General features: G+C 33.0%; 14 protein-coding genes and 1 long non-coding RNA gene across 22 annotated transcripts in view; 7 read left to right on the plus strand and 8 right to left on the minus strand.

Moving 5' to 3' along the window:
- LOC140975012 (uncharacterized) overlaps positions 1–5,338 on the minus strand; it is a 6,682-nt gene extending 1,344 nt beyond the window's left edge. The window contains exons 1-3 of the mRNA XM_073438500.1: positions 2,816–5,338; positions 2,597–2,728; positions 1–1,358 (exon numbers count right to left, since the gene is read on the minus strand). The exon at positions 1–1,358 is cut by the window's left edge and continues 1,344 nt beyond it. Of these exons, the coding sequence (XP_073294601.1) occupies positions 1–1,358; positions 2,597–2,728; positions 2,816–5,194 (3,869 nt within the window). The 5' untranslated portion in view covers positions 5,195–5,338. The remainder of the gene's footprint in view (positions 1,359–2,596; positions 2,729–2,815) is intronic.
- A 13,108-nt stretch (positions 5,339–18,446) lies between these two features.
- Positions 18,447–39,162, minus strand: LOC140975649 (uncharacterized). Of its 3 annotated transcripts, none has more exons than XM_073439486.1 (31): positions 38,869–39,162; positions 38,591–38,713; positions 37,953–38,110; positions 37,262–37,306; positions 35,569–35,647; positions 35,405–35,478; positions 34,867–34,973; positions 33,709–33,891; positions 32,711–32,911; positions 32,412–32,628; positions 32,252–32,323; positions 31,813–32,156; positions 31,329–31,515; positions 30,979–31,228; positions 30,559–30,895; positions 30,162–30,342; positions 29,910–30,047; positions 29,473–29,737; positions 28,908–29,363; positions 27,559–28,022; positions 26,670–26,806; positions 26,406–26,587; positions 25,191–25,547; positions 24,332–24,457; positions 24,196–24,261; positions 22,308–24,112; positions 21,959–22,232; positions 20,568–20,801; positions 19,777–20,283; positions 19,421–19,583; positions 18,447–19,089 (listed from the first exon to the last, which is right to left on the minus strand). In XM_073439486.1, the coding sequence occupies exons 1-31, from the start codon at positions 38,935–38,937 to the stop codon at positions 18,836–18,838; spliced, it is 8,055 nt and encodes a 2,684-aa protein (XP_073295587.1). In that variant the 5' UTR covers positions 38,938–39,162; the 3' UTR covers positions 18,447–18,835. The 3 variants fall into 3 exon arrangements, with proteins under 3 accessions (XP_073295587.1, XP_073295586.1, XP_073295585.1); XM_073439485.1 differs by having other exon boundaries at positions 30,562–30,895; positions 31,329–31,524; XM_073439484.1 differs by having other exon boundaries at positions 18,448–19,089; positions 31,329–31,524.
- A 2,179-nt stretch (positions 39,163–41,341) lies between these two features.
- On the plus strand, positions 41,342–46,013 carry LOC140975650 (zinc finger CCCH domain-containing protein 67). Its single transcript, XM_073439487.1, has 6 exons — positions 41,342–42,065; positions 42,923–42,988; positions 43,092–43,211; positions 43,551–43,823; positions 45,184–45,462; positions 45,644–46,013. The coding sequence occupies exons 1-6, from the start codon at positions 41,439–41,441 to the stop codon at positions 45,824–45,826; spliced, it is 1,548 nt and encodes a 515-aa protein (XP_073295588.1). The 5' UTR covers positions 41,342–41,438; the 3' UTR covers positions 45,827–46,013.
- Positions 46,014–48,484: 2,471 nt separating this feature from the next.
- LOC140975651 (GDSL esterase/lipase At3g48460) lies at positions 48,485–50,747 on the plus strand. The gene is made up of 2 exons (XM_073439488.1): positions 48,485–49,166; positions 50,102–50,747. Exons 1-2 carry the CDS (start codon positions 48,513–48,515, stop codon positions 50,606–50,608), a joined length of 1,161 nt encoding a protein of 386 aa, XP_073295589.1. The 5' UTR covers positions 48,485–48,512; the 3' UTR covers positions 50,609–50,747.
- Positions 50,748–51,228: 481 nt separating this feature from the next.
- Positions 51,229–53,855, minus strand: LOC140975652 (E3 ubiquitin-protein ligase AIRP2-like). 4 transcript variants are annotated; one of them, XM_073439489.1, is made up of 5 exons: positions 53,273–53,855; positions 52,461–52,618; positions 52,290–52,356; positions 51,704–51,938; positions 51,229–51,611 (listed from the first exon to the last, which is right to left on the minus strand). In XM_073439489.1, the coding sequence occupies exons 1-5, from the start codon at positions 53,364–53,366 to the stop codon at positions 51,401–51,403; spliced, it is 765 nt and encodes a 254-aa protein (XP_073295590.1). In that variant the 5' UTR covers positions 53,367–53,855; the 3' UTR covers positions 51,229–51,400. The 4 variants fall into 4 exon arrangements, with proteins under 4 accessions (XP_073295590.1, XP_073295592.1, XP_073295591.1 ...); XM_073439491.1 differs by having other exon boundaries at positions 53,470–53,852; XM_073439490.1 differs by having other exon boundaries at positions 52,461–52,623; positions 53,470–53,850.
- Positions 53,856–56,542: 2,687 nt separating this feature from the next.
- Positions 56,543–58,447, minus strand: LOC140974795 (adenine/guanine permease AZG2-like). The gene has a single exon (XM_073438283.1). It carries the CDS (start codon positions 58,392–58,394, stop codon positions 56,790–56,792), a length of 1,605 nt encoding a protein of 534 aa, XP_073294384.1. The 5' UTR covers positions 58,395–58,447; the 3' UTR covers positions 56,543–56,789.
- Positions 58,448–62,327: 3,880 nt separating this feature from the next.
- LOC140975654 (uncharacterized) lies at positions 62,328–70,268 on the minus strand. The gene is made up of 20 exons (XM_073439493.1): positions 70,053–70,268; positions 69,414–69,500; positions 69,208–69,276; positions 68,633–68,765; positions 68,462–68,508; positions 68,299–68,385; positions 66,613–66,674; positions 66,353–66,395; positions 66,181–66,261; positions 65,442–65,561; positions 64,753–64,858; positions 64,378–64,441; positions 64,165–64,207; positions 63,822–64,082; positions 63,557–63,718; positions 63,182–63,307; positions 62,952–63,104; positions 62,779–62,865; positions 62,626–62,694; positions 62,328–62,550 (listed from the first exon to the last, which is right to left on the minus strand). Exons 1-20 carry the CDS (start codon positions 70,182–70,184, stop codon positions 62,446–62,448), a joined length of 2,037 nt encoding a protein of 678 aa, XP_073295594.1. The 5' UTR covers positions 70,185–70,268; the 3' UTR covers positions 62,328–62,445.
- Positions 70,269–71,314: 1,046 nt separating this feature from the next.
- Positions 71,315–74,965, plus strand: LOC140975655 (26S proteasome non-ATPase regulatory subunit 6 homolog). Of its 2 annotated transcripts, none has more exons than XM_073439494.1 (8): positions 71,315–71,534; positions 71,650–71,764; positions 73,223–73,313; positions 73,389–73,534; positions 73,735–73,954; positions 74,055–74,189; positions 74,333–74,478; positions 74,588–74,965. In XM_073439494.1, exons 1-8 carry the CDS (start codon positions 71,399–71,401, stop codon positions 74,760–74,762), a joined length of 1,164 nt encoding a protein of 387 aa, XP_073295595.1. In that variant the 5' UTR covers positions 71,315–71,398; the 3' UTR covers positions 74,763–74,965. The 2 variants fall into 2 exon arrangements, with proteins under 2 accessions (XP_073295595.1, XP_073295596.1); XM_073439495.1 differs by having other exon boundaries at positions 74,055–74,163; positions 74,310–74,478.
- A 444-nt stretch (positions 74,966–75,409) lies between these two features.
- On the minus strand, positions 75,410–77,734 carry LOC140974796 (uncharacterized). The gene is made up of 2 exons (XM_073438284.1): positions 77,454–77,734; positions 75,410–75,973 (listed from the first exon to the last, which is right to left on the minus strand). The coding sequence occupies exons 1-2, from the start codon at positions 77,554–77,556 to the stop codon at positions 75,678–75,680; spliced, it is 399 nt and encodes a 132-aa protein (XP_073294385.1). The 5' UTR covers positions 77,557–77,734; the 3' UTR covers positions 75,410–75,677.
- A 689-nt stretch (positions 77,735–78,423) lies between these two features.
- LOC140975656 (protein PLASTID TRANSCRIPTIONALLY ACTIVE 10) lies at positions 78,424–85,174 on the plus strand. Its single transcript, XM_073439496.1, has 12 exons — positions 78,424–79,228; positions 79,667–79,726; positions 79,879–79,908; positions 80,589–80,662; positions 81,021–81,102; positions 81,743–81,816; positions 81,972–82,038; positions 82,747–82,839; positions 83,346–83,522; positions 83,596–83,646; positions 84,097–84,248; positions 84,612–85,174. The coding sequence occupies exons 1-12, from the start codon at positions 78,470–78,472 to the stop codon at positions 85,048–85,050; spliced, it is 2,058 nt and encodes a 685-aa protein (XP_073295597.1). The 5' UTR covers positions 78,424–78,469; the 3' UTR covers positions 85,051–85,174.
- Positions 85,175–89,332: 4,158 nt separating this feature from the next.
- Positions 89,333–92,104, plus strand: LOC140975657 (putative late blight resistance protein homolog R1A-10). Its single transcript, XM_073439497.1, has 2 exons — positions 89,333–91,162; positions 91,631–92,104. The coding sequence occupies exons 1-2, from the start codon at positions 89,400–89,402 to the stop codon at positions 92,058–92,060; spliced, it is 2,193 nt and encodes a 730-aa protein (XP_073295598.1). The 5' UTR covers positions 89,333–89,399; the 3' UTR covers positions 92,061–92,104.
- A 19,201-nt stretch (positions 92,105–111,305) lies between these two features.
- LOC140975660 (putative late blight resistance protein homolog R1A-10) lies at positions 111,306–113,293 on the plus strand. Its single transcript, XM_073439500.1, has 2 exons — positions 111,306–112,931; positions 113,138–113,293. The coding sequence occupies exons 1-2, from the start codon at positions 111,343–111,345 to the stop codon at positions 113,154–113,156; spliced, it is 1,608 nt and encodes a 535-aa protein (XP_073295601.1). The 5' UTR covers positions 111,306–111,342; the 3' UTR covers positions 113,157–113,293.
- A 3,111-nt stretch (positions 113,294–116,404) lies between these two features.
- On the minus strand, positions 116,405–117,764 carry LOC140974797 (uncharacterized). Its single transcript, XM_073438285.1, has 4 exons — positions 117,654–117,764; positions 117,249–117,356; positions 117,091–117,176; positions 116,405–117,009 (listed from the first exon to the last, which is right to left on the minus strand). The coding sequence occupies exons 1-4, from the start codon at positions 117,708–117,710 to the stop codon at positions 116,718–116,720; spliced, it is 543 nt and encodes a 180-aa protein (XP_073294386.1). The 5' UTR covers positions 117,711–117,764; the 3' UTR covers positions 116,405–116,717.
- A 25-nt stretch (positions 117,765–117,789) lies between these two features.
- On the minus strand, positions 117,790–118,925 carry LOC140974798 (uncharacterized). The gene is made up of 3 exons (XR_012174871.1): positions 118,432–118,925; positions 118,085–118,349; positions 117,790–118,012 (listed from the first exon to the last, which is right to left on the minus strand). It is a non-coding gene; the product is annotated as an uncharacterized lncRNA (long non-coding RNA).
- Positions 118,926–138,989: 20,064 nt separating this feature from the next.
- Positions 138,990–141,761, plus strand: LOC140975658 (putative late blight resistance protein homolog R1A-10). Of its 2 annotated transcripts, none has more exons than XM_073439499.1 (2): positions 138,990–140,803; positions 141,269–141,761. In XM_073439499.1, the coding sequence occupies exons 1-2, from the start codon at positions 139,059–139,061 to the stop codon at positions 141,732–141,734; spliced, it is 2,211 nt and encodes a 736-aa protein (XP_073295600.1). In that variant the 5' UTR covers positions 138,990–139,058; the 3' UTR covers positions 141,735–141,761. The 2 variants fall into 2 exon arrangements, with proteins under 2 accessions (XP_073295600.1, XP_073295599.1); XM_073439498.1 differs by having other exon boundaries at positions 138,991–140,803; positions 141,233–141,761.
- Positions 141,762–144,179: the final 2,418 nt, after the last annotated feature.

Genomic DNA, 144,179 nt, shown 5'->3' on the forward strand with positions numbered 1-144,179 from the left:
ATCAGATCTTTTATATTATCCTCGGCAATTTCCTCCAAACTTCTAGATCTTATTGGTTTAAGAATCCCCTCTGCAACCCATATTTTAACAAGCCTCGAAATACTAATTTCACAGTCTTCTGGAAATATTGCCATATAAAGGAAACATGGTTTTAGACGAACGGGTAAGTGTTTATAACTTAAAGATAATATCTCAAAACAGAGTCCATCACCTCCCATTGTTAATGCTGCCTTTGTATCATTAGCAACATACTCCCAATACTCAACTGTTTTGCTGGACTCTGCAAGAAGCCCACTGATAGCAACAATGGCTAGAGGAAGTCCTCCACAATTTCTGACAATTGTCTTTCCTACTTCCTCTAACTCAGGAGGGCAACAACTTTCTTTTCCAAACACCTTGTCACAAAACAAAGCCCAACTTTGATCCTTGTCTAGACAATGTAGTTGATGAGGGGTACACGAGCAAAAATTATCAGCCACATTTAATAGTCTCGTAGTGATCATGACTCGACTACCATTGTTATTATCCGGAAAGAACCTCTTTATGTCATCCCAAACCTGGATATTCCATATGTCATCCATGACAATGAAATATCTTCTATGAAACAAACTTTTATGTAGACTTAATCCTAATTCATCATCATGCTCTTGAGTGATTTCTTCAACTCCAATCTCTTTTAATAGGCTTAAAAGGATTTTGTGCACACTATATTGTTGAGATATTGTAACCCAAGAATGAAGATCAAAGTGGTTCACAATTAATGGATTTTCGAGAACATTTTTAGCGAGGGTAGTCTTGCCGATGCCTCCCATCCCAACAATGGAGAGAATCTGGAGATTTGATTCGTCCCCAGTGAGTGTCTCCATTATTTTAATCAAATCTTCATCAAATCCCACCATAGTATTCTTTCTGTTAGACGCACCTCGTAGGGAAGAACCAGCAGTCTCAGCTTTTCTTGGCTGCTGCGTAAATTTTATCCCTTCAGTTTCCTTAATCTTCATCACATCTTTCTTCATAGAAATAATTTCTTCTATCACTTTCTGCAAATCTTGATAGAAAAGAGCGGATCTCCTTTGACTTCCAGCTTCAGAATCCTCAAGATTTTGATCCAGCGCATAACTTTCAATGATATCTTCCGCTGCATATGCTGATCTTGCGATTTTTTCCTCCAATTCCTGAATCTCGTCCCCCCTTGTCAGCGAAAATTCTTCAAGGAAATCTTGCAGGAAAGTGATATTTTGAAGCAGAGAATGGATCTGGGCACCGTCAAGAACAGCCCTTTGGCGCGGTGGGAGTTGAATTAAGTGGTCAAGAATATGTCCGAGAGAAAGAAGAGATGCATAAGCAGCCATTGTTGTTCACTGATGATTTCTCAGTGCCCAAACTCAATCAATCTGTGATTTCTATGCATAAGCGTTGACTATTTGACTTCAGTATCATCAACTTTGATGATCATTGCCAGCCCAATAATTCAGCTCCGTACGGATAATTTTCAGGATTATTTTTTCTAATTATTAATTATTAGTTTTTATATTTCTTTTTAAATATTCTTTGGGTTTTTTAATTGAATAATACGAAAATTGAAAAACAAATTTTCCAATTGGACATATGTTTTTTTTGTTTTAAAATAAAATCTCAATTTTTTTTTCCAAATTAAATTTAGTCATTGTCTATCTAGCCAACCTTTGCCGACAAAAAATTGGTTATTTCACCAAAACATAGACCAAAATAATCAAAAATGAAAAGATAATGCATCGAGATAACAAATTAAAAAGTTAGTGAACTGCAAAATCCAAAAATGATAAAATTATTGAACAAAAAATAAGTATTTTTCTTTATTAAGTATATAATTATTTGTTGACAAAAATAATATAAATACCAAACTAGTAATAGAATAAGAATGAGACTAAAAAAAGTATAAAATATACTCCACTAACCATTTTTATATTAAGTGGAAAATATTGACATCTAAAGCAATAAAATTTAATATAATGCAAATAAATTAACTATATTTTGGTGTAAATAAATATATATTGCCATTACATTTTAATTTTTTTTAATCTCCAATAACAACTTTAAATTAAAAGATAAATAATTAACTCTAATATTTAATCAAAATTACATTTTTACATTTAAATCAAATATTATGTTATAAATAATCAAACTAATACAATAGTCATCAATAAAATTCTCGCTTAATGTCCTTGTCCTAAGATCCAACAACTCTGATAACAATTTTTTTTGTTTTTCTTAAGTCTTTTTATCGAGACAAAAGGTAAAACGAGATATATTCATGAGTGAGCAGAGATACGACTCAGAACATACCCCACAATATTTCAATGATAAAATGTTCTACGCGAGAATTGATCATGCGACGTCAAGAATATCTACCCACATCACCTCAAAACTTAGCAACTCGTCTACGCCACTGGACAACTATGATACCAATATTGATACAACATAAATCGCACTCATCTATCATCTAGAAGTGTTTATCTTAGCAACTTTATCAATGAAAGGTGAGCAATTTCTTACACATCGAATGCACTAATCAGCCAACCGAGCACTTCTTTCTGTCTGCACCAACAATACGAACCTGGAGGTCATAATTTCCAAGCTCCAGTTGTTCCTCTTGTATTTTCTCTGCAGAAGAATTGGCTGAATCGCTACAGTATGATAATAAAATCGATCGAAGTGTTTGTATTTCTCCAATACCATCTGGGATTTCCTTTAAGAATTCAAGATACCCGAGTATGAGTTTCTCAAGGCGTGGGAAGTGAGAGCTGTCTGCTGTCCACTCCACAAGATCTGCTTAAAAAATTTGGAAGGACTTCAATTGAAGAAACTGTCCTTCCACAGGATTCCATTCACGCCCTCTGACTGCATCACCAATCAAACTGAGAACTTCGAGATGAGGCAATGACCCGACCACCGTCAAATCTTCCCAAGGCACTCGGCAGTATTGCAAAGTTAACTTCTTGAGCGAACGTGGTAAGCAGAGATTTTGCAGCACATTCTCGAAACTGTTTAAATAAAGTGATTTGAGATTACGTAAATGGACGAGATTGTAACCTTCATAGTGATCCCATCCAAAGCCACTGGGGAATCTATAGTAAGTGATTCCCAGTTTTTTTAAGTTTGGCACTCTGTGAACAACCTCATCCGTGCACCTGAAATTCCTTATTTTACAGAGTGTTTGCAGGTTTTTCATAACAAGAATATCTCGCCTCCCATTTTTGTTGTTGGTGCTCGGAGGATCAGGTAAATAGAAGTCTCCTTCTTCCATTTTAAGATGTCTGAGTTGCGGCATTTCCCATATTTCAGCCGGTAGATTTGTTGGCGTCACAAAGTCACACAAAGTACCAGCAATGATGATAGTTTGCAGATTCCATAGTAGGGATAGAGATTTTAAAGGATTCAATAGATTTGGATTCGATGAAGCAACGAAATAAATGTATCTCAAGTTGACAAGCTGTAGAATTTCTTTGCATGAGTAGAAATCATCCATGTTGAGTACTCTTAGCAGTCTAAAACAAACTGGCAGCTTTATAGATGTGGATTCTAATTCCCAACATATCAATGAACGGCTACATGATGCAAAATTCAGGGCATCAAAGACCTGTTGTCGGCATAACTTTTTGTCGGAGCTTCGCTGAATAATAAGCCGACGATTATTATCGATGACTTTGCTGTGATTGTCGAGCCCATCCATCATAGTGACACGAAGAAATTTCTCCTTTTGAGCTTCCCTGAGGCATAGGTCTCTTAGGAGATCATGGATGGTGCAAGTTTTGATTTTGTTTCTAGTCCCGTAAGCATGAATCTGAATCAGATTTCTATCTACTAGATCTTTTAAATTATCCTCTGCAATTTCCTCCAAACTTCTAGAACTCATCGGTTTAAGAATCCCCTCCGCAATCCATAATTTAACGAGCTTTGAAATTATAATCTTATGATCCTCCGGAAATATGGCCATATAAAGGAAACATGGTTTTAGATGAACAGGCAAGTGCTTATAACTTAAAGAGAATACCTCAAAACAGAGCCCATCACCACCATTATCCAATTCCGAATATGTATGATTAGCAACATACTCCCAATATTCAACCGTTCGACTAGACTTTGCAAGAAGTCCACTAATAGCAACAATGGCTAGAGGAAGTCCTCTACAATTTCTCACTATCTTTTTTCCTACTTTCTGCAATTCACAAGGGCAACTTTCTTGTCCAAACACCTTGTCACAAAACAAAGCCCAACTTCGATCCTCGTCCAGAAAATGTAGTTGATGTGGTGTACACGATCGAAAATTATCAGCAACATTTGATAGTCTCGAGGTGACCATGACTCGACTACGATTGTTATTATCAGGAAAAAACCTCTTTATGCCATCCCAAACCTCGATACTCCACATGTCATCCATTACAATGACATATCTTCTATCAAACAAACTTCTATGTAGACGTAATCCTAATTCATCATCATTCTTTTGAGTGATTTCTTCACCTCCAATCTCTTTTAATAGGCCTAAAAGGATTTCGTGCACACTATATTGTTGAGATATTGTAACCCAAGCTTGAAGATCAAAGTGCTGCACGATTAATGGATTGTCGAAAACATTTTTAGCGAGGGTAGTCTTGCCGATGCCACCCATCCCTATGATGGAGAGAATTTGGAGATTTGATTCGTCCCCAGTGAGTGTCTCCATTATGTTAACCAAATCTTCATCAAATCCCACCATAGTATTCTTGCTACTGGATGCAACTCGTACGAAAGAACCAGCAGTCGCAGCTTCTGTTGGCTGCTGCACGATTTCGATCCCTTCAGTTTTCCTGATCTTCATCACATCTTTCTTCATAGAACTGAATTCTTCTATTACTTTCTGCAAATCTTGACAGAACAAAGTGGAGCAGCTCCTTTCACTTCCAGCTTCAGAATCTTCAAGAATTTGATCCACCACACGACTTTCGATTATATCTTCTGCTGCATATGCTGAGATTACAATTTTTCCCTCCAGTGCCAAAATCTCGTCCCTCCTTGTCAGTGAAAAATCTTCAAGAAACTCTTGCAGGAAAATGATATTATCCAGGAGAGAATCGATCTGGGCTTCGTCAAGAACAGCCCTTTGGCGCGGTGGGTGTTGCAATAACTGGTCAAGAATATGTCCGAGAGAAAGAAGAGATGCATAAGCTGCCATTGATGATCACTGATAATTTCAAACTCAATCAATCTGTGATTCTTTGTATTAGCGTTGACTTTGCTGGCATCCACTTTGAATCATCATTGTTGAGCATCAGCCCAATAATCGAGCCCCGTTTCGATAATCTCAAGGAATATTTTTCTAATTAAATATTACTAATTTAATTTTTATACTTGTTTATAAATATTTTTAGTTAAAATTTAACATAAAACTGTGCAGAAAAACCTTTTTCAAAACTATATTATAATTTAGTTAGTTTTTCAAAATTTTAGATAAATGTGTTAATCTATTATTATATTAAAGTTCGGACATGAAGTGAATCATATTACCTCTATTTTTATTTAAATCACAAAACTATTCTCATATTCTATAATCTATTTACATAAATTGGTTTTAAAAAAATCAAATTAGAAACAAAATCACAATTGTAAAAGAACGCAACGCGTTGCTCTCGACGACTAGTATTTATTATATATATATTGTTTACTATAATTCCTAATTTGAAATAATGGCTTTATTATTAATTTTTTTAATAAAAAGTTAGACTTCAACGAAATGTATATATTTATAAACAAAATTCAAGAAAATAATTTTTGGTATTAAATTAGTAACAAAAATATTTGACTATTGAAATCTATGGTCAAGAGCTTCAATTAACAATTTCAATTAGATATCAAATTTTTTTATTACTCGTAAAGAATAGCAAATATAAAAAAGAAACTTTTTTTCATTTTTAATAAAATATAATATAAGAATTTTTTCAAAAGTTTAGATATATTATATGTTTCTTCATTTATTTTAAACTGTAAAATCACATAAATTCATGACAAGATAGTGATATTGAGAGCTTTTATTTCAAATATATTTTTATATACGCTGAAACTGGAAAAAAACATTTAATTCGAATTTCGAGTCCAGCTCTAAATTATTTTGTTTGATAATTTACAAAAGGTCACGAGCTTTAATATTTAATTAATATAACACAATTATATATTAAATAAATATATTTCGAGCATTTATTTTCAAGAAGCTCGAGAATATGTTTGAGTATTTCGAGTACTAAGCAAATAATATTAAAATGAATTCTCCTTGTACAGTATGATAAAACAGACCGGACTCCCTCGTGTTTTGCAGCAGAGGATGTTCACTGTTTAACATGAGACAGGCAACAAATCTAATCTAACATATCTAACATACATATAAATATACCACTTTAATTGTGAATTTTCTTATATGTCCTTGTTCATTTAAGTTGATCAATTAAATTATTAGGTTATCTTAAGGATTTTTTTTTGTAATTCATTGTCCAAATTTGGACATTAATACACATTCCTCTTTATTTCTTAAATTTTATGTCAAAAAAATTATTATTTTACATTTCCTTGTTCATTTAAGTTACCAAATTAAATTAATATATTTTTTAAGGGTTTTTTTTGTGATTCATTGTCCATCTTAGAATAAATATACTACTTTAATTGTGAATTTCCTTATATGTCATTGTTCATTTAAGTTGATCAATTAAATTATTAGGTTATCTTAAGGATTTTTTTTGTAATTCATTGTCCATCTTAAATGAATTTGGACATTAATACACATTCCTCTTTATTTCTTAAATTTTATGCCAAAAAAATTATTATTTTACATTTCCTTGTTCATTTAAGTTACCAAATTAAATTAATATATTTTTTAAGGGTTTTTTTTGTGATTCATTGTCCATCTTAGAATAAATATACTACTTTAATTGTGAATTTCCTTATATGTCATTGTTCATTTAAGTTGATCAATTAAATTATTAGGTTATCTTAAGGATTTTTTTTGTAATTCATTGTCCATCTTAAATGAATTTGGACATTAATACACATTCCTCTTTATTTCTTAAATTTTATGCCAAAAAAATTATTATTTTACATTTCCTTGTTCATTTAAGTTACCAAATTAAATTAATATATTTTTTAAGGGTTTTTTTTGTGATTCATTGTCCATCTTAGATAGATTTGGACATTAATTCACATTATTTTTTATTTTCTAAATTTTATGTATAAAAAATTATTTATTTACGTTTCTTAGTCAATTTTTGTGATTCATNAATATTTACCTTAATAAAAAGTTTAATGATTTTATTTTAACATTATTATGATAATTTAGTAAATTAAGATAATTTTATTTGACGTTTGTCTATGTGTACTCTATTTAAGTAAATTTTAGTTTTAATTTTGGTAAAATTCACTATTCTGTTAATTTTATTTTTATTGTTTTTTATTTTGAATGATATTTGAATGAAAAATATTTTTGCTGATTTATCATTTAAGAGAGCTGTATTATGTCGCGGATTGAAAAATATCACATAAATAAGTAAATATATATGATTTATTGTCATAATGTATTTTTATGTATTATGTTTTGATATATTTAGATTTATAAATACTTATAAAATGATGTTATTCAAACGACTTTAAACATTATCAATTATCTAATTCTCGTAATTATATTTTTCATTATTAGTCACCTGCACGTATACATTCCTAGTATATTAAAGTGTGTAACACTTAAAAGTATAAGAAAGAATTGAAATCTTCAAAACAAGAAAAAAAGAATTGTAAGTGCTCTAAACTTGGCTGCTGCCTATATTATCAGCTGCCAACCAAGTAACCAAATTAGTTTTAAAACTAAAAAGAAACTAATAGCAAGATTCACAACTTAAGGAGTAAACTAGGGATAATTGAAGGTTATTCTGCTGCAGTCATAAAATCTGCACTCCAAGAAAAATATCGGGGAGTACATGATGAAAGAATGGTAACTAAAAATCATGCAGCAGATGTAATTCAAGATTATTTAGACTCGAGTTTTATTTAACTGATCAAATGAACTATCTCATGTAGAAAATACGATAAAGAACGTTATAGAGTACAAGAAATACCAACAATTGAAGAGATTCTGTAAGTTTGAAACATATATCACATACAAATGATAATACTAACTTGAAATGGCTAACTAAGAAAAATTTCAGGATACACGCTTGGAAAGAATTTTTCTTCGTTGTTATGGAAATAATGGCGCACATTGCGACGACAGTTGCATTGACTAGTAGAACGTTTCCAAAGCGGCTGTCATGAACATGAACCTGAAGATCATAATTTCCGATGTTCTGTTGTTACTCTTGTATCTACTTTGCAGAAATAATTGCTGAATCACTACAGTCTACTGATGAAATTGTTCGAATCTTTCGTATCTCTCCTAAACCATATGGGATTTTCTTTAAGTCTGTAGCATACCTAAGTGCAACATTCTCAAGGCGTGGGAAGTGAGAGCTGTCTGCTAGCCACTCTACAAGATCAGTGCTTTCGATTTGTAGGGACTTCAACTCAAGGAATTCTCCTTCCACAAGATTCCATTCAGGCCCTTTGTCTGCATATTTTTTCAATTTGAAAACTTCAAGATGAGGCAGCGAACCAACCACCGTTAAATCTTTCCAAGACACTCCGCAGCTGCTCGAAGTCAACTTCTTGAGCGAATGCGGAAAGCAGAGATTTTGCAGCACATTCTTGCTACAGTCTAATAAAAGCGATTCGAAATTACATAAATGGACAAGATTGTTAACTTCATGGTAACACCACCATCCATAGCCTCTGGGAAAATGCCTGTAAGTAATTCCCAGTATCTTTTAAGTTTGGGATTCTATCAATAACCTCATTAGTACACCTGAAATTTCTCTGCTTATAGAGTGTTTGCAGATTGTTTTAAAAAAACAAATCTCTCCTGCCATGTTTACTCTTGGTTCTCGGAGAATCAGACAAACTAAAGTCTCCTCCTCCATTTTTCAGATGCCTGAGTTGTGGCATTTCCCATATTTCAGCTGGTAGATTTATTGGTAACTCACTTGAAGAACCAGCAATGGTAATTGTCTGCAGATTCCATAGTAGGATTCAACAGATATGGAAACAATGGAGCCTTGAAAGCAATGTATATCAAGTTAACTAGTCGTGGAAGTTCTTCGTAAGAGCAGCTATTGTCCATGTTGAGTACTCTTAGCAGTCTAAAACTAATATGCAGCTTTGCAGATGTGAATTTTAATTAACTACACATCAACGAACGTGCACATGAAGCTGAATTTATGGCATCAAAGACCTGTTGTTGACATTCCTCTTCTTTGGAGCTTGGATTAATAATCAGACGACGCTCATTATTGAAGCTTCTGGCATGATTGCTGAGGATATGCATCATATAGACACAAAGAAATTTCTCCTTTTAAGCTTCCCATAGGCATAGGTCTCTGAGGAGATCATGGATGGTGCAAGTTAATGCTTATAACTTAAAGATAATATCTCGAAACAAAGCATAATGTCGTCTCCCATATTTACTGCTTTGTATGCATTGTTAGCAACATACTCCCAATATTCAACTGTTCGACTGGACTTTGCAAGAAGTCCACCAATAATGGCTAGGGGAAGTCCTCCACAATTTCTCGCAATCGTCCTTCCTGCTTCCTCAAATTCAGGAGGGCAACTTTCTTGTCCAAACACCTTGTCACAAAATAAAGTCCAACTATTATCGTCATCTAGAAAATGTAGCCGATGAACAGTATAAGACTAAAAATTATCAGCAACATTTGATAGTCTTGAGGTGACCATGACTCGACTACGATTGTTATCAGGAAAAAACCTCCTTGATGTGCTGAAAATTTCTTTTGACCTGAATCTAGGAGAGGCCGTGTCGAGCTTAAGGTCACTTCCCGACCTGGGCAAAAACTTGTGTGAGACGGTCTCACGGGTCGTATTTTGTGAGACAGATCTTTTATTTGGGTCATCCATGAAAAAGTATTACTTTTTATACTAAGAGTATTTCTTTTTATTATGAATATCTGTAGGGTTGACCCGTCTCGCAGATAAAGATTCGTGAGATCGTCTCACAAGAGACCTACTCCCCGACTTGAGGATGGCCTGAAATCACGAGCAAAAGTGTTAGAAGCGGGGCTGGCAGATGTTTCCGACGTATTTCTTCCGACACTCAAGTCACGTCAAGTTGGGAATAGGGAGAATAAAGTGAGTGTTGTGTGTGAACAAAAGAATTCAATACCCCATAGATAAATTGAACCTGATATTTATAGGGGAGTGGTTACCATATCTGTCGATATCTTTCCGTAACTAACTTCCTTTATCGTAGGAGCCAAGATCCCGCGAATCTCGGTGATATTCCGTTGATGTCTCCATGATTCTCTTCCTGAAGAGCAGTGGGTGCATGAGTGGTGGGGGTATTTTATTTTTTCACCTCGGTCAACTCTTTTTTTTTTAAAAAAAATGACTTCTTCAAGTGTATTTCAAATACACTTGATGAGGTTATTTTTTTAAAAAAAAGAGTTGACCGAAGTTATTTAACCAATTTCCCCTGAGTGGTTGTGCTCATCTCCCAGCTTGGTCGTTTGCAGCTAGAGGATGTTGAAGTACCATTTTCTCGTACCCAATGAGCATCGTAAGTTTAAAAATTTTATATTTTGATAATCAATATTCTCTTGGACATCATATAATTTGAAACCATTAATAGGATATTTAGTTTAATTTACCTTTTGTGCTCTAAACATTGGCACCAACTATCCCGGTGTTTAGGAGGTAATAGTTCTTTCTGTATATCTCTACGAACGATTTATTGGAATAAACACCTTCTTCGATTCTCTGTATCAGGTTCACGATCAAATACTGCACTCCTCGTATAAATTACACTAGAGATCTAAATGAAATTCTTGGATTATAGACTCGGGAGCTTCATATAATGGGTAGCATTTAATTTTATTTAAATCGTTAAGTTATAAATTTATTTTATCAATAATTAATTTTCCATAAGAACTATATAAATTCAATTAAAAGTAAAAATTCAGCATATGTATGTGATTAGAAAACTCAAAGATGTCTCACTACTTTTTTTTTATACCTCTATTATATTTGAACTTGAAATTTGAAATTTTGCGTCATAATATAATGATATAATTTAATTTTATATCAAATATTTAAGTTATAAGTTTATTTTGTAACACAACGTTAAGTGCATACCATAAAAAATTAAAATGGGTTGGGTAAATTTTATTTTAAAAATAAAAACGTTAACAAAAAAATATAAAAAAAATGAGAAGAAGTTCTAAAAATGAAGAAAAATTAGAAATTGAGAGGCCAAACAAATAATTTTTTTTTCCTCGTCTACCCGCAACAAATAATCAACTTTACGAAAATATTCATATTGAGTCATGATACAAACATAAAAGTGAGTATAGAAGGTGTTAGGATCAATTGAGTGAGGGAAAGTGTTTAGAATATGTTTGAATAAACACTTAACGATTTTCAAATCTTTTCGATGGATGAATCAGTTTAGTGATAAACTGAATTCGATAATCTTGTTGTCAATGTTAATCAGTTAACTTAAAATGCATAAATAAACTGAAAGACAGATTGAATACTTGAGAAATAAAGAGCACAAAGATTTATGGATGTTCGGAGACTTCAAATGCTCATACGCCACCCCTTCTATATCAAGGATATGATTTGCACTAAAAGAGTTTGATTAATACAGAAACTAAAATAACTCACTTCACTTTGGTCTTAAACACTGCCAAACTAAAACTCTTAGTATCTTTTACAATTTTATCAGTACGCAACTGATATATTTTTTTAAGCACAACTGATCTAAGAAGATCGAATATAGTAACAATTAGTGCTTGTACTAGTGCTCGAAATATAGCCTGAAAGCTATGAATATATCTGATAAGTGTGAGCTTTGTTGCCATCTTTAGTCCCAAAGAATATAAGTAATCAGAATTCAAATCCTCATGTTTTAGAAAATTAAAATGTGCCAACCTTAATAATGCATTATCCATAGAATTATCGATCATTGATTTCAATGCAATTCTTTAATATTTATTACACAAAAATACTATGCAATTTTCCTTGTAAAAAGAATTTTTTTATTCATTATAAAAATATCTTCTTTTTTTTTTAGTTGCAAGAACCATTTATTATATATACTAATATTTTAAGATAAATAGTCTGTTATTTATTTCTTATAATTATAATTATAATATAATTTTTAAATAAATATAATATTTTTACAAAAATGAATTGTTTCGGTATTTGTCAAATCTTATCGGATTTTATTTCCAAAAATAATCTCACAACGGTCATATGGCCAAAGCCACAAAGCAATAGCATCCCCAAATAAATGGCAACACTTCAATACCCGTTGATCCATTATCCCTCTCCGCTCTATTTATTTTTTGTTTATTATATTTATGTTAGGAAATTATATAAACATATAGAGGATATTTTGGTCATTTCGATAATATACAAAATTAATCAATAATTTTAAAATCATACCAAACATCATATATTTTCTCACTGTGTTATTTATCACTATATCTCATTTTTTTAATCACTCTAATTACTAATCCTTTAGTTATTCTATCATACATATCAAACGGAGTCTAAGTGTTTGTGATAAGTACATGTGAGATTTCGAGGACGAAATCTTTTAAGTGGGAAGAAAAATGTAATACCTACGTACCGTATTATTTAGAATCATGTGTAAACTCATAATAATCATATAATAACTACGATTCTCATAGTCAAGCTAAATCTAAAAGTAACGAATGATAATGTCTTTCAATATCAAATTAGTTTCATGCAATGTTTTTCTCTTTTACATTCAATAGAACTCATTATTCTGGACGAAATTTGTAAAAATTTAACCAAGCCATTTAAAGAATTACAAAAAATTCCGAATGCAGTCCAATAGTTTGACTTGGGAATTGAAAGGGAAAGAGGATACAAACTCTACCATCACAAACAATATGATGGAAATGCCATCAATCAATCAAGAACCTAAAAAGCAGAACACATTGGAAAATCTTATTTTTAACAATTTCTTTTGAAATTTCAATAATTTTTCAATTTGAAAACTCGATTGAATTCCGAAAATATTTCACGAAATTTGTAGAAAATGGAAGAAATTATCACATGAGGAATTCGGAAAGTACCTCCAACCGCCTGCACACATTCCAACTCCGGCTCCTCCGTTTTCTAGGAAAATCTTCCCGGTGTCCCATTTATATAGTGATGAGAAACAATGAAATTTGGGAATATGTGCATGCACAAACTTAAATTTTTGAGAAATTTGAATATTAATTGTATTTTTGTATTATGGAAAAAAACTTGTAAATATTCATTAATTCATTAATAATTAAATTTCTAGAATCTAAAAAATTGTAAAAGTATGAACTTTTAAACATCCATTTTTGTCAAATTTATAGAAAATAAAAATGTTAAAGCTAGAAATTTTAAAATGAAATAAAAAATTTATTTGTAAGGATTTAAAATAATAAAGAAAACCCAGGTGAGTATAATGTAAAACATACCAAATTTTCTCATAAATACTTCAAAAATACAATCAATTTTTTTTAAAAAAAAATCGAAGGCTTAAAAAAAAAAACCAAGAGATGAGAAAGCACAGATTGAATAAAGACGATATCCCGATAAAATTTCTAGTCCAAGGATTTCTAAACTCGGTATCATAAAGTTTCCGAATCTGGTTGATCAAATTCTTAGGATATTATCAAAAGGAAAACACCAAAGCATAAGCAAATCTACAACAAACGTAATGTCTACCATTTACTTATAGCATATATCTCAAGTCCTCGCAATTAGTATAATCAACCAGGCCATAATTGTATATGTAAATATAAATGACCATCCACTATCAGCCGACAACCCCATTCGAAACCAAAACAACCAAAAGTTCACGTATCGATTAAGAGGCTGTGCTTAAAGTTCTAAGGTCGTAACTAAAAGAAAATTCAAAAATATGGAATCAAGCACATTAAAACTAACCGGGAAAAAAGAAAACTAAGTTTTCGATCTGCGATAGACAAATTTAACTTGCCTGTAGCTAGTCCAAAATAAGGTTCAACTTACATTGGAACTCACAACGTTTTCTTTTTACAAATTAACTCATTCTTGTTTGGTTACCACAAGGAATAAGAATGATTTAAGAATATTTACAGCCAATTAACTCATTCCTTGTACTTTTGGACCAGTAAGTTTTCAAATTTTGGTTTTAGTACATTAAATTCTATTTCTCGGCTGTTTTTGGTCTATTTGTTGATGTGGCGCTGGAAAATATCATATCGAAAATACTGATGTGAGATCGAAAATTGTTGGTTTTTCAGATGTCATGCCAGAATTGGACTAAAAATAACTGAAAATTAAAAGCTAATGTATCAAAATTAAACTTTGAAAACTTAATGGACAAAAACATTAAATTAAACATTAAATAATTTCTTATTAATTTATTTAATTTTTTTATCATTATTTAAATTTTTATTATTGATATTAATTTGATTATTTTGAATTTAACTACAGTTTCCAATTTCTCTATTTGTTTTCCTATTGCATAAGTAAACAAATGCTGAAAAGTCTTAGTTTAATATTATATTAATTTATAAATGATAAAATAGTAAAAATAATACGTCATCATGAAAACTGCAAAAGCAATCACTTGGCGAAGAAGGGTTGAATTATCTCCATTTTTGTGTGCACAGTACGGGCCACATGCGGGCCTTGGAGATTAAAAAAAAAGCTAAAAATCGTATCAAACAAATGATTGTGACTGATTGATTATTTATTAATCAACCTCTTATCATTCAAACCAAACTCTTACAAGTTAGAACTATAATCGGAAGACATCGAATGAAATAAAATACAATCAAACAGATTTTAGCATTAAACAAAATCAATGAATCTGAAATTTGTTCTTCTGTATCGAGTCTAGTTCACAATCTCTTATCAATGAAATAGATTTGTCTTACAAAACTATCTTCTCAGTTTAAGTGACAGAACTAATCGTTTAGTCTGGGTTCTGGATAGTTAAGAATCCGAGAAGGTTGAGCAAAGCCCATCAGCGCGTAGATCAGCTCGGGTAGTAAGAGCTAACAGGTATGGGGCGCCCTGTCTTGATCATCATTGGGAGGTCTTTCAGCGCACGGGGGGTGGATGTGACTAGGCTGAAGTAGGTATGAGTTGTCAGACTTGATAGTATCAGTGAACAGAAGCATGGACGATCATCTCGTCATGAGTAGCAGCTTGACACTAAAAACAAAGTTATCATTAACTTCTCTCCTATCAATACCAGGTTTGCTTGATATTAATTCATTCAGACATTTTCAATAAACACGCATACTCTCAAACCTAATTCACCTGGTCATCATCATTGGCGTCATCTGTGGAAACATAGATCTAAGACAAAGATATGGTTTCCACTCGAAAAAAAACTCGGAGAGACAAGTTGATCTTCTCAGCTATTTATAGGATTTGTTTCCAACGGTAATATTGAATGTATTTGAATAATTTATATCTGTTGGTTTGTCCTGAGTAGACACGTCAATATTCATTTGACAATCGTACACTGTGGCATTCCGATATACGGTGTTCCCACTACAAGTTGCAGTCTGCTCTTGTACCAATTTTCGGTTGTTGGCTACGCTCTTTAACTGATGACGTGTCAAGCTGATTTATCAGTTGACTCTATAGCCGATTCGATGAACTAATAGTGTAACTGATCCGTCTTAACCGATAGTTCAGTTCGCTACACCGCTTCAGTTAGCTTTAATCAGTTCAGTTGCCTTCGATAGTTTAGCGCATTAATTATCAGTCGGGCAACATCAGTTCGAGTTATTTCAGTTCAGTTACATTCAGTTGAGTTGATCAGTTCTGTAATATTCAAACGCTCAATTTGTCAAACTCCGAAATTCTGATTCCAACAATTTTCCCCTTTTAGGTGTTTGACAAAACTTAGAATTCAAGAACTGATATGAATTGAACCTTGTAGATAAAATAATCTTTCATTTTCAAATAATCTTTAATTGTACAGATTCGTACAAAGAATGAAAGAATTGAATAAAAGAATGAAAGAATGTCTTCTAACTGAATGAAAGAATTCTGCCAAATCAAAGAATAACTGAATAGATACTATCTTCTAACTGATCTCTATTTATTAGCTCTTTTATCAGCTGGTTCTTGATCAGTTGGTTCACTTGTCTCTTCTTTGATTGTTGTTGCTGCTCTTCTTCCCCCTTTTTGTCAACACCACCAACTCTATTAGAGAGAATACGGACCTCAGAAGTGACTTGTGATAGCATTTAACATTTGTTACTACATCAAATTCATTCTCTTTGTCATGGTTGATTGCACAAAATCCATTCGATTAATCAGCATGTTCTGAGTTTGGAAAAGTGATGGAACTGTCGTTCGGTCCTTCTTCAATTGATCCATTTGGAGAAATAAGGAAGTGATATCCTTAGTAAACACATACAATGCAATGCAATGACAATTAAGGAAGTGGATATAAATTTAATATTATCCAAATCATTACAAATCAATTCGTTTAACTCATACTCACATTAAAAATAGCAAATATCATAAATAAAAAACATAATACATGTACTTTCCTAATAAAAAATTTAATGCATGTACTCTCTTAAATAACTTATAATCATTTCATTATGAACCAATTAATTTTCATATTAGTTAAACAAATATATGCACCAAATTATTCAATTTACATTCTTTCAACTCAAATTTGTACATATTTATCCGATTCAACAACAATTCACACCGACCACTACTTTCCTATATTTGAACAACAAAAAGATAAACAATGTTATATAAGATAAATCTTTTTAGTAATAAAGTCGATTTATTAAAGAAAAATAACATATGTGATTGAGCTCAAATTATATTATATTTTTTATTCAAATTAAGTGTTTATTGAATTTTTTTAGTCACTGTTTTATTATCTTTTTGTCAATATAATTGTCATTATATATGTGTATGTAAATAACTCTACAAATTTAAATAAATTGTCATGATATTATTGTTATAATTGAGTATTATTTGATAATATATAATTATGGGAAGACTTAAATAAAATAGAATGTATGAGAGTAATTAAAACAATTAATCATTTAATTTAATTTAATTTATTTTATTTATTATCAAAATTAGTTGAGAAAAACTAATGAAAAAATTAATTGATTTTCTACGTATTTCTTTCTCATTTTAGCAGCTTTACAATAATATCTTTCTAGTATCATATTATATAATGTAGATAGATGAATGATTCGTTTGTCCACACGTTTATAGGTACTTCTTATTCAAATTTAGTAATTTTTTGATCAATAATATTTAAATTCACAATTAAATTTTGGGTTATAAAATATTATATTTGTTCATGAATTTAGAAATTAATAATTTGACAAAATAAATTTTAAAAAAATGATTAAATATAATTTATTTTCAATTCAATTCATTTTATTTAATTAAAAAGTGATAATAGTGATTTTAATTTATTTTTTTATCATTTGTCAATATATTTAATTTAGAATTCATTTGGATGACTATAAACTCAAAGTATTCAGATATTTTATCATGAGTAATTCGTACATATAATTTTTTGAAGTTTTTTTAAAGTTCAATTACATTAAAATTTATTTTTAATAATTCATTGAATGTATTCAAATGATAATAAAATTGTTCAATAAATAACAAAATTAATTTAATTTAGAATTTAAATGAAAGTCCAAGAAAATGATAAAACATGAAAAATAATTGATATTAATATTAAGTAAAGTTAAGAGTACATTTTTTAAAAAAATTAGCTCAAACATTTAAAAATATGGAACAACTTATTTGCTACATACAAACTAAAAAATAAATATAACTCAACTATATTTCTCACTCCTTTACAATTGAAAATTTTTTCTACCATCAACACATTTATATATATATAGAATGAAATAAATTATTTTAAAAAAATGAAATAAAATGAAATATGACATAATTAAATATTATAATGAAAGAAAAACAAGAGAAAAAATTCAAAATCACAAAATAATAACCATGAAATGTGATTAATTAATATTACTTATTAATTAATATACTAAATGTGAAATTACCATGTTACTTGATAATGAAAATAAGTAAACACGTGAAGGATAATTATATTCATACACAATTTGAAAGCTTTTTCATCATCTATACTTTTATAAGTACATAGAGATATAGTTAGATTGATAAAGATACTTCATTTTCTCCATAACTAATTTAAAAAAATTCTAAAGAAGACAAATTGGAGATACATATGAAAATTTTAATTGAAGAAAAATAGAGGTAAAAGCTTCTCTACAATAAAGAACGTTCTGGAACACCAACTGCACATGTTGTTGGGACTTAAGAGGTTAGCAAAGGTTATATTAACTTTACCGCCTTATTTTATTTTTCTTAATGGATAAATGTGAGGGTCAAATATATAATTTGATTTATCGACATACCAACGAACCAAATCAAATCAACGGTTTGTATAACTCACCCTCTAAATAAATAATATAATAATATTTACCAAATGCACACCATCATCCCAAACAGCAGATAGACAGTTAAAAAACCCTTTTGTCCATCTTGATAGCTCACCAATGACATAATCCCTATCCAACAAAACCCCCCAGTTTCGAGTAACTTGGTAGAATCGACAACTGATGAGTGGTGAAAATTTACCATGATATTTGTTGTCACTTGTAGAGAATGTGCCACCCCAAGCATTTTCCTGATCTTAATGCATCCATCTTCCCATTTTCATGGACATGATTTTCCTTCTCTTATTGTTCCGATGCTTGGCTGCGATTCTAAGTTTCCTCTTGGCATTTCGTTCTGGATTGACCACAGCCATGATCTTCTCATCTTGTTTCCTCTTGTCCCTCTTTCCTTTGAGATTTTTTCTTACTAGGTTGTAAACTTGAATGAAATGGTTCCCCATGATTACCCTAATGCATTCGCGAACCTCATGTGCTAACTGTTTCAGATCATCTGGCATGATAAAAAGAAAAGTCAGCCGAGACATATCAAAATGATGGTATGCTAATGAAAACTTTCTAGGCATTATTCACCTCACGTTAGAATAAATTTAAGAGAAGAGGCTTCTTATTGGAAGCAAGGAAACTATTAGGATGCACTGATAGATACTGAAGCTTTCGTACAAATAAAGATATCCGTCGACTGTCCAACTTAATAATTCCTAAACTCATGCGTAAAAAATCAAACTTGAGAAAAAACAGTATTAAGTTGGTTTCTAGCTGCGGTATAATACTTTTGCCAGGAATATCTCCAGAAGAAGCAAAATGGGAGAAACAACAGTTACCTGAAACAACTTTTCCGGTACACCCTTCACAAACTTTGTACACAGGCAACAGCATTTGATAGGCATAACTAGCAGAATCGTCATATGCAATAAATGAATCCTTGCCATAGTAACCAAGAAGCTCTGGCGAAATTGTTTTGAAACAGTTGAAGACAGTTTTCATCTGCAACGAAGGTTTTTATAGACGATTAGTTAAACTAGTAAATGCTTATACAAATATAGAAGAATAAAAAACTAGTTTTTACTTGGAACAAGAAATTGAATGGTTAGATATACACTCCCAATAGAAATAAAAGTGGAGTCCCATTGAATTTATTTGAGTAATTTAAAATGTAATTGTGTTTTGTCAAGCACACCTGAGCAGCCTCCATTTGAAATGATAATTTTCCCAATTTCTGAAGCAGATAGGAAATAAATGGATGCTGATTTTGATCACGCTGAACATAGACATCAGAAGTAAAAGAAAAAAGTATCCTCCTTCCTTTTAAAGGATCAAGAATGGTAAAAGCTTTGTGAAACTGGTCTTGGGCGGAATTCTCAAGGCTGGACCAGAATTTAGAAGCATCCATGCAAGCATTCTTTCCCAAAATGGAGTGGAGATGACAAATTGAAAACACAAGGTTTTGCATGATAGTAGTGCAAGCTGCATCATCTGCCAACGGAGCCATCAGTTGGGAACAAAAAGATGCAGCTACCAGGAAAAGTCTGCTTGGTTTCATCAGAAAGAACATTTCCATTGGCATTTTATGGTTTTTTGTACGTGCATCAATTACTGTGAAGTACAAAGACAAAATCCTGTTCGATATGTTGCGTAACCACAAATGAGGATGCAACAGGAACTGACAGATGATTTCCCACATATCCTGTCAGAAACCAGTAAATGAACAGCAGAATTAGATAAAGAAAAAGACTTTTTACTGCAAGTAACTTCTTTGTCATATTGAAATGCCATGTCAAGAAAATTTGATCCTTTCAGATCAGCACAAGCGTATAAATCTTCGAATGTGTGCCACAATTTTTCAATTAAAAACACAAAAGTAAGTGACATGGTTATTTAAGTGAGCACACAGCCCTCCAAAATGATATTCTAAACGATTTGGAGATTGATTTAAGGAACAAATAGTACAACATATAATATAAAATGTACCTCAAGATCGCCATCCAAGCACAAGTCATGGAATTGATGAAGGATCTTATCAAATAAAACCAATGAATAATATGCCTCCTTCCAAAAGGGAGCAACTGGCTCGTCTGACATGTTATGTTCTCCATGTGCAAGAGCGCTGAGTGCAGACTGCAAAATGCTTCTCGTAACAGGAAGTACACAACCAATGTTCTCCTTGAAACCTTCTCCCATTACTTCCAGTAACAAACCCAGAGCCTGTTTTACAAAATTGAGAAGTTGATCATCACAAGGAAACATAAAATACAGGGTAAAGCACAAATACAAATTGTGGCTTCAATGTTTCCAAGCTTCCTAGCTTCCTTCTGTTATAGGAGAGTACAGTCAATATAAAAGCTCGTATTATCATCCCTAGGAGAATTACAGTCTATATTACTCTGTGAAATGGAGGATTAATTTTGCTTTACAAAATGTAGACTTTCTTTTCTGAATTTTATCGATGGTTTTAGGCAGGAATGGGATGCATTGCTTCAATTCCAGGCAAAACAAAAGAAATATTACTTCCCCCGCTCACCGGGTCCTGAGCCGGGTTCTCTTGAACTGGGTTAATTGATACACAGATGGGTGGGGGTTTTACAAACCTGGACAAATTTGACTCCTTTCCAATTCAACCACCTAGTAGTATAAGATAAGACTCTGGTTCGAATACTACCATAATGTGCATCAGTAAATGAACTTAATAAATTGCAGTAATTTAAAAAAAATAAATCTACATTCCAAACCCCTCTCATTCGTCTTGAAGTGCAGAAACGTTTTAGTGAAGATACTCTAACAGAAACCAACTATAAGTTAAAGAGCTGGATATGATAACTTGAGCATTTCAATCCAGATTCTGAACAGATACAATAAACTCAGTAATTGAAGAACAAGAATAATATTGTGTGTGTATAAAGGAAGATATATTTAAATACAACACACGTTAAGTACGGAATGTTGAATCCTAATCCGATAATCAGCAGTTAAACAGGCATGAGTGGCATCCAAGTAAAGAAAAACGAATTTTAGAGAAAAGAAGAGATATATTTATGCACAACAAAATAACACAGAATTGTCCATTACTATGACCATGCATGACTGTATTTTTAGAAGACAACACCGCCATCAAAAGATGAAGAAGGGAGTTATCAGGAGCATAATCAGAAAATACTGCTTTCTTACTCCTGAGCACATATTGTGGGAACACAAAATGAGGCTGCCAATAGGCTTCCATAAAGGGACATTAAAAAATGAGTGAAAATATTATTTTACATAGAAAGCACATCAAAACAATAACAATTGCAAAACCTTACCTGTGCCGCTGCACCCCAACAGAATATAGAAAGCACATCAAAACAATAACAATTGCTTAACCTTACCTGTGCTGCTGCACCCCACAGATTCTGTTTATCACCTAGGTACCAAGACTTACTGAAATCAAGAATGCTGCCAAGAGAACTCACACGACCAATAAGACATTTTATCGCAGCCGCAGTCATAGAACGAACTTTGCTATCTTTATCACTGGCCAACGAAAAAACCAAACGAACGAAAAATGTTTCAGATTGTTCATCTACTCTCTCCTGAGGAAATTTCTTTATGATAGCATGGAGCATCTCTAGGACAGCTTCTCTTCCATTAGGATGTATATAACTGAAAAGAAATATATGTTACCCAAAAATTAAAGGAACAATAAGCATACACAAAATACTGTGTCACTTTTTTTACCTCAGATTCCCAAGTAAGAAATCAAGATGTTGTTGCTTTCGCTTTTCAGAAATATTGTAGTCAAGCAAAAAATGAAGAAAAATCTGACCACACTTCTTACGAATATGTTCATGTTGGCTTTGTACCATCAATTCTGCGACAATCTGTACAACATCATATATCTCAGGAACTACGAGTTTTCGGTGCACAATAGCCTTCAACAGTGAAAGGGCGAAAATTGTGGGATTCTTTGCAAGATCAACAAACAAGGGAAATTGGGTCAGCATATATAATTGACCAGCCGATAAAGTAATTCTAGTGCTTCGCAGAAGTGTTGTCAACAACTTAATACATGACTCAGACAGTGGACTGCTAGCATTTATGGAGCCTTGTACAATGACCAACAATGAATTCTTTATGTCGTCAGCATGAGATTGAAGAGATGGCAAAGGTAACCTCACTAGCGGAGACAAGCACCTAACTGCAGTAGTTGTGACATTTTCATGTTTAGAACTCAAACACTGCCCCAGTAAACTGACAAAAGGATCTAACAGGGACAGTAGTTTTTCATCCTCTTTGTCAAGCTTCAGGTTCTTCATGTAATTCTGGAGTAACCCAAGTGCGAATGCCGCTATCAAATGAGAATGGCGTCGCTCAATACTTACTACTCGTTCAGAATGATATGCTCGGATGCCATCATCATTTTTGTCTACCTTATTACTTTCATGTTCATCACCTTCATCCTTGATACAGTCTTCAATGAGACCATACGTAAATACAAAAAAATCAGTCTGATCCACAGATGGATTGCATTGGATACCAGCAGCTATATTGCTTAATATGTTCTCCAACTTTGATTTAACTTTCTGGGTGAGCTGCTTATTAAGATGTATTGTAAAAGGTGACAGAAGTTTCAATGCATGAGTCTTGAAGGTGATACTTTGGGCAATCAATTTGAGAGTCTCATAAGACTTTTGCTTTCTCGTCTCTTTCATTCTGGAAGCAATCTTTTCAACCTCCTTCTCCTCAGAAACATCCCCAAGTATATCATTTTCTATGACAGAAAGAAGATCTTCTAAACAGTAGTCCAACTTTCCGCAAATTGGATGCATAAGAAACTTGGACAACATGAAATTGAGAGTATATCCAAGAACATGCAATTCATATCCTCTCTTCAATGTGCCTTTCAAGACTTGGATAATAAATTGTAAGTATTCCAAACCTAGTTCCTTTAAACAAGCAGCCAATGCAGATCTAGCTTCATCACGTACACTTTCCAAACGATTTTTCAGAAAGTTGGCAATGCGATGAATAATACTCGGAAGTTGCAACTCCATGGTTTCTACAGGAAGCAATTTTAAAAGTTTTAGTACAACTAGGCTGATGGTTACATTGACTTTATCAGAGTCGGAGGTTAAAAACTTCTGAATCTTGGGGAGTAAATTCTTGTGCAAAGACATCTGTATAACTGGAAGTTGGGTAGAGCCTGAACAATTTAACAACGATGAAGAAGTCATGTTAACAGCATACGGATCAAGAGTATCACAAATTGCAACTTTAGAATCATGGACCCAAGGCATCTCTGAGAAATGGAAGTGATCAAGTATAGAGCTGACTAATCGCAACAAAGGATTTTTCTTGTCTGGTTTTAGCTGTATATATCGGAAGCATCTGATTAGCAAGGCATAATATTGATTCCACTTCATGGAACTGGAAATTGACGCAAGTGCATCCAAACAGGCATTTCTGATATGCTCATCCTTTCCATCTCGCAAATTTAACAATATGCCAAAAAAGAGCGGAATCAATACTTTATTTGTGATCACCTGGAAAAATCATAACATCGTTGCAGGAGATAAGTGAAGCAGAGAGAATATTTTTGTGATTCCAGAAAGACTAAAGAGATTACCTCTGAAAGCTTTCCTGACACAAAAATGTTTCTAAAGCGAGACAAAGCCTTAGCTCTCCTGTGTTTCTACATGAAACATAAAATTCGCAAGACATCAAACTATGAACATCCAAAGGAAAAGTAAAAGAGGGTTTACCTGTAAGTGAACTATGTTGTTGAAGAAATCTTGTTCAGCATCATCACTGCACAAAGCCCTATAGGAATCAAGGCTCGCCACCTCGGGAAGTTTCAACACCATTTCTCGAAGTAAATCAATCCATACCTAAGGACAACCGTACCAATAAATGATAAGTGTGAATCCTTCTTGTGATTATCACAAGTTACAACATCACACCTCCAGTGGAGCACTCAGAGGTCACAACATCAGAATAAATCTTGAAACTTCGATAGGAGAAAAAGAAGAAGCAAGCAAGCAAAAGGAGAAAAACAAACACAGACTAAACATGAAGATCACCCATTCTACACACTTTCAGCCTCAGAGAAAGAAAGGACACTCAAGTGGCAGTGAATACCAGTCTGACACATATTTCAAACTCTTAACACAGGAATAATGGCACCACCTCCACGATATACAAGTTCAGAGAGATATTTCTTTAAAAAAGAACGGAGACATGCCACAGATATTTCAAACATGTAATATGGGTCCAATTACAAGTAAAAATAAAAAAAATGAACCAGTATCATGTCTCAAGTGGTGGATTTCTATAATGAAATGTATCCGTTTTATCTATCTGCATATGCATGGGATTTATGAACCCTTTTAACACTAAAAGCAATTATTTTAAAAAAACTTACAGCTTCTTCTTTTTAAGATGTAGCTATAGAGAGAACAATAGCTATTAGCTCATTTCCACATTCATTTCTCAAGAACTGGAATGCAATTAGGAAGAAAACCACATGCACACCAGATAATAAATACATAAGAGTATAGACACATGCGCTTTGAAAGAGAGATATTACTGAAAATTAAAAATGGTAGCTAACACATTTAATACCTTTTGAGCAGCACCCTCCTTCCCCATTGCATTCCCCATGTGCTTCAAGATGAAATTGTTTGCTAAGTGCTGAATACCAGCTACAGACCATACTTCATTAGAATTTAGTGATCCATTAAGGATCTTGCCAGAAAATTCGATAAAGTTGACCAATAATCTGAAAGCACTTTGCCTTAAGATCAACTCTTCAGATGACATGTCTTGTATAGAGTGTGCCAAGATTACCAATGCATGCTCCTCTTGAATGGTGTAAAAAAAATCAACAGTAATCTTATCATAAGCACAGATTACTTTGTCATAATCAAGACCACCAATCTCCATTTCAGAGGATGCATTCAGTTCATGAAGAATTCTTGCCTGAAGATTAAAAATATGGGTTGCGCTTACTACTGAGATCATATTTCCTAAGAGCTCAAGCTCACAAACCCAACAATACTTTCATATTTGAATACCACCCGCATGTTTATGACAAGAATATGCCTGGAATTAACATTCACATATACGTGCAAATTGATTGGGCACTAGACAATAATACTCACCTAAAATCAATTTAATGAAATATACTCAGAGATTATAATGGTTTGACTCCTAATTTTAACATCATGTTGAATCCACTCTTTCCAAAAGCTCACGCTAATAAGAGGTGGCCCAAACCCAAAATAACACTTTTATGTTTCAGCACTTACGCTATCTACTATTATTACTATTAAGATTGAGGGGCATTAAACTGACCAACTTGGTATGGAAATTTTTTTTTCATTTCTTTTTCTCTTTTTTCTTTCTTTCCAGGCCAATTTCAAAAATTGCCGAAATACCCTGGCCAATTTTTATAATTTAAACTACAAAGAAAACTTTCAAAATATTAAATATTGTACAAGCAAGCAACGCGTACGCCGGGACACTAGTATATATAATAAATCTCACATATATTATACAAAATTAAGGTTGAGAGCATTAAACCGACCAACTCGGTAAGTTGGTATGGAATTTTTTGTTCATTTTACCATTTCTTTTTCTTTTTTCTTTTTTCTTTCTATTATGGTCAATTTCAAAAATTGCCGAGATACCCCGACCAATTTTTATAATTTAAACTACAAAGAAAACTTTCAAAATATCAAATAATGTTGTGTGCGTCGGGGCACTAGTCTTTGTGAAAAATAAACCAGCATGAGTAGACTTTTTGTTTATAGAAAAACTTCAAATAGTTCACATTACCAGAGTAAGCACAGAAGAATCTTTCACAGCAATAGCATCAAGAACATCACATATAGCAATCCGGACAACCAACCCAGAGGAAATAAGCAGCGGGGTAATTGAATGTAGAATTTTTTTGCTACTTCCACTCTCCAGCACTTTTACCACTTGTTGAACGATTTTCAGTACATCAATACAAGTATCTACAAAAAGAACAGCTCTTTCTTGTTATAAATGGACAAAATTATTGAGCACTATTAACAAAAATTATCAGGGAGTTCTAACCAAAATCCTGATGTTTCTTTGTCAGAAGAGGGAGCAATATATCCAGGAATGTTTCAGCAACTGACGGTTCCTTTACGTATTTTGATATCAAACTAAAAATGGTAAATTCCCTCTTGCCCAGGAACTGCGCCAACTTCCTGTAGAAATATATGGAATAACAATAAAAGGGATATAAGTGAGTTTCCTGGACACCTAAATGCCAGGCAACAGAGAAAAAAGATACCTCATTTCATAGAACAAATGTATAATCTCTCACTAGAATCCTAAATGGGGATAAGAATTAAGAACCAAGCCAGAGCACAGAGAATCGTAAAAGTAACTCAAAAATGGTACAAATTTTACCAATACTCAAAAATTTGACACATATCAAGTTGAAACCTAGGGAAATAAAAGAAATCAAGAAAATGACAGTAGGTAAAGCAAGGAAAAAGTAATTTTGGGATAAAAAAATGCTCCTCGTCGCTTTTTCTCGCATTCTCGTCCTAGGCAAACACATGGAAGGGATCAACTGGAGTACAAATCATACTGCCATTTTCTCTTCTCAGTTTATAATGTGACCCTGAATACATCCTGGAACCCGAGTGCATTAGGCTTGTCAACAAAGTCACTTAGAATCTTTGACAACTAATGCAAAAACGGAACATTTTCCTTCATTAGGAAGACAAGTATTACCTAGCATCACAAACGATATATTAAACAAAAAATTTCAAATGATATGAGCATTTCCAAGTGCTTAAGGACACAAAAGTTCAGCAATAACATATAAGAAACACCTTTTCACCATTGCAAATTAATCACACAAGCAGCACTACTTTTACCATGGAAATAAATAAAGCTTAACTAGTGGATATTTCCGGGGTGAAAAAAGAATCAAAAAGAAAAGTGATACCTCTTAGTAATATTTGCATTTGTGAAAAACCTCTGCAAACTTTGTATAAGAAGATCGAGGTGAGGAAGCAATATTCTCTTGACACAATTGTCTTCACTGTCCGGTCCACTATCAAGCTCCAATAAGTTCATAATAAACTTGAAAACACAAGACAGAATTGTTTCGGAAGCTGAAGGGAGAGTAAGCATGGAAAAAATATCCGGTACAAGATTCCCATTCTCATGTAAGAGGGGCACAAGTTTGTTACTTTTACTCATAGCAAGAAAGCAATAAAATAGTGAGCTCGGATTCTTGCTACTGGCACCTTCTTGCGCAAAATTGGCAATTAAGGGTTTAACTGATGTCGAGAACAGGTCCCAAAAGGCACTCTCGAAATCATGATCCTCATATTTGCTAAGAAAACGATAAATGATTTTCAGGCATAAGGATCTCAAGTCCTTCAAATGCTTTACAGCTGTCCTCGCCTGCAAATTAATAAAACTACTGATCAGAATGATCTAAACGCACTTGTGCCCAACACGTAGCAAAACTTTTAGGTCTCCACGAAACGGTAAAGGATGTGAGGATAAAATGTAGTTCAAATACCTCAAAAGAAACATGACTTCGTGGGGATGAATACAGAATTCTAAGGGATTTGAGGAAGTTACACAAACGTAGAACAAATTATTTTAAAGTTGAAAATGATTAAAATGACAGCTAGGCCACAACCAACACCATATATGTTCTCGCATATGACAAAAACACTGCTGCCTGGTTCATGTTAATCATAAGCAATAAAATTTGAATCTTACTTTAAGATCCACCATATTGTCATGCTCAAAAGATTACACACCCTTCATAAAATACTATGCCAGTAGAATAATTAAGTACCAACTATCTAATGAGCACTTATTTACTATTGAAAAACTCCAAAAGAAGATTATTATTTTGATAGCCACTCAATTAAACTGTGTAAGCATCCTTCAAATTATTTTTACCAAACAATCTGTACTGAGCGTTTGAAAATTATTTCACATTGCAACGAAGAGATGGACACTAGCAAATGGAAAAATTTTGCCTGAGTAACAGCATGGTGTAATAAGCATTCTGTTGGAATGGGATAGTGGGTTGCGATAGAAGCATGCAAAACCTGGTAAGCTGCCATATTCAATAGTTTGTGGCACAGTATAGCATTTATTATTTGTCCATTAAATTAGATTGCATAAAGATATTTCCCCCAAGGCTAATAAGTTGAGTTCATAGCGACAAGGAATAAAGAGAAACTCAGAGGGCCCCTGAACATCATATAGAAGCAAGATTTTTAAATCAATTGACCAAGGAAAACAATTTCAGAAATATCTCGATGTTACCATGATTCTACCCTCCACTTCATTGTTCTCAGCTGTATCCGCTTCAAAGCTACAACTGTCATGTACAGAAACAAATCCACTACTTTTTGCAGGACCCAGAGTTGATGTGCAGCTGGCTAATATCTGGACAACACAGTGCGCAAGCAGATCGAGAAAAGGATTAAGGTGTGGCACATCAAAAACTTCCAAGATTTCTTCAACAACATGAAGAAATCCAAATTTTTTCTTCCAAGACAGAGTGCTTATAGAGTCCGATGTGAAATGCTTCATGACATTTGATATATAAAACTCATCCCTGGTACTTCCAGACAAACTCCAGAAACTTTTACTCATTTCATATTCACCTTGATGTATAGAAAGTAGGGGCTTGATTAACAGCCAGAAGAAAAGAGGAAGTTCAGCAACATCAAGCTGAGCTAAGAATCCAAGAACAGCCCTTCGATAACTTACACCACTCTGAGAAGGTACAGGCATCTCATCAATTTCTGAACAGACATCAGAACAAAATAGAACTTGCAGCGCAAAGAGTATCTACCAAATAAGTGATAAATTAAATAAAGAGTACCTTCTGGCAAGCAAGCATTTTCAGGCTTCTAACTTTTGGTATTAGTATTCGTATGACAATAGGTACTATATAAGTTCTGTGCTGCACATCAATGCCACCAATAGATTTGCTAGATAAGCTCCATCTTGTAAGCTCTTCCCTTAGATATTTTGCATTGATCAGATTTTTCAGATTCTGACTGTAGGGAAGTAAGAAGTCATCTTTCCAGGTCAGCAGACAATCAAGAACTTTCATCTGAATGTCAGCATCATTTTCTTCAAGCAGCCTGTATTCCAACATCCAAAATATTATGAACTAAAAAATGATGAAGAAAAAAAGAGAAGTGGGGAATGAGCAAACTTAAATGTTTGATTTTACATCAAGATGGAAAAGCTTGGAGATGAAAACTATAAAATATCAATAAATTTTAACAAGGTGAAGCATCATTTTTCACTAACCTATATTGAAGAACATCTTTAAAAAAAATACTTTGATATAAAGCTTTTGGATTTCGTAGCAGTCTGAACAAGCTTAACCACTCTTGAAGAACCGACTTCCATTCTTTCCCTTTCAGATCCAGTGCATAAAACTCAACCCTGCTAATACAAACCATGCATGTTCAAATAAAAGGATACATCAATACTCCTTGATAACTTTTCACAATTAGGAATGTAAAATTTTATTCAAGACACGACGCTAGAGATGATCACCTGGTGAGCTCATCAATATTGTATCCCAAAAACTTCAGAAACAAGTTTATTATTAGCCTACTGTCTGATTCTACAGCAGACGGAACTTTATGTAAAGATTGAATCAAGAGGGACAAAACAGTAGCAGGTGGAGTGCTATCAAACAGGATAGAGATTTTAGATTTGAAGTGTCCAACCAAACCTGCATAATCAACACAAGGCTACGGATCATATTTCAAAATTTGAAATTCATAAACTTTATTAATGATTACATCTTGGAGCACCTGAAAATATTAAATATTTCATGTGGCAGGATAGATACTTAAGAGGAGAATATAAAGAAACATGTGCTCCATAAGAAAATAGAAGAACTGTAGGAGTATCGGAAAATAAGATCAATAGTCGAAAAGAATCATACCACAGTCCTTGTTGCAATCATCATCGCCTTGACCACATAGATCACGAGATGTTAGAAAAACAGACTGACAATGATCAAGATGCATAACATATTTGTCCCACAGCATCCTATAATACTGGCCAATGAGGACAGCAAGACATTCTGATGCTGGATTCCATACATAGCTAAATCGGTTATAAAATATTCCAACAATTCCACTTAAAACAGCAGGCAAATACTGTTCAGGGACACTCCGAGCACTCAGACTCAACTGTATTTTAGATAACAGTAAAATGACTTGACGGCTGGTGGCAATTGAGAGGGGCGTATTTTCAATTGATCTGAGAAGGTTGAGAACCTAGGGTTCAGAAAAAACAACGATGAACTTTCATGAATGAACATGGGAAATTAAGCTAAAGGTACAAGAAGTACCCGACTTACATCAATATACGGGTCCTTCAAATGACAAGCCACAGAATCATCTCCTCTCCTTTTCTTGACAGGAAACTCTTTTGCAGAAAGGTCATCATGAAAAAGTTCAAAATGGCACAATATTCGCAGGGTAGAAAGGCGAATCTGTTTATCGGCATGGCAGAGATTTTGGGCAAATAGGTTCAACGCATCTAACCCATTCCCAGATATACATTCTGGAAGATAAAATTCGGATTTTCCATCTTCTCGACTCTCGAACCTTCATAACATATTTTTTAAGATTCAGTGAATGATCATGCATTTGCAAAAGAGGCACTTACTAAATTTTTTTTATGAAATAAAATGTCGAAACGACTTACCCCAAGACCGAATCAAAAGTGTCAGCTACTACAGCTAAAATTTGTGGTGAAAGCTTATATCTTTTCGCAAGATCCAAGAATCTAGTAAGGGAAGCCTCGCCGTGAGCAATGTTCCTACTACATGCAAACTTATGATAGGCTTTCAATGCAGCACCAATTAGGGTTTGCCAAGTGGCTTCCTGAATGCCTGTAAAGTCTTGAAAACAGAATAAATAAATAAATATGAGTGCCATAAGGAGTATATTGGAGCTAATATAACCTAATTAGAGAGCAGAGGTAAACTTTAGCAATTAATAATGTAAACCTGTGAACCATCAGCTATTCAACATATCGAATTCAATAAAAATAATTATTATGCTAAGCCACACACATATATCAAAGAGCGAGCTTAACAAGAAGTCTTTACGATGGACGCGATTGAGATTTTTTGGCAAATACAAGGTCTAAGAAACAGGAAGTGCTTTTCAGTATCAGAATGTCTTACTATATTCAGCCATCAAAACCTCATCCAATGAATCTATCAAGTCCATCAGTATTGACAAACTTGCTTGTGCATCTGCAAAATAACTGTAGCACCCAATAACACCCCAAAGAACTGCCAACCTGCTTTGTTGAACTGGAATGGAAATTGAATTCCCTTTTACAGCTTCATTGATGTTTCCAATCCAATACTTAAGAGTCTCATAAAAAAAAACGTGTATTCTCGATAGATTTTCCATGGAGTTTCTGCGAAACAAATTATAGCTCTCCCCCCCAATTTTCTCACAGAAAATTACCATTAAATAAACAGCTTCTTCCTCGAATATTTCTATCAAATTATTGAATGAGCTGCAACCAATCCAGGAATTAATTAAAAAACTGAAGGAAAAATAATGAGGAATTTCATCAATCAAAGACATAAATGATTACAAATAGATGGTTACCTTAAAATATTTGTTCCAAATACATGAAAAATGGAAGGTTCATGGAGGAGATTATTGAGAAAATTCAGTAAACTGCAACACCAAACAAAAAATGTGAGCAACAAAGACAAGGTAAGGAAACTCGAAAATAATGTATCGAAAATTCAACTGAATGGAACACCTTCTGCTCCTTAATTTGAATATCGGTTCCCATTGCAAAGCAACACCAGACAAAGCTGACATGTTTTTAGACTTGGAGAGAGCATTAAGCACGCAAAGCATTAGATTAAGAACTTGATCGATGACATCAGACTGCAACTCAACGGTATCCGTGGTATGATAAGGCATGACAGCTTTGTGTAAAAGCAGATTAACCAGTTGAAGTATAGAACGGTAATCTGCATAAAGTAACGAATTGTCAAAGATCAGTGTGAGTAAAGATAATAAGATTTTAACCATAAAAAATCATTTTTCACCCACCAGAAATTTTTCCAAGATTATCACTCTGCGCCATAGAAATAAGAATGGTCAATAGGCAGCTGAGATGAGATGGGTTTTCAGTTGCACAATCAGTTATTTTTCTGACAAAGAATTCCCACACAATAGTCGATTCCAGTGGATCTAACTCTGTATACAGTCTTTGAAAGGCCAGACAAAGAACTTCAACGGCAATGCTAAAGCCTGGATGTGTGGAAATATATTGAGGAACATACAAAAATAAAAGAGAATGAGAGCACAGACCTAAATGATATCAAGAAAAAATTATAACAATAAGCAAGTTGGACAAATAATTATAAAACCAAGAACTAAGACAGTCATACACCATAACTTTAAAGATTATTCTACGTTTACCCCAACAGTACTTGAAAAATTTTACAAAGTAAAGCTCATAATTTCTTCCTTTACTTCAAAATATCAACAGGTTAAGAGAAGCAAGAAACAAGTTTCTGAACTAAGAAATAATATATTGCTGTAAATACAACTATTTGACCAAAAGTTAATAACGCAAGCCTTTTACAAATTTTACCTATGAGTTATAAATTAATAGGATGTAGAAGAATATAGCTTTCGCATTTGATATGTTTCTATTTTCCACACAAAAATAATCTACAAGTCATGAAAATCTCTGCATCCAACATAAATTCATCTTCAACAAAAGCCAAATTATAAAACAATCATGGGTAAAAACTCTAACGTATAGATCTAATTACTTGTTTTTGAAAATGTCCATCAATTCAAAGATGATAAGAGAACAACACTTCCATGTCATACTCAGTATCCACTTGATATGAAGGAGATTGAGTTTTAATGAGAGTTCTGATTCATATTGAATAAATTAGTGTATCCCCAGAGCATAAACAAGGAAGCAGACATGTCTGTAAGTTAGAAGAATCAAGGTAGGAATCACATGAATGAGGAATAACAAAAGGATGGCGAGCACCAACAACATAAAGCAAGCGAGAGATTGATGAGCATACCGTCGTCCCTTGAATTACCAATTTGAATGAATAAGTAATCCACCAGCAGTGGCAATAATTTTTCAGCCCTTGAGTGCAATCTCGATGAGGTGATTCTCATAACATGGGACAGTAATGCACCAACACCAGATTTTCTTGTTTCTGATGGTTCCTCAATAATTTCGGCCATGACTTTACTAATATCTGCCCATAGTTTGAAGCCAATATTGTTTTCTCAGGTCAGATGTCTAAACAACCAAGCTAAAAAAAAGATTAAATTGACCCATTACTGAAACATGGAAAAAATAAAGAAAAATCTGTTCCTAATGAATAAGTAATAACATGTATATGAACACACACACTAGAGTAATAACTCAAGTATATAGTGACCTTTCTTGAAAAGTTATTGGTGGGAACCAACTACCAAGAATCAATACAATTTGCATCCACGTCGCATGGGACAAAAAAAATTCCCACAAACTATGGATAGGGATTATTTACATCTAGAAGAAAATTTATGTACCTACGAACGTAAATAAATAAAATGGATCCTCAAAACATGTATGAATAAAATAAGGAACCATTGACCTAAATTGCAATTTTTACAGTTTTCATGCATATTCGGGTGTAATAACTAGAAAATCAGAAGAAAAAAAAACAATGAGATGTTCTGGGTCACTCTTGGGTGGATAATGTAAACTTCCCCCACCATATCCAGTGGATGAGTGTGGATAGTGGACACCCATATCTACTGAGAGTATGTGCATGGCAGAAGGTGATGATGGACTGAGTCAAGATATTCGATTTAACTTGGGAAAAACACATGCTCACATTATTGACATAAATCGGTATCATAGAGAGGAAATATAGAACATTTAATTTGAAATTTTTGTTCCCTAATTTGAAGATAACATCATATCCTGTGCTTATGTATGCTTTATACTGATGTAATCTTTACATGCTAACTAATTGAAGCAGTTGTTTTATCCATCATGTGGACTTTCCTGTACAAATTTAATTTAATTTAAGAGAAAAAACGAAGCAAAGCTACATCATGCCTATGCAATGCCAAGTAATGCTTAGATCTTCTGATAAAATTAGAGGCAACATCACATCCAACTAAATGCAGAGATAATTAAATCTAAAAAAAAGCGAGTGAATTTATAATAGAAACAGCACCTGTTTTTAGCTTCTGGATTGGTGTTTTCCTTAACAAAAATGATACTGATTCGGCCATAAACTCTCGAACATATTCTTTAGGGTAGTATCTTAATTTTGCAGTAATTCTGTGCATCAGAAAAGTTTCCATGTTAATACTACAAACACATGCACACAGCACATCACATACTGTCCTTTCTGAGTTTCAAATATTGAACATGAATGACAACTTCACCTTAAACAATAACATCAACCATTTAAACAATTCAAAGAAATAAAATGTAGTGATTAATACATTGTAAATGCGATGAGGTATTATAGTAGCTTCTATTAAATATTATTTCTCTCGAAATTCATGGACACTTCATAAAACTGAAAACTAGTTGCTCCATAAGCATTACATCTTCAGAGGTAACAGATTACACCAGCCTTGCAGCTCAAAGTAATGAGAATGTCACACTTAGTCTTAGCATCACAGATGAAACCTCAATGAATCACAGAAGGCATGTAGGCAAAGCATAGTTTTTCTAACACAATTAAATATAGAAAAATTAACTACCTCAGAACATGGTCAGCATTGTCTGCAAGATATTTCTGCGAGTGCATCATAATACACGACCAAGATCTGAATATCTGCAAACAACAACCAGACTTGGAGCTTGTGCATTGCAAAATATCACGTGAAACAAACGGAGAAATATGGTGACAGAGTAATTTCAAGACCTGCTCAATTATCTCTGGATCCCTATCAGCACCAGTCTGAAGAAGACTTTCAATTGAGTTAGCAATTCTTTGGAGAAAGCTGCAAGATATACAAGTATAAGAAACCGTGAATTTGATATACTTGACAATATACAACATGATGTAGGCCTACCAACAAATCAAATACTATATAGCATAATGAAGGTAAAACTCAGTCGTGGATTATTTCTCTCCCCATTTATTACCACGTGAATGCCCCAACCCGCCTACTAAATCTAATTCATTTATAGCTGGACTTTAGGAGCATATGAGATCTATATTATTTTATACCTTACTCAACAGAAACTTCCATAGATTCTCAAGATAATCACCCTGACAACCTGATCGACTTTCCATGAATATTACAAACTCAAACGCCTCGTCTCTCTAACTAATTTCATGATTTCTATTTATTCACAAAGTATTACATGCTGACTTTAACAATTCTCATTAATATTAATGATTAATCATATTTTTTGCACAAACTTCATTAATATTAATGATTAATCATATTTTTTACACAAGTTTGTGCACAAACCAAGTCAACCTCTCAGCTTCATGACATGAGACAGAAGCTATCTCGGTATCAAATCAAGGCCAAGGTCAAGCTCAGAAAAGCAGGTATTAAGTTTGAAATCCTTTCAGCTTCTTTATTATTGCAATTCTAACATTAATAAATATTAAATAAATTTCCCATTGGTCAACTTTAAAAATGATGGAAAAACAAAGAAATTCATCCTAGGATCAACCCTGAAAATTATGTTTTCAACCAGTAATCAGGTTGAAGTGTGGGCTTTTAGCTCTCGACCCCATGTGCACACAATCACTCTGCATTCCAAAAAGCTTCATAAGCACTCATATCCGTTACACATGTTTTCTGATGCCACAAACATGATACCACAGAAGTATAGATATAAAAAGTTTAGTGATTTTTGTCTAATAAAAAAAAAGAATCACTCATTCCTTTTGAGCTTCAGAAAACACTTACTTTAAGATATTTCATTATTCTACGGTTTCAATAAACGCCTAGCTGTACATCTAGTGCATTCCATTCTACCTGAGTCTAATATACCTATCCTGTTGCAAAACTAGAAATAAGGCCACAGATCCTACTTTCAGGAGGGAAGTCTCCAGTAGACACTCCAAGAACTCTGACCATCTATGTGTATATTGGAATGATCTTAGATTATAGCAACACTATATGTGTTACTTAGTATTCCCTTGCTCTGCAAAAGTATCAACTTCAGTTTTTTTCTCGTGTACCGCGGGCGGATGCATATTGAGTGGTACACAACAGAAAAGAATTTAAGAAACCCGAAAAAATATTTGAAAAGACGATTTTTAAAAATCATGAAACAAGAAAAAAGTTAACACTAAAAACATCAGCAGTTAATTTGAATATTGTAGGTCAAAACCTTGATGGTAAATAAATTTAAAATAGGGATGCTAGTGCAGTTCAACAAAATCTTCCAAAGTTAAGCATACAGTTCAATTTCGATGGAAAAGTTAACCAAATGTCAAAAAGACATAACATCTGAGGCTGGCAGGGTCACCCCAAACGAAACCAAGTACAGGCATGTCACTGTATCACGTACAAGTGCAAATGGAAAGAAAAATGAGCCAAAAGAAATACATATAAGAAGAGAAAAGAATTCAAAAAAAATCTAGAGCTCACGGTATGAAATCCTCCAGCAGATCTCTGGATAGAGCAGCAATCAACCTAAAATAATAAAATGGCTCTATCAATAACATATTTTGAAAGTAACTCAGTGATTAAGAATTAGATCATCAAATATTGCATAAACATAATCAAGATGCAATTTATAAGCCACCACAAGCTGTTGTTAGAAGCAGCCTAATAATGCGAAGGAATGTCAACAAAGAGACAACTGTGCAGCCTTAGATTTAGAATAAGGCAGAGATCATATGTGCATTACAATTTGAAAAACAGTAAGTTGCAAAGCAATTTAATGCAAAAATAATAATCTATAACTAGTTAAAGTTCAGCTATCCATTATCAAAATTTCAAATTTAGGATGATCTATCAAAATCACAACTTACAATTATGACAGTCCCCACAAGTACAGCCCAACCAGAGATTTCTGGTAATTTTATCCACTAAAATGAAATCTTAAGCTGTTACATGAAATTGAAGTACTCAGCAAGAAAACCATAAATTTGCACTGTGGTTCACTGGTCCAGATGCAGGACACGGCACATATGCTTCATCACATTGATGGAAAACTCAAATGCGGGTACAAATATGCAGTCACAGCAACCATGTATAGGATGAGCTAATTAAGCATCCTCATGTCATCCAGTAATAGTAATTAGTAACAATATAAATTGGCTAGAGAAGAAAATACCGCAGTATTGGTTCGAGCGAGAGCCTTCCTTTCAATTGCAATCTAGAAAGAAGACTTGTGATTATCAGTTCCTTGTGCAAGATAATTTGTGGCAGCGTTTGTACCAAGGGCAACATTTCCTCATAAAATGATATAAAATCTTCAGCAGTGTTCAGTTCCTGCATGATATACAGAAGTTCCGCACATGAAAAAACTAGTGAGCTCAAAATGAAGATATTTGCATGTGTAGCTGAGTGGATATAACTTATAAATAAATGGGCATTAAACTTAGGATAATTCACAAGTACTATGATACATGGAAGAAACAATTATTTCAAATTTGCGGATTCAAGGTTTATCTAGGCATTCTGGCTAATCCGTATCCTAAGATCCAAATGTGTATACATATTTTATTTACAAGTATAGTATCTATTGATTAAACATACATCAAACAAATTGGGAGTTGGACTGAGATGAGGCCCTCAGTTGGTCCAAGTACAAATCACAACATAAGCTGAACAACCGGACCTTTCTCAGAAACAGCTCAACGATAATACGGAAGCAGAAGAGAGCATCCAGAAATTTCTACCAGAAACAGAAAGAAATTTAGAAACCCACTTCCACAAAAACATTCGCAATAAAGATGCAGAATTACATACCCGGTACTCCACGAGGCAGTCAAGGAAAAACGATGAACCTACAGATGGTTCAGCTTTTAACGGGTCTAGACTTCTGTAAACATCTATATCGATTTGTTCTATTCTTTGTAAAAAAGTCTTGAACTGCAGCAAAAAAAAAAAAAAGAAAAAAAGTGTTAAATATTCCCCGCACACAGTTGTGACCGCTCACAAGCACGCGAGAGTGACGAAATTCCAATCTCCCTGAAAAGCACCACTTCTTCACAAAAACAAACAAGAATACGCGAATACGTGCTTACAACAAATCGGCGGCGACCACTGGAATTGTTGAGAGATTTTACAGCCAATTCATGTGAAGGTGTGGCCATCTTAGCGTCGTCCGGAAAGCGCCGGAAGAGCCCGGACTTTAAGAAATTGATATGGTTTATAAAAAAATGTAAAACAAACCCACTGTCGCCGGCGCTGATATCATTTGCTTCTATTGGCTTAAAACGTTTTCCGGCGACCGCGTCGGCGGTGGCTAGTATGATTGCTTCACCCGGCAGCGCATATTCAGGGTTTTAGGGCAAGGGTTTTCGGTTGGTTGGTTGGTTACATTTGGGTCTTAAAACGTAAATTAAATTAGTATATATAGGTCAAAAAAAGGCCCCCTAAACACAAAGGCCCGTGAAAAGCCCAAATCTAGGCCTAATTTATTTATCTTAGAATTGAGGCCCAGTTCTCAATTAAAGCCCATGTATTTTTGTTACTGAAGGCCTGGATACCAAAGTTTTACTTAATTTTTCCAACTTGTGTCATTAAAACTCTCCAAAAAAATATTTCAAAATAGGTTGAAATTTTTTATTTTAAATTTTCTAACAACTGTAATAATTTCAAGCAATGAGTAAAAAATTTCATTTAGAATTCTGAAAATTTATACATCTTGAAATTCAATGATTTTGAATTCCTGATTGCGTTTGGATTAATGAATTTGATTCCCATTAATGTATTTGATTTGGAGATGAATTTAAGTGATGGATTTCAAATTACACACATTTTTTGCCGATAAGAAATCCACCACGGTTATAGTGTAAACCTATGTAAATTAGGGATGTCAAAATACAACACGACCTGTCAACCTGACAAGACCCGATACGAAAAAAAAATAGGTTCAGGTTGGGGTTTTTCGGGTTCGGGTTCGGGTTGGGTGGGTTCGGTTTAATGCCATGTTAGACGGGTTTTTGGTTGGGTCGCGGGTTGACCCGATTTTTTTTTAAAATATTACCTATATTTTTATATATTGTATGTTTGAACAAAATTTATTGTATATTTATGTGATAAATTTTCATCATTTAATATTTATTTTGTATATTTTTTTAACAATTGTTTATTTGATTTAGTAAATATACTTTTAATTTTCTACAATTAAACTTTTAAATTTAAATCGAAAATTTTGTTATTATGTGTTTAAATTAAAATATTATTATTTTTTTAATTTTTTCAAATTTTTTTCATTAATTTTTTTAAAAAAATAAAATAAATAAATAAATTTCGGGTTAGACGGGTTGAGTTGGGTTAGACTGGTTCGTGTTCAGGTTGGGGGTTTTCGGGTTGCTTCGGGTTCGGTTGGAAAAAAATTCGCGGGTTGACCCGAAACCCGACTCACCCGACCCGATTGACACCCCTAAGTTATAAATTAATAATATTGGGATTGTTAAATTTTATTAATTTTGAAATATATTATTTAATCGATAAATTCATAATTTATTATTTGAAGGAGTATTTTTTCTGATTAATTGAACATACATATAAGTAACTAAAAAATCATTTTATTACACTATATGTATCATATTCCTTAAATTAATATAAAATTAAAATTAAAATTCTTTGTACTCAATGTGTGCATAAAATGTGCACTCATAAAATAAAAATATGTATGTGATGTGATATTCATTTGTAAAATAATTAAATGATATTCATTGTATTTCTCTCGACATTTTCTTTCAGAATAAAGGACAATCTTTTTATAATAAATTTAGTAATTTCGGTCTCGATTTATAATTCTTACAAGTTAAAACTACATTGTTACGATTACTAGTGTGACTCGAAAATCATGAGGTGACCATCATAACCTAGGAAATGTAATGATTGGGAAAAAATGAATCGAAACATTGAAAATATAAGAGCCCAAGCATAGAGTTGTGCTTGCAAGAGACGTATGCAGTGAGTGTCACGCAACTATTTGACGTGATGATACATAACATTCAATAGATAAGTGTCATATCAACATCACTTATATAAGTGCATGGTGAATGTGTATCATATCAAAACTAACTTAATGTAATAAATTATATATTTTAAATTTTTATTACTATTTTTATATTTCAAAATGAATTCTACACACCTAATTAAAAATTTCTTGTCGTTTATAGAGACAAAATTATAAAGCTCGAAAAAATTATGAGTAGGTCTTTCATAAGACGGTCTCACGGATCTTTATTCGTGAGACGGAGCAATTATGTTCATATTTACAATAAAAATTAATATATTTGACATAAAAAGTAATACTTTTTCATGGATGACCCATATAAAATATCTGTTTCACAAAATTGACCTGTGAGACCGTCTCAAGTGAGTTTTTGTGAAAAATTATAAAGGTTTATAATCAGTTTTAAGGAATATTTACGAAGATAATTTTTGTATCTAAATTTTATAAAAATATGTATATGTATGAAATTTGGAACCTTTTTGTGTTTTGATTAATTATTAATCAGAGTTAGTCGATTGTCACGCATAAGTCGTTGATGTCCGACTTTTCAACAAACACTTGCAAGGTTGTGGGAAAGGTTAAATTAGGGTTTATTTGGGTTTCTCATGTTGAGGGACCACCATGGCTGATTCATCATCAACCTCCGAAAACCCCCCAATCGAGGAAATAGAGTTAGGGCTTTTGATCCCTGATACGGACCCGTCGGATCCGGTGGCCTCCCATTTCATGGATGTTGAGGTTCAGCGTTCTGAGTCGCCGAAAATTGCCTCGGATGGAGGAAGTGATCCCCCAACGGAGGAGGGCATGGTGGAAGTGGTGGACGATGCTGATAGCGATGAGGAGGCCCGGTTACTTGATTCCATTGAAAGGCAGGTGCGTCAGCTGACGATCCAGCAGGCTGAAATGGAGGCGGGCCGTGAGCAAATGCAACACGTTGGAGGCTGGGAGGAGAATGACTGGAAAATAGAGGAGAGGGAGTACGTTCATGAAGAAAAGGATGAACAGGAGGAGGAGATGTTTGGAGACGAAAATGAGGACGAAGAGGGCGATGAGGAGAATGCTGATGTATGTGTACCCGGAGCGAGTCCGTTGATGGGAGCGAGATATAATAATCTCATTGGTGCTCGGAGGAAGGTTACCTATCCGATTAGACCTGATGCAGAGGATTGTGCGTATTACATGAAATACTTGTCCTGTAAGTTTGGATCGAACTGCAAGTTTAATCACCCTCCGAGGAGAAGGAATCAGGTCATTTTTCTTATTGAATGTCTGTGATTGTGTGGGGAAGCCATGAAATATGTGGATCTTGGAGTTGTTTTATCAGATTTTTGTTGATGGTTGGTGCATTTTTAAGTGTTTTGAGTCATTGGAATCTACTTGGAAGCACTTGAATTTTTTTTAGGGAATGGCATATGATGGAACAGTTCTTCAGAAGAACTTGATCATTGTAGAATATTGTTGTATGGGATGGATACGTTCATCAATACTTTACATCTGTAGCGTTGTTCTTATCTGGGTTGTATATTAATAGCTGGTGAATGGTAGCCCAACAACAACGTTTCCTTCAGCTATTGTCTATTGAAAGTGATGTCATGATCCTCTTTGATTTTGATTATGATTATAATGTTTCTCTTACTTACCCTTCTGTCTCATGATATTGGTAATGGCCGCATAGCTAGTTATGTCTTTTGAGTTTGAGATGGTTGGAGTTTTATTAGTCATTTGTGAATTTGGCTAATCTTATGGTGGAAATCATACTGTGACTATGTTAGGTACCTGTAAATTTGTAATGATATGCATGTTGCAGTAGCCTGTCCCCTTTTTTCTGTTGCAAATTTCTTTATAATGTCAAAACTTGGTTAGTAGTGTGAAGATCGGGTTCTAGTGTACTCGTTTATGCATAGCGTGTGCTAACTTCAAACTCTTCTCCCTCTAAAGTAGGGTTTCTCATTGAGAAAGAAAGTTAAATATCATTGCTAAGTTGTACATAGGCTTTGTCCCAGCTTCATTATTCGTCGTTTATCTGTCTCAAATACTTCGAAGTATTGGAGGTTATTATTTTAACGCGGTAATTTTTTTTCCTCTTGATGAATTTGATAATGCAGGGCATTAAAGAGAGAGTGAAGACCAGGGAAGAAAATTCTGAGAGGGAAGGACAGATAGAATGCAAGGTTTATTATCATTGATATTTTTTTCCTGATCATAGAGCAATCCCATTTCTTCAAAGATTATTCACATCTGTCTAAGACAAAAGCTTACTTGAATTCTTTGCAGTATTACCTTTCTGAAGGAGGATGCAAATATGGAAAAGATTGCAAATACGTTCATGGCACAGACCGTACCTCCATGTCCCATACTCCCGAGTTAAACTTTTTAGGTCTGCCGATTCGACTGGTATAGATCTCTCATTCTCATAATTTGAAACTGATGTTTTTCTAAAGAATGTGCTGATCATGTTTCCTCCTATCCAGGCTTTGCATTAATTTAGATTTCTAGATGTTCTTCATAGATGTCGAAATAACCCAGTTAGTTTTGATTGGCTAAAGCATTTCTCCCTGATACTTAGAAATGGGAACAGAAGAATTTTAGCAATGCATTTTCATGTAATTGGACAGATGGTACAGATAATCCACATATTAAAATAGCTCATAGTTTGATCTAATACAAGTGACAATTCGATATTTTGTCTCTTTGGCGTGTCCAAAATAATAATGTTTTTTTTTCCTCATACAGGGAGAAAAGGAGTGTCCATACTACTTGCGCACTGGGTCTTGTAAATATGGTTCAAATTGCAGGTTTCATCATCCAGAACCTACAACTGTGACAATAGGTGACTCACCTTCTGGATTTAGCAATGGTGGATCTCTTCCATCACAGCATATTTCCGCATCTTCTGTCTCCTCGTGGTCTTCTCCAAGGACCTACAATGACGCCTCTTCATTTCTGCCTTATCCTCCGATCCACCAAGGCGCCCCTACCCCAAATTCTGAATGGAATGGGTATCAGGTAATGTATTACTTTTTGAGTAGTCACATCTATGTATGGACTATGGACCCTTATTTTCTTTGTTCTCTTTTGTTATATTTAGGTATATTATTCATGCAAAAGATGTTTTAGAGATGAATCAAAATTTCAATGTGTAATTATTTTTTCTAGAAAAATTTCGATGTGTAATTATTTTTTCTAGGTATGGTATTTGGGTTCTCACTCTAGCTTTCTTTTGGGCAGTTGGTGTTAATGAATAGCTTTCTTATATCTCTATGTTTGATTGATTTTTAAAATTGCAGCACTTTTCTCTAACATTGAATAATATTCAGAATATTATGGATGGTTGTTGCTAGTCCGTCACTTTTTATGCACCTGCAGAAGCATTTTCTTAGATCTGAATTTGTATAGATTCCAAATTGATCCTAACTAGTCCTGATTTCAATGGACATGTGGTTGGGGATAATATATTTTCCTTAGCATTGCCTCCTCACTTTCTTTTCTGTTTTTTAGTTCTCGGAGGGAATTCCTTTTTTTTTTAAATCATTTACTAAAGGTTGTTTGTAAGAATAATAATGAAGAAGACGAGGAATTATGGCACCACCAATCGCTGTTGATGTATGTCCAAATCTTTTTTTTTTTGGTCTGGTGGTAAGCATAGACGAATCTTTGAATATCCCAGGATAGTTTAAATTTCAATTCTATATTTTGATCGAGTAATTTAGATCCTTGATTAATTTTTCTGTACTTCTGGAGTATTATTGATGAAGATTTGGTTTAATATTTGCCATCGATGGTTCTGTTTAATACAAATTTGAGGCTTTAACTAATAGTGCTCATTGACTCAAAAGAATGAGATGAGTTCTAGCACGAGTTGGAACTTGTTTTAAACGCCTCAAGTTTTCATTAACTGTTTTTTCTTGGCTGGTTTAATTTGATATCATATGCAAAAGCTAAAATGATCTGTGAGTGTGCCACATCTTGAGGGCTATCTATTATGTGTTTTTGTGTATAAAAACTTGCCAAAGATTTTTAAAGTCTACACTGAGCACCGCATGCCACTTTCAGATGAATTCTTAGTCAAAGCAAAACATTCACCTCGTTTTTTTCTGCATATATTGTCATAAACGATGTTGTATGACTAACCACAAAGTGTGGTGGTATGTTACCTCAATATGGTAGTTGTATGATGGAGATTCAATCATCATTCAAAGATGACATTTTGATATGCATAATACTTACTATTCCGGTTCATATGGACTCTGTTCTCCTGGCTAACTAGCCAGCTTTTAAAAAAAATTGGTATCAAAATCGACTGTCACTATAAGATAGATGCTCCATTTTTCTTATCCGCTCCTTTTTTTATTTTGAATTATTTGAGGCTTCTGCCTACCCAACTTCTGAGAGGGGCCTACCTACACCTCCAGCTTTTGTCATAAACAATCTGCCGACTGAGTTGAACTTCCCCATGCAACGACAACATGATTTCATAGTTGATGAACATCCAGAACGACCAGGTGAACCTGAATGTAGTTACTTCTTGAAAACTGGAGACTGCAAATACAAGTCTAGTTGCAAATATCACCACCCGAAGAACCGTACATCAAAAGCAAAGGCAAACCCATACGTTCTCAATGATAAAGGCCTACCCCTTAGACCTGTAAGTTTGCATTGTCATAGTTTATCGTGTGCCTGCTGCTTTAAGATGTTTGCAAGCTTTTCTTTCTCAATCTGTTGATTTATTTTCTTAATATGTATTGGACTTGTAGACTCAAGGTTAAAGAATAAAATTACTGACCAGATACGACACATGTTTTATAACAATGTTATCAATAATGCAGGATCAGCCCATATGTACGCACTATCATCGGTATGGTATCTGTAAGTACGGACCAGCTTGTAGATACGATCATCCATTGAACCCTGGAATGTTTCCGCCTCCTTTTGATCAGAAACCTTTTGGTGACTTAAGAAATGTTGGTGGAGCTGGAAAGTTTAGGCAAGGAAATGAAAGCAGATCTTGAGCGTAGCTACCTAATATTAGCATAAGAAATGTTCTGAAGTTTTCTGGTACAGTCATCAGGATTTATACTTCTGAACTTTGTTATAGATCTGAACTAGAACTTTTAGACTTAGACATCATCTTTATTTTAGTTTTGTGTTAATGAAAGCGCAAGCGGGTATTTGAGGGATTCTTTGGCCCTTCTCTTCCTTCTATTTTTTGTCTACTTCTTTAAGTTGACTCCCTTCTCTTATCATCTTACCGTTGTGCCGTAAAATTCTCCGGTAAGGAGCAACGGCAGTGCACCATATAATTTGATAAAGGTAGATCCCCGAGACTCCGGTGGCTAATTCTTGATCTTTATAAATTACTAGTGTTCCGTATTTGAACACGGATAATTTTTGTTATTTTCAAATTAAATTTTTTTTTTAAAGTCATTTAATTTTTTTTATGTGAGGTTCAATATGCATCCACGTATTTTGATCAATGAAATTATTAAATTCCGCATGTTTTAACCAACGATTGGTGTTAGATATGAGGTGAGGGTAGTTTCCTGTTGTTGGTTCGCATCAACTGTTAAGAAATGAATGTTATTGGGCATTTGCCTTGTTCATGATATTTATGAAAGCACCCTTAGAACAAGTCGCACTTTAATGTGACTTTGTAATATACTAAGAGAAGATTTGTTGTGAGACGGTCTCACGAATCTTTATCTGTACAATTCTATCGATATTCACAATAAAAAATAATACTCTTAACATAAAAAGTAATGATTTTTCAAGGGTGACACAAATAAGATATTCGTCTCACGAAATTGATTCGTGAGACCGTCTCACAAGAGTTTTTGTGATATATTAAAGGGATTATGTCACTTACTTTCTTCGTCTCAAATATGAATGTCACATTTTCATCTGTCTCAAATATATATTACATTTAGTATTTTTTTATCAATAATTTTTCGGTTTTAAATAAATTAATTATTTCCAACATTTTTTTTCATATTAAAATATTTAATAAATAAGAGTAAAAAAATTTACTTTCATGAATTATGTGCTTTCATAAATATTTTACGGTGTAGCCATCAATGAGCCGGTATAACTACACAGTCAATGCAGGTACATAATAATATAATATCGATCAATAATATGAAAAACTAATTGTAAGTTTGTAACTTCCATCATTATTTCTACTCGTTTTTATAGTAATTTATTATTAAATTATTATCACTTTTCAAAGTATAAATTATTTTGCATTACAAATCAATTATATAACAATTTATTAAGAATAAATCAAAAAAAAAAACGCGAAATAAACAATTTGTTATACACTCGCATTGCGTGAATGGTTGGTTAATCCCACGCCTCGCTCGGTCTCGATCTAATTGTAACAAAAATTCACATCTCCCGACTCATATATATCAATTTTGATATACTGCCTACTCATTGTCCTCAACTCTAATTCTATCAATGAGATGACACTTATCTATTGAATGTGATAAATCATGTCCAAATTTTACATCCAATAGATGAATGACACCTTGTTGATGGTACGAATATTGACATGATGTCGGTTGACAATATATCAAAACTGATATATTAAATAAAAATGCCATAAAATTATATAATCATTAAATTACAGTAAACTCAACACATGTAAGTAATAAATTAGTCCACCACTAAATTAATCCACCAATTGCATCGTGGTGGCAGTTGAATATTTATAGTATAATAATTATATGTTTGTCTCCCAACTACTCTAGTGAATTTAATTTGCCATCACCATTTAATTCATGACCAACAATTTTTGGATCCAGCCTATAACGTTGTCAAATAATTTTACATGACCTAGTAATCTTACATTTGCCAAAAAAAAAATAAAAATAATACTAATTATAATACTAAGGAGATTAATTATATTTAAATTGAGAAAAAATAGGTTTAACAATATTTCGACCATAAAATAATAATAGACGTGGTTCCACTAAATAAAAATAAAATGGCTCGAAAAATCTATGTCGAATTTAGATAAATACATTATATATTTTTTCGAAAAAATTTTGAATGGATGAGAAATTAATGACAACGTAAACCATTTGAACTTTTCATTCAAAGTGAAAAACCAACATATCATGTCGGATAAATAAAATTATTAAATATTTTTATATAATTTTTCAAGATAAAAACATAAGAAATGATTATAAATTAATTCCCAATGAAGATGCAGCCAAATTGTTCAACTAAAAAGTTATGTAACATTACCAAATTGTGATTTAAAAACATGGATGAAATTATATCCTAAATAAATGTTGTAAAATTTTAATTTTTTCCCAATTTAAAAAACCAAATATAGGGAGAATTGCATTTTTAGTCGTATATATGATCTTTTTGTTATCTTTGTCGTCCATATTATTAAATTTCAGTTTTAATTCGATATATCTCAGTTTTTGACAATATTAGTCATTTTTCAAATGGTGTGTTGATCTGACACTATATACGTCGGTGTCAAATCGACGTCATATCGTTGTCATATAAGGAGAAATAACTAAACTTTCTAAAAAAACAAATATAGTCGACTAAAATTAAAATTTGACAACATAAAATATCAAATCAAATCAAGATAAAAATATAAGACCAAAAATACAATTTTCCGAAAAATAATTCATTTATATAAACCTCACCCAAACACCCAAACTACTCACCCAAGGAAAAATGGCCCTTTCTTTCAGATTTTCACATCCAAAAGCCACTTTTCTCACCACCACAATCACTTGCATGTTTCTCATCTTCTCTTCTCAATCCCATGCAAATCCCATCCCCCGCCGCCCTTTCGACGCCATATACTCCTTTGGCGACTCCTTCACCGACACCGGGAACACCCACTCCGCCACCGGCCCCAGCGGCTTCATGTTTGTGTCCAACCTCCCATACGGCCGCACTTTTTTCCACCGTCCCACCAACCGATACTCCGACGGCCGCCTAGTCATCGACTTTGTCGCCCACTCCCTCTCTCTCCCATTCTTGCCGCCGTATCTCAACCACAACGCCGATAAATCCTCCGGCTTAAACTTCGCCGTGGCCGGATCAACCGCGATAATTCACAGTTTCTTCTCGAAAAACAACATGACGTTGAATATCACTCCCCAGTCGATCCGAACTCAGCTCACTTGGTTCAACAAGTTCTTGGAGGGCAAAGGTTGTAGAGATTCGATCACCACACCGAACCAGTGCGCGGCGGTGTTCGAGGATTCGTTGATTTGGGTTGGTGAAATCGGAGTCAATGATTACGCTTACAGCTTGGGATCTTCTGTTTCTACACAAACAATCCAACGACTCGCCATTAATAGTGTCACCATCTTTCTACAGGTAAACTCTAACATTCCCTTTTTATTCCATACTGTATCCTAAAATTAGTTCAGACCAGTGTATTTGCACACGTGCGTAAATATATATCAAAATTTTTATTTGTTAAATTATTTTTATGTAAAAATATATAAATTATATTAAGATTAAAAACTTTAAATACTTTTTTATTTTGTGATATAGTTTCTATGAATTTTTTATAAATAAAAATGAAATATTTTTGTAATTTGAGAAGATGTGTATTTTTTTGACAATTATATATACTGATATCCAAGTTAATTATATAATCAATTTCATAAATACAGCATGATGTTGATGTATGTGGCATGATAAGATATTTTTAAACAAAAATAGGTTAATAAATGAAGATATAATCGTTCACAATGTGAGATCAAGTTAATTTTTTACGTGAAAATTTCTACTTTTAGTTTGATTTATTTACATATGATGTGACATGTTACAACACTGAACCTATCCACTTTTAGGACTATCCAAGATATATAGTTTATTTAAAAAAAAATTTACTATGTGAACAATAAAATCTATCTCAAGATTTATATGAGAATGTCTCACGAGTTAATTTTGTTAGACGAATTTTCTATATGAAAAAATATTATTTTTTATATCGAAAGTATTTCATTTCAGATACGAACCAGGTCGACTCAACTTAAATATATAAATTCGTGAGATCCTCTTACAATATATTTACTCATTTATCTATAGTTTGCAAAGTTAGTTTTACGTAAATTAATTATATTAAATTACAATAAATAAATGGTTCAAATATATGACTAAAATTTGATATAACTTTACTATTATATATGTATGTATAAATCTTAAATCCTTAAGTTGATTTTTATTTTGAAAAATACCAAGATCTTGTCTCTTATGATTAATATTCAATCTCAAATCATATTTCTTGTTACCCTCCTCCACAGGCAATACTGGAAAAGGGAGCAAAATATGTTGTAGTTCAAGGCCTACCTCCTACAGGATGCCTTGCACTAACCTTGTTTCTGTTTCCACCGGACAGCAGAGACAATTTCGGCTGTGTTGGGAGCGTAAACGATCAAATTATCTCTCACAACAAGGCCCTTCAAGCCAAAATCCATCTCTTCAGACAGAAGTACCCAAAATCTGTCATAGTTTACGCAGACTACTACAACGCGTTCCTAAAGGTGACGAAGAATCCAAGAACATATGGATTCAAGGAGCTTTACAAAGTGTGCTGTGGATATGGTGGTGGAGAGTATAATTTTGATTATTTTCACGCCTGTGGATCACCTAACTCGAGCTCGTGCACCGACCCTTCTGAGTATATAAACTGGGATGGGGTTCACCTCACTGAAGCCATGTACAGAGTGGTGGCTGATGCGTTTGTGAATGGAACTTTTAGTGATCCTCCATTCAGTTATCTGTTGTGGAAGAAACGGCAATCAGGATAAAGGAATGGACATGGACTGAGTTTTGTTTTAGAGCTCTTTTTACAGAAATTTGAAATTCATGAGGATCATTTATACATTTGTTCTATAATAAAAGGAACACCAGATTGATGATTTAACTATTGGCACGTTTTCATCCAAATCATGCTCGAACCGATCATCGAGTTAGTTTGAAGTGGATCATATATATAAATATGCAATCCATATATAGGTTGAATCGATTATTGAGTTGGTTTGTATTTGATGTGTGAAGATGAATGTCTAGGAATGTTGCTGTTACTCTATGTAGGTATGAAGTATTCTTGGAATATATATCAAGTGTCTTATTTTACTGCTTCAACGAAAATTGAATATGGTGAAGTGATTATTTATCATAAGACTTTCTATCTGTTGATTTGTAACTAATATTTTTTATTGAACGAGATGGATACGAAGTAATTGCTAACGAATGTATGCAGAGTGACATGGATTCCAAGAGTCTGGGAGATGCAGACAAGTCGAAAACAACCTTGCCCGACTACCGGTCATATGAGTACGTGAAAAATAGATATCACACCACAACACAAGCGACATTTCTTTACTCAAACATCAGAAATGAAAAAACACAACAAAATACCAAGTGATAAATCTCAAGGATGTCAAGAATGAACATTTTATATGGACTTCAACAGTTCTACAATGAGGATGTACATTATTTCGATATGATGGCGATAGCGAAAGACGATCTACCGGACACTATTGACATGTGATGGTCGATATTTCAACTTCCATGCTACTCGGTTATATAGCAATAGATCAAATTAAGTATTCATAATAAACTAAGAAGAGGGCATCAGGGGTGTCCTTAGGTAAGTTGTTTATATAAAGATAGAACCGCAAGACGTCTTCCTTTGAAAGGCTCTCTTGATCAACTATGTCTCCGCTGCAAGGCAGAACCCACACATCACCAGAATTTACTCTCTTGAGGCTTCCCCGGCAAAAGGGGCACGATTCTGATCTCATATTCCTGCAAGAAAGTAAAGATGTAAAAAGAAGGTCAAAGGGTAAGCTCTCTTGGAGACCGGATGAGCAAACGAGGGTCATGTATAGTGTATATACCAGTCTCGGTAGCAGTTTATGCACATTTCATGACAGCAATCTGGCAAGACAATCTTAGTACAGGGCTCCAAGCAAATTCCACACTCATCTTCCCTTTCCGAATCGACTTCCAAATTCTTACAATTATTTTCGGATTTCTTTTTTACGATCATGTCCAAGCCGTGGACTTCCACTTGATAATTATCCATATCCAATGAGGCGTTGTACAAATGGTCGAGGGATGGTAATATCACAGCTGAAAAATATGCAATCCTTGATTAGTCAAGCAATATTGTCGAGCTGTTGATTTTCCAGAACATAGATATTGAGTTCCAGTTGTATCGAGGGTATGAACATGAAATTCTTTTGAAAAAAATAAGTGCATGCCATCTTTGAATTGCATATTTACAATTTTGAAAGGAGAACCATGCAGGAAAACAAAGGAAAACTAAAATCCATCAAACGTTGCCCAAACTGTTCCGAGTTGAACTTGTATAACAACAATGTACTAATTTATACCAAGTAATCTTCAATCGACTTGGAAAAGAAGATTTAAACAGATCGATGCCACTTCGAATCATATAACAACAAAACATAATTTGCGTACCATAGAATTGTCTAATAGTTGCTTTTCTACCATGGGAAGGAAACTTCTGTTTAGTGTCAAGATGCACCTGAAGAAGATAATATGCCAAACTTAGACCATGCCATGGTCTTTAAAATAGACAAAAAATAATCATCAGAGACGGCTTGTGAAGAAATCATATGCATTACTTACCTTGTAAATAACTACGTGGACAAGATTTAGATAGCTCGGAAATAGGCATGAGCACGAGCAGTCCAACCATTGGAATAAAAACAAAAATATAGGTGCCAAGTGATTGTAGACCAGTTTCATTTGCAAACATGCACCACCCTTACCTCTTGAAATGGAAGCTGCCCTGAAGCAACCAATTGCGCTATATTATTATCCATGTAAAAATAAAATCGAGCCCCCAACGAAAACCATCTAGTGTTATGGAAGTATAAAAAACATGAGAAATAAGAAAACACAAGTACCACAAGCAAAACGAAAAACTAAAATTCAACAAAGCCCTTAAGTTGGCACTAAAATGTATCATCTCCTATTGATTGGACACAGAGAATATCGAGAAGGTTGGGCATATGTCAAAAATCATTTAAAGAATATGCATATGGCATTTACAAACAGACTTAACAACACAATATAGTTTCAGACAACAGGAAATTACAACCGACGAGCGTACAGTATAAATAATGGCAAAAAAATTCAGTTCAATAAATAAGTTACTCCTTTTGATGCTAAAGAAATAACCCTTCTTGATATCAGCAAATTTATTTCACCAATTACATAGAAACAAACCATTTGCACATGAATAATAGAACAACCCCATGAAGGAAGCCCATACATAGCTATGCCAGTCAAAGAACTTAAATTTTCAACCCCTATTGTAGCAGCAATAATAGAACAAAATTCATGGAAACACGATTCTTGTTGTGTTTCTCGTAAAACATTAAAAGTTCTTTACTTGCAAAACATCACAACCCACCAAAAGCAAACTAAAAACATACCAGAATCACATGTAAAACTCAAGAACTTTACACCATAATCAAGCCCCGTACAAAATAAACAGTAACCACAGTCCACTTGATACTTCGATTCCATCAGGAAAATTGAAACCGCACAACCACATAGAAGCCAAACGTTTCAGAAATGAACCTTAAAAAACACAAACTAAAAAAAACAGCAAGAGATATCGAGAACCCACAACATATTGGCATGCTGAATATCAGACTCAATGGCCCTCAAAGAATCATGACAAGAAGCAGACTTTTCAAACAGGTAAAAATCCATCGCCACAAGAAAAACCCTCAAAGATTACACCTTTTTCCTCCCTGCCTCTTCACTTTTTCAAGCGAATCAAAGCCAAAGGGGGGGACGCACTCAACCAGTCAAAATGGGTTTCTTGCAAAGAATTAAAGCTCCAATTTTTTTATTTTTTTAAACGGTCCTAAAAAACACACATTCAAACTCTATAAATTGAAATTGAAACCGAGTGTATTGAAGACAGTGTGACACAAGTTATCCAAGAGAGATCGAGATATACTCAGTCAAGAAATTCTTATATATTGCAACAACAAAAAAAAATTTTAAAAAAATGGAAAGGAGATTTGGTCTTCGCCTTGGTTGATTTGCAGTTACTGTGCTGTGATTTTTTTTGTTGGATTCATTGAAATTATTTCCTCTGACCAAGTGGGGTGATTCTACGCATACATTGAAATGCCCACAATCTTTTCTTGATGTTCAATTTTAAGTTTAATGTATTCATAATGGAAATTTTCAGACAATTAATATGATTTACATTTATTGTATTTACATATTATTTAATTGTGTATCTATATTTAAAAATTTATCTAAATTTTATTTTAAAATATACAATTTTTGAAGATTTATGATGCTACTAGAATCAAATGCGTTTGGTGACTTGGTCATCTACATTTCGGCCACCACAATAAATATATAACAACAATCGCTTGACTTGTCTCATTCAGTTTTTTATACGGAATTTTTTTATAATTGAGTTTTAAATTTAATTTGTATTTTGATGTCAAATGAATTCTTAATCTCAATAGTATTACAAGTTTTGCAATAAAAAAATGAATGTGTGGATTATAAATAATATATAGGGAAATAAATTAAATATGGAAGAGTTAATAATAAATGATGAAAATAAATAATTTCCAACCAATAAAGATTCAAAATTTTTATTGTATTTATTTATTTTATGATGAGATAATCGTGTTCTTACTTCTCCACCCCCAAATTCCCAATTTTGGTCGTTTTAAAATATTGATTTCACACATTTTAATTTAGTATATTGTATTTTTGGTTCAAATGTGTTATAGTCTAACTTTGGAATTTGGTAAAAAAAATGAAAATAAAAATAAAAATTAATGCGCATCTTGTTGTCAAAATATATTGTTAATGAAAATATATTTTAAAGTAGATGTATTTTAAATAATTTTTCATGTTAAAATATAATAGATGAATGATTAATTTTAGAAATTCTTGAAAAGTCTTCTATGTAACCAAAGCAACTCTACATGTAATAGAGTAGGCCTGTTTTGAAGCTATTGAAAGGAGCTTTAGGCGAGACCGGCCTTGTCCAGCGGTCTCACCTCGTCAGATTAGCTGGTTCTCCTCTCCGAGTTCGATCTTCCCGTTCCGCGTGTGTTGTAATCTCCAAAAAAAAGAGCTTCAGACTGACCTAAACGCGAGCAAAATAAAAATAAGACATTTTTATTTACTGATTTGGGATAAATTATGTCCTATATAATTGCTGAATACTTGTATTTTTCCCCCCTTAAAATTTCATTAGGATAAATTATGTCATATTTTCCATCTCTTTGGAAAGATGGGGTTTGCCTTTTCTTTATTGGAGGCATTGCTCCGAGGACAAAAGAAAAAAGTTTAAACAATTTTCTTTCTTTTCATCTAATTAAATTAACCTAAGGCAAGGTTAAGAAAGAAAAATACGGGTTGAGCCCCAGAGCGATGGAGGTCCTTAACTCTAGGAGCTGCCATTGTACATGCCTTCAATTCAGGGAAGAAGAGAGCAAGGAAATGAGAAAGTTGTCTATCTTAAAGATTCAACTACAAGGCTCTGGCATGTGCTGTATCATGGTAAATCGTTAGCTAGACCGTTTACCGACGGATGGAGAACATTTTGCAAAGGAATTAAACAACATCAGGACAGGAGACGTATGCAGGTTTCAAGTTGAGAATATATGATGCCATCTTGCATTGATTTAAGTTTTTTGCCAGGATCAGCAAGATTTTCTGAACAAATTTTAGTCTTTCTATATAGCCCTTGTAGGGTATCTGATTCCCCTAGACATTGGTAAATTTGTTCCGGTTATGATCATGAATGGCCGGACGTTCCATATCTCAGACGGGCTATGTTCTATGGTATTGAATGAAGGGCTATGGAAAGAAATTGTATTGCGAAGTAATCTGTATGGAACTTGTGAAGCGCGTAGTTGTGCATGTTTTGTAAGATGAATATGACTGAGTTTTGTTCATATTAAGGTGGATGAGTGTGGTTATGCAAGAATCAATCAACGTTGAAATGGTGGCTATGGGAAGCAGTAATAGTTCAAAACATGATACATTAGAAGCCTAGCATAATTGAAACTATATTATAAAGATTTTGATCTTAATTCTAAGGTCTTGATTGGTATACTAAAGTCGGAATAGAATCAACTTTGGAATGGAATGAGAATGAGAATAAGAATAGAATGATATATTTAATTTCATTCAAATTATTGATAAAAAAATGAAACATGAATGAAATAAAATTATTTTTAATTGTCAAATAATTTCTTAATTAAATTTCAAGATGCTCAAAAATGTTGTTTATTATTATTATTATTAAAAATAATAAAATAATAAATATTAATATTCTTTTAATTATTATAAAATTAGCGTTATCATGAAACTAATGTAAATATTGATCTTAATTTTATTTTTATAAGTACTATTTTATTTATTAAATAATTATTTTAAAATAAAATATTATAATGATTATTATTTAACAATTATTTTCTTATATTTTATATTATTATTACGTGATCATTAAGTTATTATTTTAATTATCAATATTATCATCAACAATAAATAAAAAATTTACTTTAAATTTTTTATATTTCTCACGTAAACTTATGGTATATATAATTATATTTTATATCAAAATTTAATCCACGTGTTTAGATTTACTAATTACTAATTTGTGATAAAACTTTCAGGACATTAGGACATTTGTTCTCCGAAGTCCCAAATTCGACGAACAACATAAATAATTTTTAAACATATTTAATGTAATAATTTGAACAAAACCAAACCAAAATCACAAATCAAAATTTCTAATCATAACTTATCATGTAGAAATCAAAGAAATGCACAAGTTACCTTGAGCGATCCTCTCTAATAGTAACTCTCTCTCAAGGTGACTTGTGCATCGATTCACAAAGTCCAAACAATAACAACAACAACAACAGTATCATAATCATAAATCTTGTGTTAAATTTCTCATATGATTTCATAATTATGTTCTGTTCCGACCGCCATCGCTGTCGCCGACACTTGATTTTGCTCCTTCACCACCATTTTTTTCATCTCAATCATCCACTTAATCCACCCCACAAAATAATCATAAATCCCAAGTGCAACATACATCCCAATCCCTCCTAAAATCCCATTTGAAATGGAATATGTTAAAGGCATTATTAGCATTGTAACAAATGCTGGCACAGCTTCTTTAATGTTTTCCCAATCAATATCTTTCACCACTTTCATCATTAGCACACCTACAATCACCAGAGATGGACCTATTGCCCATGGTGGCACATTAGCAAGCAAAGGTGTGAAAAATATAGATAACCCGAAGTATATTCCGACGATCACTGCCGTTAGGCCGGTCCTACCACCTTCTCGAATCCCAGAAACTGACTCGATGTATGTGGCGATTGGTGAAACTCCTAGCATGGACCCCAAGATCGTGGTGCCCGCGTCGACCATGTACGCAGAGTATTCGCCCTCGAATTCGCCTTCCTCATTCACAAACTCTCCGACCTCTGCCATTGTATACAATGTGCCTGTGGTGGCCAACACATCAACATACAACAATGTCACCATGGCTATCCAAACTTCACTGGTGTTGAAGTTTGTGAAGCTAATGGCCCATAAAGTGGACTCAATCTTGTGGAAATCCACCACTTTTTTGAAGTACTCAAAGCTTGAGTCTCCTTGTGGTGTGTATGGGAAAACTGTCACACTAGTTCCTCTAATCCATGACACTAGTGTGACAAAAAGCATGCCATATATCATGCTACCTTTGACATTTTTCATTAGGCTATAACATATGATGAGGAAGCCGACCGAGCCGAGCCAAAACGTCCGGCTTTGCATCTTTCCTCCTATGCACTCTCCCGTGGTTGGGTTCGAGTCTTTGCAAGCAGCTACGGTGACGAGAGTCGCAGTATCTGGGCCGATGAGGCCCAATCCTTGGTGGGCCCGTAGGCCCACAAATGCAATGAACAACCCAATGCCGGCAGCGCAGGCTAGCCTCACTGACTTAGGGATCAACCGAGCCAATTTCGCTCGAAGCCCGAAAACAGCTATGGCAAGAAATGCACATCCTTCTACCAAGACCACAGCCATGGCAGTCTTGTATGACATGGACCCGGTACCGTGGAATCCAACTAAATTATAGGTAAGGTAAGCATTTGGGCCCATCCCAGGAGCCAGGCCCAGTGGGAGGTTCGCGAATAAGCCCATTGCAAATGACCCGATCATGGAGGACAAGGCAGTGGCAACGATAAGATCGCTCTTGAGTTTTGCAAGGCACTTTTGATAGCCTACATTAGGCTTCATCACACAATCCGGACTCGCCGTTTGACCCGACTCCACCGTGCAGTCGGAAACGGAGCACATACCACCCGAATCAGCCAGGATGGTAGCGTTCACGGTAATGATGTACGCCATCGTGAGAAACGTCGTCGTCGCAGCTCGCCACTCCTTCGTTAAAGAAGTTTTTCTTGATTCCAACTTGAAAAACTTACCGACTTTGCTCTTTGAAAAGGCCTCATCCAAACTTTGTTGCACATTTGCACACAATTTCCTCCCCATTTGCATGCTATTATGTGTTCCACTCTTTCTTTTTGTTTTGCTTTAAGTAGGTTTATATGTATTTGTAGAAAATGTGAGTCCTCTTCTTATGAGATTATCATGCATTTATTATGGGTGGATTTTTTTAAAAAACAAAAAGATTATATGCAAAACATGATGCAATAAAAAATCTTGGTTACAAGGATATGTTATTAAATTGTAATAATGTGGTTTCATTTGAACTGACTGGCTGAATATGCAGGCATTAAACAAAACAAAAAGCAATCTTGTCTTTTAAAGAAATTAATTAGAGTAAGAGTAAAGTTGGTAGGCATAATTAAGGGCACATTCTTATGTTAGTTAATTAGTGTACTTTTCCAAACTTTTTATTTACTTTAACATTCTAAATCTCCAATAATGCTGCATTTAAGTTGCCACTAATGACTTTAGTTCCCACCATTATTTTTTGCAAGTATAAGTATAATATTGTTTCAGATACAAAAATATAATGTAATTATCCACACAACTGATGAAACTTGAGCGTGGACCCGAGACTTGTTTATTTCGGACAATAAAAGTACAAAGAAACTACTAAATCTATATAAATAAATTAGAAAAATTATCCGCAATAAGCAAAACTCGAACCCGAGACCAACAAGTCTCAGAGCTTCAACCTTAACCATCAGACCAAGACCTAATCGTTATTTAACATACTTCGATCAATTAATTCTTGGCCCCCAAAAATTAATGTTGTGACAATGATTTGTGGGATTGTTTAAGGTTCATTTTTTAAAATTGATTGATTAAAATGTAGTACTAATAGTAGTAGTCTTGGCAACGCTTCTTGACACCTGATAATAAGATATTGATTGAACGTGTGAATAAAAAATCATGGCTTGTACCGAAACGGGTTGAAATCGACGACTATTTATAAAACATGAAATACTTAACGGTCTCGACGTTGTAACACCAATTGGATTTTACCCAAAAAAAAATTTGAAAAACAATATATTTATTTTTAAAAAAGCTAGTTATTCAAAGTTTGATTTTATGATATGATGAAAATTGCCTAAATAAACCTCAGAGAATTAATTATATTAGACGATGCACTAATTGGCCAGACATTGATTTTTCCATTGCATTTGAACCAAACGCACTAATAAATAAATCCAATGAAAATATTTATTTGACTCCAATATTCCACTTTGTTCCCATTTTGGAGAACTGCCTGAAGATATTTCTTACGTTGTCATTATTTTTCTGCGGTTTAAGCTTCCACTGATGTCCGAAATTTAAGGAACAAAAAAATTTAAAATATTTTTTTTGGTTATAAAATTAAAAGGATTCGACCGATCAATAATAAATTATTTTAATCCGAATATCAAAAAACAAAAGTCAGATATTATGTTAGGTAATATTATTTGAATGGGCTTGTTTAAATGGAGGGAGATTTTTGTCACGCAGGACCAAACATTTATCGTTTTACTGAAAATATAATGGATTATAATGATGTAACTTAAACATTTAACACACGAGCTATAACGAGATAAGAATAATAAATAAAAATAAAATAATAAAAGAACGAATCTTTCTGCACAATAATTGTAAAATTAAAGGTTTATAACGATGGTATTTAATTATTTATTCTCTCTTTTCAGAAATTATCGATTTTTATTACAATATGATTATGCTGATTTATCGATTAGCAAAAATTTTTTTATTAAATTATTTATAATCGAATTTTAGTATATCGACCAATATAATATATAAATATTAAAATCTACAATAATCTGAACATTATTTTTCTAAACCCTAAACCTCGATGCCTAATAGTTTATCTGACATCAAAATTCTTTAAATTTGGGACGAGTTCTCATACTCGATACCCCAAGATTATAGCAAACTTTTCTCTCAATTCAAAAAAAAAAAAAAGAAGAAGATTAAATAAAATATTAATGGGTCAGTTCAAAGACTTTTCTTTCGCCCTTGGTACCATCAAGATTCTAGTGCAAATTGCCACAAAACTATAATAAAACAAAAGAAAGCTAGCTTTATTTTAATTTTAATATAATATAATGAATTGCTTTTAAATTTTTATTTAAAAAAAGACCCACTTTTATTTTGTAAATTACGACTTTAATTTAATTGCATGCGCGAAATTCCTTGTTAATTTTAATGTTGTTCAAAAGCCTGAAGGGGTTCTTCTTTTAATAAGCTGACACCCAATTATATTAACATGCAAAGCTTATTCAATCTTATGATATTATCGATATTTATGGCATCAAATTCAATATTTTTTTTCCCAAAAATTGTTCATTCAGTCTTGATTTGAAGGTTTCCAGGTATTTGATGTAAATTCGGATGTCGATAATCTCTAATCTATATATCTGTCACGATATATTTTTCTGAATCGTTTCCAATATGTTGTACGCCGATTGAGATGGTGAATACTTAGTTGGCGAATACAACCAAAAGATGACCATGTCAAATTTGAGATGGCGAATACTATATTTTGATATGAAAGATGAGATATTAGTGGATTAAACATCTTTATTTCATTCAATATCTGACTCTACTTCTAAAAAAAATTAATTATAAATCATTATATTGTCATATACATTAGTTCATCATCTCATGTTACGAGCTCGGATCACATCCATATACTAACATTGTCAAGATTTGCGAAATAATATCCGATTCTCTTCATTGACATCTATCACCAAACATTTCTACATTATTCAAAAAGTAAATCTTTCATAACACGGTCTCACATATCTTTATTCGTGAGACGGATCACTCATGTCCATACTTACAATAAAAATTAATATATTTGACATAAAAAGTAATATTTTTTCGTGAATGACCCCATATAGAATATTTGTTTCACAAAATTGACTCGTGATACCGTCTCACAGGAGTTTTTGTGTTATTCAAAAGTTAAGTTGATTCCTATATATAACTTTTAATAGTAAAACAAACATCGAGAAATATAAAATAGTTGTCAAAAAATTAACCAAACAAATGAAAAGATTAAAGAATTTGATTGCACGATATATATAATATTAAATCAACCTTGACAGAGGCTACCCTTTTTCTAGGTTAGTGGGGTAGGCACATATAAATAAAATGAAAAAAAAGTGAAGAACAAAAAGAAACATCAAATCAGAGGATGGTGAAACCTAGGCTGTACATCAATCGAGTCGGTACTTAATTTTTCGAGCCGACTCGATAAATATTCGATCTATATTCAAATTTATTGAACTCTAATGTAGTTGGTTTTTCATTTTTCGAGCCGACTCGATAAATATTCGAATATATTGAACTCGAATATATTCGAGCTTTTTTTGAGATGAACTCGAGTCAAAATTATTTTGTTCGATAGTTCGCAAACCACTAGCGAATCTAATTATTTATTAAAAAAATTCGAGATTTTTGAAAGCTTCTAACTTTAGAATTCTTATTTTCGAACTTTACTATCCGAACAACAAATCAAATGACTTTTGAATAAGTTTAAAGATTTTGATCTGAACTCGAACTCAAATATATTTAATTCGAACCAAATTAAAGATTTAAATTTTTATCAAAATTCGAATCGCATCGCTCCGTTTACCCCTAATAAAACCTATGCATTATTTAGGGGCTTTTATTTCTTCTCGAATTATTTTTGGCCGAAAGGTAGAAAACAATATTCTTTTTCTTCTTCTTCTACTAACTTTTTTTAATTTATTTTTCTTTTCCATCCACTCAAATACATAGTGATTGATGTGTAGGAATGTAATAAATTAAATTTTTGCTGTGTGTAAAATTGCATAAAATTAATCCATTGTCTTCCTACAACCTCTTTAACAAATCAAAGTGTAAATCAAACTACAAAACATAGACCATCCAAAACCAAAGAATGATCGCCGATGTGACTGTCTTATAACGAAGTCCCGAGTTCAAGACCCAGTTATAACAAACCTCGCCCCCGGCTAAAGAAATAAGAACTGATGTTCCCAGTGTGTAGGGTTTCGGACAATATTCTAACACCATATTGAAGTATGTATAACCAAATGTAATGGAAGATTGTTGTACTGCATTATTTGGAAGCCGAAAGTTTGTTCTTGTTCCCTTTCTTTCTTGACACGCTAGTCTCCGGCCCTTCCTCTTCTTCTGCCTTTTGCTCCGCCTCCAGTATAGCCAACTAATGAGTACACAAAAATATGTTAGATTGTGTGATTCTTTACATAAATGGCATCTCTGGAGATGAGAATGTTACCTCATCCAGTATCGGTTTCAGTTCTTTGTACCGAGATTCAGCAAGATCAAATCCATCTTTACGAAGTTCCTAAAGTGCCATATACCACGCAAATTTTCAATATTGTTCTTCCTCCTGATCTTATCTTATTGTAAATATAAACAGAAAACCGACCTTTCCAGTGTGCTGCGTGTGTTCATAAGCTGCCATTTGCCAGTACATATTTGTCCGCTTGTAAAAGTCCTTCAGAGATTCTCCGGGCTTCATCAAGTGAATTGTAAGATCAGCCGTTGGTGATAAAAATACCAACTAGAAATCATCAATCTTGAGTTTGAGAGAGTGCATACCATTGGAGTTCTCTGTGAGTCAGAAAGACCAAGACTGGCTCTGATTTGCTCGATCCTCACTCGTTTGTCCTTTCTTCGAATGTTTTTTCCTTCTCCTTTTATCATAGCAACAGCATCGCCCATTTGGAGAGATACACTCGCACCATTTGTACCCTTGACGAATTAAAAAGTTTGATCCATTTTAACAATCAGACAAAAAACAGGATAGTTATTTTCAAGAATTTTGGCACCTCTATAGTGTCCTCTTCATCACTGGACTCTTCAACATCATCATTTTCACTCTCGCTCTCTTCCATTTCACTATCGTCTTCTACATCTTCGTCATCTGAGGCTTCAACCCATTCGGATTCAGATGCCTGCATACAGGAACAAATAAAATTCCGAAAAAGGAAAGGAAGTACTGCATTTGCATTCGAAGAGATGCTTTTAATTGCACTTTCATTGGATTAATAAATTGCACGCGAGGAGAATTTGGTAGAGGTCGATCAAGGAAGAATTTTTGCAAAAAGCAGGAAAGGTTTGAATAAAGTCAGCATTGTTGATGACAGAAAGTGGAGATCAAGAAAGCTGGGTAATTATACATCTGTAAGAGTAGAGGCACCAACCTGTATAATGCATTTCCATTCATCCAATTTGCTAAGGTTAAGCATATATAAATCGTCAAGCGTAATTTCTTGATCTCTAATTTCCATCATACCCCCATAGATATATAGCGTATCTTTTCCAACTACCGTGCAGGAATTAATGCGTCCACAAGGTTTCACTATCTGCATATTCAACTCAAATCACGTAAACATTAATATACGAACCATACGTCCTTACCAGTAAAAGAAAGGATGCACTAACGGAAAGTTTCGTTAGTGGACTGACCTCAGGAGAAACGGAATTTTGCACATCAACCCTTTTGCTAGATTGAAGATCTTTTTTGCCAGATCCAGAAGCTACTTCACCTTCATCTATTGACGCATTTCTTTTCATATCATCAGATATATTATTGACATCAATCTCCATGGCAGTATCATCATTGTCAGAATTTTCATCTTCATCAGAGGAAAAATTCTCTTTTACCACTATGCTTATATTGCTCCCAAAATCTGTATTATTTGGTCTTATAACCAAATCCTTCTTCGACTGCATAGAATTTAATCAGCTACAATTGTCAGGACGTCTAATGGGAGAGCACCATTTGAAAGAATGGAGCTGGCAAGAATACCTTATCTTTTGTAGCCTTTTCCTTTCGCAGCTCTAATGGATACCTTTGTTGAACATAAAATTTACATCACTTCATTGACTCAGATTAATTACTTCTAAGCAAAGCAAAATGGTAATGAAAAAAATACAACACATCAACATTTCTGAAGATGGAATTTTTGGTATCAGACAATTCGACACACATATTTAAAAACAAACAGATGGGAGTAATTACCATCTATGATTATCTAATTGAAAACCATAAATTTCGTTCAAGAACAAGCTGATCATTGTGTCACCTGTGAAAAAATACGGATTAGAATATGTGAAAAAATAGAGAGCACAAATTCAATAAAAGAAAGAAAAACAAGTTCCAGCAGGCAAGACAACTATATTGCATCTTATTTAGCAACTATTATCGTTGAAGTATATTGAAATTACACAGCATGGTTGCCTTTCATTTTGGCAAGAATCCAAGGATCATATATCATTATAATTTGGCCAGGGAAAAAATTTGAAGTCAACTATCAAATCTTCTAATTGATGCTAAAAGAAGAGGATCCAATTTTCTTAGAAGACAAAAAAGAAATGAAAATGAATTTAAAATAACCTTCCATTTCCATATCCACCACTCCTCCAAATAGCAAAGCCCTTTTTTTGTGGACACACATAGAGAAACCAGCACGAGGTCCAGGAGGCATCCCACTCTTCTTCACCTTTCACATCAAAATAGAAATGATTAATTTGTTGCAGTTGCAAAAAATGTTTGTAACTTTGTATGAGGACTAATGAATTATTTAACAGCTTATTGCAATATAATAACAGTTTTGGTAAATAATTAGAATATATAGGACCTTTTATCCGACTTTCAAGAATGTGTGTTATCACGTTCAACTTGCATAATTTTTTTAACATAAAACAAATGATTGGATTGAAATATTCTTCATAGCTCTCTGAATTTGTAAAAGCATAAGCCTTATAGTGAGAATAAAGAAAAATGGACCAAGTAAACAAGGGAAACAAAGGCAAACTTATAAGCAAAAAGACATGACCTGATCTTAAACAATTAACAATTTATTTGGTCGTTGAATAATATCACGATCAAACAATAAATTGAAATCTGGATTTATTTTGTGTCGAGATGACAATAGAGTGTCATGGACAAAAACATAGTATAACTCCACGAAAATCCCAAGTATTCATAAAAGACCAGAGATGAGGCAATAAAAGATGTCACTTATCATGTGCACCAACATTACAGTCTTGTGGGTATGAACAAGGACAGAGAGAAACAAGTACCTTATTCCACTCCCAAGTTCTGGGATCAAGATACCACATATCTGAATGAACGGTACCTTTCTCAGAGACTTTTTTATCTGATGAAGAGACCTCTTTTGAATAACCGCCATATAAATAAATCTGAGATAAATAGCAAGCATTTATTGAGTGCATGAATGATTCTAATTCTATCACGACTGTATAATTAAAACATTTTATTAAATTAAAATATAAGTTATACCATCAACCAGAAAAAAGAAAAGAAATAAGTATCACACAAGTAGCATAAATCCGAACTTGGCGTTGTACAGAAACACAACGATTAACTACAAGAAATTTGTAGATCGGATGAAGGATCACATGCCATGTGATATGACTGGTCATTGTTTAAAGGTTTATTGGTTCATTAATGCTCTTAGGTCAATAACTTACAGCCATAACATGACATGATGACAATGTTGCATTTCTGGAAAATGAGTTACAAGTAATTGCAGCACAAAATAAAACAGCAGCTCAGAAATTGCATACCAAAATTAGATCTATATATTCTAAAGATTAAAAGAACTAAGAAAAATAAGCGCATTACAAGGTGCACGTATTAGTTTGTAAGAATCAATATAATCTGACTAGTGAGAATACTTTGTAAGAATCAATATAATCTGACTAGGGGTGATTGTGTAAAAGATGGTATAATCTTAAGAAGGAAATATACGTTCTTTAAGTTGATACTTGAGGAAATGAAACAAAATAAATAACTTACTGTATCTTGGTAAACAAGAAATTGGAAGCCACTTCGAGGACTTGGCCACAAGGATCCAGGTCTAGGTTTAATTTCTTGCCACTGTTACAGAACGAGTTACAAAATTTGTGATCGAGAAAAACGATACCAATAAACATTTGCAATAGCAGGTCAATTATCCTCATCACCATACCTTAAACTGATCAAGGTCAAATACATGTAAGTCATTGAAATACCTGTAGCAATTGAAGTTTGTAAATGTCATAAAAATAGTGCTAGAAAACACATATGCTAAATTTTTCGAGTTGCACAGTTCAATCTAAATCAACAGGCATATAACATCTTGTTTTAATATAAAATGCTATAGAAATGTGATGGCAGAACATAAAAAATAGAACCATATCAGTTTACATGGGAAAAATATCAGATCTATCTTGAGAGAGAAATAACAACCTCACTTCTCTGAGAGTATCATAAAAGCCTCCAAAAATTACGATTTTATGCTTGTACAAGACCTACAAAATGATGACAACTGAAGAACATAAATTACAACACCTGGAAAAAAAAAATTACGACGACGAGGTCAACAATTTGGATAAAATAGAATAAAAAGGTAACCAACTACAAATTGAATTCAATAACACCGTGAACAAACACAAACTCCTCCTGAGAGAGAAGTAAAAGGCAATGTAGTAATACTCAAAGGATGAGTAGGGAAACAGTGGAGAAAAAATAGAAGAAAACCATTATGAGGAAGAGTTAATGCAAGGTAACCATCTAATTTGCTAGCTATCATATTACAAGCACCCAACTAATATTGAAATTCAATCCTTCATATGACTATCACGACAACTTTTTGACAAGTCTCTTCCTTTGATTTAAGCCATCACCAAACATGCAGCACTTTACTTATCAGTATAGCATAAATTCGAAACTTGTCCTCTAAAACACAAGTTACTACGTATTAACTGATAAAAAAGAAACATGTTTGGAAGCCGCTAACTTAATTGGATCAATCAATACCACAGTAGTAGGGATGTAAACGAACTAAGCCGCTCACGAGCTACTCCGAGCTCGGCTCGGTAAAAAACTCGTTCGAGATCATTCGTTAAGTTTATCGAACCGAGCTTGAGATTAAGGATATTCGGCTCGTAAACTCTCTCTCAAGCTCGGCTCGTTTACGTGGCTCGAGCCCGACTAGTTTGTTGACCTTGAGTGTACAACAACAACTTGCATTGTCCCACATTGACTCATTGCTGCTCTCCGACCTTAAATTAATAGAAGTTAGCTCAAGCAGAACCTGAATCTGCTAGCTCGTGCAAGAAATTTGAGTGAAAGGGAAGTATTGAAGGGCTATAAAATGAAAAACTTACCCTCTTAAATTGTTATATCTTAATGAGCATTTTGGCTAAGAATGATCGACGAGCTCGAAAACGAGATTTTTTAATGAGCTCGAAAATAAGCTTGTTTAACGAGCTCGAAAACAAGCCCTCTTAATGAAGATCCAGACTTGTTAAACATGATAAATGAGCTATTAACGAGCCGAGCTCGAGATATTCGCGAGCTTAATAATTTTAAACGAGCCGAGCTCGAGCCTCATGATAAAAGCTCAGCTCGAGAATCTATAAATACCTTAAACGAGCCGAGCTCGAGTCTGATATTGTTCGGTTCGACTCGTTTACATCACTACTCAGTAGCTTTGAAAAATTAAAAGGAGGAATTGACTCTCCATTATAATTTAATAGAAATTAAATTGTTTGTTTTTTTCTCACAAAATACTTTCACTACTATAAATGAAAATCGAAATTAATTTAATAGGCTAATGTCATTCTTGGGATAATAGGATAAGAAGAATCATTATTTAGTCATTGCTTTTGACTGGTGAAAATAAGCGTGCCTGAAACATCAGATCCACAAGTGTCAGCTCTTCCTAAACAGAAGGTCTAATGGAAGGCTAAGTGACGTCAATGATGGCTAGCAAACATACATATTATAGAGAATTAGCAATGGTGGAGCTTAGATAAGGATAAGGTCATGCTTGTAAAACACTTTCATTTGTCATTACAAACATAACCCCCACCACCCAAAAAAAAAAAAACAAAAACATAATTAAAGTCCTTTTAGAAAGCTCTGACTTACCATCCGATGACCTGATCGTGGGCTCGGACAACCTTTATAATTCAATTGTTCCCATTGATTTGTTTTCAAGTCCAAAACCCAAAAGTCCTATACCATCAAATTTCAAACTGATAAGTAAACCATTCATGAGCATCGATCAATGGCATCATCATGCAATACTTACCTTGTAGTGGTGAAATCTCTCTTGATTAGGAGATGTAAATTCACCACCTAATAGCACAGGCCAAAACAAAATATTTTTAGATCTAGCACAATAGCCAAGATGTATGTTGTTATGCATTTATTAACCCACATATCATGTATTTATGCAAGTATATGGAATCTTGGAGTTTACCATAAATATATAGATAGTTCTTCCAAGCCACCGCCTGATGAGCACTTCGAGGAGGAGGGCTATTGGGGCTTGAAATCAATTTCCACTCTTGTTTTTCCACATCATATCGATATACGTCACCATATACAAATGTCTGCATAATCAATTTGAATCTCAAACTCATCGGTTTCAAAAACAGAGAGTCTTATCATTTATTTTCTCTGTAATAGGCTACTTCCTGGCACATTTATTCAGCAGAGTTATAATAAATTATACACAATGGACAAGTATTTTCCAATAGCAACTCTTAAAATTTCACGAAATAAACCATTTTACAACTCTTAATAGTTCACAAAATAAAGCATATTGGAATATCAATTGTTCTTTTAAACCCAACTACAACAACTATACTTCCTAATTTTACATTACCACCTGATGAAGAAAATCTGAGGAACAAGTGTATGCAGTTTACAAAGCCAACATATAGTCTAATCAGTGTTAGAATTTTCCCATTCACATTGAAACCGCCATACAAGCTGTTCTATCCATGCATTAAATATTAAATAAACAACTAAAAACAAGGAAAAATGCCTCGCCTTGTTTCCATTGTAAAATTCACCACCATAAAGAATCAACTCCGTTTCCTTCAAAGGATTGATGGTTAACTACATAACAAAAGTAACAAAACTTAATCATATTTGTAATTATAAAAAAAAGAACGCAATCATCTTTTGAGCTATTAAAATTTAATGCATGAGAAAATTTCAGATCTTCCAAGGGTTCAATTAAACTATGAATTTACCGAACAATTCGATCTTGGAGAAGGTGCAGGCACATTATCTTCGATATGGACTTCCTTCTTTTTAGCTTCTTCTTTTTGTATATTCAACTGCATACAACAAAAATCAGCTACACTTACACTCATCCCATTACTAAACAAAACTTACATCAAATGACAGGCAAGCCAATGGTTAAACTATTCCTCGCTAGTTCTTATTTTTAGAAAGAACTAAATTTTACAAGAATACATTCTCAACAACAAGCCATAAAAATCCATCCGAAGACTCGATTTTTCACAACCATATGACAGACCCTTCTGCAAATTTACTCAATTCCATATTCTGATTCATACAAGCTAGTTTATTTTTTAATCTTTTATAGTTCACAATTTGATAACCAGTATAACATCAATGACGTCTTCGGGAGAGCTTCTTGGACTCTCATCGGGTTTTTATAAAAAATAATGCTTTTCTCTACTTCTTAGTTTTCAAAAGGATGAAACTTTACAAGATTTCATACTAAACCGCAAGCCATAAAAATCCATTCAAAGACTCCATTTTTCACAACCATACGACAAGCCCTTCTGCAAGTTTACTCAATCCCATGTTCTGATTCATACAAGCTACTCTTTTTAAACTTTTACACTTCATAATTCGATTACCAGGATAGCATCAATGTCATCTTCGGGGGAGAGCTTCTTGGACTCTCGGCGGGATTTTTTCTCCTCAGCTTTAGCAGTTTTCTTCTCCGTTTTCTCTTTCCCTTTGCCAGGTTTCTTCGTCTTCTTCCCCATTGTGATTTTCTTTGTGCTCTTCCACGGCTGCGAAGCTGATTTCTGTGTTCCCTACTTTGAAGTGGAAACCTTTTCTGACTTGTTTCTTTGAATACATCAATATTTTATATTCCTAAAATAATAATAATAATAATAATAATAATAACAATGAGCTAAGCTTGATTAGCTATTAATAAGTTATATATATATTTTTTTACAATCTAAAGAAAAAAATTATTAAAAAACATAAATATTAAAAAAATACAATTATAGGTGAAATATTATTTAAAAATAATTATTAATCTTTGCCCATGAGAAACAATATAAAATAATGAGGTATTTTATTTAAAACAAAATATATTTTTTTAACAAGAAAATAATTATTAACAAATAAATATTAGAAAGAAATAAAATAAGTGATATATTATTTTGAAGAGAACGATGTATTTTATTTACAACAAAAAAATGTTTCACTATCCACACAAAAAATAGTTACTTGACTTACTTTAATGATATCTCGCTTGCTTAACAATAATAAATAAAATGTTGTTTTAGAAATAAGTTGTATATCTCAATAAAAACAAAAGTAGGTCTTTCATAAGACGATCTCACGGATCTTTGTTCATGAGACGGATCAATCATGTCCATATTTACAATAAAAATTAATATATTTGACATAAAAAGTAATACTTTTTCGTGGTCGACCTATATAAAGTATCTGTTTCACAAAATTGACCTGTGCGACCGTCTCACAGAAGTTTTTTTTTGTAAAAACAATATTGTATAACCTTGAAAGACTGACATAATAATCCTCTTTATCGTCGTCATCATCGAAAAAAATGTGATAATACAGTTGTGATATATTCGTGAAATCCAATAGGTTGAATTTTGAAAAAATAAATTTGCAATGTGATAAATAAAATAAGATATTGAAATTTGAACTAATATGATACACCTTTTTTATTTATATTTGTCAAATAGCTTATTACAATAATTTTTTTAAAAAAAATTAACTTACCAGAGAATAAGTTACACTATAATTTACTTTGGGTCACTCTTTGATGAGGCCCACTTTCATGCCTCATCAACCAAAGTGGGCTACATGTTATTAGGCCCATAATGTAATTTCGGCCCAATAACTATAGCTGAGTCTACATCCTTCGTCCCACTGAATCGACCAGCTAGAGAATCTCGTTGGTCACCCGCTCTGCAAGAAAGCTCAGAGAGATTGGAAAATGGAAGCTGAAGAGGGAACGCAGCAGCCGCAGCTTGTGCTTGCCCACAAGCTATTCCTGCTCACGCAAAACGACGTCGATGACATCGAGAAAGTCCGCCTCCGAGATGAGGTCTTCAACTTCATCATTGCCAATGGTATTTTTTTTATTTTCCCTCGTTTTTTGAAGTTAATTTCGAAGTTTTATGTTATTATTTATGATTATTATGGGTTCTGGTTGTTGGGTTTTAATGGGATGTGTTTTTTTTGTAGATATGGCTCCGTTGTATGAAACCCTAGTTGCCAACAAGATTTTTGATTTGGATCCGAAGGAGCTCGACTCGATGCGTGCCAAGATCGAGGAAGAGCTGAAGAAGCTCGATGAGAAGTAAGTCGGATTTGACGTATTAGTTGTTACGTTCCTTTCCAGTTTAATTTTGTTCTGAGGGGGTGGGGGTCTTGTTATGGATTGATTTATGAGATTTTTGTGATTTAGGTTTTGTTGATAGGGGAGAATTTAGACAGCATTGTACTTTTGTAGTTGTTTTACACTGCACTATGGGTTTTTTCGTAGTCTCTGGTTTCACACGTTCCCTTTCAGAAATGAAGCTTCCCTGCAGTCCTTTGTTGATTAACTTGAGTTTTCTGCTGCTTCGGATATCATCATTTTTGTGTGTGATTGGCTTGATATCAGGTATTCTTGAAATGTTTCTCTATTGAAAAACAAGTGTGAATCTTGTTGGATCCATTTGATTATATGTTATTTTATCCATTTGATCCTGTCTATTGACATTGAAATTAATTTTTTATTGGTCATGAAAACTCGTTAAGAGTTGTAGAATTTGTGATAAGAGCTCGAGTTATAATTTGAACAATGAAGATTTGGCGGTGCTAACTGCTCGAAGAGTAACAATGTTGTCGTTGATTGTAGCTACGAATTGTGAGTAGATTAAAATTGATGAGAAATGGTCTATCATTGGGGGCGGGGGCTTATTGTACAAGGATCTTGGACTTTTGGAGTTGAGTAGGTGGCTGGAGGTACTGTCTTGTGAATGTGGGATTTGGGAACGTTATTTGAGGCATTAACGTCGGATATTTTATTTTATATGAACTTGAGATGAGATTAAAAGTTAGTCCCCTTCTGCTGTGAGATTGATGAGCCTATGATCAACTTATGTTTGGGAAGTTTCTTCTTGGGATACTATATATTTATGTTAACAAGCTCGTACAAAATACAAGATACTCTATTGCTTTGCTAGATTAATTCTATAACTCTCATATCTTTATATGCTAATTCATGGTTCATGTGCATAAATATATAGATAGATGCTATTACATGTTTAGAAAATCATTATTTTGATATCATTTGCATATTTGGGTGAGTTATGAGAAGGGAAATGGAGTTTAAAACTCTAAGGGCTCGAAGAATGCACCAAGATGCCTCCTTTTCAAGTTCGGTGGAGCTTATCTCTGAAACTATAAGGAATTATGTTTTTTGTTGGTAGCCTAATTAACCCTTGAGTGGACAAAGCTTACTAAATGACTTGATGCACATTTTTTGCTCTTTTGCAGTACACCATTGACCATTCGATTTCCCTGGGGTTTAATGTGTAATCAAACTCACATTGTCATTTGAGACTTTAAACTTCATTGATCATAAAAACTACTTGTCTGTCTTTATTGTTCCGTACAATTTATTGTTAGTTACTCTTTACTTTTTGTAATATCTTCATCTTGATTCAGTTCATTTTGGGCAAAACTTTCTCTACTTTAAAATTTTAACCTATTTCTGTTATTGGCAAACCATTACTCTAATGCTTCTGTCTCTGTGGCTGAATTTATCTAGGATTGCTGACGCAGAAGAAAACTTGGGTGAGAGTGAAGTGAGGGAAGCTCACTTGGCCAAGTCCTTATTTTATATTCGCATTGGTGACAAGGTACAAAAATAACTCTATGTTCTTCTGTTGTATCATCTTTATCAGTTTAATGAACTGACATTCTTTAATATTTAGGAGAAGGCACTGGAACAACTGAAGTTAACTGAGAGCAAGACTGTTGCAGTTGGGCAAAAGATGGACTTGGTATTCTACACGCTACAGATTGGTTTCTTCCACAAGGATTTTGATCTAATCTCAAAAAGTATTGATAAAGCAAAGAAGTAAGGGGAATTATAGATCTTGCTTCTAGATAATTTTTTCCTGGCCTTGTTGTAGTTTTATTTATCATGGTCCATCCTTTGGTTCTGACATTCAACATTACAGCTTTTATAGATCTTGCTTCTAGATAATTTTTTTCCTGGCCTTGTTGTAGTTTTATTTATCATGGTCCATCCTTTGGTTCTGACATTCAACATTACAGCTTGTTCGAAGAAGGAGGTGACTGGGAGAGGAAGAATCGTTTGAAGGTGTTTGAAGGCTTATATTGCATGTCTACTCGCAACTTCAAGAAAGCAGCTGATCTTTTCCTTGATTCTATCTCAACCTTCACAACTTATGAGCTATTTCCCTATGACACCTTTGTATTTTACACGGTCCTTACTAGCATCATTTCCTTGGACAGAGTTTCCTTGAAACAAAAGGTAATTTAATATTTCTTCTAAGGTGGTCATGTTGCGACTAGAAGAACCAGATATGCTAAGTAACCAACTTTCTTATTACTCTTGTTGGGATCTGTTGCAGGTAGTAGACGCCCCTGAGATCTTGACTGTTATTGGCAAAATTCCATATTTATCCGGCTTCTTGAATTCTCTCTATGATTGCCAATACAAATCATTTTTTACGGCTTTTGGTAAGTGTCTGTATGGACAAAAGTTGGTCATCCTTGTTTGACACTTGCTCAATTCACATGAAAATCTATTCTTTGTTGTCAATTAAGATCCTTAAAAATAAACATTTATGCTGTTACTGATCACATTTCCTGCATTCAACTTTCAGCTGGTTTGACTGAGCATATTAAGTTGGATCGCTATTTGCACCCTCACTTCCGGTATTACATGAGGGAGATTAGAACAGTTATTTATTCTCAGTTTTTGGAATCCTACAAGAGTGTGACTATCGAAGCTATGGCTAAGGCATTTGGAGTGACGGTGGACTTCATTGATCTGTGAGTTGTTTATTTGATTCTTTTTTATGATTGATAAGGCCATAAATTAGTATCATCTGCTGTCTCATCATGTTATTGTAGCTCAATATGGCTTCTGTTTCGTATACAGGGAGCTATCGCGATTTATTGCAGCTGGGAAGCTACACTGCAAGATAGACAAAGTTGCCGGGATATTGGAAACCAATCGTCCTGATGCTAAAAATGCCCTATACCAAGCAACCATCAAGCAAGGAGATTTCTTGTTGAACCGTATTCAAAAGCTATCTCGAGTTATTGATCTTTAAAGTAGGAGAAATTGAGGAATTTCTGTAGGGAATATCCTAATTCTAACGAGGACTGTGTTCATTTTGTTACTTCTGTCGAGTGTGTTCGTATGAATTGACATGTTTCATATTGGCCTTTGATTCCAACCGAACTCAGATCTGGTGATTCACACCGTGCTTGAAATTTTAAGCACGATAATATAGTCACTCTAGTTCCTTGTTCAGTGGGATTTGAGCATCATTAGTTGTTGTAAAAGTGGGTAGAAAAGGAGATGGAAAATTCTGTAACTTGTGTTGGATTGTCATTGTTAGTTATAATTTGATTAATTAATTCTCGAGACATTCGGTCAGAAGCTTTACAACAAGCTTTGAATGATCAAGAAAGCTTCGAATGATCTAGAATAGGTTTGGTTGCCCAAGCATGGGAACGAAGTTTTGTTGTGATTCAAATACTTCGTTCGATAAATGTCAAGAACTTCATCGTCTTTGATGATTGGCACATAAAATATTTATCAATTTTGTAGGATAACACTTGAGGTCCCTTGACATTGTATGTAAGAAGCAGTCAACTGTGGAAGGGAAACTAAAACTTATCAATGTTTTTGGAAATTGCATATTAGCCAGAATATTTTTTAGTTCAAGAAATATTGGGACCCTGCCATGGAAGGTGAATATCACAAACAGAAAATTGTTATGAAATAGGCTACAAAGGATGCGATATTCCGTGTCCAAGAACAATCGTTATAACAATTACATAATACAACGAGCAAGAACTACCAATGTAGTCCCCATGCATTTTGTGAATGAAAATCACCATTCGAGCTCCGGGGGAACCATTGTTTTCTTGATGAGAACTCTGTATTGAGCTATTTATAAATATGACTAGGAACTGTTGGACGTAGGTGAAAAACCGAACGATGAAGAAGAATAGCAACTCTATATATCCATATACTTAGTGTCTGCCGAGCTTTCTGCATGCTTTGAGATCTTGTAATTCGAGAACATACAAAGAATAGACATATTTGTGCTTTGCTTCTCATTCGAGGAGTGTGCAGATCGAGAAATACCACTCGGGTTTGGAGAAGACTCGGCTGATGAGCAATCAGCATTGGACATTACCTCCTCTGGTGGATGAGTTGCAATGGTACTATGGGTATACGTCGTTGCAGAGCCCTCCGAGGTTGCTCTTTGGCAGCACTGAGAGCCTTGTTTAAGCTTCAGAAGTGTAGATTCTGTATGCATCGTTTGGAACCAAAAACTCGATTAGTTAAAATTAAATGAATTATATCATACCACGCAGAAACCAAACTGAAAATTCATCATCTTGTAAATATTTGATAGAAAGTGTATATCATTGGTTCCATGGTACAAATGACTCCACGAATCACACTAGTCAATAAAATTGTTTGCATGAAACAAGCTACTCCGAGCAGAAAATGCCAAACGAAAAATAGGCAATATTTACCCAACAGTCGCTAACTTTGTCAAATCTGACAGAAATGGGTAGATTAGGATTAAGATTTCACACAATTACAAGGTGAGAGACTAATGTGACAAAATTCAAGCTTGAAGAAGTCCAAATACCTTTTTCCATTGTAATACTAGAGAATTCAGTCATGTAATACGATCACTAACAACAATATAATAACAGCAACATAAGCTATGGTAAAAAAGGCAACCCTGAATTGTGACCGTACGAACCAATAGTTGTTTACCCAGAAAGATCACCTTGATGCTTGTGATAATCCCACTGATCATAGTAATCAAGATCACATAAATTGTGTGAATCCACTTGCCACTAGACACAACTCAAGGCTCGACCCTCTCCAGAGGGGTGTTGCATCTTGTGTCTCATAATTAGCATTTGTACTACAAGAGCTTCTCATAATATGGTGGCAACTTTATCACAAATTGCAATGACAAAGAATTTGTAAGCATCTAGTGCTTTCCGATATCACAAAAACTTCTATGAGACGGTGTTACGGGTCATTTTTGTGAAGTGAATATCTCGTTCGACCCTATACATGAAAAATATATTTTTTATTGCCAAGAAAATTGTTTTTTATTCCCGTCTTATGGATTCTTTGAGACTGTCTCGCATAATAGCAAAAGTTGTGACTCATAGTAACAACACAACTCAATTTGGGTAAACTACACTGCAATGAGGAAAACAATTACTATCCTCACAACCCAACCCGACAATCACCTCCAAGCGATTGACTAAACAAATCCATTGGCTCCAATACCAATAAGAGTGTCTAGCTGCTAATGTCATACAAAATGCTACATGTATAATGTTAAAACACAATTCAGATCCTTTTAAACTGTACATGAAGTTAAGATCTAAGAATCCTCGCGGCCACACAGGCTTGGATCCCGAGGACCCAACAATTTCTTCAATGGCGGTCCTTGTAATTTCATTAAGGCGGGCAAACCAGATTTTAGGAAGGATTACCATTCGAAGTCAATTAATTCATCTTAACAGAACATAACAGAAATCCCATTACATTTCTGCCCAAATCCAAACAAGATATCCACTTTTCTGCAGAAATAGTTAGGCTAGCGTGTATTAGCAAGAACTGGTAGCCAAAATTAGGACTGTAACACAGCAATTCAACCATAAAGAGATACTGAACAAGAAACATTACAACGGGTACCGAGTAAATCTTAAGCACAAACATAAATTTCGGAGTAACAAACCGTGGCACTGACCATATATCGAGAGGAAATCGTGTTTGGAGATCTTGGAAGATGATCTTTCCATTTCCAGTAGTTCCAAAGAGCTTATCGGTGATGCTCTCACTCTGCCCAACATTTTCTTCTTCGCTGTAACTTGCGGCGAATGGGGATGAAGAAGAGGATGAGTCGAAAGCAAGATTCTTGACTTTTTGAATTATTTTCCTTTTTTTTTTATTTTTTATTTTTTTGAACATTCTGCGGGCTAACGACGCGCCAAGATTATCGCGGGATACACGAAAGCAGGAAATCCCATCGGTTGGCCGGTTTATACTTGACCCAAGTGCAGTGTTTTTGTACATTTTTTTTATAATAATTAATTTGATTTAATAATTATAATTGAGAGAATATCATAATTATAAAAAGTAATAAATGATTATATTTGTCCATAACCAAGGAAGAATGCCACATTTTCTAATAATATCAATGTGTGAGAATATTTTTTTTAAAGTATTGCAAGCAATAACAAATCATTAAAAACTATTAGAAATTTTATTAACGAAAGTGAATGGTACAAAATATTAATAAATTACGATAAAGTTTTACAAGATCAAACAAACATAGAAGGTAAAAACTGACAACGATTTATTATATATATTTCAGATAAACTGATTCATAGACTAAATGACTTAACATGATTTCAAACATGTTTATTCTGGACGATAGGTGAAGGATCATTCAATGACATTTTTCTTATCCAATTTAGAGATATCAGGCTTTGGAAATTACAATAGATAAAGAAAATAGAGATTTTGAGTAGTTAAGGACTTAGTGAAAATTAAATATATCATATTTTAAATTCGAGATTCAATTGTAATAGAACATTTTTATAAGTAGCTATTTAATTGATTTTATTCATTTATTATTATTTATTAACAATTTGTGGGGGGAGAAAATTGATTTACATCTAACCATGTTTAACTGATTAAACTAACCTTATCCACTTCTACACATAAACCCCTCAGTTCAAGGTTTGTACGCAAAACCCCGAAATGCAAGCTCTTCAAAATCCACCCTTCTTCACCATCTGCACTCCACTCCCTTCGAAATCTCTCCTTAAACCCAAAAACTTCGATAAATTCCTCCGCCTCAACAAACCCTTCCAAACCCATCTTCCTCCGCACTTTCTTGTCCGCTCCAACTCGTCCGATGAGTACCCAGTCGGTGATGATGATGCTTTTCTTGCAGCTTATGGCCCCAAGGAGAAAGAGTCTGAAGACGAAGCTCGAAGGAGGAACTGGGTTGAAAGGGGATGGGCGCCGTGGGAAGAAATCCTTACCCCGGAAGCTGATTTTGCTAGAAAGTCTCTCAATGAAGGGGAAGAAGTGCCACTCAAGTCTCCCGAAGCAATCGAGGCATTTAAGATGCTGAGCCCAAAGTATCGGAGAAAGAAAATCGCCGAAATGGGACTCACGGAGGATGAGTATTATGCGAAGCAGTTTGAAATCAAGGGTGAAATTCCGGAGCCTTTGGAGACTTTGTGGTCTGGGCCATTGTTGTTAGCCCAGGTGCCTCCCAGGGATTGGCCACCGAGAGGGTGGAAGGTGAATAAGAAGGAGTTGGAGTTTATTCGTGGGGCGCATAAGTTCTACTCAGCGGTGAGAGTGGATCCTGAGAAAGTGGAGGCCCTGGAGGATATGGTGGAGAAGGAGGCGGGGGGCATGTGCTCGGATAGATACAATTTGTTCTTGAAGCAATATAATGAGTGGGTGGAGGCTAATAGGGATCGGTTGGAGGAGGAATCTTACAAGGTTAATTTCAGAACTCGGAATTGTGGCCATATGATTAGTTGTCTTAGTGCTTACTGTCATTTTGATTTTTGCAATCAGGGATTCTATTAGAGATAAATTAGTATAGTTTACTGTTATATTTGATAACTATTCTCTGATTGTAGGCTTATGTGTAGAGTTTACTTTAATAGTCATTTAATTTTTTGATATGGCTATGATAACATTGATTTGGTTATTAAGGTTCTCGTGATATTGAATATTTTCCTTAAATTTTTTTCCAAAAGCGTTTAGTTGCATATGAATTTCTGCTCATCCGTTCAATGTTCTCAAATTGGTTGTCTATGGTAGATAGAATTGGGTTAAGAGTGAGATACCAGTACACCAAGTTGGAAAATTTGTGGCAGTAAACTTTTTAGTATTCTACCATATAGTATACTCACAAAGAGGATTTTGGTGCAGCATGATCAAGATTATTATCCTGGTAGGAGGAAACGGGGAAAGGATTACAAAGAGGAAATGGTAAGTTGCTTCTGTGCTTTCTCAATCCTTTTCTTTCAACATGGATCTCTCTGGGATATATGATTAAGAAATTAAACTGTCTTGAAATAAATTTTCATGATTATTATATGAACTGACACTTCATTTTCCTCTGATTTGTTTCTGCCTTGCAGTATGAACTTCCATTCTATTACCCGGGACAAGTAAGTGATAAACAATGTTACTCTTCGGTCTTCACATCTTTTCTTTTGCTGTATAAATTTCTAACTGTCTCATGCTTCCATGTTAATTGATTTGCTCTTCATTCCGGTTTGATATGCACGTATTTTTCAGACATATGACATCTCTATATCATGAAATACATAAATGACTTAAATTGCTCTGCTGATGTCAATTGTGTTCCTTATGGCTGGTGGCCACACAAGTTCCTATGAGCTTTTAATCCCATACGGCCATACCTCTACTTTATCTTAATATTTGCTTTGTTATCCTTGCTGAACATTAATTTAAAGATTTTCTTGCCTAGTCTTCTTACATTCTTCAATCCCATATATATATAATTTCATATTAGTTGCAAATGAATTATGATGCCCTCTATGCTTGTTTTCTTGGTTTTATACGTGTGTGAACTGACACACTTTATGCACTCAATTGATCTAAGGTCATGTTATATTAGCTCTGGCTGCATTTGGCAGTCTAAATTAGACAATTGTAAATATTTGGACAGTTATCCTGTACTTTCATTTGTTATAATAACATTAACTATTCACTTGTTTTATTTGTTGAAAGATTTACATTATTAGTTTGAGATATAACTTAATTGAAAGATATACAGTTTTAAGTTGTCTTTGAATTACATGTCGGCTATGTCGATTTCTTTTAGATATGTGCAGGTAAAGTAACTGCATTACATCTTTATCAAGGAGCATTTGTTGACATAGGTGGCGTCCATGATGGGTATAAACTATCTCTTGCGTCCTTTTTATTTTGATTCTTGAAATTCGCAACTAGTTTTTTTTACCAATACTCTGTTTTGAATTGATTTTCGTGATTTTTTTGAATAATTTTAAAGATATAAACAAATACTCTGTTTTTTAGCAAACAAATACTCTGTTTTATGTTGAATTTACATGTTTTTCTTTTACCATTTTAAAGATGTGCATGCTCTCATATACTTGATTACTAGTGCCTGTACGTGATGCATGCAAACATATTAAATTTTTTGTGCAAAAAATCCATATATTAATTTAATTTTTTTTAAAAAACGTTTTTTTTTTTGTATGATTTGACAGTGATGTGCTTTAATGCATGCCAGGTGGGTTCCTATAAAACGAAATGACTGGTATTGGATCCGCCATCACATCAAAGTTGGTATGCACGTCATTGTTGAAATATTGGTGAGTTTGTGTGGTTGTGACGTGTTTTTATCTGTGCATAAGTTTGGCCATATTTTGGTAGTTGATTGCACTCTCCTTTAAATATCGATGCTACACAAGGAAGGGGATTTTTGTTTTCCCTTTCTAAAACTAAGCAAGGGATTGTGGTGAACGAAGTTGGTGAAAAATAAAATAAAAAGTTATAGATAAAACTGCGATGTAGGAATGGGGATATTATTTGTAAGATGTGATACATCTTTGAAGTTTGGTCATATGACAATGGAGAACTTATGAACTGCCAAAACAATCAATATCGTGCAGCGATCTGGAAGAAGGTTCTAGAGGTATCAAAGGAAGATTCTTGATTTACTTTTGAATCTTCACAAGCTACCTTCATAGCAGTCTCCAGTGATTTTTTATTGAAGTCGTACATGTTTACAGAATCATGCAGTATTTGATTATGATTTTAACTTCATGTTATCCAAGAAATGAATGCACACTAGTTTAGCTGTGAACTTTACTAGAAATAGGCAGAGATAATCAAATCATCAGCTGGTTGAACAATGTCCGTGGCTTTTAGTTTGCTCTTTTTCTTCTGGACTGCCAGCCTTCCTTAATTATGCATGCACATTTGATCTAATGTATAATATCCTCCTTGCAGGCAAAACGAGATCCTTACCGCTATCGGTTTCCTATAGAGCTGCGCTTCGTGTATCCAAATATAGATCACCTTATGTATGTCAGCCCATGCTTCTAAAGTAATCAGTTCTTGGGATATTAGGTTTTCTAGTATAGCTCCAATGCTCATGAAATATTCCAAATCTTGCAATTTTTGTGCTAGCTAAAATTATTAATGCATGTTTGATTTTGTTCCTATGATGTTGTTTCAGCTTCAATCGATTTGAGTTCCCTCCAATATTTCATCGTGATGAGGATACTAATCCAGATGAGTTACGAGTGAGTTATTATTTTCAGCAAAACATTTTGCTTTTGTCGAGATCATACATCTTCCTATTACTGAAGGAGAGTATCCTATAAAAGTTCCCTTAGAAAGCCAAACATATATCATCGAAATTAACCTCCATTTCAAGCAAAGCCTGTGAATGGTGGTAATTTAGTATTTTGCACACTTATTTTCTTTCTATTTCTTTAATGGGAGAATATTCCACATTGTAAATTTGAAACTCCAAATATAGATATTAAAAATAACTCCGAACTAAATAAAAGATTAAAAGAATACAATTGGTTAATTTAGAGAATTGTTACTAAAGAAAAATTTATCAGAAAATAATATTCTACTATAGAATTTTTAACTTTGATGGGAAATAAATTTTTTTTATCCACAAATTAGATTATAACCATTCACTTTTGATGAGTCTAGACACACAGTATGTATTTTATTCATTAGTTGTGGTTAATGTGGTTACAAATCGCAACTAATTTAACATATTAATACCCCTGAGATCCGATTTTAACTTTTAAGGATGAACTGCACTAGGATTTATTTTGTAAGATGAAAGCTGTAGAGTGTCTCCTCTGCTCAATTTCTATGTTCTGTTAGATTTGTTATGCCCAAAAGATATTACTAATTGACTCTATAACAAATTTCTATGTTTTGGTTTGCGTGCTTTCGACTTTATGCTTATAAATTCTCCTTGTATCCAGCGGGATTGTGGACGCGCTCCTATTCCTAGAAAAGATCCTGGAATCAAAGTAGAGGAGGAACCTCTGTTATCAAATCACCCATATGTTGATAAGGTATCCTATCTAGACATTTATTTAACTGTGAAAATATCACCTAATCAATTTTTTTGCAAGGTGTAAATGTTCCTGCCTTCAGCCACAGATTATAATTTCAAGGATAAAATGCATCAGCTCAGGAGTTTGATCTAAACACAGAAACGTAGCTCCGAGCTTTAATAGTTATGACAATCCTTATTATATATGGCTAATATGCATTCACTCTCATTATACTTGTAGACTGACAGAGATATTATCAATTTCTTTTCAATATTATATTTTTATCCTCGGCAGTGATTATCTAACACTGATGGAGAGTCATTTTAATTATTCGTTTGGGAATGTTAATGCAATCATTCCAAGTTAAAGATATTTCAGTAAAGAGGTAAAACGTGCGTTTGTACTCTAAGAATTTCCAATTAGTACGTTGGCAGAAAAACTTCCTAGAACTTTTGATTTTGCTGTCTCTAATTTAATTATTTAAAAAAATCACCATATTTATAGAGTTCTCCCTTATTGTGTAGCTATGGCAAATACATAATGCTGAACAAATGATTTTGGATGACATGGTGGTCAATCCTGATAAATATAAAGGCAAAAAGTTATCAGAGTTGACCGATGAGGAAGAAATTACCGAAGAGAACTGTGTTGAGTATGGCAAAGCTTATCATAAGAAATCCCTCATACCCAGAATGACTCTGGTAATTATTTTTCCTTTTATATTTGTAGCTGTTCCGTCCAATGATTATTTGACATTGCTCCTAATTATGGCAGAGGATAAGCGTAACAGAACTTGATTTGGAAGCTGCGCTTGCCGAACGTCAGGTATGCAGTCTGTTTCACGTTGCAGTCTGTTTCATGTTGATATTCTTAATAGGGGAGCTTTCTGTCTTATTCACTGCTCTTTTCTGTCCTCTTAAGTGATCTAGATGCATGAAACAGATTCTGCAAAGTTATACGACTCATTTGTTGTGTAATCAACTTGGGCAAATGTTTAGAAGGAACTACCAATTACTTTATGGGCCAAGTGTGGAACATCTGTTCATTTTAGTGCTCTGATTTCTAAATGTAATTTAGGAGTTATCTTTAGTACTTTGGAACAAGTGAAATTTTTGATCATGGGGACTCTTGGCATGCATCTTTTAGAAGTTTTCGGACATTATTATCTACTGATCAAATCTAAAATGACTATTTGCGATTAGGCCTTCTAAAAGTTTTCAAGTTAGGAAAAAAATAGTGCCTTGTAGCCTGATACTTGTTTATGCTTTATTTCAGCTCCATAACAAACTAAGGAAAGAAGCTGAAAAAAGGGGAGAGACATACAAAATCACCAAGCTGAGGCGAAATGAGGAAATGGATGAATACGACCTTATTCATTGGCGCCGATCTTTTGAAGAAAGAGAAGCTCTTCTACGAGACATAAGCTGGTATATTTCATTAATCCTATAATTTTTTTAACTATACCATGTTTCAGTTGTATTATCCACCTATTACGACCCCGATTCCTTCTGCAGTCTCTAAAGCTTTTTTAAGATAGCCAATACCTGTTGATGTCTTTCTGTTGTAGCTAGCCCAAAATTCGGCTCTTGTTCGTCATTTTCTTTTGATCGGCTAAAACTTTGAATTTAATTAATGGTTGGGCATCAACAGATATAGATCACTAGTCCTCCTATAAGTCAATATAAAGAAGCATGCTTTTTTGGTAATTGCTGAAGAAACTTATCTAGTTTCTGGTATGCTCTATTTTTTTTTTCCAATGGTGGCACTAATCATCTAGAAATACCTTGCAGCCGTCAGGCACTTGGGCTTCCATTGGAAGAGCCTGGTAGAAATGTTGATCCAAGCTTGTTGGGGAAAGACCAATACGACCCTGATAATCCATTGTATCGTTATGACTACTGGGGTGAGCCTAAGAATTCCGAAAAGAGTAGGCAAGAACGCATGACAGACGCACACAACAAATCCATAGTTGGAAAGGGTACCGTTTGGTACGAAATGTCGTATGAAGATGCCATCAAACAGAGGATGGAGAGGGAGGCTCTCGGAATCGCTCAAAAACAAAATGAAGAAGTTGATTCCTCAGAAGATGATAGTGGCGAGGATGATGACGATGACGATGACTTTGATTACAGTATTTTCGGGTTGCCGACTGAGAATGCAGCCAACCAGCCTCATGTTAATGGCACCGAATCTTTAAGATTGTCGGATGAAGGCATCTTTGGGGATTAATTTAGTTTCAGATCAAGAAGTCCATCCATGTTTGAAATTACATATATATTCTGTCATGTTTGAATCAAGTTTATATTTACACAATACCTATAAATTTTTTATATACTTCACAATTACAATTTCTTGTTCGTAATATTAAAATTTTAATTTAAGTAAAAAATATAAAATATGATTAAACCAAAATGGAAAGTTATATTTGGTCTTAATGTTAAAATAGAGGTGTTCAAATTTCGGATAAAACTAAAAAAACATTAAAATATGTTAAATGTCACATATTCACCCTCCATAAGAACACCAAGTGCCCAAAAATAATGAAACGCCAAAATAATGAAACGCCATCATTGCAATCTTGGTATATATTATATTTGTCCCAAAAATATAGATCTATATATATTTTCATATATATTTAAAAAAATTATTGGAAACACAAAGAAATTTTCGATTTTATTCTTATTTAATGATTGTTCTAATATGACAAAAAAAATTGTTGGAGATGATAATATATTTAATGAATATGTGTAGATTGCTAAAAAAAATAAAGACAATAATATTAAATAAAAACAATATACTATATTTTTGAAGAAAATAAAATATTAAAATCGAAAAATACATGCCACAAAAACCATGGGCCGTCGATTGTTAATTTCCTCGTCATAAAATTTATTTACTTACTTATTATATATGTACGTTATTTTCTTTATTATTTGGTTCAATTTTATTAAATTGTATTAAAAATCAAGAATTTCCTTCCTTGAATTCTGATTAAAAACATGCTTACATTTATCTATACTATTAATTAAAATTAAACCTCATAACCAACTTTTGTATATTGATGAAACTCTTTAATAATCTCAAAAAGTACTGTTAAACCAATCAATTTTATATTTCACAATTTTTTTTTTACTTCATACTTTCTTCGCAACTATTTCAGTTTAAAAATTAATAACTTTCATTTTCAAATATATATTTTTTTTCATTTTTCTACTTGATCACACACACCAGCTAATTAATCAATCATTCATGGTTAATGATTGAATTGGAAACTTAGCACATTTCACGCTTGTTTGAAATTTTGGAAATATTTCGAGATAGTGGAAGGTGACGAAGTAACTAATTTCATTAAACCGAACCGATCGAAAAAATCGAAATTTCATTAAATTAATAATTTTATTTTTATTATATATTTTTTAGATGATATCAGTAAATGATGAATTATTTTGAATAATATTTAGTTGATTGTTGTTTATGTAATTCATTTAGACTTTATATTTAAATGTTTTACTAAGAAATCATGTAACGATATATTTATCTTATTAATTTAAATAGTTGTATCAAAACCGAAATAACCGAACCATTTCGATAGAAAATCGAACCGAAACGAAGAAAAATGGTTCGAATATCAGATTATATATTTGTAAAACCGAAAACCGATGCTTGGAAGACGTGGGAGAGTTAAATCATGTTGTGGGTTGCTGAGGGATTTCTTAAGCCAGGTGATCAGAATGCTTGGAAGACATGGGAGAATGTTATTTGGAGGATCTTGTGAATAGAAGTTTGATCTTAGTGGGCAAGAAATGGCAGGATGGAAAACTCAAAACTGTTGGAATCCATGATATGCTGAGGGAGATTTGTATGAATAAAGCTGAAGAAGAGTGGTTTCTTCATCACGTCTCATTGAAAAGGAGTGGCAGAAAAGACGACACAGAGAATCCAAATCGCCGCCTCACTATTGATTGCGCGCAGAGTTTTCGGACATGGCCAATACAAGATTCAAGCTCATGTTAAGTTTTCATTTTCTCCGAAAGAAATTTTGAATTGAGATTATATCAAAGTTGTAGGTGCCTCCGTATCTTGCATGCACCTAAAGTATCACTGCCAAATTTCTCAGATGTAATATCAACATTTATCAATTTAAGGTATATTGCTTTTACCTTAAACCATACATCATCCGGTGGTGGATTTCCAACCTCAATATCCAAACTTGGCAATCTCCAGACTACAATTGCTCATGTACCTTGCGTTAGCCAAAACAGTCCATTGCAAGTACCATATGAAATTTGGCATATGCGGAAGTTAAGACATCTAATCATGAATACCACCTTTTGTTTATCATCTCCCGGCCTCTGATAGGGAAGTTATTGGCGGAAGTGATCTCCGAACACTTCAAGTGCTCCACATGATGAGGATAAAAGTCACTAAATTTTGCTGATTGGACGCCGATAGAAGGCCGATTTCTTCGACTCAAATACTTTCGTTCTTCGTTAGATTATCTGGTGAAATGGGAAGTGGAAAAGGAGCATTTCCCAAGCTTTGAAATCTTGATTCTCCGGCATGTACAGATTGATGAAATTCCTCGTGGAATAGGAGAAATTGATTCACTTCAACTCATCAAGTTCCGGAATCATTAGTGGATTCAGCAAAGCGAATTGAGGATCAACAACATGAAAGTGGAAACTATGGTTTTCAAGTTCACGTAAATGATTCTGATGATTACGATCTTGGAAATTAGGATCTGCACCTAACTCCAAAAGTTTTCTTCTGCATTTTGGAGATCAAGATTAGCTCATTGCTGCTAACAACAGTATTGAACATAAAATTGTTTTCAGAGAAAATTTTTTTTAGGTGTTTCTTCACCTCTCTAAACATTGTTGCTGATCATAATAAGTGACATCAGATATGTTTATCTCGATCGAAGAAATCATTGTTTTATGGTTCCATTCAGCAAAATTATCTTGTTTTCCAAAGAAATGTTTGACAACTGGAAAATCAGAATGTAGTCTAATTTAGCTGTGAAAGATGATATGTGATACGTAATCACTGACAAGCCAATCAAGCTTATAAAGGTCAATATGACAATTGCAGTTACTAAATGAACATCACAAAGGATTGAAAAACATATATCAAAATGGACTTTTGATGACAAATATTTGATTTTGGTGAGTAATATAACAAACTTAGGGAATACTAGAATAATAAAATATCCTTGGATATCCAAAATTTGTAAGATTTACTTGTCTGGCCAACTTGAACATATTGTGAACAAAAAACAGATAGACAAACTAAGTTTAACATTTATCAGATAAATAATAAAAAAAAAAGACAAAAAAAAAAAAGATAAAAAAGCAACAATTTTACGTCACCATCCATGAGCTCTATATCTTGGACTACTTTTTTTAAAAGCACTTTTATCTTTGATGAATATTAATTAAAAAATAAAATCCCAGCTTCCACAAATGATTCTTTTATTATTATTATTATTTGCATCTTTCCATACCCAAATTATCTTTGTTCTTGTTAAATACATAATGAAGAAAGATTACCACGATAATGCCTTATTTAATATTTATTATATGGTAAAAATTTATGTGAGACGGTCTTACGGATCGTATTTGTGAGACGGATCTATTATTTGGGTCATCTATGAAAAAGTATTATCTTTTATGCTAAGAATATTACTTTATATTGTAAATATGAATAGGGTTGACCCGTCTCACATATTAAGATTAAGATCCGTATATATAAATTTTCACGTATCATTTAATGATATTAAAAGATAGTATGCATTAATTAGACTTATTTAATATTTATATGTAATTAAATGGGTAACAGCTGGTACAATTAATAATTTTGTCTCCATTATTTTATGTCCATATATTCGACTGACCCCATGTACATTCGAGCTCGTGGATTCATAGCGAGAAACGTAGATCTTCTATTCATATTTGAGTATGCTTATATAATTTTTAAAATTAATTTAATTTACATTCATATACAAGTGATATCATAATTATAAAAAATTAGGGACGAGTCATATTTATTTTGAAATTATTACATATTACAATCAGATTTGATTATATTTAGTATATTATAATTGTGAAAATTAGTGACGGAATAAAATATAAATTGGAAATAGTGAATTAAAAAAAATAGAGAAACAAAATCAATAAAATGTGTTAGGTGTCAGATTTGAACATGCTAACAAATGCTTACAAATCATCGTATGTAATGTGTGTCATCTCTTTATTGGACACAAAATATCGATAAATAATTAAAAAAAATCTTCGATTGTTTAATTTATTAAACAATTTATATTTCTTATTTTTTATTCTAAAAATGCAAAATAATATTATCAAATAATTGAAATTGTTCTTATTGGTCTGACAAAAAAGTATGACAACACATTAAACAATTTATATTTCTTATTTTTTTATTCTAAAAAATGCAAAATAATATTATCTAAAATATAAAATAGCTGTTTCCCACATGATTTATTAGATAAACAAATACTACTACTATAGAGATAATACAACGTGTCTCTCTCTTTTCGGTCCATCTTTGTCTTCCCGGCCATGGCGGCTTATGCTGCGCTTCTCTCACTTGTTAGATCACTCCACCAGATTTTGGATCTTCAACAACATATCGATCCCCTTCACAAAGAAAAAATCATTTCCCTTCATGAAAAAGTTGATTCCATTGTCACTTTCTTGGAAGATTATTCGGGGAAGCATCGTGGAAGACATGATCGTGTGGGAAATGAAATCAGAAACGCTGCATATGAAGCGCAGGATTTCATGGATTCGTATCTGGGTTCAGTATCAACAACTCATGATGATAGGAGTTCTTCGGAGGCTCATCGTGATCACGAGGTGAGCTTGGATAGAGACTTGGACATGGCTTTTGAAAGGATTGATTTTATCTGGGACGAGACAACGAAGATGAAGAACAGAGATACAGCAGAAGATCTCCGATCCAGAACTTTTTCTTCTCCTGTGGATCACTTATCCACAGTCGAAGTCACTGTGAACAAGGTTGTGGAATTTGATGATGATCTGAATGCTATCAAAGAATGTGTGTATGAAGATTTGTCTAAACTCCAAATTATCCCAATTGTTGGGATGGGAGGAATTGGGAAGACGACTCTAGCAAGAAGAACTTACGAGGATTCACTCCGTTCTCAGTATTTTGACATCTTGGCTTGGACTACAGTGTCTGGAGAGTACCAAAGAAGAGATGCTCTTTCGCAGCTTCTTCAATCCTTCAAGAAATACACCACTGATGGTAACGAACGATCTGGTGAGAGCGAAGCCCAATTGGCAAAACTAGTGTACCAAAATCTCATCGGTAGGCGATATCTCATCGTGATTGATGATATATGGAGTACCGAGGCTTGGGATGATTTGAAGATGGTATTTCCAGATGATGACAATGGAAGTCGAATCTTGTTAACTACGAGACTATCAGAGGTTGCAGTTTATGCAGGATCATCCAGTACTCCGATCCACCAAATGAAGTTTTTGAATGAAGATCAAAGTTGGAAACTACTTGAGGAAAAGATTTTCGGGAAAGAATCTTGTCCTCTCCACCTGGTGGAACTCGGGAAGGAGGTTGCAAGAAACTGCAAGGGACTTCCGCTCACGATCGTGGTCGTTGCAGGAATGCTCCTTTCTTCGGGAAACACGATGAAAGTGGAATCGTGGGAAAGCATTTTGGAAAATATAAGTTCAATAGAATCCACAATCTCGGCGCAATGCTCAAAGATACTATGTTTGAGTTATGATTGGTTACCTCTGCGATTAAAGCCATGTTTCCTTTACATCGCAGGTTTTCCGGAAGATTTTGAAATTGATGTTTCCGAGCTAATCATGTTGTGGGTTGCAGAGGGATTTCTTAAACAAAGTAATCAGTCTAAATGCTTGGAAGATGTGGGGAAGGGATGTTTGGAGGATCTTGTGAATAGAAATCTGATCTTAGTGAGCAAGAAAGGGCCAGATGGGGAACTCGTAGCCGTCGGAGTTCATGATCTCTGGAGGAAGATTTGTATAACAAAAGCTGAAGAAGATGGATTTTTTCATCATGTCTCGTCCACAAGAAATGTCTGTATTGATGCCATAGTGAATCCAAAGCGTCGTCTCTGTGCACATTCCGCACATGTTTTAGAATCGGAAACACAAGACTCAAGCGTGCGTTCAATTTTCTTCCAGACAGAAAACATTCTGAAGAAATGGTATTTTCCAACGCTCTCTCCGAAATTTAGGCACCTCAGTGTCTTGAATTCACCCGATGTGATTTGGTTAAATTTATCAAGAAAAATCTCAGCATTCGTCAATCTAAGGTACATTTCTTTTTTCTTAAGCGACACTATCTCACACCCCGACCAGTTTCTTGCCTCGTTATCCAAACTTCCCAATCTCGAGACTATAATTGTTCATGCGGTTTGCCTCAAAACATTGCAACTACCTTGTGAAATTTTGAGGATGCCGAAGTTAAAGCATCTGATAATGAATCGCCCCTTTTATTTATCGGATCCCTCTAACATAGGAATCATCAACAAAAGTGATCTGCAAACACTTGGCAAAGTGATCAATTTCATATTTACTGAAGATGTCATCAAAATACTCGTGAATCTAAAGAAATTGACAGTTGTGTATAAGAGGTACCATTATAATCACTGTGATTTTAAACTCAACGATCTTTTTCGTCTACAAAATCTTGAAGAATTAGAAGTCTCTATGGGTAGACGCTTTTATGTGTATGACTCTAGGCGTCCCTCTTTGATACGGAACTACGCTTTTCCAATCAGTCTCAAGAAGTTAACTCTACAAGGAATTTCTTTTCCTTGGGAAAATATGACCATAATTGGGTCTCTCCCAGATCTTCAAGTGCTCAAGATATTACAAAATGATATCAGAAGAGTTTCCGAGTGGACGACAATGGAAGGCCAATTTCTTCGACTCAAGCACTTTTATTCTTCGTTAGATTATTTGGAGAAGTGGGAAGTGGAAAAAGACCATCTCCCAAGCCTTGAAAGCTTGATGCTCGAGAATGTACGGTGGATATATGAGATTCCTTATGGATTAGGAGAAATAGATTCCCTTCAGCTTATTGAGTTACGGTTATGTCGTGAATCATTAGTGATTTCAGCAAAGCGAATCCAGGAGCAACAACGTGAAAATGGGAATTATGCTTTTCAAGTTAATGTCATTAAGAAAACTCGCAAGAATTTTTATTGATGTGTTTGAAATTAGAAGTTTAATAGATGGCTTTGTTGGTTTCACTTTTGCTTGAATCCAAATTAAGCATCCATTCCGGTTTTACGTATTTTTATGAGCTGAAAACAAATCATCAGTACATATAAATCAAATCAGAAGTTGTTTCGTTTCAGTTTATATCTTAAGTAGTGTGAGCTCTCGAAAATAAAATAGTATTGATGACATTTTTGTAAATAAATTGCAAAATATTCAGTTTATTTTGATGACATTTTCGTAAATAAGTTGAAAAATAATGAATTAATTTTAAAAAACAAAATGATAATTAGTGACCTACTTTGGTCATATGAAGTCTAAATGATTTGAAATTTGGATATACCGTAGAAAACTCAAAGATATAGAAGATTCATGCTTTGAGTTTTAGAAAATATGATTGTTTGACTGGTCCAAAGAGATATACCGACGTTAAAATGGTAAATAATATATATTATTAATATAATATAATATAATATTAAAATTTAAAAAAAAAAGGATAAATGTCCAAAACTTACGTGAATGACATTCATTCACAGCAAGTTTTTGATTGTGTTTGAGAGAGATGTGAGGGTTTTCGATTTTTCTTTTCGATCTTGCGACTTATCGGTTTATCCAATCGACGAATCGACTTCAGTTCTGGGATCATTGACACGAGGTCTTCGATTTGAGGTATAAATTTTATATTTTTGGTGATGTTTGAAATTCGTCGATTTTTGGAATAAATCCGATAAATTGTTAAATCATACAGAAATTGAAAATTGTTGACTAGTGTATGATTTTAACGAAGAAGAGATGATTATAGTGATGTTATTTTGAATTATTCTCAATTTATGATAATTAGAGAATTTTAATCGTTGGGTTGAGATTGAAGAATTATTTGTCGGTTATTATTAATTTTGATAAATATATGCGGTAGAATAACCGACAAGAAACTAAGTTTTGAAGTCAGAATTGAATTATGCTATGATTTGACTTTGATATGAATTTTTGAAGTTTCAAAAGATATTTGAAACTTATATTATTGATTTTGAATGATGTTATTGATTGAAATGAATATGTTATTGATGTAGATATATTATAATACCGAAATCTTCAAGCTACATCAATTGAAAACGAAGAATTGAGGTATGTTGCGACCGAGTAACATACGACAGGTATCTGTATCATATGATATATGTTTGATTGATTTGACTGAGAATATGTGTCAATATGTCTTACTTGTTGAGTTGATGTGGCATACATGATATACACGTTGAGCTATGATCCTTGGATACCTTGATATGATTAGATTTGATTCTGGATTTTGTGAACACGATGCTATGTTTGGTATTACATGACCCTTAAAACATAGTCATTGTGGCCCCAATGATTGATTGAGATTTGTGATTTGATGACGCTTTGTCGACATTATCATATGAGTATCCCTGATTGAGGCCGGTGTGCCAGCTCGAACATTGATTTGATAGCGATTCGATTGATTCTGACATGTGCTCAGTGGATGGGCATTTGACTTGATACCTCCACGACATACATCATTGCATATCATATATCATTGTTTAGATATCTGTGGTATATATTATAGTTGCTTCAGACTGAGCTTTGCTCACCCCGGATGGGGCTGTTGTTGTCTTTGTATGTGGACAATGATAGGTACTTCAGGATATCAGGAGGCCGGAGAAGGTGCTTCTGGAGGGAGTCACAGTTTGAGCTGAGGTTTATGTTTTCCCAGTATATATATGTATCTATATACCGGGCATGTCCCGAGAATATGATTTATTGTTTGAGTTGTTTTGATTATGTGTGGGCAGATTTTATGATGAGAAATGAAATACTGTTTTTAGTATTCAAATAACATATTTTGGGCTCATTGTAAAGAAAATTTAAACTCGTTTTTCGCTGTAATTAATTAATCCTAATCAAATTGCATTGTGATAACGATTAGGAGTTAAGAGCCCCACAAGTAGTGTCTGTGAAGGTATCAATTGTGACCTTTATTTGTGTACAAAGAAAATGAGAGGAAGGGGTATCAATGTATAAGTAAACCTCTTGGGGTATTAATTAGCGTTAAAATTATCTGCCTAAATAGAGGATGAGTTCTTCCAACATGACTGCATTTGAGATTATTCTATATTACCTGAAGTATTTCACTCAATATGATGTGATCAAATGTTAATCTTTGGATCATCAACGTATATATCAATTTTCATAAAAATTTGAGAGATCCACATGATTTAACGATATTCGTGTGTAGCATAGACTAATCCTTGAATTTGGTAGACTTGATTATCTACACTTAATAAACGAGTAACTCACATTGCAAGTAAGGCACATGAATATAGTGAAAATCCACGAGTAAAAATAATTGAATTTTTTTTTTGAGTAAAAATAATTGCGTTACAAAGCTCATGTTTTTAAAAATCTTTCGGAGAATGCAAGTTTGAAGAATTGCTTCGAATGTGTAAAAATTAGGTATGATCTTTGTAAGATGTGTGGCTTGAATATGAAGATATCTTACTAAACGGTTTTTAAATATGTTTCGATAGAGTGAACAGTTGAGTGGTCTCATGCCACAGACTTGTAACCACAAGCGGTTGAGTAGATCTAATATGCTGCTAAGGCTAAAACAGTTGGATAACTTTGCATCTTGAGACCAGTTGAATAACTTATTCTGAATCTTCAGAAGAACGGTCGAGTACCTGTAATACATGCAAAGACAACTTGATCTACTACAATAAGTCATTATTTGTTATAATTAAGGATCTAACAATTTCTCTCTTTTTGATTAATATAATTAAAAATAAATAAAATATAAGTGGCCACAATAACTTTGCAACCGCTATTGATGGTAGCAACTGAAGAGCGGTTTGACACCGATCATACACGTCGTGCATATCACAACTTTAAGAACGGTTGCAAATCACTCCTATATGTCATCAATATAGGAGCAAGAAATATAGGACCAGTGTCAAACCGTTTTGGAAACAGTTGGCAATAAAAATTATTTGGAATTGCTCCTAAATCCAATTTAGCAATAATTTACTCTTTTATTGTATTTTATTTAAAACAAATATACATTATTTCGCAAACAATTCATCAACCAATAAAATAGATAAATAAATATTCATCAAATAAACAATAAAAACTTCATATTTAATATTTCAATCCACAAAATGAATGTTACCATTAATTAATAAAGCACTATTATCCACACAAAATATCAATAATACTCCAATTTCTAATATAAAATAACTCAAAATATTTCAAATTCAATGGCTAAAATAAAAATGTTTTTCAAATTTCTTCTAATCACTGTCCAACTCTGACATTGATGGAGATCTTCGAATTTCATGTGCATTTTGTGGAGTTTTTGTCTGTCGCTACATAATATCTGTCATGATAGCTGCCATCTAGACAAATAAACATTTTTTATTTGTCATATTTAATATCAAATTGAAAAATAATGAAAAAAATCGCACAAAATAAATATTAAATATATATAATTAACAAAACAATAAATTTTTTTATATTAAAAACTTCTTACCAGATAAAGAATATAAACCCTGATTATCATAGTCAATAATCAAATACTAGAATACAAAATCATATAATACAAATATTTCAGGAGCCAACCGATGCAAAAACGGATATTTCTTAGAATGCTCGAGACTTATAGGCATAATGCTTTAATTGGAATATCAGTGCAATTGATTTCACTGATATTAATGTTAATTAAAAATATGGTATGAATTGGAGTTTTTTTAACATTAAAAAATAAAATAAAATTGAGAGCACATGTGATTATTTATTGTGAGGGCACACACGAAGGACACTAAAAAATTGAGTGAATAAAATAAAATAAAATTGAAAGCACATGTGATTATTTATTGCGAGGAGATGCACATGCCGCACACGTACCGAAGGACACTCGAAAATTGAGTGCAGTTGATTTCACTGATATTTATTTTTCAGGAATGAAATATTTACACAAAAATTTATATGTGTTCCTAATTACATGTGACGAACCAAGTATGAAACAAATTACATTAATCTAAAATTTCCCAATTGATCAAGATTCAAGAATATCGTACAACCATGTAAGGAAGGTTCTACAAATTTTGGTAGTGCAAGAAGTAATCACATACAGTAAAATAAATTATCTCTAAATGCCAAAAGAAAAGGCAATCTTCCGTAGAAAGAAGAAGTGAATGATGAGAGAAAGAGAGAATTTGATAAAAGACTTGGATGTTTATCTTTTCATATTATGACACTTTAAACTTTAATATGAAGGGAAATGTTTCATATTAAGGCACTTTAAAATTTTAAATGGATATTTATCTTTTCAGATTTTTTTTAATTGGAGAAACTTTGGTGGATTATCTTTATCACCACAATTTTTAAAAAGTAGAGAACTTTTGTGCATAGATTTTTGTAATTCAATTGGTTTAATGAAAATTTTGATGGTAAATGTTATATGATCTACCGCCAAAATTTTGTCATTTGTGAAATTGAAGATATTGTTAAATAAAAAAAATTTAAAGAAACCAACATCATTATCTAATCAACTTACAAAAATTTTAGATTATATATTGAGGAATGTTTTTTTTATATAGATTTATTATATCATTTTCATATTTTAAATTTTTAGATTCCAAAAAATATATCAAGATTCCGTAAAATCAAAATTACATCTTACGTGAAGCATGTGGCTAGAATATTAATATATGATTTAGATTTATATAACATTAGTTAGGAATTCTTTGTACATATTTAATTATAATTAAAAAAATATTTCAATGATTCTATTTATATATAATTTATATTTTGTTATTTTACAGATTTAACTATAATTTAAAAAAATTATTTCAGTTATTCTATTTATATATGATTAATATTTTGTTATTTTGTGGATTTCAGTTTTAATCATTGGACTTTCATTTTTCTTTTTAAGCATTATATATACTTGTAATTCGGCATGCAGATTTTGGTGTGAATAAATAATTTATGTTACATCTAAAAATAAATTACATTTTTTATTTTTTAAAATTGAAAAAATAAAGTTGAAAGATGATAGTAAGCATTAAATAATAAATTTATTGAAACATAAAAGGACATTTTTGTCCATCCAATAAAATGACCAAGGTGATTATTATTCTGAGAGGTTCATGTATTATTATATCGTATAGATTTAATAAGATTAAACAAATAAAAATGTAATTGATAATAATTTTTAAAACCATGCTTTTAAAATGAATCGAAGACTTTAGTACTTTTTTTTTTAGAAATTTTAAAATGAAAGTTTGTAAATTTTGAAATTGAAAGTGTAGAGAAAAAATATGATAAAGTTGAGTAGTTGAATGACATTTTTAGAATTATATAATAAAAATCCCCAGTGTGCCAACATTTAATTGCCCTAATCAGTTCGTGACACACGCGGTATATATGTGTGGTTAATATAGAAAATAAAGAATTGAGTAGTTTTTTTTAAGAAAATAAAATTTAATGAAAGCTATTTATTTTTAAAATTTAAATAGTACGAGAGAAAAAAAATCGAAAAAAAATGTGGAATATGAAATATTAGGTGGTAAAATGGTGTTTATTAGATTATAAATTTTTTTTACGAACATAAGAAAAGTTAATTATTATTTTTATAAAAATAAGGATACGATAAATTTACAATAATAAACTTCTTTATTGAATCAAATAAAGGTAAATCTAGCATTGAATAAAAATATAGACGGCCTATTTCCATTCACTTTTACTAAATTTTATGCATTTTACACTTACACCACTTTGAAAGTACCTTCTAACCATCCAATTATATAACTAAATTTTTCTTCATATTTAATTTTATCTCCTACCATTTACCATTTCAATTTTAAAAAGAGTACAATTCATTTTTGTACACTGAAATAATGATTAATTGTCAAATTGATACGTAAACTATCGAAAACATTTTAATTGGTACATTATCAAGTTGTAAAGAAGATTTTACCATTTAATAAAATTATTTTTTAAGTCGAATATTTTTATTAAATTCAATTAAATACCTATTTTATTTTTCGATATTATTTTATTGATTAAATAATAATTATATCATACTATTGTATAAAAAGGTCTTAAATATNATATGAAATAAATATTCAAAATTTTAAATTAAGATAAAAAAATATTTAGTAATTTTAAATTTTTAAAAAGTAGATAAATAAAAATAATGGATAAAACTAAGTTTAAAGAAATAAAACAATCACGGAACTCTAAAACTTATATTGTTGCATTACAAACAAACTCATATTTTGGGATCAAGTTGACAAGTGGTCGCTGCTTTATGTTAACGGAAAATATTTCAATACACTTGCACATTACCTGAAATTCTTCCCCATTTATATCAATTAACAGTGATTGTATACTAGAAAAATTGATATCAATATCATCTTCATCACCCATATTGTATGTATCTCTTGGTGTGTGACGAATAACACAACACGTAGAAATTTATATCAGTAAGAGGAGTTTGAACTAGCGGTATATAAAACAAAAGATAAAAAGTATTCAATAGATATATTTTAAAAACAATCCTAAAAAACTAGAGCAATAAAAGCGCTCCACGACGACGTGTTTGTGAAAACCGTTGTTACATGTCTTCAATATGAGTAGTTTCCAGAATTCTCCTAATAGTTATATCAATAAGAACAATTTATAAAAGCGTTTTATATGACCAATACTAAAAGTATTTAATAGGTACAATTTCTAAACCCATCATAAAAAATAAAACAATAAAAGCGGGCAACGACACCGGTTCTGTGAAAACCGTGGTTACAATTCTTCAGTATGAGCAGTTTCCGGAATGCTCCTAATAGTAATATCAATAAGAACTATTTATAGAAGCGGTTTATACGACCAATACTGAAAGCATTCAATAGATACAATTTCTAAACCAATCCTAAAAAAATAGAGCAATAAAAGCGGTCCACGACACAGGTTCTGTGAAAATCGCTGCTACATGTCTTCAATATGAGCAATTTCCGGAATGCTCTTATAGTTATATCAATAAAAACAATGTATAGAAACGGTTTATACGACCAATACTAAATATATTTACTATGTATAATTTTCAAATCAATCCTAAAAAAACAAAGCCATAATAGCGGTCCACAACACCGGTTTTGTGAAACCTCTGTTAAAAATATTCAATTAGAGTAGTTTCCAGAATGGTCCTAATAACTAAATCAATAGGAGCAATTTATAGCAGCGGTTGATACAAATCGGTACTAAAAATTGCGCAACTAAAGCGGTTATGCGACCACTCCTAAAAGTAAGGAAATAGATAATGTTTAAGTAAAACCGATTTTGTTGTTTAGTTTGCACGAGCATTTTTAAAAGTGATCCTCAAAAACCGCTTCTAGAAACACTTTTTTTTGTAGTATAATGATATTGTTTGGGAATATAAGGTGTTGTATAATAAAGAAAAAATAGATTGGATCACATGCAAGTTGTGTAAGAGACTTATTAAAGGAGGAGTTTATAGGATGAAACATCATATTGCAGGTATTGTTCCGGTAATTTTCACCAATTGAAGTTTCTGAATGATGATCCAAATTTGGAAACTACTTCAGTACAAGGTTTTTGCACAAGAATCTTGTCCTTCCCAATTGGTGGAAATAGGGAAGAAGATTGCCAGAAGTTGTGGGAGACTTCCACTCACCATTGTGGTAGTTGGAAGGATGCTCCTTTCTACCGGTAGCATGCCAAAAGAAGAATCGTGGGAAAATATTTTGGAAAATATAAGTTCGACAGAACCCACAATTGTGTTGCACTGCTCAAAGATACTATGTTTGAGTTATGATCTGTTGCCTCTTGGACTAAAGCCATGTTTCCTTTACTTTGCTGCTTATCTAGAAGATTTTAAATTGACGTTTCTAAGTTAATCATGTTGTGGGTTGCCGAGGGATATTTTGAGCCATGTGATCAGTCTAAATGCTTGGAAGACGTGGGAGAATGTTATTTAGAGGATCTCGTGAATAGAAGTTTGATCTTAGTGGGCAAGAAATGGCAGGATGGAAAACTCAAAACTGTTGGAATCCATGATATGCGGGGGGAGATTTGTATGACTAAAGTCGAAGAAGAGGGGTTTCTTCATCACGTCTCATCGAAAAGGAGAGAAAGAAAAGATGAGATGAGAAATTTTTTTTGAGATTTTTATTTAACTCTATAAGCATTGTAGCTAATCCAAACAATTGATATCAGAAATGTCGTTTTCGATCAAAGAAATCATTGTTTTATGGTTTCATTCAGAAAAATTCTCATGTTCTCCAAAAAAGTGTTTGACGACTGGAAAATCATAATGTAGTCTCATTTGGCCGCGAAAGATGATGATATGTGATACATAATCACTTACATGCCAATCAAGATTATGAAGGTCGGTACTGCGATTGCTGTTTCTGAATGAACATCACAAATGAGTGAAAAACATATATCAAAATGGACTTTTGATGACAAATATTTGATATTGGTAAGTAATATAACAAACTTAGGGAATACTAGAATAATAAAGTATCCTTGGATATCCAAAATTTGCAAGATTTACTTGTCTGACCAACTTGAGCATATTGTGAACAAAAAACAGATCGAGAAACTTAGTTTAACATATATCATATAAATAAAAGAGAAGATTACCACGATAATGCCTTTAATAGCTTCATGAGTGTAGACCACCGGCTGGGATTCATGTAGAGAACAACTATGCAAAATTAAAAGTGCATAAAATTTCTTTTTTTAAAAAAAAATAAAAATAAATTCATGTAAGACAATCTCATAAATTTATATTTACTAGAAAAGTGCACGTGCGTTGCACATGAGCAATTAAATTACTGGAAATATAAATACGAAATTTTGATAATATTTAAATGAATTAAAATATGACTAATAACATTTATTAATTAAAATAAACCAAACCACAAAATCAAAAATCATGACCATAGACGGTATATGAATCGGAGAAGTTATCTTATCTACATGACACACTTTTCAATATACTTCTTGGTTGATTTTGATAACTCAACAACTCTTTGTCGTAGTTTGTTATAATATACATATAATCATTTTAATATACTCAGCAAGTATATGATCGTCTTTAACATCTACTATATTATTTAAAATCCTCATCTGGGATCTGACATGCTCGTACTTTACTTCCCTATCAGGACGTTTTTTCAGTTTTCTACATTGTTTTTATCCAATAATCTTATTTTCCAAATATTTATTTTATCGTTGAATGATTTTTCAGTTTTTGACAATCACCAACTATAACTCATAAGAATAAATGTTGTTTTTAGTCGTGATTGGTTTTTACTTGTGACTAAAAGTATGTATAACCTAAGGGTGTTCAAACTTCGGATAAAACCGAAAAAACCGAACACCGAACCGAACCGAAAGCCGAATTTTGTAATTCAGATATAAATGTTAAAACCGAAGTTTATTTGGTTCGATTTCGGATTATATACGTAAAAACCGAAAAAACCGAAATTTCATTAAATTAATAATTTTTTATATTTTTATTTATATTATATATTTTGATATGATATTTAGTGAATAATGAAAAACCATTTTGAACAATTTTTAGTTGATTGTTGTTTGTTTAATTAATTTAGACCTTATATTTAAATATTTTACTAAGAAAACATGTAGAAAGTTAACATATTATATTTTACAATATATTTATATTATTAATTTAAATAATTATACCAAAACCAAATTAACCGAACCGTTTTGGTAGAAAACCGAACCGAACCGAAAAAAAATGGTTCGGATATCGAATTATATATTTATAAAACTGAAAACCGAAAAAACCGAAATAAAAAATCGAAAACCAAATCGAACCAATCGATGAACACCCCTAGTATAACCTATATATTCTTCAACAACATAACCAATGAATGGTGCTGTAATTTCTTCAAACATCGTGATATTTGTAATATCATTTTTATATATTTAGTATCAATATTATCAACATATAGCTATAAGTTTAATAAATTTTTAACAATTATTACTCAATAGGTGTGAGAAAAAAACTTGAAAATATTTTCAAATGACTATATCTTAGAACTGTGTCATTGTTTAATTTGACGCAATTCAGGAAAGTTATTTCGTTCGTCATTTTTTAGAAGATTTGGAACAATGATTGCGTGCATCATATCATGGGGATGATATAGTTTCAATCTCATAAACAAAACAAATTTTATTCTATCGATTTTACATTTTGTTTTATAATATTTTATATATTGTGGAATGACATACAAAATTAATTATTGTATTTTAAAAATTTTGAGAAGGACACGGATAACGTAATTAAGATATGTATATGAGATCTCATTCAAATATATATCAAAGTATTTGTCTTATTCAACATCCATCTAATAATAAAAATGTTTAGATTTCATGAGCATCTTATAATAGACAAAATTAATTTGATGAAATATTGTATAATTCAATTTGAATTTTACTATTTGGCTAAGTGAATTTATTTGGCGAGTAGTTCTCTATGTTACTATCATATATCTCATGAATTAGTTTGTTAGCCACTTTAATTAAGAAAACAGACAAAAACAACCTCTTGGCCACCTCGAAATCTATCAAGATAATATTGGAAGAAATAAAGTGCAACCAGCTCAATGTCCCAATTTACTAAAAATGCACAAAATTGATCTATTGTGTTCACAAAGCTTTATAATTGTTTTCATACCATTAAAAATAGAATGAGATTTATACACAATTTTTTTTTTCATGTATTTCTTTTTCTTAATGAAGAATTTTTTCTTTTTGTTTATTCTTTGAGAAATATTGATATTTTATATGGCATCAATATGTTACAAACCATGAAGTAGCAACATAATCACTATATAACCCTTAAAGATTTACACATACAATTTTCCAATTTCTTCTTCATTGTACCGTGTTGAAATTTAAATATGAATCATTCTTGATCTTAATATCTTGATTTAAATACGCCTTCAAATATATATGTATATGTTTCATGTCACATAGTTAGACCTAATTTCAAATATCTAAAAAAATGTGTTTGAATTATATCATATAGAAATAGGGACATAGTAATACGCAACATTATTTTTTTTAACATGTTTTTTTCATCCACTATATTTGTCATAAATTTTTTGTTCAAAATTTGATTCATTTCTTAACTACATGTATGAAGAACCAATAAATTATATAATTCTCAGAAATCATATATTACCCTCTTCGTAGAACATAAGACCCAAAATATGTGGCTTCGATTGGTGTACTCTCATACAGATTGTCATACAAACAACAAGACAAATAATAGAATATCAGGAAAATCAATTGCCGCCAACAATACTAAACAAAATGAAATTAAAAAATTCAAAACACAAACAACCTCCATAAAAAAATGATAACTCAAAGTTCAAAAAAAATTTATTTAGTACAATAACAAAGAAATTGAAGTATATACGAGCAAAAAAAATCATAAATCTCTCTCAAATTAAATACTAACTCATATTATTCAAAAATTTTATAAATTTTTCAATATTTTATTTCAAATAAAGAGAAGGCGCCTTATTAACGTCATGGTTTCATAAATATTTTATTTTTTAAAAAAACCCACAAAGGAAAAAATGGTGCCTCAAAACCATCATGAAAAATCCTTTAATAAAACTTTAAGAAATTAAATTATAATACGAAGTCGTACAATTTTCCTTAAATCAAAGAAAAATATTAGACCGTTGACAAAATATATCTGGCAACGACAAAATATACGTTAACTTGTGATACAATTAAAATTTAGAATCATGCATAATCATTTAATTAGAACAAAATCGTATGCCAAAAATTTACTTGATATTATCTCTTTTAACAATTTATCCATGTTTGTCGTCCATCAGAAAACTCATAGATCCACTAATTTTTTTAGCCCACCTATTAATTTCACAATAAATAATACTACAAAAATAATATAATCAAGCACATAAGGAATCCAAATACAACATGATCAATACAAACGACATATAACACCAAAACATGTAATGATATGTTAAAAAACTCATCTCATTGCAAGAACACAAAATGATCAAATGAAGCATATTATTTAGTAATATTTATTTAGCAGCATATACAAAAAATTGACTAAATAGCTTAAAACCAGTGTTTGGAATAACTTACATACAAACATTTTTCTCAATCATATATATCTATTGACTCATAAAAAGTTTGAAAATATCTTTATTCTAAATGGGAGAAAGAATTTTTATATAACCTTAATATTTATTAATAATTTATTTTTATTCAATCCGACTCATCTCACTTCATCTGCCCATTATTACCTATCATCAATGTGATAGATATTTTTCATGAATTTGACGGAAATGTATAAATTTAGTAATTAAAATTACATTTAAAATTAAATTAAAACAATAATTAGTTTGATTGAGTTAAGTACATTATTAATGATCTTATTAAAATAACATAAAAAATGGCTTAAATAATATCATGAACATGACAAATTGTAAAACAAAAAATGGTAAGGTTACAAATGAAAATCATATATTTAATAGATAATATTTATTTAACATCATATATCGAAAATTGACTAAATAACTTAAATGTTTATATTGAAATCACCTACATACAAATATTTTCTCTCAATCACATATATTTGTTGATACATAAGTAGTCTTAAAATATCTCTATTGTAAATGGAAAGAAGATGTTTTATATGATCTTAATATTTTTTAATTATTTAATTTTTTTCAATGTCACTCATCTCTATTCGTCTTCCTATTATTACTTTAATGTTCGTAATATTAATAATTTTTTAATGTATAACATTATGAGAGTGATTTTCTATTAATTTGATGTCATTGTATAAATTAAAGTAATTAAATTTAAATTTAAAAATAAATTAAAATTTAAATTTAAAAATAAAAGTAAAATTAAAATAATAAATAGCTTGATTGAGTTAAGTGCTCTATTAATAATTCTATTAAACTAACGTAGAAAATAACTTAAAGAACATCATGAATATTATACAAATTATAAAACAAAAAAAAGTAAAATAGTAAGTTTACAAAGTAAAATCAAAATAATAATTAATTTGATTGAGTTAAGTACACTGTGAATTATCATATTAAACTAATATGAAAAATGACAATAAACAAAACGCTAAAATAGTAAGTTTACAAATAAAAGTCACATATTTATAATAATAAAATAAAATAGATGTTAGTAATATTAGCAATTTTTTTAAATGTATAACATTATGATAAATTTATAAGTAAAATCGAAATAATAATTAATTTGATTGAGTTCAGTACACTATTAATTATCATATTAAACTAACATGAAAAATGACTTAAAGAACCCCATGAATATGACAAAATATAAAACAAATGAAAGGGTAAAGAAGAAAACTCACAAATGAAAGTTAAGTACACTATTAATTAACATATTAAACTAACATAGAAAATTACATAAAGAACCAAATGAACATGACAAATTATAAAACAAAAAAAGGGTAAAAAGGTAAGCTCACAATTCAAACTCATATATTTATAATAGTGATAGAGTAATACATTTTTAAATGTATAACATTATGATAAATTTATAAGTAAAATCGAAATAATCACTACTACAAAAACGGCAAACGACAACGGATTTTATCCGTTGTCGTAGCCATTTAAAAACTGTTGTAACTGAGGGTGTTGTTGAAAGTCCGTTCAACGACAACGGTTTTTATTCGTTGTGGTAGATCAAATTAAAACCGTCGCAAATAAAAATAGCGACGGAAATTAGCGACGGTTAGATAAACCGTCGCTAATTAAAACGGCGACGGTTATATAAACCGTCGCTACTTTTAAATTAGCGACGGTAGAAATCGCGACCGTTGCTAATGTTAGCGACGGTCATCTTTCAAGAGTTCCGTCGCTAATTTGTTTCGAAAAATTAAAAAAAATACCTTTAATAATTTAATAAATCTAAAAGAAACTAATAATCCAAACTAAAATCGTGTAAAAGAAAAAAAATTTAAGTGTTGTGAAGTAGTACAATCGTGTAAAAGAGAAAAATTTTAAGTGTTATAAAGTGGTAAGAAAAATTTTACGTGTTGTGTGAAAGTGATAAAATTGTGTAAGATAAAAAAATTTTAAATGTTGTGTGAAGTGATGAAATGGTGTAAGAGAGAAAAATTTTAAGTGTTATGAAGTGGTGAGAAAAATTTTAAGTGTTGTGTGAAGTGATAAAATGGTGTAAAAGAGAAAAATTTTAAGTGTTGTGGAGGAAAATGGAACGGAAAAGGAGATATTTATAAACAGTTTGAGACGGGTTTTGGTTAAACCGTCGCTATTGGCGACGGTAAATGATAAACCGTCGCATATTTTTTATTTGGCAACGGTTTGGATTCAAACTGTCGCTAAAATTAGCGACGGTTATTTTACAACCGTCGCTAATTTAAACGTAGCGACAGTTTTTACAAACCCGTCGCTACATTAGCGACGGTTTTGACAAACCCGTCGCCAAATTAGCGACAATTTTTGAAATAACCGTCGCTACATATTGCAACGTTTTCCAAAGCCGTTGTTGTTTGTCAAAAAACCACGCTAAAATTAGCGACGGTTATTTTAAAACTGTCGCGAATTTTAAACGTTTAAAACCGTCGCTAAAATTAGCAACGGTTTTTTAAATCCGTCGCTAAAAGTAGCGACGATTTTTTCAATAACCGTCACTAAATATTGCAACGTTTTCCAAAACCGTTGTAGTTTGTCAAAAAAACCACGCAAAAATTAGCGACGGTTCTTTTACAACCGTCACGAATTTAGATTTAGCGACGGTCTTATCAAACCGTCGCTAAAATTAGCGACGGTTGTTGAAATAACCGTCGCTAAATATTGCAACGTTTTCTAAAGCCGTTGTTGTTTGTCAAAAATACCACGCTAATCGACAACGGTTTCTTAAAACCGTTGTCCATTGTCCAAAAAAACACGCTAATCGACAACAGTTCATAGAGCCGTTGTCGTTACCCAAAAAAAACGCTCAAAGACAACGGGTCTATAGAACCGTTGTCTTTGATCTCAAAATCCGTTGTCTTTGACCCCCAAAAGACAACGGTTTTAGATAAAACCGTTGTTAAAAAACATACGACAACGGTTTTTGTGAAAAACCGTTGTCGTATGTGCGTTGTTGTATGCAGAATTTCTTGTAGTGAATAATTAATTTGATTGAGTTAAGTACACTATTAATTATGTTAGACTTAATTTTGTTCTGGAGATGCTAGTACAAAACCAGTAAATGTAAATAAATAGAAAACCAGAAGCACTTGTACCGCGCTAAAACCAGTAGCAGCACTTATCAAGTACTGCTTAATCTAATGAACAAATGACTTCTTAGCTAAAACCAGAACTAGAAGAAATACAAACCCGAAATTGACACTAGCAGATTGTTGCGTATCTCAAGTCTTTAAATATTACCGTTAATCTATTAACGTGATAATTGCATTTATTGCTTCATTTAAGGCCATTAAATGTTGTACGGGAACATTTAAGACGGCTTACCATTTTTGGTATAAACTGAGACTGATTGCTTTAATGTATTGTGCAAGGTCCATTTTCAGCAATAAAGCTGAATAACTGAAAAGTCAAAAGAGCTATTCAGATTTTAACGTTGGTTTAAGCCTATATATGAAGACGGAGCACTTTTCAAAAAACAAGCATTTGAACGAACCTCAATCAAAAAATATCATTCGAGCATCGCTAGAACTCTCAGTTATCTCAAAAGCTCAACTATTCACTTCATCAATAGAAGAATTTGTAACTCGAAAAGAGTTCTTTCCAGAACTTAAAATCCTTCAAGTAGTCGAGTTGTAAAACTAAGAGTTTCAGTAGGCGAAGTGTAAGTCCTGTTGAAGTGGGTGTGTACAATTGTTGTACTGTATTCACCAAAGTCTATTAGTGATACCTTCTGGAAACAGAAGAAGGGGAGACGTAGAAGATTCATCTTCGAACTTCCAGAAACAAACCTTGTGCCATCTACTGCTTTTCTGCTTCACTATTTTTCACCCACCAACCAACAGATCGTTTCCGCACATTATCTTGTGATCTGCTGGTCTTTAAACTTGAACAAAAATCTGCTAGTATCTCTAACAGGACTCTAGCACATCATTCTGAAAAATCGATTAAGTTTGCCGTTGAGTTTATTCAACCCCCCTTCTAAACTCAATCCGATCCTCAACAACTTATCATATTAAACTAACATGAAAAATGACTTAAAGAACCCCATGAATATGACAAAATATAAAACAAATGAAAAGGTAAAGAAGAAAACTCACAAATGAAAGTTAAGTACACAATTAATTAACATATTAAACTAACATAGAAAATTACATAAAGAACCAAATGAACGTGACAAACTATAAAACAAATAAAAGGGTAACGTATTCTCCCGTGATGGATGCAATTACGTTTCGGTATTTGATTAGCTTGGCAGTATCTGAAAATTTAGAAATGCGTCTTATGGATGTTGTTACAGCTTACTTATATGGATCACTTGATAGTAATATATATATGAAAATCCCTGAAGGATTTAAGATGCCTGAAGCACAAAGTTCAAAACCCAAAGAATGCTATTCTGTGAAATTACAAAGATCATTGTATGGGTTAAAGCAATCTGGCAGAATGTGGTATAATCGGATAAGTGATCATTTGATGAAAAAGGGATATGTAAATAATTCAATATGCCCTTGTGTTTTCAGTAAGAAAACAACATCCGGATGCGTAATTATTGCAGTATATGTTGATGATTTAAACATCATTGGAACGAATAATGAAATTCATGAAGTTGTGTCATACTTGAAGGAAGAATTTGAAATGAAGGATCTTGGAAAAACCAAGTATTGTCTGGGTTTACAAATTGAACAAAAAGAATGTGGAATATTTGTTCACCAGAAAAATTATACAGAAAAGATCCTTAAACGTTTTAATATGGATAAATCAAATCCTTTAAGTACTCCAATGGTTGTTAGATCATTAAATATAGAAAAGGATCCATTTCGTCCATGTGAAGATGATAGTAATAGAGTAATACATTTTTAAATGTATAACATTATGATAAATTTATAAGTAAAATCAAAATAATAATTAATTTGATTGAGTTAAGTATACTATTAATTATCATATTAAACTAACATGAAAAATGACTTAAAGAACCCCATGAATATGACAAAATATAAAACAAATGAAAGGGTAAAGAAGAAAACTCACAAATGAAAGTTAAGTACACTATTAATTAATATATTAAACTAACATAGAAAATTACATAAAGAACCAAATGAACATGACAAATTATAAAACAAATAAAAGGGTAAAAAGGTAAGCTCACAATTCAAACTCATATATTTATAATAGTAATAGATAGATAGATTGAGTTAAGTGCTCTATTAATAATCCTATAAAACTAACGTAGAAAATAACTTAAAGAACATCATGAATATTATACAAATTATAAAACAAAAAAAGTAAAATAGTAAGTTTACAAAGTAAAATAAAAATAATAATTAATTTGATTGAGTTAAGTACACTATGAATTATCATATTAAACTAATATGAAAAATGATAATAAACAAAACGCTAAAATAGTAAGTTTACAAATAAAAGTCACATATTTATAATAATAAAATAAAATTAAATAAAATAGATGGTAGTAATATTAGAAATTTTTTTAAATGTATAACATTATGATAAATTTATAAGTAAAATCAAAATAATAATTAATTTGATTGAGTTAAGTACACTATTAATTATCATATTAAACTAACATGAAAAATGACTTAAAGAACACCAAGAATCTGACAAAATATAAAACAAATGAAAGGGTAAAAAAGAAAACTCACAAATGAAAGTTAAGTACACAATTAATTAACATATTAAACTAACATAGAAAATTACATAAATAACCAAATGAACATGACAAATTATAAAACAAAAATTTATAAGTAAAATCAAAATAATAATTAATTTGATTGAGTTAAGTACACTATTAATTATCATATTAAACTAACATGAAAAATGACTTAAAGAACCCCATGAATATGACAAAATATAAAATAAATGAAAGGGTAAAGAAGAAAACTCACAAATGAAAGTTAAGTACACAATTAATTAATATATTAAACTAACATAGATAAATAACCAAATGAATATGACAAATTATAAAACAAATAAAAATATAAAAAGATAAGCTCACAATTCAAACTCATATAATAATAATAATAGATAATAGATAATAGATAATAGATAAATACATATTAAAAAAATAGGTCTCATACTATCATATAAAATTTTATGCATCATTTAATGATATTAAAGGAGAGATGTTTTGTATATATTAAATTGACCAATCCTTTATTTAATTTTTATATATAAGATAAAAATTTGTGTGAGATGGTCTCACGGGTTGTATTTTGTGAGACGGATGTCTTAGTTGGGTCATCCATGAAAAAGTATTACTTTTATGTTAATAGTATTACTCTTTATCGTGAATATCGGTAGGGTTGATCCGTCTCACAGATAAAGATTTGTGAGACCGTCTCACAATAGACGTATTATATATATAAATGGGTAACAGCTGGCACAATTATTAATTTTGTTTCCATTATTTGACTGGGGCCGGCCATGTACAATCGAGCTCGTGGACTAATAGTGGGAAATGAAGATCTTTTATTCATATTTGAGTAAATCTGAACACACTCAAAATCTACACACACTCGTTATAAGTATTATAGTCTCTTTACATGCATTATATGCTTATATAATTTTTTTAAAATAATTTAATTTATAATTATACAAAAGTGATATCATAATGATAAAAAATTAGATATAAGTCATATTAAATTTGAAATTATTACACATTACAATCTGATTTGATTATATTTTCACGATATGCATACAATAATAAAAAAATCCACAATTGTTAAACAATTGATCTTCATTATTATTTTTTAATTTCAACAAAATGCCAAATAATATGATCAAATAATTGAAATTATGGGTTTCTTATTGTTCTGACAAAAAAATATGATAACACATTAAAATATAATCATGTGCCAAAGAATTATTTTGTTTTCTTTTTGCAAATAAATGAAATCTAAAATATAAATAGCTGTTTCCGACATGATTTATTAGATGAACAAATACTACTATAGATATAATACAACGTGTCTCTCTCGTTTCGGTCCAGCTTTGTCTTCCCGGCCATGGCGGCTTATGCTGCGCTTCTCTCAGTTGTTAGATCACTCCACCAGATTTTGGATCTTGAACAACATATCGATCCCCACGATGCTTGGAGTTCTTCCGAGGCTCATCGTGATCACGAGGTGAGCTTGGATAGAGACTTGGACATGGCTTTTGAAAGGATTGATTTTATCTGGGACGAGACAACGAAGATGAAGAACAGAAATACAGCAGAAGATCTCCGATCCAGAACTTTTTCTTCTCCCGTCGATCACTCATCCACAGTCGAAGTCGCTGCGAACAAGGTTGTGGAATTTGATGATGACCTGAATGCTATCAAAGAATGTGTGTATGAAGATTCGTCTAAACTCCAAATTATCCCAATTGTTGGGATGGGAGGAATCGGGAAGACGACTCTAGCAAGAAGAACTTACGAGGATTCACTCCGCGCTCAGTATTTTGACATCTTGGGTTGGACTACTGTGTCTGGAGAGTACCAAAGAAGAGATATTCTTTTGGAGCTTCTTCAATCCTTCAAGAAATACACCACTGATCGTAACGAACGATCTGGTGAGAGCGAAGCCCAATTGGCAACACTAGTGCACAAAAATCTCAGCGGTAGACGATATCTCATTGTGATTGATGACATATGGAGTACCAAGGCTTGGGATGATTTGAAGATGTCATTTCCAGATAATGACAATGGAAGTCGAATCTTGTTAACTACGAGGCTATCAGACGTTGCAGTTTATGCAGGATCATCCGGTATTCCGATCCACCAAATGAAGCTTTTGAACGAAGATCAAAGTTGGAAACTACTTGAGGAAAAGGTTTTCGGGAAAGAATCTTGTCCTCTCCACCTGGTGGAACTCGGGAAGAAGGTTGCAAGAAACTGCAGGGGACTTCCGCTCACGATTGTGGTCGTTGCAGGACTGCTTCTTTCTTCGGGAAACAAGATGGAAGAAGAATTGTGGAAAAGTCTTTTGGAAAATATAAGCTCAATGGAATCCACAATCTCGGTGCAATGCTCAAAGATACTATGTTTGAGTTATGATTGGTTACCTCTGCGATTTAAGCCATGTTTCCTTTACATCGCAGCTTTTCCGGAAGATTTTGAAATTAATGTTTCCGATCTAATCATGTTGTGGGTTGCAGAGGGATTTCTTAAACAAAGTAGTCAGTCTAAATGCTTGGAAGATGTGGGGAAGGGATGTTTGAAGGATCTTGTGAATAGAAATCTGATCATAGTGAGCAAGAAAGGGCCAGATGGGGAAGCCGTAGCCGTCGGAATTCATGATCTCTTGAGGAAGATTTGTATAACAAAAGCTGAAGAAGATGGATTTTTTCATCATGTCTCGTCCACAAGAAATGTCTGGAATGATGCCATAGAGAACCCAAAGCGTCGTCTCCGTGCACATTCGTCACATATTTTAGAGGAATCTGAAACACAAGACTCAAGCGTGCGTTCAATTTTCTACCAGAAAGAAAAAATTCTGGCGAAATGGAATTTTCCAACGCTCTCTCCGAAATTTAGGCACCTCAGTGTGTTGAATTCACCCAGTGTGATTTGGTTAGATTTATCAAGAGTAATCTCAGCATTCGTCAATTTAAGGTACATTTCTTTTTTCTTAGACTGCACTATCTCACACCTCGACCAGTTTCTTGCCTCATTATCCAAACTTCCCAATCTCGAGACTATAATTGCTGATGTGTTTTACCTCAAAATATTGCAACTACCTTATGAAATTTTGAGGATGCCGAAGTTAAGGCATCTGATAATGAGCCATCCCTTTTATTTATCGGATCCCTCTAACATAGGAATCATCAACAAAAGTGATCTGCAAACACTTGGCACAGTGATCAATTTCATATTTACTGAAGATGTCATCAAAATACTCGTTAATCTGAAGAAATTGACGGTTGTTTATGAATGGTACGATTATAATCAATATGATTTTAACCTCGACGATCTTTTTCGTCTACAAAACCTTGAAGAATTAGAAGTCTCTATCGGTCTACACAATTATATCTCTATGTATGACTCTTGTAGTCCCTCTTTGATATGGAACTACGCTTTTCCAATCAGTCTCAAGAAGTTGACTCTACAAGGAATTCCTTTTCCTTGGGAAAATATGACCATAATTGGATCTCTCCCAGATCTTCAAGTGCTCAAGATAGTAGAAAATGGTATCGAAAGAAATTCCGAGTGGACGACAATGGAAGGCCAATTTCTTCGACTAAAGCACTTTTATTCTTCGTTAGATTATTTGGTGAAGTGGGAAGTGGAAAAAGACCACCTCCCAATCCTTGAAAGCTTGATTCTCGAGAATGTTAGGTTGATCGATGAGATTCCGCATGGTGTAGGAGAAATAGATTCACTTCAGCTTATTGAGTTACGGTTCTGTCGTGAATCATTACTGAATTCAGCAAAGCAAATCCAGGACCAGCAACGTGAAAATGGGAATTATGCTTTTCAAGTTAATGTCGTTGAGAGAGCTCACAAGAATTTTTATTGAAGTGTTTGAAATCAGAAGTTTAATCGATGGCTTTGTTGGTTTCACTTTTGCTTGAATACAAATTAAGCATCCATTCCGGTTTGCGTATTTTTATAAGCTGAAACCAAATCCGCTGTACATATAAATCAAATCATAAGTTGTTTCGTTTCAGTTTAAATCGCAAAATTTTTCTTGCTTGCTTTCCTATTTTATTTAGAATGAAGATATTGTATAAATAAAATCACAAATATGTTATTATAAAGTTTATAATAACATAATTCTCGTTATTTGATATTATAAATTATCAAAATAAATGTAGTATATCTATGGAAATTTTATGATACTTTTTCGGGCATTACCCCAATGATGCATTTAAGAGTGGAGATTTATCGATACTTGTGGGATCCATGAAAAAAATAGTAGACCACACTTGTCTTGATAAATTTGCATCCTTAAATATAACTTAAGTAGTGTCCGTGAAGGTATCAATTGTGACCTTTATTTGTGTACAAAGAAAATGAGAAAAATGGGTATCAATGTGAAAGCAAACCTCTTGGGGTATTAATTAGCATAAAAATTATCTGCCTAAATAGAGGATGAATTCTTCACATATTACTGCATTTGAGATTATTCTATATTACCTGAAGTATTTCTCTCAATATAATGTGATCAAATGTTAATCTTTGCATCATCAACATATATATCAATTTTCATAAAAATTTCAGAGACCCACATGATTTAACGATATTCGTGTGTAGCATAGACTAATCCTTGCATTTGATAGATTTGATTATCTACACTTAATAAATGAGTAACTCACATTGCAAGTAAGACACATGAATATAGTGAAAAATCGACAAGTAAAAATAATTGCGTTACAAAGCTTATGTTTTGAAAAATCTTTCGGAGAATGCAAGCTTGAAGAATTGCTTCGAATGTGTAAAAATTAGGTATGATCTTTGTAAGATGTGTGACTTGAATATGAAGATATCTTACTGAATGGTTTTTAAATATGTTTCGAGAGAGTGAACAGTTGAGTGTTCTCATGCCACAGACTTGTAAGCACAAGCGGTTGAGTAGATCTAATATGCTGCTAAAGCTAAAACAGTTGGATAACTTTGCATCTTGAGACCAATTGAATAGCTTATTCTGAATCTTCAAAAGAACGGTCGAGTACCTGTCATACATGCAAAGACAACTTGATCTACTACAATAAGTCATTATTTGTTATAATTAAGGATCTAACAATTTCTCTTTTTTTGAGTAATATAATTAAAAATAAATAAAATATAAGTGGCCACAAATGATTCTATTATATATATTGTATTATTTACATATTTTTAGACCCAAATTAACCTTGTTCTTATTAAACAATGAATGAAAAAAAAATACCACGATGATGCCTTTAAAGGTTTCATCACGGTAGACTCTGGCTAGGACTTTTGTGAGGACATCAACTGACCAATAATCCATATTTTGTACTACATATGTTATTTATCAAAATAGTTCAACAATTAATATAGTTAGCATGAGAAATTCTTGTAAGATCTCACGAATATATATTTATAAGATGATTCGGATATGAGAGGAATGACTCTCGATAAAAAATAAACTAATCCATTTTGAGCTCTATATCTTGGACTACATTTTTTAAAAGAACTTTTATCTTTGGTGAATATTAATTAAAAAATAAAGTATTAGTTGCTACAAATGATTCTATTTTATTTTTTTTTTCCGGTGTTCTAAATGACGATCGAGGTGGCCGCCTAGGCAGTAGGCGTTCCTCGACCACGCCGCCTACGTATGAGGCGGCTGTTTTAGGCGGTCCAAGCTATACGACGGTGGGCAGACGGTTGAGATGGATGGAGGCGGCGAGCACGCATATTTACAACAGTTTGATAATGCTCGTACCCATCACGCATATTTACAACAGTTTCGAACCGTTTTTGTTGTTGTGTATTTAGGAACCGTTTCAAAGTGTTCTAAAAAGCGTGAAGTGTAAGAATGGTCTTACACCGCTCCTACATGCCATGGCTATAAGTGCGATTTACAACCGCTATTGATGTTGTCAATTAAAGAGCGGTTTGAAACCAATTGTACATATTGTGAATATTGCAACGATTTTGGACCGCTCCCGTAGCTGTGCATTTAGGAGCCGCTTCAAAGCGTTCTAAAAAGAGTGAGGTGTAAGAACGGTCATTCACCGATCCTACACGCCATCAATATAAGAGTGCTTTGCAACCGCTATTGGTGGTAGCAACTGAAGAGCTGTTTGACACCGATCATACATGTCGTGCATATCACAACTTTACAAGCGGTTGCAAATAAATCCTATATGTCATCAATATAGGAGCAAGAAATATAGGACCAATGTCAAACCACTTTGGAAACAGTTGGCAATAAAAATTATTTGGAATTGGTCCTAAATCCAATTTAGTAATAATTTACTATTTTACTGTATTTTATTTAAAACAAATATACATTATTTCGCTGACAATTCATCAACCAATAAAATAGATAAATAAATATTCATCAAATAAACAATAAAAAAAACTTCATATTTAATATTTCAATCCACAAAATGAATGTTACCATTAATTAATAAAGCACTATTATCCACACAAAATATCAATACTCAAATTTCTAATATAAAATAACCCAAAATATTTCAAATTCAATGGATAAAATAAAAATGTTTTTCAAATTTCTTCTAATCACTGTCTGACTCTAACATTGATGGAGATCTTCGAATTTCATGTGCATTTTGTGGAGTTTTTGTCTGTTGCTGCATAATATCTGTCATGATAGCTGCCATCTAGAAAAAAATTTAATTTAATACTATGCATTTATATAAGTACTTTAGAATCAATTCATTATTATTTAATATGTGGCTACCTGTGTTGTTATAATTCTGGCTCACGAGATCCTCCAGCACTTCCAGTTATCATACTTTGAATGACTCTTGTAAAATTTTGGAGTTGATGTTCATGTATTTGTCTCATCCTCTCCATTTCTTCTTGTTTTTTTTCTTCCATACTTTTCATTTTATCTTCCATTTCTCGTAACTTATTATTAACATCAGAAGTAGGGAGATTACTCTGTGTTAAAAATAATCTAGACTTATACTGATCTGGGAAAACTTGGCCAGCTCCTAGACATCGAACCCGACCAGAATGCTCTAGTCCAAATATTTCACTGAAAATATACATATAATTAGTATCGTGCAATATATAATTATATTTAAAAAACAAAATAAAATTGTAAATAGACTATAACCGAAATGCATCCTCATGCACTTCTGTTGGTTGTGTTCCCTCGGGCTTGTCTTGGAGATGACGCTGAACCGCATCATTTAGTAAATCCTAACAATAAAAATTTGTCAATAAAATAAAAAATATTGAGAAGCTATTTCAAAGCATTCAAACAATTATAACCTCAACTCGTATTGCTTCATCATCAACAAGAGCTCCTCCTTTCTTTTTAATTTGTCGACTCAAATGTAATATTTCTATACGAGTTGGTTTTCTGTCATTTTCTTGAAACTAAACATAGAAAAAAAAAGACTTTTATTAAATATGCAAAAATTATAATAGCCCAAGACTCACCTGTATTGAATGATATCATCACAACAATAAAATCTTGATTATATTTTCAAATACTAAGCATGGAAAATGTCTTAACAAAATTGACTACCTAAATCATATATGTTCAACAATAGCTCCCTTATATCTAATCTATACATGCCAAAAGTACCCAAAAAAAAGAAGAAAGAAACATGTAATACAGTAAATCAATAGTATGAAAATATTCGTGAAAATATTTTATGATCTAATACTTACAAACTTATATTCCAAAGATGCAAACTTTTGCATGTATCCCTTTTTTTTTTCTCCCATTTTCTCGATTTATTCTTGAAGTGCTATGGAAAAATATAATTATATCAAATTTATCTATAAAAAAACTATATAAAAAAATCAGTCAATAGAAGAACAACCTCATTAGACTTTCAGTAATGACACAAAGTTTGCCATACTTTTGGTGTAAGGTCATGGGGAATGGGACGAATTGACACAAGTTTCCTTAATGGAATATTTGGATAGTAAGAAGTAGCTTTAACTTGGGTCTTCCATCGCCTCCATGAAACTCACATCTTCTGCATCACACTAGCTCTATGTTGATCGTGGATATCAAAACTTGCCTGTGAACATCGAAAAAGTTATAATAATTAATGTTTTGAATTAAGTATGAAATAAAATATTTATCAACTTACTGTTAAACGTTTCCATGCATCATCCAAGCAACGCTTAGGCATTTTTCTCCAATCTAAAAAATCAAGGGGCAAAACATTTCCATTACGAGCAATGGTGCCCACAAAATTGGCAAGCGTCGGCTGCATTTCCCCATAAGAGGTTGACCTCTTTCATTAAATGTTGCTACTAAACGGTCACCGGGTGCTAAGGAATGAACATCCTTCATAATAGTTTTCCCACGTTTCTTTCGTTGGCTTCGGGATGAATGTGTGATCTCGTTGTGACCTAAAAAAATATGCAAAATATAATTATTTTTTTACAAGCGATAAACATAACCAACAAGTCATACGCAAAAAATATTTTTAACCTCCTTGATTATGCTCCTCGTTTTGTCTTGACTCCATTGTGTTGTTTTATGTTGCATTGTTTCGTGGGTCTAATAGTGGATTTGATGAAGTGATTTGTGAGTCGGGTTCATCTTTGTGTCCTCTATTACCCGTATCATCTCTACGAGATCGTCCACTTATATTCTGAAGCAACTTTCGCATTCTTTTATTTGTCATATTTAATATCAAACCTGAAAAATAATGAAAAAAATCGCACAAAATAATATTAAATGTATATAATTAACAAAACAGTAAATTTTTTTATATTAAAAACTTCTTACTAAATAAAGAATATAAACCCTGATTATCATAGTCAATAATCAAATACTAGAATACAAAATCATATAATACAAATATTTCGGGAGCCAACCGATGCAAAAACGAATATTTCTTAGAATGCTCGAGACTTGTAGGCATAATTCTTTAATTGGAATATCAGTGCAATTGATTTCACTGATATTAATGTTAATTAAAAATATGGTATGAATTGGAGTTTTTTTAACATTAAAAAATAAAATAAAATTGAGAGCACATGTGATTATTTATTGTGAGGGGACACACGAAGGACACTAAATAACCGATATAAAATTAGACAATTGGATGAAATGTGAGAATACTATTTTTGTACTAAATAACATATTTAACATACAAATATCAATCAAAATTTATATATAATAAATGAAAGGAGAAATAAAATAAGCAAGTGTCCAAAAGATAAGAGAATGGAGAATTAGAATCCCAATGAAAAAGGGGCAGTAATAAGCCACGTCTTATGTGTGGCGTATGAAAAATAAAACAAAAAAGCTAAACTCAGTACACATATCTCTGCTCCCTTCTTTCATGGGATTAAATCCTCACATATACTTAAGTTTCTTTGGAAAAATTTATTAAACTTTAAAAGTATTAAAAATTATGTATAAATAAAATACAATAAGTGAATAAAATAAAATAAAATTGAGAGCACATGTGATTATTTATTGTGAGGGCACACAAGAAAGACACTAAAAAATAGAGTGAATAAAATAAAATAAAATTGAGAGCACATATGATTATTTATTGCGATGAGATGCACACACAGCACACACCGAAGGACACTCGAAAATTGAGTGCAGTTGATTTCACTGATATTTATTTTTCAGAAATGAAATATTTACACAAAAAATTATATGTGTTTCTAAATACATGTGACGAACCAAGTATGAAACAAATTACATTAATCTAAAATTTCCCAATTGATCAAGATTCAAGAATACCGTACAACCATGTGAGGAAGGTTTACAAATTTTGGCAGTGCACAAAGTAATCACATACAGGAAAATAAATTACCTCCAAATGTCAAAAGAAAAAGCAATCTTCCGTAGAAACAAGAAGTGAATGATGAGAGAAGGAGAGAATTTGATAAAAGACTTGGATGTTTATCTTTTCATATTATGACACTTTAAACTTTAATATGAAGGAAAATGTTTCATATTAAGGCACTTTAAAATTTTAAATGGATGTTTATTTTTTCAGATTTTTTTTAATTGGAGAAACTTTGGTGGATTATCTTTATCACCACAATTTTTAAAAAGTAGGTAACTGTGGGGACCCGGACGCTAATCATGTTCTTAATAGTCATTGGGACTAATTAATCAATTATAATAAACAGGGTCTAAATTTTTTTTTCAATATAATATCAAATGCGGAACGTAATGGAATCACTCTACTATACATATCAGTATAAAAGTCAAGTACAAGTTTTGTACTATATACAATCATTTACAAACTAAGGTTCAACTACTAAATATCAAGTGTTCAACCCTATCTCAGATCAAGTCCGTAGTCTCCACTCTAATCACGATCTCTCTCTTCATCTCCTCGACCCTGAACCTGTCCCACCTGTTGTCATGCACACATACAAACACGACAACAGCCGGATAACTCCGGTGAGAACAAATCCCAGTATAAATCAACGAAACATGCAATCATATAATTAATATAAAGCATGAAACAGATATCAGATATATATCAAAATCTGAAACATAATTAATATCAAACTATCAATCATACTCGTGACTCCACGACTCAGACTAGACTCAATCCTAGTCTAGGGATCCCGGTTTCCAGACGTTGGTATTCCTATATCGACCAACAGTAATAGAAGAAACTCCGATTCTATCCACGTCGATATAACCAAACATCCAGTGTCTTGACCTATCCGTCACAGACTGTGGCACTATCGCCAATACACTATCTTGTGACATCGTGCAATGTGCCCGTGGCGATCCCGCCACTATCAGGTACTTCTGTCACAAGATCACTCGTCTAAACACATGCTCTCTATATATCAATAGAACAAGCATATCAAATCAAATCAATGCAAATAATAACAAATAGTATGTGATTTAGGGAAACACAAGTATATCCTACTTGTGTCGATCTCACAATACCACATTGACTTATACCTTCCGTTTGTCGTCTCGGTCTGAAGCAATATAAGTTCTGAACTCAAGACTGTCTTTGTAAATCTGAAACGGTATATCGAGAATCATAATATCAATATTCCATTCTCAATTCAACACTGAATCTGATTAATCTGAATTTAATTCAAATCATCGACATAACGGCACAATCTCAATATCCCCGTAAATACCATATCAACAGATATCAATTACCAATCATAACCCATATCCAATACAATCTCTAAGCCAGTCACAATTCAAATCTGTCCAATACCACTCAATATAATCTGAAAAATCATAACAAATTCGTAATCAATCTGTTTTTCAATCTGACTTCGATTCTATGATGTCTAACGTATCAAGAACATCATATAGGAATCCTATTCAATTCTGACAATAGCATAATTTCAAAACATATCAAAACGTAACAAAACTTACGTCCAGTTGGAGCCTGCGTCGATAGGAACACAGTACTGAAGTCGGATTGAAAATCGGACGGACGGATCTTCCGTAAACTTCAAATTTCTAAAAAAAAAGGCGTAGTGATTTTTCACAACTTTCCTCTGGAGCTTCTCTCGATTTCTTCTGCTGAATCTCAAGAGGAATGTTGGACGTACGAATTATATACGTCCAACAAGAATGGCAAAGACAAGTGTCGAATTTCTGTCCAGCATGCCTCGCGCATATGCGCGTCGAATACCGGCGCATATGCGCGAGACTCTCGGTCTCGGCGCTTTGTCTTCTCGGCTGCTCGCGCATATGCGCGTCTTTCTCGGCGCACATGCGCCACAATCTCTGGAATCGACATCCTGAAATCCAGCCTCTCGCGCCGATGCGCGCCCTGTCCCGCACATACAGCTCCCGCACAACTGGCGCATATGCGCGCACCACTCCCGCGCATATGCGCCAGAACCTCTGGCCTCACCTTCCTCTTACTCATACATGCTCTCCATTCATGCCTCGGAATGGTCCGTCTATCATCATATAAATTTATCGATAAATCATCTCAGATTAACAGGATAAAAATCTCGGGCATTACATTTCTCTCCCTCTAAGATTCGATTTCGTCCCCGAAATCAAAGGCAATCAATCATATGCAGTAAACAGGAATAATAGAATACTGAAGGGGAAGCTTACATCAGTGAAATAATGCTGGGAATTCCTGTCTCATGTCTGATTCAGTCTCCCAAGTAGCTTCTTCAGTTCCATGACGAGTCCATTGCACTTTCACAAGAGGAATAATCTTCGTTCTGATCCTCTTCTCTTTTTGATCAATAATTCGAACTGGTTTCTCAACATAGCTCAATGATTCATCCAGCTCGGCCTCGTCTGGCTGAATAACGTGAGAATCATCAGGGAGATATTTCCGCAACATGGATACATGAAAAACATCATGTATCCCCGATAATGTAGGCGGTAAGGCGAGTCGATAGGCACGATCTCCTATCTTCTCGAGAATCTCATAAGGACCAACATATCGGGGAGACAGTTTCCCTTTCTTGCCAAATCTGACAACACCCCTGAAAGGAGAAATCTTCAGGAATACTCGATCTCCCTTCTCAAATACCAACGGTCTCCGTCGGATATTCGCATATTTGGCCTGTCTGTCCTGAGCTGCCTTCATTCTTTTCTGAATCATCTTAACTTTCTCAGTCATATCTCTGATCATGTCAGGTCCAATCGCAGGAACTTCAGAGATATCATCCCAATACAGAGGGGATCGACACTTCTTTCCGTACAACGCCTCGAATGGTGCCATCTCAATACTTGTCTGATAGCTATTGTTGTACGAAAACTCACAAAGAGGCAATGCATCTTGCCAATTAGTGCTAAAATCAAGCACTACAGCTCTCAACATATCTTCCAATGTTTGAATCGTCCGTTCTGACTGTCCGTCAGTCTGTGGATGATATGCGGTACTAAGATGTAACTTTGTACCGAGAGCTTGCTGCAAACTCTGCCAGAAGTGCGAAGTAAACCGAGGGTCACGGTCTGAAACAATCGACTTCGGTACTCCGTGCAATCTAACCACTTCCTTGACATAAATATCAGCCATCTGGTCACATCTGTACGTCATCTTGTATGGAATAAAACATGCGGATTTGGTTAATCGGTCAATCACAACCCAAATCGCATCACAACCTCTGGAGGAACGCGGTAATTGCGTCACAAACTCCATGGAAATGTGATCTCATTTCCATTCAGGAATTGACAAACTCTGTAACAATCCTCCTGGTTTCTTTCCTTCAGCTTTCACCTGTTGGCAATTCAGACACTTGGATACAAATTCAGTAACATCAGATTTCATCTGTTTCCACCAATATTGTGCCTTCACATCATTGTACATTTTCCTGCCACCCGGATGAATGCTAAAAAGACTGTTGTGCGCTTCTGCCAGTATTCACTGTCTCAACTCCGAAACATTTGAAACAACAATACGATTATTCACATACAAAATACTGTTTCGAACCTGATATTCCGATTGATGTCCAGCTCTGACCATAGCAATCGAATTCTGTATATTCGGATCAACTTTTTGTGTTTCTTTGATTTGTAATATCAGTTCTGGTTCGGCCCGAATAGCATATAATTTCAGAGGCTGACGATCTGTGTCAAAGGCTAATCCAGACAAACAGCAATCTTCTATCAAATTCGAGACACCAATCGTCGACAAGGATAAAGAACATACCTTTCGACTCAGTGCGTCAGCTGCTGGGTTGGATTTTCCTGGATAGTACTTGATTTCACAATCGAAGTCTTTCAGTAAATCAAGCCATCTTCGCTGCCGCATATTCAACTCGTACTGTGAAAACAGATATTTCAGGCTCTTATGATCAGAATAAATTTCAAATTTTTCACCATACAGATAATGTCGCCATATCTTCAATGCAAATACAATGGCTGCCAATTCGAGATCAAGAATTGGATAACGAGATTCATGAGGCTTCAGCTGTCTTGAGGCATAAGCAATCACATGCCCTCGTTGCATCAACACACAACCCAGTCCTCGGTGAGATGCATCACAATAAACTACAAAATCACCAGTACCTGAGGGTATAGTCAGTATCGGTGCACTGGTCAATTTCTTCTTTAATTCAGCAAAACTGGACTCACACTCCTCAGACCAGACAAATGGAGCATTCTTCTGAGTCAACTGGGTGATCGGTTTGGCAATGCTGGAAAAATCTTTAATAAAACGTCGATAATATCCTGCCAAACCCATAAACTGCGAATCTCAGGTACTGATGTCGGTCTCGGCCAAGAAATCACTGCCTCAACCTTACTGGGATCAACTGATATACCGTCTCCGGATATAATGTAACCCAGAAATACAACCTGTCTCAACCAAAACTCACATTTCGACAGTTTAGCATACAATTTCTCAGCCCTTAAAATTCTCAAAACAGTTCTCAGATGTTCAGAATGCTCAATCATATTTTTCGAATAAATCAAGATATCGTAAATAAAAATGATCACGAAATCATCCAGATATCTTTGAAAGATACGGTTCATCAACCCCATGAATACAGTCGGTGCTTTCGTCAAACCAAACGGCATGATAATAAACTCATAATGTCCATACCTGGTTCTGAATGCTGTCTTCGAGATATCAGAATCCCTGACTCTCAGCTGATGGTATCCAGATCTCAAATCGATCTTGGAATATACCGAAGAACCCTGCAACTGGTCAAACAAATCATCAATATGAGGCAAGGGATATTTATTCTTTACCGTTGCTTTGTTCAGTTCCCGGTAGTCGATACAGAGTCTCATCGAACCGTCTTTCTTCCTCACAAATAATACTGGAGCACCCCAAGGAGATACACTCGGTCTGATGTAACCCTTGGCCAGTAAATCCTCTAACTGTTCTTTCAACTCTTTCAACTCAATCGGTGCCATTCTGTACGGAGCCCTCGAAATCGAAACTGTACCTGGCATCAACTCAATACTGAAGTCTATTTCTCGAATCGGAGGTAATCCAGGAATCTCATCTGGAAAGACATCAGCAAACTCGCAAACCACTGGCAAATCCGCCAATGATGGACTCGATTTCAGTAAATCAACGGAATAGACAAGGAATCCCTCCGCTCCTTTCTGCAACAATCGAGTCATAGACAATACAGATATCAAAGGAATTCTAGCTCTAGATCCCTTACCGTAAAATTTCCACTCTTCAGCCATGTCAGGTCTGAATCTCACAATTTTGTGGAAACAATCAACAGTAGCTCTGTACTTGGTTAACATATCGATACCGATAATACAATCAAAATCAGACAACCCAAGTACAATACAGTCTAACTCAATCTCATGTCCATCATACCGCAGTATACAAGATCTCACAGATGTCACTGATATCAAACCCTTCCCCAAAGGAGAAGAAACAGATACTACAGTAGATAACGACTCCACAGGCAATGAATGCATCAATGCAAATCTCTCAGAAATAAAGGTATGCGATGCACCAGTATCAATCAATACATATGCAGGATAACCAGAAATAAAACAGTTACCTGCAACAACGTCATCTGGTGCTTCCTGAGCCTGCTCCTCAGTCAAAGCAAATACTCGGGCCTGCTGTCTAGGAGGCTGGCTAACTGTCTGGCTTCCTCCTGGCCTCGGCTGTGACTGGGATGGTGATGGCTGAAAGGAGTGGACTGCAGCTGGTCGTCTACCAGTCTGAGCTACGGATCCAGATGGCTCGGACCCTGGGATCTCTGAGCATCTCTCTGGGGACAAACTCGAGCAAAATGTCCCTGTTGCCTACAATACGGCAACTGCCAAACACTCCTCGGCACTGCTCTGTGGAATGCTTCCCTCCACAAGTGCTATAGTAGGGTCCTGTATAACTTTGACCCTGATCGGTCTGCCTCGAGCCACTCGAACTGGATGAGCTACTTCCAGATTTCTTGAATTGCTTCCCCCTAGCTCTCAGGAAGTCTTTCTTTCCACTACCCCTGCCGCTCTCAAATCGGGGAGGGGGTTGCTGTGGTCTCGGTGCTGAAGGCACGAACGAAGCTCCTTTCTGTCTCATCAGACCGGCTTCGGCTCCTTTAGCTCGGTTCAATGCATCAGTAAAATTGTTTGGCCTCCCGGTATTCACCAAGGTAAAGATTTCCGGATTCAGGCCATTTATAAACTGATCCGCAACGGCCTCATCATGTTCAGCTACGTGGGGAGCAAACCGCAACAGTGAAGAGAATTTCGCCACATATTCCTTCAGCTGACCATGTCTCAAATTGGCAAATTCCGCTCCCTTGTCTTTCCTGTACGACACTGGAAAGAACCTCTGATAAACTTCAGTTCTAATCTCATTCCAGGTAATAGCCGTACCTCGATGTTCCAATGCCTTCTTTGTTGTAATCCACCAGTTCTTTGCAACGTCGTGTAACTGGTGCCCTATCAGTTTCACTCTCCGCTCATCGGTGTACTCCAAGGACTCGAACAACATCTCAACATCGTCTAACCAACTCTCGCAATCCACTGAAGTCTCAGTACCCTTCAGAGTCGGCGGATGGAAAGATTGAAATCTCTTTAATAATGTCTCCATCGGAGTAGCTGTAACATCCATCGGAGGATTTGAAGTACTGCCCTGTTCCGGTAATCTTCTAGGAGGCATATCTGATAATCAAAAGGATTAGTAATCCAAATTCACAAATATGCTTCAGTCCTCCTCCGATCATCTTACTGCTGATCCAGAATCGGTGCTGATTCATTCTCAATAACACATGTTTTCAAATCAAGTCAGATAAACAGATAAACATGCATTATAAAGCAGTAAATCATGCTAGCAAGCAAAAGCAGGAAAGAACACACATTCTACCCCGCTCACTAGCTCCTTTCTCTATCTAAAGGATCTATCGCTCTGATACCACCTGTTGTGGGGACCCGGACGCTAATCATGTTCTTAATAGTCATTGGGACTAATTAATCAATTATAATAAACACGGTCTAAAATTTTTTTTTTCAATATGATATCAAATGCGGAACGTAATGGAATCACTCTACTATACATATCAGTATAAAAGTCAATTACAAGTTTTGTACTATATACAATCCTTTACAAAGTAAGGTTCAACTACTAAATATCAAGTGTTCAACCCTATCTCAGATCAAGTCCGTAGTCTCCACTCTAATCACGATCTCTCTCTTCATCTCCTCGACCCTGAACCTGTCCCACCTGTTGTCATGCACACATACAAACACGACAACAGCCGGATAACTCCGGTGAGAACAAATCCCAGTATAAATCAACGAAACATGCAATCATATAATTAATATAAAGCATGAAGCAGATATCAGATATATATCAAAATCTGAAACATAATTAATATCAAACTATCAATCATACTCGTGACTCCACGGCTCAGACTAGACTCAATCCTAGTCTAGGGATCCCGGTTTCCAGACGTTGGTATTCCTATATCGACCAACAGTAATAGAAGAAACTCCGATTCTATCCACGTCGATATAACCAAACATCCAGTGTCTTGACCTATCCGTCACAGACTGTGGCACTATCGCCAATACACTATCTTGTGACATCGTGCAATGTGCCCGTGGCGATCCCGCCACTATCAGGTACTTCTGTCACAAGATCACTCGTCTAAACACATGCTCTCTATATATCAATAGAACAAGCATATCAAATCAAATCAATGCAAATAATAACAAATAGTATGTGATTTAGGGAAACACAAGTATATCCTACTTGTGTCGATCTCACAATACCACATTGACTTATACCTTCCGTTTGTCGTCTCGGTCTGAAGCAATATAAGTTCTGAACTCAAGACTGTCTTTGTAAATCTGAAACGGTATATCGAGAATCATAATATCAATATTCCATTCTCAATTCAACACTGAATCTGATTAATCTGAATTTAATTCAAATCATCGACATAACGGCACAATCTCAATATTCCCGTAAATACCATATCAACAGATATCAATTACCAATCATAACTCATATCCAATACAATCTCTAAGCCAGTCACAATTCAAATCTGTCCAATACCACTCAATATAATCTGAAAAATCATAACAAATTCGTAATCAATCTGTTTTTCAATCTGACTTCGATTCTATGATGTCTAACGTATCAAGAACATCATATAGGAATCCTATTCAATTCTGACAATAGCATAATTTCAAAACATATCAAAACGTAACAAAACTTACGTCCAGTTGGAGCCTGCGTCGATAGGAACACAGTACTGAAGTCGGATTGAAAATCGGACAGACGGATCTTTCGTAAACTTCAAATTTCTAAAAAAAAAAGCGTAATGATTTTTCACAACTTTCCTCTGGAGCTTCTCTCGATTTCTTCTGCTGAATCTCAAGAGGAATGTTGGACGTACGAATTATATACGTCCAACAAGAATGGAAAAGACAAGTGTCGAATTTCTGTCTAGCATGCCTCGCGCAAATGCGCGTCGAATACCGGCGCATATGCGCGAGACTCTCGGTCTCGGCGCCTTGTCTTCTCGGTTGCTCGCGCATATGCGCGCCTTTCTCGGCGCACATGCGCCACAAGCTCTGGAATCGACATCCTGAAATCCAGCCTCTCGCGCATATGCGCACCCTGTCTCGCACATACAGCTCCCGAACAACTGGCGCATATGCGCGCACCACTTCCGCGCATATGCGCCAGAACCTCTGGCCTCACCTTCCTCTTACTCATACATGATCTCCATTCATGTCTCAGAATGGTCCGTCTATCATCATATAAATTTATCGATAAATCATCTCAGATTAACAGGATAAAAATCTCGGGCATTACAGTAACTTTTTGTGGATAGATTTTTGTAATTCAATTAGTTAAATGAAAATTCTGGTGGTAAATGTTATACGATCTACCGCCAAAATTTTGACATTTGTGAAATTGAATATATTGTTAAATAAAAAAATTAAAGAAACCAACATCATTATCTAATCAACTTACAAAATTTTAGATTATATATTAAGGAATGTTTTTTTATAGATTTATTATATCATTTTCATATTTTAAATTTTTAGATTCCAAAAAATATATCAAGATTCCATAAAATCAAAATTACATCTTACGTGAAGCATGTGGCTAGAATATTAATATATGATTTAGATTTATATAACATTAGTTAGGAATTCTTTGTACATATTTAATTATAATTAAAAAAAATATTTCAATGATTCTATTTATATATAATTTATATTTTGTTATTTTACAGATTTAACTATAATTTAAAAAAATTATTTCAGTTATTCTATTTATATATGATTAATATTTTGTTATTTTGTGGATTTCAGTTTTAATCATTGGACTTTCATTTTTCTTTTTAAGCATTATATGTACTTGTAATTCGGCATGCGGATTTTGGTGTGCATAAATAATTTATGTTACATCTAAAAATAAATTACATTTTTTATTTTCTAAAATTGAAAAAATAAAGTTGAAAGATGATAGTAAGCATTAAATAATAATTTATTGAAACATAAAAGAAAGGACATTTTTGTCTATCCAATAAAATGACCAAGGTGATTATTATTCTGAGAGGTTCGTGTATTATTATATCGTATAGATTTAATAAGATTAAACAGATAAAAATGTAATTGATAATAATTTTTAAAACCATGCTTTTAAAATGAATTGAAGACTTTAGTAGTTTTTTTTTTTAGAAATTTTAAAATGAAAGTTTGTAAATTTTGAAATTGAAAGTGTAGGGAAAAAATATTATAAAGTTGAGTAGTTGAATGACATTTTTAGAATTATAAAAAAAAATCTCCAGCGTCCCAATATTTAATTGCCATGATAACTTCGTGACACACGCTATATATATGTGTGGTTAATATAGAAAATAAAGAATTGAGTAGTTTTTTTTAAGAAAATAAAATTTAATGAAAGCTATTTATTTTTAAAATTTAAATAGTACGAGAGAAAAAAAATCGAAAAAAAATGTGGAATATGAAATATTAGGTGGTAAAATGGTGTTTATTAGATTATAAATTTTTTTTACGAACATACGAAAAGTTAATTATTATTTTTATAAAAATGCTGATATGATAAATTTACAATAATAAATTTCAATTTATTGAATCAAATAAAGGTAAATTATACACTCAAAATAATATATATTAAAAAAATATTTATCAATATATAATAAAATAATGTATTTCTCTTTTATCTATGGTAATATAATTATATATTAAAGCCTCTGCACGTGATGAATTTATATATATAAAAAAATTTATGTTAATTAAGTTTCATATTATTTTCAGGACATTATGAATTAAATATTCAAAATTTTAAATTATGATAGTGATTTTAAATTTTTAAAAAGTAGATAAATAAAAATAATGGATAAAACTAAGTTTAAAGAAATAAAACAATCACGGAACTCTAAAACTTATATTGTTGCACAACAAACATACTCATATTTTGGGATCAAGTTGACAAGTGGCCGCTTCTTTAAGTTAACGTCAGCTCCAAATCAGGAAATTAAACATTGCTAATGGAAAATATTTCAATACACTTGCACATTACCTGAAATTCTTCCCCATTTATATCACTTAACAGTGATTGTATACTAGAAAAATTGATATCAACAAAATGCATTATATCAATATCATCTATATCACCCATATTGTATGTATCTCTTGATGTGTGACGAATAACACAACACATAGAAATTTATATCAGTAAGAGTAGTTTGCATTAGCGGTATATAAAACAAAAGTTAAAAAGTATTCAATAGATATATTTTAAAAACAATCCTAAAAAACTAGAGCAATGAAAGCGCTCCACGACGACGTTTTGGTGAAAACCGTGGTTACATGTCTTCAATATGAGCAGTTTCCGGAATGCTCCTAATAATAATATCAATAAGAACTATTTATAGAAGAGGTTTATACGACCAATACTGAAAGCATTCAATAGATACAATTTCTAAACCAATCATAAAAAAATAGAGCAATAAAAACGGTCCACGACACAGGTTCTGTGAAAACAGCTGCTACATGTCTTCAATATGAGCAATTTCCGTAATGCTCTTATAGTTATATCAATAAGAGCAATGTATAGAAACGGTTTATACGACCAATACTAAATGTATTTAATATGTATAATTTTCAAATCAATCCTAAAAAAACAAAGCCATAAGAGCGGTCCACAACACCGGTTTTGTGAAACCGCTGTTAAAAATATTCAATTAGAGTAGTTTTCATCAATAGGAGAAATTTATAGCAGCGGTTGATACAAATCGATATTAAAAATTGCGCAACTAAAGCAGTTATGGGACCACTCCTAAAAGTAAGGAAATAGAAACTGTTTAAGTAACACGAGCGTTTTTAAATTGCTCCTCAAAAACCACTTCTAAAAACACTTTTTTTGTAGTATAATGATGTTGTTTGGGAATATGAGGTGTTAGTATAATAAAAAAAAATAGATTGGATCACATGCAAATTGTGTAAGAGGCTTATTAAATGAGGAGTTTATAGGATGAAACATCATATTGGAGGTATTGTTCAGGTACTTTTCACCAAATGAACTTTCCGAATCATGATCAAAGTTGGAAACTACTTCAGTACAGGGTTTTTGCACAAGAATCTTGTCTTTCCCAATTGGTGGAAATAGGGAAGAAGATTGCCAGAAGTTGTGGGAGACTTCCACTCACCATTGTGGTAGTTGGAAGGATGCTCCTTTCTACCGGTAGCATGCCAAAAGAAGAATCGTGGGAAAATATTTTGGAAAATATAAGTTCGACAGAACCCACAATTGTGTTGCACTGCTCAAAGATACTATGTTTGAGTTATGATCTGTTGCCTCTTCGACTAAAGCCATGTTTCCTTTACTTTGCTGCTAATCCAGAAAATTTTGAAATTGATGTTTCTAAGTTAATCATGTTGTGGGTTGCTGAGGGATTTCTTAAGCCAGGTGATCAGTCTGAATGCTTGGAAGACGTGGGAGAATGTTATTTGGAGGATCTTGTGAGTAAAAGTTTGATCTTAGTGGGCAAGAAATGACAGGATGGAAAACTCAAAACTATTAGAATCCATTATATGTGGAGGGAGATTTGTATGACTAAAGCCGAAAAAGATGGGTTTCTTCATCACATCTCATCGAAAAGGAGAGGAAGAAAAGATGAGATCAGAAATTTTTTTTGAGGTGTTTATATTAACCTCTATAAACATTGTAGCTTATCCTAACAATTGATATAAAAAAGTCGTTCTCGATCAAAGATTTCATTGTTTTATGGTTTCATTCAGCAAAATTCTCATGTTCTCCAAAAAAGTGTTTGACGACTGAAAAATCATAATGTAGCCTCATTTAACCGCGAAAGATGATGATATGTGATACATAATCACTTACAGGCCAATCAAGATTATGAAGGTCAGTATTGCGATTGCTATATCTGAATGAACATCACAAATGATTGAAAAACATATATCAAAATGGACTTTAGATGCCAAATATTTGATATTGGTGAGTAATATAACAAACTTAGGGAATACTAGAATAATAAAATATCCTTGGATATCTAAAATTTGTAAGATTTACTTGTCTGACCAACTTGAACATATGGTGAACAAAAAACAGATGAGAAACTAAGTTTAACATATATCAGATAAATAAAAAGAGAAGACATTTTTACGTCACGATCCATTTTGAGCTCTATATCTTGGACTACTTTTTTTAAAATAACTTTTATCTTTTTTGTGATTATTAATTAAAAAATAAAATCCCAGCTTCCACAAACCAGTCTATTTATTTTTTTATATTATATTATATTATATTATATTATTAATTGCATCTTCCATACCCAAATTAACTTTGTTCTTGTTAAATACAGACTGAAGAAAGCTTACCACGATAATGCCTTTAATGGCTTCATGAGTGTAGACCTCCGGCTAGGATTCATGTAGAGACAACAACTATGCAAAATTAAGAGTGCATAAAATTTATTTTTTTAAAAAATAAAAATAAATTTTCTATAAAACAATCTCATAAATCTATATTTATAAGACGTATAAAAAATCAGTTTCATATATTATATAATGAGATTTTCTCGTATAAATTTTTACGCATCATTTAATGATATTAAATGAGAGATGCGTTGTATACATTCATTTGACCAATCTTTTATTTAATTTATATATAAAAATGGGAAACAATTGGCATAATTATTAATTTTGTTTCCATTATTTTATGTCATACATTTGACTGTATATTAAAATTTAAAATGAGAGATGCATTGTATATATTAATTTGACCAATCTTTTATTTAATTTTTATATATAAATGGGAAACAACTGGCACAATTATTAATTTGACCACCCTTTCACACGTTGTATGTCTAAATATATATATTTTTAATTAATTTAATTTATATTCATAATTATAAAAAAATTAGCAACTAGTCATACTCATTTTGAAATTATTACATATTACAATATGATTTGATTATATTTAGTATATTATAATTGTGAAAATTAACGATGGACTAAACGACAAATTCGAAATAATGAATTAAAAAAAAAGAAACAAAATCAATAAAATGTGTTAGGTGTCATATTTGAACACGCTAACAAATCATATTATAAAATGTGTGTCATCTCTTTATTGGACAGAAAATGTCGATAAATAATATAAAAAAAATCTTCAATTGTTTTATTTATTAAGCAATTTATATTTCTTATTTTTTTATTCTAAAAAATTCGAAATAATATTATTAAATAATTTAAATTCTGGGGTTCTTATTGGTCTGACAAAAAAATATGATCACATTAAAATATCGGTAAATTTCAAAAAAATGCCTCTGCCAATGTTTCAATTAAAATTCAGTACCTAGCCATTATTTTTTAGAAATCAATACCTGACAAATCTATACATCTAGTTTTAACTACCCATAAAGCAAACTTTACATTTTTACCTTTTATTATTTAAATAAATATATTATTTTATCCACAAAAATTATATCATTTTTCTCCATTTAAAATATAATTTTAACAAAATATTGTTTCTCAATTATCATGGAATAAAAGTAAATACTTATTTTGACATACAAAGTACATATTATGGGGTTTCAAATACTTGATTTCGCTCTTTGAATACTCCAAATGTGTCAGAAAATACTGGATCTTCGAGCTATCACAATAAATTCAATAATTATTGGTATTTTCATTGAAAATGCATTAAGATGACTTATTCATGTCATCTAATTTTTGAAAAAATACAGTTTCTCACTCATTGTTGAATTAGAAAAATTACTTATTTTGATCAATAAAATACCTATTTTCGGGTTCCAAATATTTGATTTGGCTATTTGAATACTTCAAATGTGTAAGAAAATACTGAATCTTCGATATATCACAATAAATTCAATAATTATTGGTATTTTCATTGAAAATGCATTAAGATGACTTATTCATGTCATTTTATTTTTTTTTAAAAAAAACATATGCCATAACTCAACATGAAATAAGATTAAATATTTATTTTGACCAATAAAATACCTATTTTGGAGTTCTAAATGCTTTATTTTACTCTTTGAATACTCCAAATGTGTAAGAAAATACTGGATCTTCGAGCTATCACAATAAATTCAATAATTATTGGTATTTTCATTGAAAATGCATTAAGATGACTTATTCATGTCATCTAATTTTTGAAAAAATACAGTTTCTCACTCATTGTTGAATTAGAAAAATTATTTATTTTGATCAATAAAATACCTATTTTCGGGTTCCAAATATTTGATTTGGCTATTTGAATACTTCAAATGTGTAAGAAAATACTTAAGTTTCAACTAATATTAAGTGACTTTTGATTGTGTCATTTGTGAAGTTAAAATGTGATACTTAAATTGGTACACAAAGTATCTAATAAGAGTATATAATACATGATTTTACCCCGTAAATACTCATATCCAATTATTTGAGGATGCCAAAATATAATTTGAAGTTAATATTAAGTGACGCCGATGATGATATTCGTGAAGAAAAAATGTGATACTTAAATTAATGCAAATAATACATAATTCGAGTTCACTAACACTTGATTTTACCTTTTAAATACTCAAATTCGATTGAGTATGTCAAAATATATAATTTGAAGATAATATTGAATATTTTTTGATGATGAGATTTGTGAATAAAAAACGTGCTACCTAAATTGGTACAAATAGTACCTAATTTGATTTCACATATACTTGATTTTACCCTTTTAAGACTCGATTTTGATTATTTTGGGATATAAAAAATATAGTTTCAAGTAATATTGAGTGATTTTTTATGTGTCATTTGTGAAGTCAAAATATGATACCTAAATTAGTACAAAAAATATCTAATTCGAGTATATCAATACTTTATTTTACTCCCTAAATGACAAGTATTTAATTTTAGTTTGCAAATACTTGATTTTGTAAATGAGATACTTAGAATATGTATTGAAATACTGGATATTCGAATAAGCAACGTAAGTTCACCAAATATTGGTATTTTTATGGAAGATACATTTGGATTACATATTCATATAATTTAATAATTAAAAAAAAACAAATTCTCAACTAAGCATGAAAATTTTAAAGTATTTAGTTTTACTTGAGAAGTACCTAATTTGAGTTTGCAAATACTTGATTTCGTAAATAAGATACTCACAATATGTATTAAAATACTAGATATTCGAATAGGCAACGTAAGTTCACCAAGTATTGATATTTCCATGGAATAAGCATTTGGATGACATATTCATATCATTTAATATTTTTTCTGTAAAAGAAAAAAAAAATTCCCAACTAAGTATAAAAATTTTAAAGTATTTGTTTTTATTTGAGAAGTGCCTAATTTGATATTGCAAATATTTAATTTGGTACATGAGATACTCATAATATGTAATAGAATACTGGATATTCGAATATGTAACGTAAGCTCACCAAGTGTTTATATTTCCTTGGAAGATGCATTTGGATGACATATTCATCTTATTTAATATTTTTTATATAAAAAAAAACAAATTATCAACTAAGTATTGAAATTTTAAAATACTTATTTTTACGTGAGAAGTATCTAATGTGATACCTAAATTAATACAAATAATGCATAATACGAGTCCACGAATACTTGATTTTACCATTTAAAACTCAAATTCGATTATTTGATGGTGTCAAAATATATAATTTGAAGTCAATATTGAGTTGCCTTTGATGATGAGATCCGTGAAATGAAAATGTGATACCTAAATTGTTACAAGTATTATATAATTAGATTCCACTGATAATTGATTTTACCATTTGAAAACTCAAATTTGATAATAAGTATAATAAAATAATATTGATGCATATAATGAATTATTATCATGATGAATAATGAACTATGTTTATTTATTTAAATGATATGAATAAGTATCCTAAGGAATTTTCCATGGAAAGATTGCATATTCGAATATCCAGTATTTTAATGCATATTGTGAGTATCTCATTTACGAAATCAAATATTTGCAAACTCAAATTAGGTACTTCTCAAGTAAAACTAAGTACTTTAAAAATTTCATGCTTATTTGAGGATTTTTTTATCAAAAAATATTAAATAAGATGAATATGTAATCCCTGCTTAGTAATCGAGCAAAACTTTCATTGTAAAATTCTTAGTAAAAATTAATAATATTCAAGCTCGAAATAATCGCAAGTGCACGATGTCAAGTAATAATATAGTCATGGACTTTCAATAATCGCAAGTGCACGATGTCAAAATATTCCATGCTTAGGGATTGAGCAAAACTTTCATTTTCTATGGACTGTATTTCTCAATTATTATTCTTAGTTATTCAATTTTTAGCACCGAAACTTCAGATGATTGTTTACTACTACGATTATTAAATAAAAACTCAATGAAATGGTTCAAGGATTAAATGATGAAATAAATAAGCTAGAATGATTGATTAAAGTTCAATGAGAAATGAATTTGTTGGGACTCTCGGTTCACCTACCCCTCGCTAATCTACTTAATTCATTCGACAATTATCTATGCTTTCGACGAGATTTCATATCCAATTGAACATGCCCTCTCAAGCTATGCCAAACTAATTCAACTTAGTGAAGTAATTAAATCTCTTTAATTATTTATCAATTGTGAATTGCATGTCGTTTTATTAAATCTCATAGCTTTCGACCTATTGGAACATGTCATCCAAATGCATCATGGATGGAAATGCGAGCACTTGGTGAACTTACGTTACATATTCGAATATCCAGTATTTTAATACTCATTATGAGTATCTCATTTACCAAATCAAGTATTTTAAAACTAAAATTAGGTATTTCACAAGTAAAACTAAGTACTTCAAAAAGTTCAATTCTTAGTTGCGAATTTGTTTTTCTTTTAAAAATTAAAAAAAATATTTACATGGAATGTACATGTTATCTAAATGCATGTTGGATAGAAATGCGAGCACTTAGTGGACTTACATTGCCTACTAGAATATCCAGTATTTTATTAACTTTTATGAGTATTTCAATTACCAAATCAAGTATTTAAAATTGAAATTAGGTATTTCGCAATTAAAAGTAAGTACTTCAAAATGTTCAATGCTTAGTTGCGAATTTTTTATTTAAAATAAAAAAATAATTAAATAAAATGAACATGTAATCCAAATGCATCTTGGAAGGAATGCGAGCATTTAGTGAACTTACGTTGCATATTCGAATATCCAGTATTTTAATACCCATTCTGAGTATCTCATTTACCAAATCAAGTATTTTAAAATTGAAATTATGTATTTCGCAAATAAAGCTAATTATTTGAAAAAGTTCAATGCCTAGTTACGAATTTGTTTTTTTTAACAATAAAAAATAATTAAATGAAATGAACATGTCATCCAAAGGTATCTTAGATGGAAATGCGAGCACTTGGTGAACTTACATTGCATATTCGAATATTCAGTATTTTAATACACATTCTGAGTATTTCATTTACTAAATCAAGTATTTTAAAACTAAAATTAGGTATTTCACAAGTAAAACTAAGTACTTGAAAAAGTTCAATGATTAGTTACGAATTTACTTTTCTAACAATAAAAAAATAATTAAATGAAATGAACTTGTCATCCAAAGGTATCTTAGAAGGAAATGCGAGCACTTGGTGAACTTCCATTGCATATTCGAATATTCAGTATTTTAATACACATTCAGAGTATTTCATTTACTAAATCAAGTATTTTAAAATTGAAATTAGGTATTTCGCAAGTAAAACTAAGTACTTCAAAAAGTTCAATGCTTAGTTTCGAATTTTTTTCTTTTAAACATTAAAAAAATATTTAAATGAAATGTACATGTCATCTAAATGCTGTTGAATAGAAATGCGAGTACTTGATGAAATTACATTGTCTACTATAATATCAAGTATTTTATTAATTTTTATGAGTATCTCAATTACCAAATCAAGTATTTAAAATTGAAATTAGGTATTTCGCAAGTAAAAGTAAGTACTTCAAAATGTTCAGTGCTTAGTTGCGAATTTTTTTTAAATTAAAAAAATAATTAAATGAAATGAACATGTAATCCAAATGCATCTTGGATGGACTGCGAGCATTTGGTGAACATACGTTGCATATTCGAATATCCAGTATTTTAATACCCATTCTGAGTATCTCATTTACTAAATCAAGTATTTTAAAATTGAAATTAAGTATTTCGCAAGTAAAACTAAGTATTTCAAAAATTTCAATTAGTTGAGAATTTGTTTTTTTAAAATAAAAAATATTTAAATTCAATTTATAGGTCATTCAAATGCATTGGGAATGATGAGAGGAAAGAGAAGATGACCAACAAAAATTGATATTTATATAATTTTTTATTAATTAAAAGGGTAAAAAAGTAAAAATACATAAAATATATAGTAAAAGCTAAGTTTGTCTTTTATCAGATATTAAAATACAAAAAAAACTGATAGATATTGAATGGTAAATAAATTGACAGATATTTTTTTCATAAATTCACTCTTAAAATATAATCATGTGTCTTGTCTAAGAATTAATTTTGGTATCTTAAATAATTAGACTTTGACTTTTTTTTTTCAAATAAATAAAATCTAAAATATAAATAGCTGTTTCCCACATCATTTATTAAATAAAAAAATACTACTTGTAGATATAATACAAAGTGTTTCTCTCGTTTCGGTCCATCTTTGTCTTCCTGGCCATGGCGGCTTATGCTGCGCTTCTCTCACTTGTTAGATCAATCAACCAGATTTTGGATCTTGAACAACATATCGATCCCCTTCACAAAGAAAAAATTATTTCCCTTCATGAAAAAGTTGATTCCATTGTCACTTTCTTGGAAGATTATTCGGGGAAGCATCGTGGAAGACATGATCGTGTGGGAAATGAAATCAGAAACGCTGCATATGAAGCGCAGGATTTCATGGATTCGTATCTGGGTTCAGTATCAACAACTCATGATGATAGGAGTTCTTCGGAGGCTCATCGTGATCACGAGGTGAGCTTGGATAGAGACTTGGACATGGCTTTTGAAAGGATTGATTTTATCTGGGACGAGACAACGAAGATGAAGAACAGAGATACAGCAGAAGATCTCCGATCCAGAACTTTTTCTTCTCCTGTGGATCACTTATCCACAGTCGAAGTCACTGTGAACAAGGTTGTGGAATTTGATGATGATCTGAATGCTATCAAAGAATGTGTGTATGAAGATTTGTCTAAACTCCAAATTATCCCAATTGTTGGGATGGGAGGAATTGGGAAGACGACTCTAGCAAGAAGAACTTACGAGGATTCACTCCGTTCTCAGTATTTTGACATCTTGGCTTGGACTACATTGTCTGGAGAGTACCAAAGAAGAGATGCTCTTTTGCAGCTTCTTCAATCCTTCAAGAAATACACCACTGATCGTAACGAACGATCTGGTGAGAGCGAAGCCCAATTGGCAACACTAGTGCACAAAAATCTCAGCGGTAGACGATATCTCATTGTGATTGATGACATATGGAGTACCAAGGCTTGGGATGATTTGAAGATGTCATTTCCAGATAATGACAATGGAAGTCGAATCTTGTTAACTACGAGGCTATCAGACGTTGCAGTTTATGCAGGATCATCCGGTATTCCGATCCACCAAATGAAGCTTTTGAACGAAGATCAAAGTTGGAAACTACTTGAGGAAAAGGTTTTCGGGAAAGAATCTTGTCCTCTCCACCTGGTGGAACTCGGGAAGGAGGTTGCAAGAAACTGCAAGGGACTTCCGCTCACGATCGTGGTCGTTGCAGGAATGCTCCTTTCTTCGGGAAACACGATGGAAGTGGAATCGTGGGAAAGCATTTTGGAAAATATAAGCTCAATAGAATCCACAATCTCGTCGCAATGCTCAAAGATACTATGTTTGAGTTATGATTGGTTACCTCTGCGATTAAAGCCATGTTTCCTTTACATTGCAACTTTTCCGGAAGATTTTGAAATTGATGTTTCCGAGCTAATCATGTTGTGGGTTGCAGAGGGATTTCTTAAACAAAGTAATCAGTCTAAATGCTTGGAAGATGTGGGGAAGGGATGTTTGGAGGATCTTGTGAATAGAAATCTGATCTTAATGAGCAAGAAAGGGCCAGATGGGGAACTCGTAGCAGTCGGAATTCATGATCTCTTGAGGAAGATTTGTATAACAAAAGCTGAAGAAGATGGATTTTTTCATCATGTCTCGTCCACAAGAAATGTCTGTATTGATGCCATAGAGAACCCAAAGCGTCGTCTCCGTGCACATACTTTAGAGGAATGGGATACACAAGACTCAAGCGTGCGTTCAATTTTCTACTGTGTGGAGCCATGGAATTGTCCAACGCTCTCTCCGAAATTTAGGCACCTCAGTGTCTTGAATTCACCCAGTGTGACTTGGTTAGATTTATCAAGAGTAATCTCAGCATTCGTCAATCTAAGGTACATTTCTTTTTTCTTAGACTGCACTATCTCACACCTCGACCAGTTTCTTGCCTCATTATCCAAACTTCCCAATCTCGAGACTATAATTGCTGATGTGTTTTACCTCAAAATATTGCAACTACCTTATGAAATTTTGAGGATGCCGAAGTTAAGGCATCTGATAATGAGCCATCCCTTTTATTTATCGGATCCCTCTAACATAGGAATCATCAACAAAAGTGATCTGCAAACACTTGGCAAAGTGATCAATTTCATATTTACTGAAGATGTCATCAAAATACTCGTGAATCTAAAGAAATTGATGGTTGTTTTTGAGGAGGACAGTTATAATCAGGATGGTTTTAATCTTAATAATCTTTTTCGTCTACAAAGTCTTGAAGAATTAGAAGTCTCTACAGGTCTACATAAATATAGCTATGCTTGTAGACCCTCTTTGATATGGAACTACGCTTTTCCAATCAGTCTCAAGAAGTTAACTTTACGAGGAGTTCCTTTTCCTTGGGAAAATATGACCATAATTGGATCTCTCCCAGATCTTCAAGTGCTCAAGATAGTAGAAAATGGTATCGAAAGAAATTCCGAGTGGACGACAATGGAAGGCCAATTTCTTCGACTAAAGCACTTTTATTCTTCGTTAGATTATTTGGTGAAGTGGGAAGTGGAAAAAGACCACCTCCCAAGCCTTGAAAGCTTGATTCTGAAGAATGTTTGGTCGATAGATGAGATTCCTTATGGGTTAGGAGATATAGATTCACTTCTACTTATTGAATTACTGTTGTGTGGTAAATCATTAGTGAATTCAGCAATGCGAATCCAGGAGCAACAACATGAAAATGGGAATTATGCTTTTCAAGTTAGTCTCTCCAATAAGAAATTTGAGTTTGTTTGGAATAAAGATTTTTGCTCCACTTATAATCCAAGAAAGTAGAGGATGAGATATGCACTCAGTTTAATCGATGGCTTTGTTTGTTTCACTTTTGTTGGAATCCAAATTAAGATCCACTGAAAAAAATAATAGAGGATGGATTCTTCTATACATATGACTGCATTTGAGATTATTTTATGTTATATCTGAAGTATTTATCATGTTATGATGCGGTAAAATGTTAGTTTTTGAATCAACAACATATATATTAGCTTCCATAAAAATATTAGGAACCCACATAATCTAATGATATTTAAATTTGGAAAAAAACACTTTCGATATAACATAAACTAACATCTACATTTGGTAGACATAATTATCTACATTTAATAAAGGAGTAACTCACATTGCAAGGAAACATATGAATATACCGAAAAATCGACATGTGTAAAAATAATTCTTTTACAAAGCAAAAGCTTTTAAAAATCAGACATAAATAAAACCCCTCGTAAATGTGAAAAATTTGTTTGAGAATTTTTTACACAACTATTAAATATTTATCCTATTAATATTTTTTAAGGAATTTTATATTATTTAAACTTTTCACAGGACCTAGTAATTAACCCGTATAATATAGTAATCAAGAGGTGAGTGTCATGCATCAAACGAACGAAATGAATACGAAATCAACTCACATATTGATATCACCGGTCTAAGAATTTTTAATTCATCTTTATTAATTAATAGTAATATATTTGTGCCGTAATAAAAGTAAAATATTTGTATTGGAAATTTTCATAATAATCATCACAAAACTTCTATAAAATCTTCTCACAAATCATTTTTGGGAGACAAATTTTTAATTTGAACTGACTAATCGAAAGTATTATTTTTTATGACAAAAACATTGTTTTTCATTTCAAATATAGACCAAGTTGATCCGTCTTACAAATATAAATATGTGAGATCATTACAGAGACTTGCTCTATTGTCATTACTTGTCCTAAGGAAGAAATCATCCACACAAAGGAGATTCACACCATTAGTTATATGATTAATTTAGAAATAACAATAATTTCATTAACGAATAATACAAATACAAAAATAGCAAAACATGATGAATCAAATAATAATATTCACAAAGCATCCAAAAAAAATGAAAAAACCAACAACAATTCACATTCCTTTTCACAAATACATTGCAAGGACGTAAACCCTCGACTGTCCATTCTCTAAACATCACACGGCAACGTCGACGAGCCCTTCTCCTTCCTACACGTCACCACCCTCACGTGGCACATGAACGTCGCCCACTCCGCCGGCACATGAACGTCGCCTTCCTACAGGGCCTTACACTTCTTCGGTTGAATGGTAGATTGGTTGTCCCAGATATTCCTGAATTGCGTACAGCCATCCTTAAAGAAGCTCATTGTACTCGATATAGTATCCACCCAGGAGGCAGGAAAATGTATCATATTCTACGGCCTCAGTTTTGGTGGAAGAATATGAAAAAGGATGTTGCTGAGTTTGTGTCTCGTTGTATGATCTGTCAGCAAGTCAAAGCGGAACGAATGAGACCGGGAGGATTACTGCATAGCCTTGAGGTTCCTCAGTGGAACTGGGAGCACGTGGCTATGGATTTTGTCACGCATTTGCCACGTACTTCTCGTCATTTCGATGCCATTTGGGTGATTGTCGACAGATTATCTAAATCAGCACACTTTATTCCGTATGAGAGGACGTATTCGTACAAGAAGATGGCTCGTCTGTATATTGAAAATGTTGTGAGACTTCATGGAGTTCCAGTTGCAATTGTTTCAGATCGTGACCCTAGATTCACATCAAAGTTTTGGACTAGGTTCCAAAAAGAAATGGGTACCCGACTTGCGATGAGTACTGCGTACCATCCTCAGACAGATGGTCAGACAGAACGCACGATCCAGACACTCGAGGATCTGCTTCGAGCAGTGGTTATGGATTTCAAAGACAGTTGGCAAGAAGCTTTACCACTAGTAGAATTTTCTTATAACAACAGTTTTCAGGTGACTATTGGTATGGCACCTTTTGAAGCTTTGTACGGCAGACGATGTCGATCACCTCTTTGTTGGGATGAATTTGGTGAGAAGCAGTTTACCGGACCTGACATTGTTCAAGAAATGCATGATAAAGTCCAGTTGATTCGTCAGAAAATGAAAGCTGCCCAAGATCGGCAAGCTAGTTATGCTAACAGACGTCGTCGACCTCTAGAATTTCAAGTTGGAGATTTTGTGTTTCTGAGAATCTCTCCGTTTAGAGGTGTTGTTCGTTTTGGTATGAAAGGTAAGTTGTCACCTCGTTTCGTTGGTCCCTACGAGATTGTTGAGCGTATTGGGACTTGCGCTTATCGTTTGGATTTGCCTCAGTCTTTGTCTGGCATCCACGATGTTTTCCATGTTTCTATGTTGCGTAAGTATGAGCCCGATCCATCTCATGTGATTCAGCCTGATGAGGTTGAACTTGATCCGTCTC

Source organism: Primulina huaijiensis, chromosome 4 (genome assembly GCF_012295235.1).
Source record: "Primulina huaijiensis isolate GDHJ02 chromosome 4, ASM1229523v2, whole genome shotgun sequence".
In the NCBI taxonomy this organism is placed as follows: domain Eukaryota; kingdom Viridiplantae; phylum Streptophyta; class Magnoliopsida; order Lamiales; family Gesneriaceae; genus Primulina; species Primulina huaijiensis.

What these genes read in the sequence shown, in the direction of transcription:
- LOC140975655 (XM_073439494.1), top strand. Translation starts at nt 71,399, where the DNA reads ATGGAAGCTGAAGAGGGAACGCAGCAGCCGCAGCTTGTGCTTGCCCAC. An exon ending in AGTATTGATAAAGCAAAGAA is followed by an intron (nt 73,535 to 73,734) that starts GTAAGGGGAATT and finishes TCAACATTACAG; the next exon opens with CTTGTTCGAAGAAGGAGGTG. An exon ending in GAGTTTCCTTGAAACAAAAG is followed by an intron (nt 73,955 to 74,054) that starts GTAATTTAATAT and finishes GATCTGTTGCAG; the next exon opens with GTAGTAGACGCCCCTGAGAT.
- LOC140974795 (XM_073438283.1), bottom strand. Translation starts at nt 58,394, where the DNA reads ATGCAAATGGGGAGGAAATTGTGTGCAAATGTGCAACAAAGTTTGGAT.
- LOC140975654 (XM_073439493.1), bottom strand. Translation starts at nt 70,184, where the DNA reads ATGGGGAAGAAGACGAAGAAACCTGGCAAAGGGAAAGAGAAAACGGAG. An exon ending in ATGACATTGATGCTATCCTG is followed by an intron (nt 69,501 to 70,052) that starts GTAATCGAATTA and finishes TGTTGTATGCAG; the next exon opens with TTGAATATACAAAAAGAAGA. An exon ending in CAATTAGATAATCATAGATG is followed by an intron (nt 64,208 to 64,377) that starts GTAATTACTCCC and finishes TGTTCAACAAAG; the next exon opens with GTATCCATTAGAGCTGCGAA.
- LOC140974796 (XM_073438284.1), bottom strand. Translation starts at nt 77,556, where the DNA reads ATGTTGGGCAGAGTGAGAGCATCACCGATAAGCTCTTTGGAACTACTG. An exon ending in CGATTTCCTCTCGATATATG is followed by an intron (nt 75,974 to 77,453) that starts GTCAGTGCCACG and finishes CGATGCATACAG; the next exon opens with AATCTACACTTCTGAAGCTT.
- LOC140975660 (XM_073439500.1), top strand. Translation starts at nt 111,343, where the DNA reads ATGGCGGCTTATGCTGCGCTTCTCTCAGTTGTTAGATCACTCCACCAG.
- LOC140975657 (XM_073439497.1), top strand. Translation starts at nt 89,400, where the DNA reads ATGGCGGCTTATGCTGCGCTTCTCTCACTTGTTAGATCACTCCACCAG. An exon ending in TCAGCATTCGTCAATCTAAG is followed by an intron (nt 91,163 to 91,630) that starts GTACATTTCTTT and finishes TTTTCCAATCAG; the next exon opens with TCTCAAGAAGTTAACTCTAC.
- LOC140975652 (XM_073439489.1), bottom strand. Translation starts at nt 53,366, where the DNA reads ATGGAATCGAAGTATCAAGTGGACTGTGGTTACTGTTTATTTTGTACG. An exon ending in GAGTTTTACATGTGATTCTG is followed by an intron (nt 52,619 to 53,272) that starts GTATGTTTTTAG and finishes GCTTCAGGGCAG; the next exon opens with CTTCCATTTCAAGAGGTAAG. An exon ending in ATAAACTGCTACCGAGACTG is followed by an intron (nt 51,612 to 51,703) that starts GTATATACACTA and finishes ACTTTCTTGCAG; the next exon opens with GAATATGAGATCAGAATCGT.
- LOC140975656 (XM_073439496.1), top strand. Translation starts at nt 78,470, where the DNA reads ATGCAAGCTCTTCAAAATCCACCCTTCTTCACCATCTGCACTCCACTC. An exon ending in CATTCTATTACCCGGGACAA is followed by an intron (nt 79,909 to 80,588) that starts GTAAGTGATAAA and finishes GATTTCTTTTAG; the next exon opens with ATATGTGCAGGTAAAGTAAC. An exon ending in CTTCTACGAGACATAAGCTG is followed by an intron (nt 84,249 to 84,611) that starts GTATATTTCATT and finishes AATACCTTGCAG; the next exon opens with CCGTCAGGCACTTGGGCTTC.
- LOC140975649 (XM_073439484.1), bottom strand. Translation starts at nt 38,937, where the DNA reads ATGGCCACACCTTCACATGAATTGGCTGTAAAATCTCTCAACAATTCC. An exon ending in ATCCAGAGATAATTGAGCAG is followed by an intron (nt 35,479 to 35,568) that starts GTCTTGAAATTA and finishes TGTTGTTTGCAG; the next exon opens with ATATTCAGATCTTGGTCGTG. An exon ending in AAGTGGAGGGTAGAATCATG is followed by an intron (nt 28,023 to 28,907) that starts GTAACATCGAGA and finishes ATTAATTTGCAG; the next exon opens with GCGAGGACAGCTGTAAAGCA.
- LOC140975651 (XM_073439488.1), top strand. Translation starts at nt 48,513, where the DNA reads ATGGCCCTTTCTTTCAGATTTTCACATCCAAAAGCCACTTTTCTCACC. An exon ending in GTGTCACCATCTTTCTACAG is followed by an intron (nt 49,167 to 50,101) that starts GTAAACTCTAAC and finishes CCTCCTCCACAG; the next exon opens with GCAATACTGGAAAAGGGAGC.
- LOC140975658 (XM_073439498.1), top strand. Translation starts at nt 139,059, where the DNA reads ATGGCGGCTTATGCTGCGCTTCTCTCACTTGTTAGATCAATCAACCAG. An exon ending in TCAGCATTCGTCAATCTAAG is followed by an intron (nt 140,804 to 141,232) that starts GTACATTTCTTT and finishes CTATGCTTGTAG; the next exon opens with ACCCTCTTTGATATGGAACT.
- LOC140974797 (XM_073438285.1), bottom strand. Translation starts at nt 117,710, where the DNA reads ATGGGAGAAAAAAAAAAGGGATACATGCAAAAGTTTGCATCTTTGGAA. An exon ending in ATGAAGCAATACGAGTTGAG is followed by an intron (nt 117,177 to 117,248) that starts GTTATAATTGTT and finishes TTTTATTGTTAG; the next exon opens with GATTTACTAAATGATGCGGT. An exon ending in GTGCATGAGGATGCATTTCG is followed by an intron (nt 117,010 to 117,090) that starts GTTATAGTCTAT and finishes GTATATTTTCAG; the next exon opens with TGAAATATTTGGACTAGAGC.
- LOC140975650 (XM_073439487.1), top strand. Translation starts at nt 41,439, where the DNA reads ATGGCTGATTCATCATCAACCTCCGAAAACCCCCCAATCGAGGAAATA. An exon ending in AAGGACAGATAGAATGCAAG is followed by an intron (nt 42,989 to 43,091) that starts GTTTATTATCAT and finishes AATTCTTTGCAG; the next exon opens with TATTACCTTTCTGAAGGAGG. An exon ending in TAGGTCTGCCGATTCGACTG is followed by an intron (nt 43,212 to 43,550) that starts GTATAGATCTCT and finishes TTCCTCATACAG; the next exon opens with GGAGAAAAGGAGTGTCCATA.